General features: G+C 39.6%; 9 protein-coding genes across 14 annotated transcripts in view; 4 read left to right on the top strand and 5 right to left on the bottom strand.

Annotated features, from left to right (window-relative positions):
• LOC100700107 (bestrophin-3) overlaps window positions 1-1,391 on the top strand; it is a 13,613-nt gene extending 12,222 nt beyond the window's left edge. For both annotated transcript variants that reach the window (XM_013273070.3, XM_005475783.4), the window contains exon 14: window positions 1-1,391. This exon is cut by the window's left edge and continues 377 nt beyond it. The gene's annotated coding sequence lies outside the window, so the exon portion shown is untranslated.
• Window positions 1,392-1,508: 117 nt separating this feature from the next.
• On the bottom strand, window positions 1,509-6,454 carry nots (nothepsin). Its single transcript, XM_003448136.4, has 9 exons — window positions 6,320-6,454; window positions 5,887-6,067; window positions 4,588-4,705; window positions 4,213-4,331; window positions 3,855-4,054; window positions 2,929-3,054; window positions 2,665-2,809; window positions 2,367-2,465; window positions 1,509-1,733 (listed from the first exon to the last, which is right to left on the bottom strand). The coding sequence occupies exons 1-9, from the start codon at window positions 6,373-6,375 to the stop codon at window positions 1,557-1,559; spliced, it is 1,221 nt and encodes a 406-aa protein (XP_003448184.1). The 5' UTR covers window positions 6,376-6,454; the 3' UTR covers window positions 1,509-1,556.
• A 2,287-nt stretch (window positions 6,455-8,741) lies between these two features.
• Window positions 8,742-14,090, bottom strand: cct2 (chaperonin containing TCP1, subunit 2 (beta); the record flags this gene model as incomplete). The annotated part of the gene is given in 15 exon segments (NM_001279708.1): window positions 8,742-8,913; window positions 8,997-9,138; window positions 10,327-10,426; window positions 10,533-10,636; window positions 11,075-11,203; window positions 11,280-11,399; window positions 11,530-11,633; window positions 12,358-12,485; window positions 12,613-12,713; window positions 12,794-12,996; window positions 13,083-13,195; window positions 13,300-13,376; window positions 13,650-13,761; window positions 13,857-13,922; window positions 14,016-14,090. Coding segments are annotated over 15 exon segments (1,605 nt in total), but the record flags the coding sequence as incomplete, so codon positions are not given.
• Window positions 14,091-27,969: 13,879 nt separating this feature from the next.
• Window positions 27,970-33,066, bottom strand: LOC109195002 (myelin regulatory factor-like protein). The gene is made up of 8 exons (XM_019346380.1): window positions 33,023-33,066; window positions 32,613-32,768; window positions 32,470-32,517; window positions 31,334-31,418; window positions 30,068-30,142; window positions 29,726-29,837; window positions 28,918-28,989; window positions 27,970-28,709 (listed from the first exon to the last, which is right to left on the bottom strand). Exons 2-8 carry the CDS (start codon window positions 32,617-32,619, stop codon window positions 28,617-28,619), a joined length of 492 nt encoding a protein of 163 aa, XP_019201925.1. The 5' UTR covers window positions 32,620-32,768; window positions 33,023-33,066; the 3' UTR covers window positions 27,970-28,616.
• Window positions 33,067-33,538: 472 nt separating this feature from the next.
• LOC100700651 (myelin regulatory factor-like protein) lies at window positions 33,539-46,543 on the bottom strand. 3 transcript variants are annotated; one of them, XM_025899349.1, is made up of 16 exons: window positions 46,183-46,543; window positions 44,258-44,399; window positions 43,053-43,146; window positions 41,933-41,994; window positions 40,944-41,403; window positions 39,880-40,092; window positions 39,598-39,793; window positions 38,863-38,939; window positions 38,345-38,455; window positions 38,171-38,261; window positions 37,867-38,067; window positions 37,434-37,542; window positions 36,802-36,911; window positions 36,393-36,538; window positions 34,164-34,325; window positions 33,539-34,081 (listed from the first exon to the last, which is right to left on the bottom strand). In XM_025899349.1, the coding sequence occupies exons 2-16, from the start codon at window positions 44,328-44,330 to the stop codon at window positions 34,006-34,008; spliced, it is 2,181 nt and encodes a 726-aa protein (XP_025755134.1). In that variant the 5' UTR covers window positions 44,331-44,399; window positions 46,183-46,543; the 3' UTR covers window positions 33,539-34,005. The 3 variants fall into 3 exon arrangements, with proteins under 3 accessions (XP_025755134.1, XP_019201953.1, XP_025755135.1); XM_019346408.2 differs by lacking the exon at window positions 46,183-46,543 and adding an exon at window positions 46,070-46,145; XM_025899350.1 differs by lacking the exon at window positions 46,183-46,543 and having other exon boundaries at window positions 44,258-45,193.
• A 5,971-nt stretch (window positions 46,544-52,514) lies between these two features.
• LOC100700915 (leucine-rich repeat-containing G-protein coupled receptor 5) lies at window positions 52,515-95,493 on the bottom strand. Of its 3 annotated transcripts, XM_019347274.2 has the most exons (22): window positions 94,395-94,508; window positions 94,145-94,277; window positions 93,881-94,073; window positions 81,621-81,692; window positions 79,876-79,947; window positions 77,736-77,807; window positions 74,445-74,660; window positions 73,125-73,196; window positions 68,770-68,838; window positions 68,383-68,454; window positions 67,857-67,928; window positions 66,556-66,624; window positions 63,818-63,889; window positions 63,493-63,558; window positions 62,455-62,526; window positions 61,483-61,554; window positions 60,956-61,081; window positions 60,422-60,564; window positions 59,271-59,354; window positions 58,584-58,827; window positions 57,779-57,933; window positions 52,515-56,696 (listed from the first exon to the last, which is right to left on the bottom strand). In XM_019347274.2, the coding sequence occupies exons 3-22, from the start codon at window positions 93,970-93,972 to the stop codon at window positions 55,975-55,977; spliced, it is 2,634 nt and encodes an 877-aa protein (XP_019202819.1). In that variant the 5' UTR covers window positions 93,973-94,073; window positions 94,145-94,277; window positions 94,395-94,508; the 3' UTR covers window positions 52,515-55,974. The 3 variants fall into 3 exon arrangements, with proteins under 3 accessions (XP_019202819.1, XP_005475838.1, XP_003448186.1); XM_005475781.4 differs by lacking the exons at window positions 93,881-94,073; window positions 94,145-94,277; window positions 94,395-94,508 and adding an exon at window positions 94,837-95,493 and having other exon boundaries at window positions 59,271-59,351; XM_003448138.5 differs by lacking the exons at window positions 93,881-94,073; window positions 94,145-94,277; window positions 94,395-94,508 and adding an exon at window positions 94,837-95,492.
• A 9,677-nt stretch (window positions 95,494-105,170) lies between these two features.
• rab21 (RAB21, member RAS oncogene family) lies at window positions 105,171-120,350 on the top strand. The gene is made up of 7 exons (XM_003448085.5): window positions 105,171-105,653; window positions 112,036-112,095; window positions 112,178-112,285; window positions 112,951-113,014; window positions 117,587-117,641; window positions 117,821-117,909; window positions 119,845-120,350. The coding sequence occupies exons 1-7, from the start codon at window positions 105,519-105,521 to the stop codon at window positions 119,982-119,984; spliced, it is 651 nt and encodes a 216-aa protein (XP_003448133.1). The 5' UTR covers window positions 105,171-105,518; the 3' UTR covers window positions 119,985-120,350.
• Window positions 120,351-127,440: 7,090 nt separating this feature from the next.
• Window positions 127,441-132,484, top strand: LOC102083334 (tetraspanin-6-like). The gene is made up of 9 exons (XM_005475895.4): window positions 127,441-127,837; window positions 128,660-128,713; window positions 129,871-129,993; window positions 130,104-130,178; window positions 130,735-130,821; window positions 131,165-131,293; window positions 131,557-131,589; window positions 131,679-131,753; window positions 132,241-132,484. Exons 1-9 carry the CDS (start codon window positions 127,778-127,780, stop codon window positions 132,325-132,327), a joined length of 723 nt encoding a protein of 240 aa, XP_005475952.1. The 5' UTR covers window positions 127,441-127,777; the 3' UTR covers window positions 132,328-132,484.
• A 4,776-nt stretch (window positions 132,485-137,260) lies between these two features.
• LOC112842584 (uncharacterized) lies at window positions 137,261-141,156 on the top strand. The gene is made up of 2 exons (XM_025899387.1): window positions 137,261-139,264; window positions 140,070-141,156. The coding sequence occupies exons 1-2, from the start codon at window positions 138,046-138,048 to the stop codon at window positions 140,123-140,125; spliced, it is 1,275 nt and encodes a 424-aa protein (XP_025755172.1). The 5' UTR covers window positions 137,261-138,045; the 3' UTR covers window positions 140,126-141,156.
• The last annotated feature ends 1,437 nt before the right edge of the window (window positions 141,157-142,593 follow it).

Here is a 142,593-nt window from a genome sequence, read left to right on the forward strand (position 1 = left end):
AACCAGCCACAACTTCAGCTGTTCAGTCAGACCAAACAGAGTAACAGGAATAGCCACGTTGCCTAAGAGGAAGACTCTTTAATGTTGTCATTTTTAAGCAAAAATACTTGGAAAACAGGATGTACATGGCCTCTTAAGGGATGTCTTTAAGCTAGGTTTTTGGGTTTATCAGTTGTTGCCACCATCAACAAATAAACCCCAAACAACTATTCTTCAGTTCTAGCATGAGCCCCCATTTTAATCCTGTGATGTTTAAGTTATTATTAAAGATAAATACTCATGACCCCACTGACAATGTTTTTATAATATTTAGTGTTTTTTAAGAAATGTTCTCCCAAGTTTCCTCATTCTAGCAATCAAGTCAATTAATAATTAAATCAATCATTGTAGTAACACACATCAAAAACAGTTTACTACCCCTGACCCCAAAAAACAAAAAACAGATCTTCTTATACAGTTACTGAAAAATATTTTTATCCAACAATATATTTATGCCCGATCTTAATTACTTGACTGAAATACCTTGGATATTGAACAAGTTTAAAACTGTAAAAATTACCTTCAACTTGTACTAAATGGTGAACTTCAAATTTAAAATGGGAAATCATGAATCACTGTGATGAGCCAGACTTTGGAGGGTTAAACACTGAAATCCATCACTTAGATCATTCATTTTGCCATCTCAATTTAGGAACTTCATCCAAGGCAACTGCTGATTTAAGCTAATTATCTGCATATTCATCTACAGTCCAAATGCATATCTTTTTTTTCATAAAGATGCATAAAAATTGTGCTGTTTAACTCACTATATGGTGTTTTGTGTGAATTTTCATTTCCCTGAATTTGTGTATCAGAATGTGCAAATTGGGCATGGCCCATTGAGACATTAAGTAGCACATTAAAAAGAAATTTGCTGGAATTACTCTTTAATCCTGGTATTCCAAAGATTACAAAACCCCCATAAATGATTCCTTAAAAAAATGAGAAATGAGGCAAAATGAGACAAAATAATCAACAACTAGTAGAGTTGAAACCTGTGCAAAAAAAACAAAAAAAAAACAAACCTATGCTTCTTTGTGATTTTTCTAGCTGAAGAATAACTTCCAGCCCACATGAGAACATTTCAAGTTAGCTGTTTATACTGGAAGAATGGGGGTTTTCATCCACTTCAATAAAGTCTTCTTGGATGGCATCTGGTGGCCATTAGAGGAACTGTAACACTTAATGAAACACTGGTACTCAGGGGAGAAGAACAAAATTTTCTTTCTTTGTGTGATTACTGTAAATCACACATGCATTTGTAAATGTAAACAAAGTGATGAATGTACAATCTCTGTTGCTGCTGTTAAATCTCCAATAACTGTACTTTTTCAAATAAAATGTTAACTTTGTTCTCAGTGGGGCAGAAGTAATGGTAATGCATCATCAGCAGTAATCAGCAGTTTCTAGACAGTTATTTGTCCTTAATATATGATGTGTGAGCAATAATAGGCCAGGGAATGACAAAATGCTTTTTGATTGTGCAGTATTTATTGATTGTTGAGTTTGCCAGTAAGTTATGGTTCAGGAGGGTGTCTGGCACGTGCTAAGCCAACCCGGTCATATCCTTTATCGAAGATGGAGTAGTACTCTGTCAGAAATACATCTCCCAGAATCCACTGAGGGTCTGTGCTGGAAAAAATCTCCACAGCCTGGAAACCGCTGAAACAGAACTCATTCTTGCCAAGTGTCTCCTGATAATGACAAACAGTATCCAGTTTTTACTTTATTTTTTTAAACAAACTACAAAAATAAATTGAAAGTCTGAGTTACTTTTAAAATACTGAAATGATCACGAGGAAGGAGAAATTTAGCAGTTACAGAACTGGAAACTTTTGTGTGGAAAAATAACTGCTGGTTTTTACTTCTTCAGTGGATTGTATAGTTGTTAAGTAGCTTCATTTATAAAAGAGACATTATATTTATTAAGTAATTTTAATTGTTAGTAAAAATCTTAAGTATATAAGATAAATATAGCTGCCAAATAACTGTATATAGTACTTTAAATTTGCACTTAAGTCTCAATGCATTAATGATCTATTTATGATTTTTTATGTGGTTTCTTTTAGGGGTGAGGTAAAAAGAATGCAAATGCATCAAAAATGCAAAGAATCTGTAAACAGAAGTTTAAATGCTAGCTGCATTTCAAAAGACAATCTTTGATTTTAGCCATTTGACAGGTGCATCATTAAAATAATAAAATAATACACATTTTTGAATACACAAAAACAATTACCCTTCCTACTATTTTATCAAAAAAGAAAGAAAGAAAGAGAAGACTGGCAGCTGTTCTAAAAAAAGCTAAAGACAACAATAAGCCTTCTTACCTTCCTGATGTACTGTTCGCTTGTTAGTGTGTACTCTGTTCCATTCAGGACAAAAGTCACCTGAGGCAAACTGGACAACCTGGCACAGTCGATAACAAACTGAAACACACAAAATGAGGAGTGACATGCTGAAAAAATTCAGTTATGGTAGTCATATAGTATTCTCAAGAAATATCTGACATTGTTTTTAAAGCAGGAATAAGTAGGAGGTCTAAGTGCCCCCTCTGTAGGTAAAACATTTACTTTGAAAAAGTCATAACTTTCTTTGGTTACGACTTGAGATGACATATTTTGGTACCTCTCCCAAGTTTGAGGGTGTTGCTCCAATCAGCTGTTGGAGCCTCAGAATGTCATTGGTTGGTCCAGCAATGAGGGAAGTTCCAGTATCAACAATCGCCTGACATCCACTTGGACAAAACAAGTTCACACCTTGTACTGCCACACTGAAACATTAAGCATTTGTATGTTTCTATTAATGAATGTCTTCACAAGGATGGGTAAAGGTCTTGTGCCGTTTCCCCTGCTGCCAAAGTGCTGTGCTGTTGGGTAATGAAAAATGTACCTGTCCATCTTGATCTGCCAATACCCCTTGGCAGTGACAGGATGCCAGTTGATTGGTCCAATATACAGCGCTTCGTTTGTTCCGCCTAACAACAGTTCCCCTGCTGGCTTGGTACGGCTACTTTTTCTGCAGGCATAAAACTTATATTTAAGTAAACAAAAGATAAAAACTCTCATATGAAGAGAAAAACAAACATGTTTAAATTCCTCAAGAAGTACAGCATCTCTGTTCAGTGGGAAAGCAGATACTCTTGGACTGGACCCCTGAAACACTAGAAGAATGCTTAAATAATTACAACCATATGGATCTTCCTGGTTCACCCAGTGATTCTTCTTCTTTATTCTATCATGTCTTTGATCGAAATTGTAGAATTAACCTGTAGTACTTAATCATACTTAGAAGCCATAAGACCTTCCAAGAACATCGAGTATCTATGAAACACTGCTCACCAGATGCTCTTGTCAGTGAAGCCAAGCGGATTTGTTCTGAAATCACTGTAGATGGTAGGAAGTCTATAAGTCTTGGACCTAGACACAGACTAGGCAGATCCTGTTAAAAAACTGAAACCTTCGGAAAAACCCTCATCTCGACAGCTCACAGTAAAACCCCTTTAAACTTCCTGGTTACCCTTGACCTTTCAACTTCTCTGTGCCTATCTCTAGCCCTGCCTTTACCTCTTGAGAACTTGTTGTGAAACTTCTGCCTGTTTTAAAGTTGCTTACCCAGAAATTCTAAAAATAAACCCTCTTAACATCTAAAATGTGAAGGTAAAATCATCCAGCTTTTCAGCAGGGCTGCCAACAACCAGGTGGGTAGTAAGAGGTTAAGAGACAGGAAGAAGTAATTATCCTCCCTCTCATGCATCTCTGAGCCTGACAATGAGCATCTAAATGAGGTGTAATGGTGAGCTCTTGATATGAATGCACCTGCTCAGGTAAAAGGAGAACACTGGCTGGTCCACTAGCTTCTGTGCAATCATGTTGTCAAAAACATTGGTGCCCAGAATCTCTGCAAGGGATTGGTAACTCATTCCCAGAACACCGTCAAACTTCGCCGTCAGGAATGATTCACTAGGTTCGTAAACGGACTCCCCAAACTCTTGGTTCAGGATGGTTAGACCACCAATCTGGAACAAGTTGATTAAGATAAAAACAGTACTCCTTTAGTTGTGCCTGAATGTCAAACTGAGTTTGATGGATGAGAATATTTTTGAAATTAATCGTGGCAGCTGTTAGCTAATTTTAAAACTGAAGTTTAGCTTTTTAATGTTGAGAGCTTTTGGACCTTCAGTGTGTCTTTGGCCATAGTTCCAAGCAGGTGACCTGATCCGTAGTAAATCCCAAATCTCCGACCATCATGCCTGAACGAAGCTGATTTAAATGCCTTGAAACGCCTGTGGAGCGCTGTGAACGCAAACACACACAGAGACATTACCTTTTCTTATATTCATTACATGAAGACACAAAATTTGTTATTTACGTTATGTGGACTTTATCAGATTTATGTCCCTACAACATCATTATACAAGCACACACAGACCTTGAACTTCTTATCAGACTGGAACAAAATAAACCAAAGTCAGGCTGCCCTGACCTGCAAACACAACACTGGTGTTGTGTGGTGTTGTGTGGTATTGTGCGGTGCTGTGTAGGGTGTTACCGCAGGCCTCGCTGATGCAGTAGGTTGATGGCACCCAGAGATCAGCTGATCCGGTGTCAAAAATCACAGAAAAGTTCTGCTCTGGAGTCCCCAAACTGATCTCACCATAAAACTGAGCCTGAAACGCAGCAGGGGCACAAAGTGTGGCTGAGATTTTAATTTGAAAAATTCTCTGAGAAAAATAAAAAGTTTGCCGGTTGTCACGTGCTCATGCTAATGTTAGCATGTATGCTAACAGATTCTTTTCATCTTGGCACTCGCTTTGTTTTCATAATCTAAATTAGTTAAGTTAGTTTCTATTCAGTCAACTGGGCTGTGTTGTTTTCATTTTAAAGCTTCTATATGTAGGAAATAACTGCGTCTTACTTTGGGGACATATATGAGGACATAAAGAATGGAAATGCAGTACAAATTATAACTTTTTCCTTATTTTATTTCTTTTTTAATTACTGCTTCTGTCCAACTTTAGTTGCATACTTAGGACATACAGTTGTCCTGATATTTCGGAACTGAGCAACTTTCCCTTGAATCTGATAATCATCCTTAACAAATCAGCATATTTATGCTGGGGGGGCAGCATCTCTGCTGGGGACAGGAAGAGACTGAACAGGCTGATCCGAAGGGCCAGCTCTGTTCTAGGATGCCCTCTGGACCCAGTGGAGGTGGTGAGTGACAGGAGAATGGTGGCTAAGCTGTCATCCCTGTTGGACAACATCTCCCACCCCATGCATGAGACTGTGACAGCACTGAGCAGCTCCTTCAGTGGGAGACTGCGGCACCCACGGTGTGGGACGGAGAGATTTCGCAGGTCTTTCCTCCCCACTGCTGTCAGACTCTACAATAAAGACTTTTGCAGCTGATCAAACACACAAACCCACACATGTGCAATAAGACTGCTATACGTGCAATTCTTCTTCTGACGAAGTTGTGTTTTTGTATTTTCCTACTCAGTTGTATATAGTATTTGTATTTCTATTTTATTCTATTGTATATATTATTCTATTCTATTTTATTCTATTGTATATAGTATTTTATTTTATTTTATTGTATTTTATTGCATTCCAGTGTTTTCTAATTTCTGCTACATAACTTTGCACTTTTGCTGTAACAAAACAAATTTCCCACCTGTGGGACTAATAAAGGCCATCTTATCTTATCTTATCTTATCTTATGGAAAACACTGACCCCTAGAGGAATATTCAAATCACTGCAACAAGGTTAAAACTTCTCACTGGATATTTTAATAATAGCTGAAAGCTTTGAACCAGCAACCGTGACTCTCAGTGTTGTTCTTCTTACATCCATGAAGTTGTAGATCCTCTCGCTGGTGCGTCCGAGCCTCAGTGATGGCGTGCTGGACGGGATGCACTGAGCGTAGCGGCGGTTAATCATGTCAGGGGCGTGATCCTTCAGGAACTCGTTCAGCAGGCCATCAGCTCGCAATCGAGTACGAATTGAACGCGTCCGTCTAAGAGGTATGCTGACGATGGAACATTTTAGTATCTCTGTAAGTATTTCTTTTTTCTTTTAAAACTTTTTATATCAAATTGTCTTTATTGATTTTAAAACAGTTGGCCTAGTTTTGGCTCAACAGAAGAAGGTCCACTAAACAGCACCTTGATAAATGTACAACAAAGAAGAAAAGCAGACTTTATATTGGTAAATCCCTGGTGGCTGCACAGCTGTTAATATAAAGAGAACAACCATATTAACAAAGGTGTAAATGTCCTACCTGACCAGCGCTGAGCTCATCCATGTTAAAAACAGCAGGAGCAGCAGCCTGAACATGTCTGTATTTGCCAGTCTGAGAGACTGCTGTTTGGCACCTGACGGGGAAGTTTATCAGACTGAACTGTAAGTCTGATTGGATCTGAGTCTGTGAATAAACTGTGAGAAGGTCCACCCCCCAAAGCTTAAACAGACGGAAGAGGTCTTTATTATTCAGTTATTTGATCACATAAGTAGCTTTTAGGTCATGTGGATCAACAAGTATTTAAGTCATCCAAAGGCTCTCTCAGCTACCAATAGAGTATATGACCAAATCTGGGAGGTCAAGCCTTTTTTTAATGTATTATTTTTTATTATTAAAGTTGCGACCTGACTTGAGCCCCCAGACTCCCATGTTAAAACGTTAAAGCAGAAAAAAAGATGTTTGATTTCCCTCTTTATATGTAAACCTGCTTAAATAATTTAAACAGGTTTACAAATTAAATTGTATAAAGGCTTAAAGTCTGCATTATTAGAGGCGTGGCTTCTTTGACTGACAGGTGGATGGTGACACAGATGGCTGTAGCTGCTGACTGTCTGCTAGACTTCACCTCAGCTAACTGGACCTCTGTTATGGCCACCAGAGGGAACCAAACATTTTTATGAACGTTACAAATGAAGCCCGCTAAATTTTATTCCCGCCCTGCAGTGGCTTGTCAACTGCGATATACGATAAAGTTGGCATCAAATTGACATCATATGCATAGCAACCACTTCTACAAGTTAAACAACTCTGTAACGTTGTGCTTTTACCGCTGCCGCTGGGTTGAAGGCACGAGTGTAAGATAGTGTTGATTTTAATGATTTTTCAGTACAGAAGCTCAGAGACTCATAGAGATTCAAAGATGAAAAAAGCTTTGCTCCCACTTATGACCTCTTCCCCAACATTTAACCAATGTTGATGTGGCGCTATCGTCTGAGTGCTGACACCTACTGTTCAGGAGACTCAGCGGCCAGAACAGTGAGTAGAAATCGATGTGTGATGAAGTCACAGACGGCATGTGAGTAACATGGTGGGTATACTGGCACCTTTAGCTGGTAACTTAGCACCCTATCATCAAGATATGGTCAAATGGATGACACCATCTTACCAGGATGTTGTTAGACTAATATTATATTAAATTAGTATTTTATAACTGTATAACTGTTGGGCTGAGTGTCTTGTCCATCATTAATGCCCGTCTTCCGACTGGGAATGTTCCAGCTGACTTTAAACATGCCATACTGCTTTTAATGATCTCTAAACTCCTTTTCTCTGCTGTTTGTCACCACCTTCAGCTCCAGGACCGGGTACTTGCTACTTTCAGATCCAAGTGCTTCATTACACACAGTGGACTATTGTATTCTTGTCTCTAGACTGGAGAGTTGTGAAAGCATTACAGGAACTGCGCTTCAGTGGTTTAAATCTTATTTTAACCAGCAGGCATTTTTTTTTCTAGTCTTAGTTAAAGGTTAAACATTTCTCTATTAAAAGCCATCTGTGTGGTCAAGTCAGGTTGAGTAACTGTTGACACTCTGAGGTCTTAGTCACTTTGACCTCAGTAAGTTACTGCAGATCAATCAATAATCAGCACTCCCGATCTTCTGCTTGCTCATTTCCAGGTTATGAAATGTAATTTCTGGTGTATCTCACCACAACAGCTGATCATAAATAAATCTGTATATATTTTACATCTTTATATATAAAAGTACTCATTTCGTACACATGCTCAACGACATGTTAATACAACTGTCACATCAGCCAGTCATAGATGATGTCACAGTCACCAGATCGCCATCTAACAGAGGAGCTTTGGGATGTTGCAGAATGAGAGAATTGCATCATGAATGTGCAACGTACTGCAGCTGTGTAATGACATCATGTTAACATGGACCAAAATATCTGAGGCAGTTCTGAAGGCAAAGGTAAAGCCAGGAAACAGTGAGATGTAGCTAATAAAGTAACCAATAAATGTATTACCTTGAAAATGAGTGATAGATTTTCAGTTTCCAAGCTGCTGATCTCAGTAGAACAACTCATCAGACATCTAGAAACCTGCACCAACCTGATGTACAGTCTGACTAATTATACAAGATTAAATCTGCTTCAGATTTTTCAGTTGCAGTGATTACTTCTATTATTTGGAAAGTGTTAAATATAAATGCCGAAGAATGAAAAACTTAATAAATAACAACAACAAACAACAAAAGAATCAGGTAATGGTGACCGGTTCATTTATTCAGTAAACAAAACAATGTTCAAACTTCTTTCCTAAGCGTAGCTGGCACCAACCAGCCTGGGCCAAGTGCTCAGCTAATGTTAGCATAAGAAACAAAAACAAAGACTTCTCATCTTCACTTTATGCTGAAACTGCACAGCATTAGCTAGCATTAGCAGAGCCACTGATGGAAGCTGTGTCTGGTGGTTAGACAGCATCAGCCAATTCAACAGAGAAAAAAGATTTGACAATTTGATGTAATTTGAACTACACAGAAGTGATAAATAACTAAAGTGATCCCCGTTTGTTTTTTCTCATCCTCCTCTTCCTCTAGCAGGGGTGATGGTCGGGAACTCGCTTCCTACAAAACAAACAGAGATTAAAAGTAAGTTTCTGTAATATGGTACGAACAAATGTAGATGATCTGAAAAGGACTGAACTGACCTGGGTGCAGCTTTGATGATGTTGTCCACTCTTAGGATCATCTCAGCGGCCTCAGACGCGCTCAGCAACATCTGGCGCTTCACTTGGAACGACTCTGTGATGCAGAGATCCACCATGTTTCCCACCGTGCCATCAGACATGTCTGTGGGGAAACACAGACACTGTTAGAATCTAACAGCTGCTTAACCACCAAATCACGAGAATAAACCAAGAGAAACAGTATGCTAAGCTAGTCAGCAGTTTGAATTATTCACAATAAAATGTGATTTAAGCTAGCCAGTTAGCCTACTTTGTAAGATGTTAGCTACCTCTTTATGGTGCAAGTGGTAGTTGGTTGTCTTTCTGTGGCTTTAGCTCAGTTGCTATCCTTTTATGACATTAGCTTTTTGTCTATAACGCCAGCGTTAGTTAACTTTTTTGGAATTTAGCCAAACAGTTAGTAGTTTTTATATGACACAGCCTTAGTTAGCATTTTCACCTGTGACTTTAGCTACATGGTTAATCTTTCTAGATTAGCTGCCTCTGCAACATTATCCTGTGACTTTAGCTAAGCATTCGACCAAGATAACAATATATTAGACCTCTGTACAATAGTCTTTCGTTAGCTTTCTATGCACAAGTTTACTTAGGTAGTTAACCATCTTTATGATACTAGCTGTCTATGACATTAACTTTAGCTAAACCTAAAAATGGCAGACTAAATAGTTAAGTGTCTTTACACAACCTTAGCTGTTGTTAGTCATTATACTGTGTTTAGCTACATAATTGCTCTTTCAATTGCTCTTCAATGTTTGCATTCTTTCTGTGCCCTTTTCTATAGTTGACCATCTTTGTAGGATGTTAATTGTTTATGACTTCAGTTAAGTAGTCGTGCTGTTTTGATTTTAGCTTTAATTGGCTATCTATATGTGACTTTAGCTACAGTTAGCCAACCTTCTGGGACTTTGGCTTAAAAGTAAGCAATTTTTAAAAAAAGATGTTAGATATTTATAATGTTAGCTTAGTTATTTGCCCATCCTTCACTTTAGCCACATAGTTAACCATCTTTCTAAGATGTTAACCCTCTTTATATGATGTTAGTTCTAGTCTTTCTAGCATGTATATTTTCTCTCTGGCATTAACTGCACTTACCTATTTTCATAGGAAGTTAGATTCAGTCGGTATGCAGCTAGCCGTGGTTCTGACTGTGTTAGTAGAGCAGTACAGGTTCAAGGATAAACCTTGATTTCTTTTTTTAAATAATGCAAACGTGTGTTTGTTAATAATTATGGTTATTATTTCTCTAGTTCTGAGATGAGGTGATGTGTGCTTGTCTGTAAGCATCACTCACTCAGTCCAAACGTGGTCTTGTTCTCCTGATGTGCAGCTCTGAGCTGAGCCACCAGGTCGGCGCTGTCGTATCCGGCGTTGTCTGCGATGATGGTTGGCAGCTGGAAGAGGAAGTGGATGATGACACATGAGATCTAAGTCACATGTGGTTGTAATCAAAGAAATTCCTTTAATTTACAATTGTAGAATCAGAGTTTTAGTATTTACCATCATCAGAGCCTTGGCAAATGACTCCATGGCAACCGACTCCTTTCCTGGCGTCCTGTTGGCCAGATCACTCACAACCTTGGCCATCAGCATCTCAGAGCAGCCTGATGAGGAGCAGAACACACAGGTGTGAGACGGTATTAGTTCCACCATTAGGGATGGGAATCGAGAACCGGCTCCCAGTAGTTCAGTTCCTCGGATTTGTAAGCCTGCCTGCTGATTGACCCCACCTATGGGTTCCACTTCCACTTCTGCTACAATCAGCTGATTTCAGTTTGTGTGCCGGAGGAGGAAAACAGCAGCGCCTTCTGCAGCGTGGATTTAAATATTAATTCTACTTTCATTGCACTAAAGACCGTGAGCACGATGGTAAAGTGGAGACTGCATCCAGGACAGAAACAGCTTTACTATGTTGCTAACAGAAATTCCCATCACTAACAACCTTAATGTTCCACATGTGCAGCATTTTTTGTGCTCTGCTGTAAGGTGGGCGAAGAATGAGGACAGTGCTGTAGTTTTAGATCAGCTGTATGTGCGCCTACCTCCTCCATAGACGGTGCGTGGCTCCTTCACCGTCTGTGCGAGCACACACAGAGCGTCGTGCAGTGAGCGCTCCGCTTCATCCAGGATCTGCTGGGTCGCTCCCCGCAGGACGACGGTGCATGCCTCACCTGAGGAAGAGGAGGAGCTAAAGGTGAGCATGTCATTATGAAAAATGAGTTCCACGTCCTCAGTGTGTGTTCGTACCCATGGCAACTCCAGAGAAGTGGATGAGCGTGTCTTCGCCGATCATCACCTCCTCGATCAGCTTGCAGTGCCCGAGCTTCACCAGCTCTGGGTGGTCAAAGGTGGAGGTGATCTCCCCACCTGATCAGATTACATCAGTAATCAGTGAAGGTCACATTTTTTTCAAGTATTTAACACATGAAAAAGATTGTAAAACACGCCTTTCCTTAAAGAACAGTTTATTTTTGTGTGTTTGTATATGCATACACACCGGTGACGAGAGCGAGGCGCTCAATGCCAGCGAAGTCGGCGTGCTCGATGGCCATGACGCCAGCCTGAGCGAAGAGCTGCTCTGGGTAGTTATAGATGAGCTGCCTGTACGAATAGAAAACAAAACAAACACTGGGGTGAGTGACACTGAGATAAAGTGAGCAACTGTTAACTGTCCCATTGACCACTGCCTCAAACAAACAGGAAGCTCATCATGCTGAAGCTGATGAACATGCCTCACTATTTCACACATTGTTAACATTAGATTCTGTATTCTGAGGTTTATTTACACAAAATTAACGGCTTAACGGTCTTTAAAATTTGTCTGCATTTTGCTAACTGTGTGTACGAGATCCTGTCATCAGTGAGTAGTATTCTCATATCCACTAAACAGATTTGGCTGCTGCTGTTTTAAGGTGTACAACAAGATGGTGCTATGACAGCCCCTGAATTCTGGCATGCAGGCGTGTCAAATCAAATCAAATCACTTTTATTGTCACATCACATGTGCAGGGACACGGGTACAGCACATGCAAGTGAAATTCTTGTGTGCATGCTTCACAAGCAACAGAGGTGAGCAAAATACAATACAATAACAAAAGTCTTTGTATCGACCTCTGGTTACACGTGTGAAGTTTGGGCCAGACTGGGCAAGAATGCAGCTGCCACACCCTTTATGAAAAACTAAAAGAAGCTTCACAGTTCAGCATCACTAAGACCTTCCTTCAGGTTAGACTGACCAACAAAAACAATGTGATTAAACCTTGGGGAGGACAGAAGCAGAACACCTGACAGGTTACAGAAACGTGCACTGGCGGTTCAGTCGTACCTGTTGATGAAGCAGTTGATGCCGTGTTTCAGGATTCTGTCGACCTTCTCCTTCATCTTCTCTTTCTCTGCGAGTTCGATCTCTGCGACCTTTGCTGTCGAGTCAACGCGAACCCTGGAGCCAAAGATCTGACAGATGCACAAACACAAACAATCACGATATCGATCACACAGGAACAGGAAGCAGCCGATTTAGATCCTCTCGCTTTCTTTCACAAACTTGTAACGTCTGTTGACAGTGACCTGGTGTTTTTACCTTGATCTTATCAGTGTCCATGCCGGTGTTGGCGATCAGGATGTTGGCGTTCTCCAGCCTCTTTGGCTGGTTCACACCGATCTTCTTGTCCAATAGGAAACCTAGACATGCACAGCAGACATTAAAATCCTGCAGCCAATCAGGAATGAGATAGGAGATCCGTGACGTTGCATGACCTCACCTTCATCCAGGTAGGAGTCGGTGAGGCTGCCTCCCAGCTTCTTGATGATGTGGATGGCCTCCAAGTTTCCAGAGCCTTTCAGCCTCATGACGGCGTTGACGGCAAGCTTGGCGAAGTGATCTTTGTGGTGAGTGAGCAGCTTGGAGGACAGTGTGGTGCGGGCGATGTTCAGCAGGTCCTCCTGGAAACGAGCTGGGTCGTTGCTATGGAGACCAGAGAGGATGATGAGGCAGGGAAAGCGGAAGGTGAAAGCAAGGAGACAAACACGGACATCTTAATTTTGCCTCACCTGTGGTCGACGGCGGCGTCCCTCAGAGCCTCTCTGGCCGCCTGAGTCGCTTTCCTCCAGCCGGAGATGATGGTCTGTGGGTGGATCTTCCTGGCGATCAGAAGCTCCGCCTCCTGAAATGGCAACACTGACAGCTGAGACTGAGAGCAAGGCTCACATAGCCACCACAGCAGGGAACCAGGGTGTGCTTTACTTTGAAATGTAAACAGGTATTTACCCGCAGCAGCTCTGCGGCGAGCACGGTGACGGAGGTCGTCCCATCTCCGACTTCATCGTCCTGAACTTTGGACATGTCTGCAAACACAATTGTTCTCCCATCAAAACCTCAGATAAAAGGTCACAGTGTGGTATCATTTTAGCACAAAGGATCTCTAAATTACATTTAATGAATAATTTTTTTACCACGTCTTAACCGATAAGCACTCTACTTTAAATCAGCTTTTTTATTCGTTAGCCTACTTTTAGCGAGGTAGTGCAAATTCAGCGCCAAGAAACCTTTTCATTAAGGTTTATTTTTTCTTTTAAACCTTTAACGTGGATACCAAAGTGTCAAGCGTCTCCACTCACCAACCAGAACTTTGGCAGCTGGGTTGTCGACGCCGATAGCTTTCAGGATGGTTGCGCCATCATTGGTCACAGTCACTGTTCCGGCCTTCCCGCCACCGAGCAGGATCTTATCCTGAAGAGAAAGAGAAACCCTCTGATTACAACTTATTCTTGTGTTTCCTTAGACTAAAATTCAACAGTAGCATCTTGAGTTTTGAATCAACCTACCATCCCCTTCGGGCCAAGAGTGCTCTTCACCAGATCACCAATGGCGATGGCACCAATAAAAGATGACTAGAGGGAGAAAAATTCAAAGATTTAACTGCACTTGAAACAGAATAAACACATTTTTTATGACAAAGATGAATCTCAGACAAAGTAACTCACCAGTCGGGCAGTCTCTGCTTTTTCTTCATCTGCTCCATGTTTGAAGATGTTGACCGGGGCCATCGATAAGGACGCCTACAAAGAAAGGCGACAGTCAAACCGTCAGTGACTCATTGATTACTGATCATCATAGTAAAATTTATACAGTTCACAAAGAAGCCACGAAATGTTACATTTTAACAAACTTAAAAATGAAATATATGTCTATAAGTTGCTGCTAGGTGTGCACGGGGTATTTTTTCCTGGGGCCGTGAAGGCAGCAGCGACAGTCGAGCCCCGCCCCTAATGCACTGGAAACCGCTAGAAGCTTTTAGCCAAATTAATAAGAAAATAACCCCAACGTAAAAATGTAAAAATCATTGGCTTATGTTAGCTGGTAACCAAAGTTACTTGTAGGTCACGTTCACTGTTTCCGCCTATACCGCAATTATTAACCATTTATTAGCGTCCAGAACTGCTGAGTTGTTCCTCAAACAGTCACAAAGCACAAATGACAATCCACCTTCTGTTAGCATGCTAACGGGCTAAACGAGAGGAACAAGAGCAGCCAGAGGGGCACCAAAGCAACCACAAACACCAGTTTTCTCCGTTCGCTGCCATATATCTGCCAGCTTCATCACAACCTATGTAATAACACACAGCTCCACGTTTAAGCTGTTAGCTTAGCTGCTAGCGCATTCACAACGCCCATGTGCCTGCTTGCCGGTTAGCACCGCCAGCTAACGGGGAGCCAAATTGCCACTGAAACTGACTAATGACTTAGAAGCTGCTGAACTGAATCTGTAAGCGCTTATAGAAAAATACGAACGAATCTGTTTATTTAAACCTGTGCAAAATATTAAGGAAACAACGGTAAACGCTCACCATGATGTCTAGTATTCAACGGAGAAGCCGTGCACGCACACTCAAGAAGGGAGGGACGAGGCTGTGACGCTGCGACTTACAAACGTAGTGCTGCATTCAGAGTCGATCACGGAAAACACTCCGCTTCCAAAATCAGTTCAATTTTACCCATATACGGTATGTATCACACAGAAGAACAAATATAAAATTTAAAACCGTAGTCTTCATCAGAGAATGGTTAATGTGGTTTAATTACCTTCGTTTGGGATTTTTTAAATTCTAACTTATGTTTGTGTATACAGTGTTAGTGAGATTAATACACTTGCCCTTTTCAAATGCAATATATGAAAAGTTCATTTTCTCACACTGAAACGTCAGGTGCTCTCTGGTATGACCATAGTATATGATCATATCCAGATCATATTTGAAATATGAAATATAAAATATGTTTTCTCGTGAGAAAAAGCTAGCAAAACTAATCAACAGGTCGTTCACAAAGCAGAGATGTGTTTTGCCTTCAAAATTAGAAGTACTTTGTGTTAATGAAAGCAAACACTAGGGGGTATCATCAGTCCCTAAAGTTGCTGATAAAAGACACTCTCTAGTAGAGAATAAACATTTTTATCCCCCCAGATTATTATTATTATTATTATTATCATTGCATGATGTTATCTAGATGATCAACACACCTGATACAATGATCACCATTTACACTAAACTAAAAACAATAAATCAAAAGCTTTGCCAAGAATGAGGAAATTACATTTATTTGTAGGATAAAAAACATAAATAAACATATTTTTTTTTCCAACAAATTTACAAAGTGTAAGTTATCTCCTCTTCTTCAGTCCCCACCTCCTGCCTTTGCGACTGGGGCCTTGGACTGGCAGACAGTAGATGTGCATGGGAAACGTCTTGAAGTAGCTGCTGACCCAGGGTCTATGCAGGGAAAAGATTACACCCAAAAAAGTTAATCATCAGTTAATTATCCCTGACACTGTAAATGTCTCAGGATAAATGCAGCCGTTTTAATTAATCTACTCTTAGACTCATTTATACTCTTAAATTCAGAGCCCACCTGTGTTTCAGGTTTGTTCAGAATTTCTAAATTACCAACAATAAAACAGTTTAAAATTCCAACATCCACCAAATCAGCTTTCTAGGGCTAGGGGCGGGTGAGATTTAGCCACATTTTTCTACAGACTAGAGGACATTAGATTTCAAATTAAGTCTTTTTCTTTTAAAAGCCCTTCCATTATGATGGTTTGCCAGGGACTTTGTGGATGTTAAGTTTAACAAAGTTGTAAATACAAGATGATGTTATAATAAAAGATCAGAGAGTTTGGCTGAAAGAGAAATATGTTTTCTGTAAACTATTTAGTGACACATTCCATAGAAACTATGTGTTATCAACGTCAGACACCACCAGCATCATGCGTTTACACCTCAAGTGTCTCTTGGCATTGGTGCCATTTTAGTTAGATCCACAAAGTCCACATCAGGAGGCTGTTGGGTTGGTGCTGGTGTTAATCACAGACTTGTCAGCCATAGTAGTTTATTATGAAGCTAGAATAATTAACCAGGTATGTTGAGATTAAAAATCTGAGTCTCTGTTTACCTGGCTAGATTACCATGGTAACTGATGCTGAACGAATTGCGTAGTACAGAGCAGGTTATTTTCAGAGTTAGAAAAGACTTTTACTTACAGTAAACTGTAAGTGCTAATATATTCTCTGATAAAGAAAATATTTTGCTTAGCAGAAGTCTAGCTATAAATTCACAACAATGGTTTAATTCAGCAAAATGTTTTATTTTGCAGAAATGCCAACTGTGACAAAATTGTGACACAAGGTGTTTATGTTGATAACATTTGTACCAATACAGACGTTCGTGGATCAATCCGGTCTTTAAGTCTGATGTCATTAGTCATTTCCGGGTCCAAACTCCGCTTCAGGTCCCAAAGTCAAACGAACAGTGCGGCATCACTGAGAATTACAAACTGTCTAAATTCTTTCATCTTTAATAAAATGATCAGTGTGGCTGCTCTACCAGCTGTATCAATGAAGTTTAAAATCCAGGCTTTCATGGAAACAGAATTTATGAAATTTAATGGCGTTAGAAGTTAGCAAGGAGTTAGCTCGCTAGTTTCTACCTAAACATAATATACCATGCTCTGACTGAGGAATTTCTGAAAAAAATTAAAACATAGAGCTCTGCTATCACTCCTGACATAAATGAAGAGAGAAAACTAAACAGCAGTGACTTTTGTAGGGTTACTGAAGTTTGGCTATAATGATGTGCTACGTGATTGCTAGCGCCACAGCTATGTTAACATAACATAACTTAAACACAGTGAAGCTGGAGGATGAACGCAAACTTTTTTCCACTCAATAAAAGTTAACTTGAGGGTTCCCGATGGTTAGAGACCATCTCGCATGGCAGGATGCCGTAAACGGACCAAACTTCAGTCAGAGAACAACTGAGATAATCCATCCACAATACGAGGTTAGTCATTAATATACTGCTGCATGGGCTGGGCTGTGGTTACATTGTAAGGTTTTAATAACTGAGCTTTAAAATGAACAGTGGTAACAAAAATCGAGAGAGGCCGACAGTGAGCACTGACTGTTTTTACTGGCTTGTTGAAATTAAATAGAACAAGATACAAAACATTAAAACATGTTAAAAACACAACAGCCTTAATAAACGCAGAGTAGTTTGGACCCGGAAGCAGGGTTCATCACGTCATCACTTAAAGATCAGATGGTGAAGCTGACAAAGGGTTGTTTTTTGTTTGTTTTCCTTTTTTAAATTTGTGGTTAATGAAGCTGAATGAAAGAGAGATGCAGGGTTAAATAGAGGAGCAACAACAAAAGGAAAACATAAAACATTCAACAGGTTTTTCTGATACATTTTGGAAAGAGGAATTTTAGTAAAATTCCTCAGATCTTTATTTTTACTTGAATCATTCTGAGTCAACCAGCTCAGCTTGATGGAGTTTTATCAGAAATGACTGTTTCATGCAATACTTTAAAGGATCTCGTTCTAACTAGAGTACTCACAGAAAGCAGAGGTTTTTTTTGTGGAGAGGTTATTTTGTATGTTTTAAAGCAAACAGGCTAAAAATACTACATAATTTAAACTCCTCGGGTGTGTTTGTGTGTTTTTGTGTACTTGGTGATCCGCTGGCTCAGACTCAGGTGACAGAGGTTTTGCCACAGCAGCTTGTTTTGCTGTTGACGGAGGAATTCAGCTTCCCATTGTCGCTCCTCATCCAGCCGCTGAGACTCTCGAAGCTGCTTCTCGATACGAGCTAACTGAAAAAAAGATAAACCCACTCGAATCACCCAGCACGAGGATGTAAGTCAAGCTTCAGACACATAGAAACATTCCTAGCGAGGTTTAGCTTATCAGTTAATTCCATTTTCTGGGCAAAGTTCCAAGAAATTATTTTTATTTTGTTATTCATACATTAATGTAGCTGATAAAAATGATTTATAAATACCAATAAATTAATTAATTCACATCTCTCTTCAAATGTAAACACTGTGTATAAGTCACAGTTCAAAATTGTCCGCTTTCTTGTGATTGGCCATTTTAATTTGAAGAACATAGACTCAAATTTTATGAAGTAAGAGTAACAAAGTAACAAAAAGAAAAAAATTATAAGGTTTAAAAATGACTGGCTTTACATATACCCATACCCAAATGTTACAGGCACAGCTAGCTAGATTGTTTTGTCTTGTATTTTTTAAAACAATTTTTTACATTTTGCAGTATTAAGTCTTAAAATAAGTATTTATTTGACATTTATATATTAATATATACCTAAGACATTGTAGCGGGTGAGCTGCTTCATCTTGATCTTCTTCTAACAATCAACCACAGCCGTGATGTGAATTTGTAATATCTTTTGTAAACATTACCTCTTCCAGCAGACTCTTGTTGTCCTCCAGCTTCTCCTGTTGGCTGCCCAGAGGCAGCGAGGATGGATCATCAGACGGACGCCTCTCTTCCTGTCTCTCCACCACACGCGGTTTCCTTGTTTCACCTTTCTGCTGCTGCTGAATGATTGGCGGCAGGAAACAGGAACTGACAGAGCAGGAGCGAGAGTGATGAGTTTATATTTCAGTCCATCATGTGTTAATCTTGTCGAGCTGACAGTGCGTGCCGATTGGCATAACAATTAACACACAGACACACACACAAGTTTGCCATCCTATCTTTGTGGGGACCCATGTTAATATCATGTTCTCAGGACCAAAACGTATTTTAAACATGAACCCTAAAAACCAAGTCGGAACTCTCAAAGAGCCCTTTGAAGATTAAATCTTTATAAAAGAGCTAAACCTATTTTTAAATATCCAAGCGCAACAAAGTAGATTAAAACTACCACCCTTTTTTAAAGCTTCATTTAAATGCTGTAAATAGTTTTCAGTAGTCCTGTCCAAAAATGTCCTGTCTGTCCGCAAACCTCCTCACGTATGCGATTTCAGCCTCACAAAGACATATAGTCACACACATATGCATGCACACACACACACTGTGACACACAAACTCTTCCATGTAAACCAGTTTCCATTCAGATTTGTTTACACAATGGATCTGATCACAGTAAAGTATCCCTCTGCCAAGGTTGTGCTTCAGTGCAGATTATCTCTCTCTTACACACACACAGACACACACACAGTTATCAGATTGAACTGCCCTGACTGAGTTTCCAGGTCGTCTATTGCCAGCAGCAATGTTTCCATCCAAGTTCAGTTTAGATGACTTTACTTTATAGTTCTTATTTTTTTTATTTTTTTTAACCACTTTACTGACCACCAAAATCTAAGTTGTACTTTTGTTCTTTTGGAAATTTGAACCTTCTATTCCTATCCTTTAATCATTTTAAGTCAATAATTAAGGTTTATTGATTGTTCATTTTGTGATTATCCAGAATTTTTTTATTAAATTCATGCAGTATAAACGCTAACCCTACCCAAACCTACCCCAGTGTTTTCTTACTGCGTTGTTTCATGCAGATCAGAGAAATGACAACCTGATTTCTGAATGAAATAAATCATAAATCATCAGCATTATTATGTTTCCTGCTAGAGAGATGTTGGACTCTAATGCCAGTCCTCCTCCTTGTTTAGGATTTCTATGACTATCACTTATGCAATTGAGAGGCCATGTGGGTGGCTGTGGCTCAGGTGGTAGAGCAGATGAGCTCCTGATTGGAAGGTTGGTGGTTCGATCTCTGGCTTCCCCAGTCTGAATGCCAAATATGGGCAAGATATTAACCCCAAGTTGCTCTCCGATGTGTTTATCGGAGTGTGAATGTTGGTTAGTTTGCACGTGAGTTTAGAATTGCTTGTGTGAATGAGGCATGTTGTATACAGCCCTTTGAGTACTCTGGGAGAGTAGAAAAGCGCTATATAAGAATCAGTCCATTTCCACATAACTAATGCAAGCTTATTTAAAGGGAAACTTAAGTATACTTAATATAGCTTATAATCGTGATTTAGAGAGCTTATATAAATCGCTGTTGCAGATTTTATTTGATGCTCAGAGTTCAGCTGTGGGTTTAATGGTCTGTTATTAAAAATTGAAAACATATCAGATTATGTTATGAAATGGAAAGCGCACACATACTCAACATTTACATGATATGCACTACTTCGCTTTGCTTACTGCTTTCATTAATCGTCAGATGGTGCGTCGCTATGAATAGATAGATGGCACTGTCTGCTTCAAAAGATGCTCCAATGTATCCTCTGCTAAAGGAGGTAACAAAGGAAGCACACATGCACCTTTCCTTAGCATCTAGAGAAATCAAACAGCTCTTAATATGGCTGCCATACAGATACTCCCAGGTCAATTTGCTCAGTTAGGAACCTTCCTAAGCGAAATGATGACAACAATGATGTGCATAAATGCACTACCAGGACTGTCCCCCTCCACTTTTAGCCTCTCCACTTGCTTGTGTAATCCTACCTTTGCCTGGTAGCTTCTTAATCAGACTTGTTTGTTTCAGATCAATTTGTCATTTCCTGTTTTTTCTTTCTTTCTTTTTTCTTTCAGTGTTGTATCTCTTCACCTGTCTGGTTACCTGTGCTCTCTGCTGTCCGACTCTTCCTGAATCTGAGAAAGATGTCGAGCTCCGATCCTGCCCTGCAACACACACACACACACACACACACACACACACACACAGAGGGTAGAGTGTCAGTTAATTACATGTTCTCAGAGGACAGACGGAAGCCTGGAAAAGAAGGAGACAGTCAGTTACCGTGGTGACAGGAGACATCTGTCCATCAGTCTCCGGGCTGACAGACGACACCAGACACACACACACACACACACACACACACACACACAGAGCTGAGTAGAGATTAGGTCGTTATATCGGCTCAGGAACGCTACACCTGGTTTTTGTCTTTTTTGTTTTGTGTAGATTTACCTCACTGGTCCAACCAAATTAACCCAGAGAGGTCACTCCAGTCCTGAATGACTTCACAAGCTCTCAGCTGATGCTTTTGTTTGTTACCCAAGGCCTTTGAGTACCAGTCTTTATGAACTCACCATCAGTGTAATATACATTACAAAGTGGTAGTGCTAAATATGCCAAATGTAGATGTAAATTTTAACAGGTTGGGCCATCTTTGCAGCAACAATTGCAATCAAGCGTTTGTCACAACAGTCAATAAGTCTTTCAGATCTCTGTGGAGGAATTTTAGCCCAGTCTTTTTTGCAGAATTCTACAATTACAACAAGTCATACAGGTCTTCAAGTAGCAAAGCAGCCTTAGACCAGGACACTACCACCACCATGTTTGACTGTGGCTGTGATGTTCTTTTTATGAAATGCTGTGTTAGTTTTGCTCCAGATTTAATGTAACTCAAACTATCCAAAAAAATTAGCCTTTGTCTCATCAGTCCACAGAATATTTTCCCCCAAAACTTGGGGGTTCATCAAGGTGCTTTTTGGTAATGTCAGACGAGCCTTGTGCTCTTTTTGGTCAGCAGGGGTTTTCTCCATGGAACTCTCACATGGATGCCAGTTTTGCCCAGTCTCTCTTATTATCGAATCATGAACCCTGACCTCCTGGATGAGGGATCGGTAGGCCGATCATTCCTGGGTAGGTTCACAGATGTTCCATGTTTTCTCGATTTGTGAATAATTATCTTTGTAACCCTTTCCAGACTGATAGATGTCAAACACTTTGTTTCTCAGCTGTTTGTTTCTTTAGATTGTGACAGAATGTGTTAATTTTTGAGCTCTCTAAACCTACTTCACTTTGTCACACAGGTTCTACTTAAGTAATCTGTTGAGTCAGTAGATCTGTCAGTAATCAAAGTGTGACTAATGAAATTGTACTCAGCTATCCAAACAAATATAGTTAATCACACTTAACTCGTGATTTTTAACTCAGGACCAGAAAGGTTTGGATTATTTTTTTTCCTTTATTAATAGAGGGAATCATCATTTTAACTGTTATGATATGAAACTCACGGAAATCAATCTGCATTCAGTATCAAAATCAAAAGTCAAAACGAACCCATGCAGCAGCTGAGAGCTTAGGCTTTCTGTTTTCCTTATAATTTTTTAAAAATAATGTTCAGAACAGCAGTTTTTTTAGTAACCACAAATAATGTATTTAAATAAAGAAAAACAACTCAGCAGATACTTACAATGTGCTGAGAGTCCATTTTGGTCCTTTGCTTTGTCTCTGTCCTGCAACTTTACCTTCCTCTGTGCAGCTGAGCTGGTTCGCTCAGACGCCTAATTAGCTTGGTGTTTCTGTTGCGCCTCCTCCCCCTGAATTAGTCATCAGTGTGTGTGTGTGTTTGTGTGTGTGCGTGTGTGCTTTCTGCTGAATGAGTTCACATGGTCAAGAAACCGGATTCTCTTAAAAAATTCTGTTCATACATACAGCACTTTGAAGTATTCAGTGACTTTTAAAGGTGGCCTCTACATATTTTTGATGAAATACAGCAGTCGAGCCTAGAAATAATAAATACGTGAGAAAGTATGAGCATCACTTTGAGATAGATGTTTCTAATTTGTATTTCTTAAATAGTTTTTAATGGATCTCCTTGATGTTTGTGTTAGCATGTTTCCATCTTTCAGGTAGGAAACTTTCAGTTTAGCATTTTTTACCTCTAAGCTCGTCGAATTCAAGAGGAAAACACTTTCCCCAACAATATGTGACCAGTCTGTTTTAGAGTAAATACACACTGCATGCTGGATTTATGATGGAGGAGCCCATTTGTTAAGGTAATTTTATAAGGGAGCTGAAAAAAAAATAGAACTCAATGCTAAAACTGGCCATAAACATAAAGTTACATTTTTTACCCAATAGTGGTGCAATATAGAAAGTCGGTAATTACAAGGTTTGATTACAGGTTGAAGTTAGGACCACATTTACACTATGCTAATGCATAGAAATTGGCACACCCACATAAACTTGAATGTTGTGCATTTATTATAAAACTTACGAATTCTAAAAACATTTAACATTATATTTAAATGATTCAATAATCATTTTGTAACTAAGTGTTACAATCCCTGATAAAACATTGCTTCAAATGGTGAAAGTAGCCCGGAAACTTTACCAGCAGGACACATTGTTGTGTGCCTCAACTTCAAAGGGTGTTTTGGTCTTTTATCACAAGCTATTCTGCCATTTTTTACTTTCTTTTTACCTTCCTTGGTTAGGTTTATAGATAATATTTAAATATTTAAAATTATTTTAGGAAATGATAATTACAGTTATAAACCAAGACAAGTTAACCCTATGGCCATATTTGCATTTTGTTAGTGTAAACTAGGAGGATAGGAATTCAGTTTAACCAATGACATAAACTATATATATATATATATATATATATATATATATATATAGAGAGAGAGAGAGAGAGAGAGAGAGAGAGAGAGAGAGAGCAAGAGAGAGAAAGAGAGAGAGAGGGAGAGATAGATATATTAAAGGATTTAGTAAGTTCAGTTCATAAAAAGCTCAAAATACATCAGCTTCTATAAGTAACTTTGGCATTTTACAGACTACTGAGGCAATACTTGTATGTACACGTCTTGTGGTCCCAAATTAGTTTTTTCTTTAATTTCTTTCTTTCTTTCTTTTTTTTATCAATTTCAGAATGTGACCTTAATGTTTTTGTTGTTTTAGATGAATTTGTAGAAACACACTACATCTTATTCTTGTTATTTTTAAAAAAAACCCTATTAAACATTTTTCCTTAGTAATGCAGCAAACAATGATAAAAACTACAAACTACAAACTATTAATAATAAAACACCAAATTTTTGCCACTTTTGAAACTTGATTTAACACAAGACAGTTTTGGATTTCATGACTCTTTTTAGCCGAGGTAAAAACTTCTAAGTACAGTGGAACCCCGACTTACAAAATGAATTCGTTCCAGAGGGTCTTTCGTAAGTCAAAATTTTCGTAAGTCGAAGCACCTTTTTCCCATCGCCTTTTGAGTGATGCGATGCTGGCTGAAGACGAAGTTCTTGGTGGAGGAGGAGGTGGCGGAGGTGGTGGAGGCTGAAGAAAGCATACGTATGCATGCATACATACGTACGTGTACATGTACATAACATTATAAGCATTCTAAAGATTAAAACTAAAACTTACATTTATGTTAATTAATGTATGTACGTACACTGTTCAATGATACTTTTTAAACATTTTTTAAAACTTGTATAATTTTTTTTTCTATTTTCTATTTTCTATTTTTTTGTGCATTTTTTTGTTTTTTAACTAATCACTACTGCTACTTTCATCGCTTTCCGCCTTCTTAGGCACACTTTCACCTGAAGGTTGACTTGTTGCTGGGCTCTTTGTGAAAAATCTATCTAATGACGTCTGTCTCTGTCTACTTTTCAAAATGGACCTGAAGTGGGAGAGGCAGACGTCACTAAAATGCTCTATAGCACGAGCGGTAAAGTTCTTTTCAGGGTGATTTTTATTGACAAAATCAGCCATCAGCCATCTGAAAATTGCGGAGAATGTCCTTGATATTAGCCGATGGTATGACGGCCTCCTCCTTGCTGAATTGTTGCTGTACTGATGAGTGCTGCATCGCCTCCAACTCTTGCAGCTCTGCCGTTGACAGCTCCTCTTCATGTTCATGCACAAGGTCGTTTATATCCTCCTCGTCGACCTCCAGTCCCAGGGTGGTGCCAAGATTTACGATTTCCTCAACCTCCACTTCAGGTTGAGGTCCGCCCCCCCCCTCCTTCCTCAAAGCCTTCAAAATCTGGAGGGGCAACAGCATCAGGCCACAGCTTCCTCCAAGCAGAATTAGCGTTCGACAACTCACCTCCCGTCATGCCAAGGAAATCAACTTGAGGCATGTAACGATGTCAAAATGATTTTTCCAAAACTCCCTGAGGGTGAGCTGCGTACTCTCTGTAATGTCGGAACACCGTTTGAACATGTGTTTCGTGTACAGTTTCTTAAAATTAGAGATCACTTGCTGGTCCATGGGCTGGAGGAAAGGGGTCATGTTGGGAGGGAGGAAGAGAACCTTGATGAACGAGAACTCCTCCAGGATGTCGTCCTCGAGGCCAGAGGGGTGGGCGGGGGCGTTATCGATGATCAGCAGGCACTTCATGAGGAGATCATTCTCCTCGAGGAACTTCTTGACAGCAGGGCCAAAGAGCAAGTTGACCCATTCGACAAAGAACTGTCGCGTCACCCAGGCCTTGGGGTTGGACCTCCACATAACCTTGAGCCTCTCCCTTAAAATTTTGTGTTGCTTGAAGGCACGCGGATTTTGTGAGTGCTAGACTAGGAGTGGCTTGACCTTACAGTCCCCACTGGCATTAGCACACAGGGCGAGGGTAAGACGGTCCTTCATGGGCTTGTGGCCTGACATCTTTTTTTCCTCCGTGGGGTTGTACTTTTTTCCAGAAGAGGCCGGTCTCGTCACAGTTGAATGCCTGCTGGGGGATGTAGCCTTCTTGAATTATGAGTTCCTTAAATTTTTTAACAAATTCTTTGGCCGCCTTGTGATGGGAACTCGCTGCCTCGCCGTGACGCACAACGTAGTGGATACCAGTCCTCTTCTTGAACTGATCAAACCACCCATGCAATGCCCTGAACTCTGGGGAGGTTGGGGGTGCCTCCTGCGAGGACGTCGATGGCGTTGGCTGCTCATCGGAAGCTGCTTTACTTACTAAATCATTATAAATTGAGGAGGCCTTCTCGCAAATGATCGTCTCTGTGAGGGCATCGCCAGTTCTTCCCTTGTCTTTAATCCAAACAAGGAGAAGCCTTTCCATCTCGTCGTGTATGGGGTCCTCCTTTTGGACATGACGGTGGTGCCCATTGAACGTTTAGCTGCTTTGATGACTTCTTTTTGTTTTAGAATTGTTCCTATGGTCAAAGGATTTCGGCCATACTCACGTGCAATATCACTAAGTTTCACACCTCGCTCATATTTATCAATAATTTCTCTCTTTGTTTCCATCGAGAGCACTTTACGCTTCTTCTTTTCACTCGAATCACTTGCAGAAAGTTTTTTCGGCCTCATTATGAATGAATGATAGGCTAATTGCTAACTGCAACAACAATACGTCTTTCACATAGAACAGTGAAACGGAAGTACGAAAGCCAAGGGGTTATCACATGATTCAGAAGGCATTGTGGGCATTCTGGGCTCAGCCAATCAGAACCAGCGGATTTCGTTACGCGGGCATTTTGCCGTACCACGGGCAGAAATATTGCCGTTAAGTGCCTTCGTAACTTGAATTTTTCATTAAATGGGGTCTTTGTAAGCCGGGGTTCCACTGAACCTATGTTTTCTGGCTTATGTTTTGGTCACTTTTGAATGCTGGTGGTGATTTCACTCTAGTAGTAGCATGAGACGGAATCTACAACCCACACAAGTGGCTCAGGTAGTGCAGCTCATCCAGGATGGCACAGCAATGCAAGCTGTGGCAAAGAAGGTTTGCTGTTTCTGTCAGCGTAGTATCCAGAGCATGAAGACGCTACCAGGCCAGTACATCAGGAGACATGGAGGAGGCCGTAGGAGGGCAACAACCCAGCAGCAGGACCGCTACCTCCACCTTTTTGCAAGGAGGAATGTTTGGCATTTGCCAGAGAATAACAAGATTGGCATTGTTAAGTGTTCTCTGTCTGTGAGGTGCCCACACTTGAAAAAGACCAGACTTTGAATTTCACTCAATTTATTTTCTTTGACCAGTTTCAGGTTCATTCAGTCAGTCAGGTAGTTAGCCAGTTAGATAGCTGTTTGCTAGATAGGTAGGTGAAAAACCGATAGCCCGTCTAACTCAAAGTCTTCCTCACAGTGGAAAGTGGATTGTGCTTTGTTTGCTGTCCTCTCAGTATGTCGCACCCGGGTCAAACGACTGCTGCATGTATTTTAAGGTCTACTAGGCACGCCAGCCCTTGATTGCTCTAATTCAGCTCACCTGGCGGAGCGGCGCGCACCAGGCCGCGCTTAGTTGTAGATTGCACACAAGGTCTAATCAGCAGCAGCACAGAGCAGGTAGTGGGCAGGAGGAGGAAGAGAAGAATAACAGCCACACCTACTAGGTCAGCGCGACAGGCATCTTCGCCACTGGTGTCCTGTGCTCTTCACAGATGAAGCAGGTTCACACTGGGGACATGTGACAGACATGACAGAGTCTTGAGACACGGTGGAGAACATTCTCCTGCCTCCTTGTGTCAGCAGTTCCTGTAAGATGAAGGCATTGATGCTATGGACTGGCCTGCCCATTCCCCAGACCTGAATCCAACTGAGTACATCTGGTACATCATGTCTCGCTCCATCCAGGAGTTGGCGATGCTTTAGTCCAGGACTTGGGAGGAGATCCCTCAGGAGATAATCCGCCATCTCATCAGGAGCATACCCAGGCGTTGTAGGGAGGTCATACAGGCACGTGGAGGCCACACACACACTACTGAGCCTCATTTTGGCATGTTTTACGGGCATTACATCAAAGTTAGATCAGCCTGTAGTGTGTGTGTGTGTGTGTGTGTGTGTGTGTGTGTGTGTTGTTTTTTTTTTTATTCAACTATGTGAAGAAACAAAGTTTTAATAAGGATTATTCATTCATTCTCATCTGGGATGTCTTATTTTTGTGTTGCCTTTATTTTTTAAGCAGTGTGTATATAAGGATTTTTACATCTATCTACATTTTAACAGCTTTACAGACACGAGGTAAAACTGTCCATATCAAAGAAAACCAAAAACAAATATTTGAGAAAAGGCAGAAAAATAGACAATTTAAAAATGCATATAGAAAACACATTTTCACGTGGCAGAAATGTACTTTCATACTTTTTTTAAATCTCGATGATCCTCACATGTGCGCCGACACTTATCCTGTCTGAACTGCAGTCACAATAAATCCCCTCTCCAACCCCCCCTCTCTGATTGGAAGATGGGTTGTTGTAATTCTTTTTTATTTTTGGCATTTCCATTTTTGCCAGTCTGTGTAAAACTTATCATAAAACAATGATATGAGTAAAATACATTAAATAACACAACGTCAAAGTAAACGTTTTCAACTTGTCATTTGTTTTTTAAATTAACCAGCCATTTTTCTAGAATAACAAACCTACCCCCCCCCCCCGCAAAAACCCCAAAACAAAACAACCAAACATAAAAACTTGCATAAGTGATTAGAGCATGCTTGGATTTCTCTAATTGTCGTCTTTGCAGAAATAAAGCAAATATTCCATAAACATGTTTTTATAATTTGTCTGTAATTGTGTTTCTATAATTCCGTGCAGTGTCTGTAGAAGTAGAAGTGGTAATCTGTGAAGAGCGCCCCCGCGTACTGATAGTTGGTACTGCAGTCTGCTTGACCCTGAAGAAAGACATTGATAAGCATATACATCATTATGGCCCAACAGTCTGTAGGATCCATGTTTCTGTGAAAATATTTATATAAATAACATCAATAATGAAAATTTCTATGACAGGCATCATAAAATAAAATGTTTTTATAACACTAATGTTTCCATTAATGTTTGGGTCTTTTATGGAAGACAAATGAATAATTTTTGGTTTCTTACAGCCACTGTTGAGCGGAAGTGATACCAGCTTTGATAAAGGTGAGCCACATGAAGAGGCCATTCATGTTCCCCCTACCGAAAAAAAGCCAAAAAAGGTCAGTTACCATTTATTCAGCAAAACCTCTAATTTTCAATAAAAACAGTAAAAATGTCACATTAAGCTCAGAAAAACAATAATTTGAAGCTAATCCTGAATGAATGTTTTCATGATCCGTTCTTTATCTTTTGGGCAATTTTTCACATAAAAGTGAAAAATGACCATACCTACTCAGATAGCAATTAAGAGCCTGGTTGCTGCAACTCCTCTGCCAGAAGTTCTCCTCCTTGACAAGTCTAGTGTGGGCCACAGCTGCCCACACTACACTTGTCATGAACCATAACAAGTCTGGTTTGTGACATTTGGGCCAATTGATACAGAAGTGCTAAACGTACCCCAGATTTTATATCTTTGTAAGATTGGAAGCAAGATTAGTAAAATCTTTATTTAGTCTTAAGAACCTAAACCAAACTCACCACTTCATATTAGAAGAAAGAAAAAGGCTTCAAACTTCCCCAAATGAACTAAATTCATTTCCAAAGTTAGAAGTTAGAAATTATTCTGAATTATTGTTGAAGCTTTACTTAATTTTTGAGAATAATTAAATGGTTTTTGAAAATATAATATAGTTTTTAACAGACTCAATATTTAACTTTAAAACGAGGGCAAACTCAAACGATTTCTACAGCTGGGTTGATTTTATATGGGTTAGTTTTATATTTACATGCTATATATAAGTGACTTTTAGGGAAACTGATTATTGATTCTGACCTGTGTATTTGATGGGTATCTGCTGTCAGACACAGTGCTGATATCGACCTGAGCAGAACAGACTGTGGACTCATCAAAACTGCACAGATGGACTACCAACTCCTCTGTAGAGCTAAACCAGACACAGATTTATATACACAAACAGAAAATAAAATTTATGTCAATTTATTTCAATATCACATGTAAATTGGCATTTGCAAAAAAAAAAAATCAATACTGTCATTCCAACATTAGCAGATAAAAAGGGGATAGATTAAGATTAAATATAAATAAAAATAACAAGAATAATAATATTAATAATACATGTTTTAATAGCATGTGTGAGTATATTAGGATACTTACTTCATGAGCAGGGTTACTTTCATGTTGACAGGAACAAACTCACTGACAGGAACTCTGAAGATGTATCGACCAGGGCTTAAAGGAAACAACAGGAGTATAATGTTATTTTTATTTTTACTACATATTTAAGTAATACCACGAGGTAGCATGTATCATTACTGAGGAGACATTTTTAGGCAAAATATGTTCTTGCCAAAATTTAATTGAGATTTTATTGGCATTTAAGATTAAAGGTCTTTTTGACTTTGACTGACATCAACATCCACTCCACATGCACAGTCAAGTATTACTGCAGCCTGTTTTCTTAAAATATCATTTAAGTTTATATGATTTACATAAATGTAAATCACAGAGAACTTTACTGTCTCAAGTTTAAATCTCTCTTACAACAAACTAGCTTTTCATAGTCTTCTCACTCTTTTTACACAAGCGTCTCCTTGCTAAGGATCTAAGAAGGATGTCCAGCAGATGGAGACAATTACATTACAAAGGTGGGAAAACTTTCACTGTGGAACTATTTTGCAATAATTGAGTCTATATAAAGACAGTTAGCTTTTAATGTAGTGTTTTAGAAGAGAGTGACGTGACTCTCAAACTATCCTAAAGTGAACTTTATGGGAGAACTCTGCAACAGCAAAGGTAATAATAAGAGCATTTTATTTATGCATACTTTTTAAGGTACTCAGGGACACCTTACAAGGAATTATATACCAAAATCACAGTACAGGTAAAATAACAGTTGGAAAGCACCATAGAAATAAAATGTTGACATAGGCAAACTTCAAAAGATTTTTTACGACTTGCTGGTGATAGAAGTATAACAGGGAACTCCTTAAAATTAAAATTTAAGAGATTTGAAATTAAATTTTGCTAGTGGTTCTCTGCATGTTCATATTCCGTGACCACTGAAAATAAAGGCAATGGTTAAAATGACAGCTCAAAGGCGTAGAGTGGCCAAAGAAGATTTTGGGGGTGCATTCTTTCTTTGTTACGCCCACGATCCACACAAATAATTAACAAGGGCCATCAATTTGCCCACGAGCTGCACTTGGAGAGCCATGGGCTTAGGATGAGATTCAACCCATAAATGTTTGATATTGGGACAAAGTCCACTTTATTTGGCTCTGATGGTGAATCTGGTTATTTAACAAGCTCGCAAAAGCTGAAACACCCTTTTTACAGCAGTGTTATCAAATGAAGAGTATACTAAACACTCTATAACCTGCATACAATCACAGTGTGTTTATGTTCGCTTTCTCTACTTACCCACATTCGTCTCTTAGACAGTATTTTCTGTCAATCACCAGTTGGCTTTCTTTGATCATGATAGAATGGATAGTGGTGTTCGTCCCTGATAGAAACAGAAAAACAGATGTATACTTAGGCTCCTAGGAACATTTGGCATTGTTCTTACTCTAGTTCTTGCATTAAGTTACATATTTCAGCAATAGATGGCAGAAGAGCAACCACCGCCCAAACATTGTGAACCCACGAATTGGTTTTATATTGGTTTTCTGGGTATATATTTTGGCTTTTTCTCTGCTTGTTTTAGCTGTGTAAGATTATAACTTTTAAGGATTTGGCTCCCTTCCTATTCTAGTACATCTACATGGAAGAGAGATAAATGCGTTGTGGCCAACCTCTCTCCTCTCAAGATTAGCATAAAAAAACCTGCTAAATCTTAATCCAGTTACTTACCAAGTGCATGGATTTAGAGGAGAGCTGCTGATAACATTGGGACTGAAGGAGGAGGGCTTGACGGCTAGGCCACCGGAGCAAGCACGCCTTCAGAGGGAGCGGGATCGGGATCACTGGGACTGAACAGCAGCTAGAGCTGGGAGGGTCTTCTTCCTGACTCCAGCCAAGCTCTGTTTGCCTTCTAAGTAATACTGATAGGATCAGAAACCCGGACTATTTAAACAAATGTCCCTATAGCCAGTTTTGGCAACTGAAGATTGATGGTAAATGGTAAATGGCCTGTATTTGTATAGCGCTTTACTAGTCCCTAAGGACCCCAAAGCGCTTTACACAACCAGTCATCCACCCATTCACACACACATTCACACACCAAGGCCTCTGCTTACAACCAGTCCACAAAGTATTAAACCCCTATGGCTCCTCCTGTGGGACCAGAGGAGGATTGAGCCATTTGGTGCATTCATGCTGAACCCAGAGGAGTCACATGCATTAAAACCCAGTGTGCTCTGAAACCGAGCCCTCGCCCACTGCCAGGCCCAGCCCTAGGTTGGGGTGCTAGTATCCCTGGTCAAGGTGGGGCTTCATGAATCCTTGTTGAAGGATCTTTTGAATAACACTTTGTTTTACCCTTCTAAATCAAAATCAGTCAAAAATCTCTCAATAACTTTACTATATGAACTGAAACTATATAAAAATTTACTCACAGTCTCCAGCATTTTTCAGCTGTCCATAAAAATCTTCTATGTTTTTTTCTGAGGAGCAGAAATATCAAATGGTGAACCAAAAATCAGTTATGATGAAATTATTTTTTAACGTAAGCAAGAACTAGAGAGTGAAATAACTTTACCTTTCATAACAGGTATTTCTGTTGATTTAGAGATGGTGATGTTTGAGTTAGTGGTGCCCTCTGTTGATGAAGGGCAGCAGTACACCTTATCACAGTATAGCAGATCACAGAAGTCCACAGCAGGGGGCCAGAGGCCAGGAGTACCAGTTGGCAGGACTGGAAGAGATTTATCGTATTATTACTTTGTTTTCTCTGTTGCCATTGCTGTTGGAATTCAGAAGTACTGAAAAAAGCTCTGAAATAATTTAATCCAAGTATTTAGGTGAGTGTATTTAGGTCTCTATCTGATCTCTGAATGCTTATAATAGTGTAGGTGCTTATATATACCATTTACACCATTATTTGTCTTTGTCTTTTTGGCTTTAGACTTTTTCTCTGTATGACATCAGTGTTAAAAGGCATCACATTACCTGTGCTGGTCCATGATGAGGTTTGCAGAGGAGTCTCAGTGGGTATTACTAACACACAAAAACATAAAACTTGTTGGTTAACATAACAATAATAATGCAGACAAGCTAACAAGTACTACATTTCAGAACTTTTTAGCCCCCTTCATTTTCATTTGTCATTTCAAGGGGTAAATAATGCTGGAGCTTGCCAAACAAACAAACTTTGACACTTAAAAATGGTCCAAGTTCTATCAGTGCCAATAAAATGATCAGTGTGGCTGTCCTCCCAGCTGCTATAATAAAGTCTGGATATTTATGATTTTTTTTTGCTTTACAAGGTGAAGTAGAGTTATCGGGAAGCTAGCCAACTAATAGAAATTTGAAGATGATATACTACATTCTGACCAAAATATGTATAAAATAACTAAACTGTACAGCATTTCTGTGACGATGGACATGAATGAAGACAGAAAACAAAATACCAGTTATGTTCGGAGGGTTAGTTAAGGGCCATTTGACATATGAGGCTACCTTGTGGCTAGTTCCGGAACAATGGCAAGGCTAACATAAGAGAAGAGGGTAAAATTGCTCTCAATAAATATCCATATTGAGACAAATGTCATCATAAAGCATAAATATGTCAAAAACAATCAGAACAATCAGAACAGCCAAGAGAATATCAGGTGAATCTCTGAGATGACCTATCTACAACATGAGGATAGTTATCAATCTGTTATGGTCTGGTTTCCATTATTTTCTCTGTGAAAGTTCTAAAATCCACTGGAAGTTTAACCAGCCTGAGAATGATTCTTTCGGAAGGAATCAAATAAATGCACAGTAGGTTTCAAACAAACAAAAACAAAAATGTGCTGCACATGAAGTGACCGGGGGGAGGGGGCTAGCAAAAATTGTTTGGGGACCACTGCCTTAGTGTGTCTAATATGTCATGATGGTGACTTGGAACTTTTTCAGTGACGAGGAATCCCTATGAAAGCTTTTATTGTTTACCTGTTTCCAGGAATGGTTCCAAAATCTTCCTCCTTCAAGTTTACTAGGTATAGAGTGGTGATGGAGATGACACTGCACACACAAACACATTACGATATAGAATTTCTTTCTTTCTTAATTTAACATATCATTTCTAAGTGACATCATGTCTCACCAGAAAGCCATAGTGGCCAGCAGAGCGAAGACGCTTATCTGGAAGACCTTATGCCGCAGGCACCGTCTGTATTTGTGACTTTTGTCCTCCCTTTGCACTTTTTCAGTCTTACATGCGTCAGGTATTGATATTGTCGACATGCTGCTGTGTTTCTGAGGTCTCCTGTTAGAAATAATATAAATACTGCTTCATTTTCAAATCACAGAATGAATTTTCCAAAAAAAGAAGAAAATTAAAACTCTACTCCTGCTCCTGAAATCCATCCCTCCACACGCTCCTTGAAGGATGGAGGTTAGAGCGCCTTTAAGGTTATAACAATAAACTATATTTATTTGAATAGTGATGAGTGTATCCATGACCTTTAGCAAAGTTAAGAGGTTATTTTGTACAGAGGTGAACGACTGTCCTTCAACTTTCTACAGGGATATCGACTTAAGGTACTAACTATATACATTTCTTAAGATGCCTTTCAACTAGCCCAAGATAAGACCTAAAGCTATAGTAACTGATCCCTTGGATGCTATATAATCTGTTACCTGTGGTGATTTCTTGTCTATTAAGGCCTTTCAGTGTTACCTACAGTAGCCTTCAGAAACTCAGTTGTCCTTGACCTGTGCTTGGCACTGATATAGTGCAGTGGTGTTGCAATAAACATTTCATGAGTCATTTTCCATGGTGCTGTATAGTTTGTAGTATGACTCTGCCTTTAGACATAACCATAATGGAGTTATTTTAACTGTTTCTGAGAAATTATGAAATGCATCCTTTTAAATATTAAATTTCCTTTAAAGGATGCATTTTATGATATTCGAATATTCTGTTTTGAATCATTTTAGCCTTCAACAACTTGTGAAATTGAACTCATGAACATAACAGAGTTTGCTAAGACAAACTCTTTCACTTAGTTGAGTGAAAAAGGTTTGCTTGAAATTTTTGCAAATGTATTAAAAGTAAAGAATAAAAATATAACAAGTACATACATAACACTCAAAATTGAGCTCAGGTGCATCGTTTCCTCTGATAATCTGTCAGATGTTTCTGTAAGTCATTTGGAGTCCACCTGTGGTAAATGCAGTTGATTGGACATGTCTGCATAAGATCTGATAGGTGAAAGTGAATGTCAGAAAGTCCAAGAAATTGTTTGTAGACCTCTGAGATAGGATTGTATCTAGGCACAGATATGGGAATGGGTACAGAGAAAGATCTGCAGCACTGAAACCTCCAGTGAACACAGCGGCCTCCATCATCCAAAAACAGAAGAAGTTTAAAACCAACAGGATTCTTCTTCGAGCTGGCCACCCAGCCAGTCTAAGTAATTGGGTTAGAAGGACCTTAGTCAGGGAGGTGACCAAGAACTCAAGGGTCACTCTGACAGAGATCCAGAGTTGCTCTGTGGAGAGAGGAAAAACCTCCAGAAGGACAATCATTTCTGCAGCACTCCAGATCAGACCTTGATGATAGAGTGGCCAGACAGATCCACTCCTCAGTAAATGGCACCTGAGGGACGCTCAGAGCATGAGAAACAAAATTCTCTTGCCCAGTGTTTTCTGGAATAAACCTGGCACTGCTTATTAACTGGCCAATACCATCTCTACTATGGTGGTTGCAGCGTCATGCTGCGGAGATGTTTTTCAGCAGCAGGAAGTGGGACACTAGTCAGGAGTAATGAAAAGATGAATGCACTGTACAGAGACTTGGTGAAAGCCTGCTCCAGATCACTCTGGACCTTGGACTGGGGTGAAGGGTCATCTTCCAACTGGACAGCGACCCTAAGCACACAGCCAAGATGACAAAGGAGCAGCCTAAGGACCACTCTGTGAAAGTCCTGGCCGAGCCAGAGCCCAGACTTGAACCTCATTAAACATCTCTGAAGAGATCAGAAAATGTGCACCAACGCTCCCCATCCAACCTGATGAAACTGGAGAGGTTTCTCATACCACTGGAAGTGGTTCTTCCATGGCTAAGGCTGTTCTCCCTGATAGACACAGCATTTGATGATGTGCATGGGTTCAAGACTTCAGACTGTCATTGACTGCAAAAGATCTTTATCGAAGCATGAAGAAAAATCCTTATCGGTTTGAGCCTCATAAAATGGAAACCACAGTTTTGTTGAATCTTCTAAACCTGAATTCTTCATGCAATTTTTTTTTAAAGAAGTGTGTGAAGAAGTGTCATTCTCTGAATACATATGGATCTAACTCTAAGTGATAGATGGATGAAGGTAAATACCCAGTGGATCGTAGGCTACCCGTCAGGCTCTTCAGCTTTGCCAGTCGACGGTTCCAGACCTCAAGTTCGTTGATACGAGTTTCCAGATTGTCAGTGAGCTTTGACAGCTGCTGCACTGCTCCCACATTTTCCATGAAGATCTGCTCCTAGAAGAGGAGAGGGAGAGCATTAGTGCTGGTTGCTAAGACCACTGCAGGATCTAGTTGTCAGGTGACCATTATACTTTCAGAATGTTACCTTAAATGTTTCTTCTAATGACAACCATTTCTTTTTCCATGTGTTATGTGTGCATGAAGCCAATGTAAGGTTTGAAAATCTCTAAAGTCACCTAAATTTGCTTGTATTTGAAGAGAAGCGTAAATGTAGAGTATCAGTAAAAAAAAAAAAAAAAAAAGTAAGCACTTCTTACCTTGTCCACCATGAGGAAGTTATTAATCTTCTCTCCATCAGAACAGATGACATTTCCAACGTCTTTCACTGCAGACGGCAGCAGCTCTTTCACCTCCTGAGCTATAATACCTAAATATCAGAAGACACATGGATAAATATAGTGTATGTATTTTATATATATATTTTTGATATATTTTTCATATTTTTTTATGTATCACATTTGTTATATCATTAAAATCCATATTTTTTTGGTAAATTTACCGGTGTATAGACCTTGACCTAAGACTAGACGACTGGCTACCCAACAGGTTGCTTCATAAAGTGTCTCATGACATGATGATGGTCACCCAAATGTTGTTTTCTTATCACCACATTGTTGTCATCTTGTTAAAACTAAACAAACGTAGCATGTAAACACTAAATGCCAACAAATGTGTGTATGGTGAATGGAGTTGTAAGGTCACCATTTGGTGCTCAATTGATTTGCCAAATATAAAAATATATATAAATATTGTGGGATTTGTACAAATTATTTGTAGACACCATACTGATGCTGGCACTCGCAGTGTCCTAGGCAATGTTTATGCTCAGAGGAGAATAGAAAGATTCAAACATATGGTATGATCATTACAGCATGGTGAATTGCAGCACCTGTCTGGTGGGTGTGATCTATTCCCATTTTGGAAGCAAACTCCGGCTTATAATCAAACTCGACTATCTTCATCTGATTAATTCTCTTCAGCTGCTGCTCAGAGTCGACCTAATGAGCAAAAAGAGGAACACATTTTTGGAAATTTTTAATGTGCAAAGTCGGAGGGACAATAGGACAAACAGAATTCAGCTGAACCACTGGATAAATGCCAAAGATATCAGTGGTGGTCTTTAAGACATTGCCTTTTTTAATTATACTAAAACTACTTAACTGTCCATTAAAATTCTACAGATTTCTGTGCTGATGTAGATGCTACTACAGAAGACTACAGAGTCGAACATCAACCACACCAAATGGAAAAGCTACCTGCTACAAATGGACAAAACTCGTGATTTAGATATTCAGAAATATAATGAAATATAATTTTTTCACCTGTTGAATGTTCTCCTTAGCGCGACAGTCAGATGGCTGCATGATGGTGCCCATCACTTTGGCATTACCACAGACAACCAGCGCCTCATCAGGGGAGTCGGTGTTGATGCCCACCCGACCCTGACAGACCAAAGCTTCCTGCACCACCCCGCGCTGCCACATGGTGTCCCCATCTGTCTCAAACTGACCAGGGTTAGAAGCCTGTGGGAAAGATTTTTTTTTTTTTAATGGAATCTTAAACTTTTTAATAGGGTCATTGAGTTATTGATTTATCAATTTTTGGTTCATAGACGTATTTTTTTACCCTGACAATAATCTTCTCCGACACCAAAGCTGTCAGGAGAAAACTCTCATCTTTAACTACAGCATACAGACCAACCACCATCTGAAAATACCTGAATAAGCACACACAGTTATCATTGTTATCCACTGCTGTTATGCCTTCATTAATTTTTTTTATATTTATACATTTACAAACCTCTGGTCAGGGTTTGGTTTGCCTTTTTTTCGCATGTTGTTGGCCGTTGTCTCGCTGAAGTGCAGTCGGCCAAGTGTTACTCTGGTCATTTTGCCACCGGGTAGACTGACCCTGGAAGTTTTGATAGCATTATGTTTAAAATGCTGTATTTGCCACATTTTTAACTGTATCATCAGCCATTTGGTAGTCTAGATAGCTTGCCAGAGGCTAAATAATTTGACAACAAAGACCTAAATTGGATCAATCCATCCACGCTCTTCTGCTTATCGAATTCAGGATAAGACAGTTTTGGTCTTGAAAAATGGAGTGTTGGTTAAAAAAAATGGAATGTTCTGAAATGCTTTTCTCCTTCAACACCCAGCTGCTTTCTTAAACCTTGAACTGCTGTACATCATACTGGACTGTCTTCCATGAAGAGGATAAGACTCAAACATTATTCAGGCAAAAGAAAAGCTTTTCTACAGTCATAAAGTCATATGTATCTGGTCAAAAATAGGGACATTAATACTGTTACATACCTGACTGGATGAAAGGGTTTTTTGCTGCGGTCAGGTTGAGATTGCTCAATGGTCACAAGGTGACTTGGAGTTTCCAGCTTTGATAAGAAGGAGACAAACAAACATTAAACAGATGAGTAATGTCGAAAAACATACTAAGTATTTGCCCACATGAAGTGGGTGGACAAGACCAAAGAGCTGTCAAAGGATGGTAGGAACAAGATTTTTGACCTGAACAAGACAGAAATGGGCTACAAGTGCATCAGTAAGAAGCTTGGTGAGAAGGTGGCAACTGTTATTGTGATTATTTGGAAATCAAATAAATAGAAGATGACCAACAAATGTCCGGAGTCTAGAGCTCCATGCAAGAGGTTGCCTCATGGATCATAACAAAGGTGGTGGTTTAGTCCAAAACTACATGTGAGGAGTTTATTAATGATCTAAAAGCACAACACCATAATGGACTGAAATCTTGCAGCGCCTGCAAAGTCTTTGGCATCAACTCGACTCACTGTGTTTGGCAGAATGGAGGTGGGAACATTGTACTTTGGGGCTGTGTTTCTCCTAAGGGCACAGGATGACTTCACCCCACTGAAGTTATCTTGTACCCTTAGCTATGTAATGTTCATTGGCCCCTCAATGGAGTTTCACCATTTTCATATTATTATGCATGTAAACCTCCTTTGATTTAAAACTAATGTTTAAAGTCGGCACGATTATTTTTCCTTCTCTAACTGAAAGTAAATCTATACACACCTTAACCCCAAACACTTTTATCTGGAAAAAGTCGATTTCCTGTGGCCCACTGGCAGTTTTGATGTACTGTGGCTCTGCATCCACACCAATGTGAATAGTGACCTGAAAGTGGTTCTTCTTTTGGCAAACAAAGGACTCGTCAGCTGTGGAGTAGTTGAAGCCTTTATCTGTATCAACGTGGTAGGCAGGAGGAGACCTAAAACACAGTGATGCTGGTAAACCATGTCCTTTGTCAAGAAAGGCTATCTTTGCAGTAAGAGACTGGACTGATCCTTTACTCACAGTGTCTGGTAGTTGCTGTCGTGCAAAGTGGTCCACTGTTCTGGCCTGTACTGTTCCCAAGATAGTAGTTGATAGGATCCCACACCCATTCCACCAACACTTGCAGTGCTCCCCACACCACCATGAGTTCCTTCACCTTCAGAGCAGGAGGTGCCAACTCCTGCAGATGGTTCCTCAGACTCTGATCTCCTCCTTTTTTTACTCTCTAAGGTGCTGAAACAGGAGAAGACATATTCAAAGCTCCAATGGAGTGCCACAGGGCTTAATCTTAGGTCCACTGCTATTTTCTTTTTACATTCTTGCTTGCTGTCCAACACACGAGGCTGAAAACAAAAGGCGACAAAGCTTTTGTAACTGTGGCCCCCAGATTGTGGAACTCTCTCCCTTTGAGCCTGAGATCTGTGGACTCAGTGGTCGCTTTTAAAAAACAGCTAAAAACTCATCTTTTTAAACTTGCTTTTGGTTGATTTTTATTTTTAGGTTTTAGCTTCTGTGAAGCACTTTGAGATTTTTATCTTGAAAGGTGCTATATAAATAAAGTTTTACTTACTTTTACTTACTTATTTACATGGTTCATCTTTGTGTCATTTTTATGCCAATGATATCTACACACACATTTTTATATCAATAACAGTCTTCTGTGTATACCAATAGTAACTGTAGCATACTATATCATGTGACTTAATGGGATTACATGAATGTAAAAACTTTCTGCATTTCAGTAAAAATTTAACATTTATTTTAACTGATCAAACTCCATCCACTTGTTCCGGCTGTGAGTCAGTCTAAATTCAAGAATATTTTCTCAGTCTTCTTTTACAGACTCACTCTGACATTGCAGAACTGATTTAAAATGTAAGTAATTCAGGACTGTCTCTAAAACACATGCAATGCCTTCTTTATCTTTATGGTTTGGATTGCATCCCATGGTTTCTGTTACCTTGCTGTCAACTTTTATGACTATTTCTTCAGACTGTCATTTACATGATCACAATTCCACCTACTGTAAAATAAAATGACCACATTGTGACATCACAGCGTCATAAAGCTGAATATCTGCTTACCAGGTTTGTAGTGTGGAGGCAGAGCCCAGCATATGGGTTGGAGAGGGTGTGGTTAGATTTGGGAGCAAGCCTGGTCCAGTGCAGGCTGTGGTGTAGCTGTTTGAAGGTGGTAAAGGTGGAGAAGGAGGTGTGGGTGGGGTGTAAGAGTGCGAATAGTTCTCTGGACTTAGATAGCTTGATTGTCCAGGTGAGTTATGTGTGTGGTGCTGCTGCAGAAGAGCAGGTGGTCCAGGTGGTCCAGGTGGAGCAGGATGGGCAGGTGGAGTCCCAGACTTGATATAAGTGTTTGTGAGTCCCAAAGTACAAAGCTGATCATGAGTCAGCTCGCTGGGGTTGGGGGGGGCAGGCCGTCGACCCTTAAAGCGACAGGAGGAGGAAGCAGCAGATGTATTTGTGGGTTGAAATGCCTCCTGCGTGGTTGGCTGGTTGGACCAATAGGATGACATGTAGCGGAGGTTCCCTGATTAGAGAAGAAAATGTCTTACAAAAGCTTTTTTGCTTCACAAATTATTTGTGATAAAACATGGTTATTTTGAGCCTCAAGTTTAGTCATTTTTATATCTTGAACAATTAGCACAGATGTGCATGTGCTGGCACAATCATCACAACAAGAGCAACCAGTCACTCACTCCCACGGTAACAGGTTTGTAGTGTTTTCACACATAACGAGGAACATAACACTTGTTGGAATGAATAATTTGTACTAGATTTTTGTACTGGAAGTGAAGAACGCTTCTGCAGACTCAAGGGGCTGTTAAAGTTTACCTTCAAATCCCTACTGTAGTGGTGTTGTAATTATTATTTCAGTTATGAGTAGCTATCAAGGGGTCACCATCTGTGCTTGATCAGGTTTGTTTTTCAAATGTTAATAAAACCAGTGCTCTTGTCAGCGTGTGGTCTATGGGACAAAGGAATGTGAAAACACAAAATTTGCTTAAAATGCAAATATTGCATACAAAAAATGCATGTCTGATGTGTGTAAATGGTACCTGGAATCTGTGCAGGTGACCAGGCCTCTGAGCTTGAATCAGGAGGAGACTCGGGCAGCATGCTGGGAGGAAAAAAACAACATGAAGAGTAATTCTTATTCATATTTAATATAAATTTTTAATTGTGTTATGCATTTACAGCCTTCCCTTTGGTGATAACCAACCAGCTGAACACTGTTTAAATGTTTGTTGTCTAACATGATCTCCAGGGAGAAATGATGATATATTCATATTTACTTCTGCAGCTTCAGGATAAGCTGTTTCATGCAGCAAAAGATGAGGAAACCTTCTGCACCTGATAGTGAACTTTGTAACTGAGATATATTCAAATGATTATCAGGGGATTAAAACATTGAAATAAAGTCAGGACTGCATTTTATTGACCCTACATCATAACTGTAGGGTCATGACCCTGACAGGAGGAGAACTGAGTTCATGCTGTCGGACAGAAATAAAATAGGATAATTGTACCTCAAAGCCACTCTCAGATAAATATGCAAAAAAGAACGAAATTAGACAGGTATTAAAAAAAGGTTCCTATCCAAATTAAAGGACATTTCAAATGTTTAAACCTCTTTTTTTCACCTCCAAAAAATTATTTACCATCAGAGCAACAGATGAAAAACAGTTTTCACCCTCGAATATAAAAGTAGTAACAATTTTATTCTTCCTACTAAATCGTTCTGTCTCATTGGGAATTGTCTGAATGTTGGAGCTCTCTCTGATGTCTTAGTTTACTATAATAAAAAAAACAGCTTTAGACAACTTGACCTGACCTGAATTATACTACCTGATCCAACCGAAGCAATAAAAGACTGTCTATAGTTTCTAGTGTGTCACACTACTAATAAAGTATAAGCACAGTTCTTCTCTTTTAAGTGTTTAATCACATGGAGTGAGAGTGAACACAATTTATGTAGTCTGTATCTTTAGTACTGTCACTGTAGGCTGTTACTACATATAAGTTCTCATTCACTGCACTTACATTTGCTTTAGAAACTAGTAAATATTTGTTTGCTGTCTAATTAATGAAATGAAGTATACGTTCAATCACTGAGTTACAAAAAATGTATTTATAATGATCTCAAAGTGTAGATGTGTCTTTGAGGGTGACTCTTACAAGCTGATGGGGTCCACATCGTTACTGAGGTATTGCTCCAGCATGCTCGTGTCAACAGTGACAGAGCTGTCCAACACACCGCTCACATCCTGACCTGAACACACACACACATAAACAGGACATTACACCGACATATCCACAGTTGTCACAAAAACAAACCAAACGTTAAAGAATTAAAGTAAACCTGTTCTGCTCAGTTCCACCTCCAGATTTTTATTCTTCCATTAGAGTAGTTTTGCACAATCCACAGTTCAAAATACAAGCCATCCTTCAAGCCAGCCTTTGTCTGAAACAAGCCCATCCTACAGTTTAGGCCATCTTTCTTCTGATTGGCTGCTCTTCATAAACAAACACGTTTTGTGGGGATACTGTGCTCACAGCCAGAGCTGCATGGCTGAAATAACCACGTTAGGAATATCTGCTCTCTATGACATCAAACAGATCCAACAGTATTTGAAACTCTGGTGATGTTTAACACAAGTATATGAGCTATATGACAGAAAATAAAGAAAAGGAGAGCAGACACATCTTAATAATTTGTTTCATTTCAAAAATCCCTCTGATATATTCAGTGGTGTTAAATAACATCCAGTTTCAAACATGCTGCTATAAACAGATATCGACCCACATAACATGAATGATAAAGTTCACCTACACACACTGATCAATAATTTTTGATCTTATCAGCCACGGGACAATATGGAACTAGATAAGGTACTGTACATGTGACCAGTTAACCTACTGTCAGTCGGTGGGTTTCTATTTTTAGGGTCAGACTAAAAGTGAAGGCTAAAAGGAAATAAAACTCACAGACAGCAATAAACTGCTCAGACTTTCAGGACTCTTTTAGATCATGGGAATGTTTCTGTAGAAGTCCTTAAGAATTCCTCAACTGTCCTCATTGAGCATCTTCCCAGTAACTCATCCAAACCTTCATCCAAGCTCATCTTCAGAAATCCATACAACCCTCTTAATGACAGGTTTATCTAGCATTCCTGGTACCGTCTCATTACCAACCATAAAGTCACCTCACAAGAGAATTTTATCCTCCTTAAAGACATCAGCACCTTCACTGGAAAATCTTCAAGTAAAAATCCTTATGGATTCTCACAGCACCAACCACCCCTTAAATCCAAACCTCAGGCTTTCACTCATTCTCTGATATTCGCAGATGACGTGATGCTAAGGTTAAGAGGATATCCCACCATTGAAGAACTGCTGCAGCGCCTCGTTCTCTCCCAGGACCTGGGCTGGCAGCCGGCCGGCTTCAGGATCCATTCAGCACAGTAGGGGGCGCTGCAGCGGCAGAGCACGGGATGAGGAGAATGTCCAGCAGAGCTCTGCACACTGAGAATAAACAAAAAGGTACATTTTTATTGAATTATTATTATTTTTACCAGCACACACAACAACAGGGTGATGATGAAAATGAAAAGATGTTAATAACCACTGCGTGTTGATGCATGTTTGTGCAAAGCTTTTTTGAGACTGGCCCACCAGCCAAGAAGGAGGAAGGGTACATACAGACCTACATACATGCATGCATCATTACATTGAGATTAAAGAGACAAAATGTGATCACAACATAAAATACCTGACGGCTGAGCTCAAACTGAAAAGCAGCAAAGCTTGAAGCACAGACTGTAAACAAACTGCTTTTTGGAGCGTTTTGGTTGCTGCCATGTTGGTTTTTGGAGCTAGAAATGAGTCGACTTGGAAGAGAGGATGCAATGCCACGCTAGGAGCTACTGGTAGACTGCTTGGTTAGTGAACTGCATACATAAATGTTATGAATGCCATCAAAGACAGAAGAAAAGGCAGATTGTTTACTTGTTTACCACAGACACAGATCCTGCTGCACAAACACTTTGGATGGGTACAATTAACCACACAGTGAGTGATTTTAGTTAACTGCACCATTCAGTGTGAAAAGGCAGCTGTGGCTCAGGAGGTAAAGCAAATGATCTGCCGGCAGAAGGTCAGATCCTGAACACCAAATTGCTCTTGATGCTTGTCTGTATGTGTATGAGTGTGTTTGAGAGACCATTAGGCATAACTGTGTGTCAGTGGATGAATGTAGTTAAACATGCTTTAACTGCTCAGGGTAGAAACTCATTTCTTTACATTTAACAAAACACAACATCGTTCTCAACTTTAACCTTTGTCTGTATTTGTTGTCTGAATCACAGAAAGCAGTCACGCCCACCATCCACGCTATGTTTGCAGATGAACTACAGTCAGGTGGACATGTCAGCATCTTAGAAAGAACTACTGACCTCTCTTCATTGGCTCCCTGTTATTGAATATGTTATCAAACAGACAGACACCCTCTCTACTTTTAAGATTAGACTTAAAACTTTCCTTTTTGATAAAGCCTTTAGTTAGCCCTGGATCAGGTGACCCTGAATCCTCCCTTGGTTACGCTCCGATAGGTCTTGGCTGCTGGGGACTTCCCATGATGCAGTGTGTTGTGAGTGAAGAGTGTTTCTTCTTCACTCACTCTCTGCTTAAACACCTCTCTGCATTTAATCATTACTTGTTATTAATCTCTGGCTCTCTTCCACAGCATGTCTTTGTCCTGTCACCCCCAAATGGTCAGAGAAGATCACTGCCCGTACCTGAACCTGGTTCTGCTTGACGTTATTTCCTGTAAAACGGGAGTTTTTTCCTTCCCACTGTTGCCAAGTGCTCATAGGGGGTCATTTGATTGTTGAAGTTTTCTCTGCATTATTGTATGGTCTTTTATAAAAAGCACTGTCAGGTGACTGTTGCTGTGATTGAGTGCTGTATAACTGAAACTGAATTGAATTAAAGCTGCCTGCTTTAACCTGTTTTTGGTTTTGAAGATGGACAGCTGCTCCGTCCAGTCACCTGCAGGGAAAAGGCCTTCTTAGAGAAAGCCTATACACAAATACAGTATACATCCATTTCTGATTGCTGAAATTATGCATTTATGACTTCAGTTCATTCATCAACTTATTCTGAAAATGGTTAAAAGCAGAAACCTGGGAACACACCTGATTCGTTTTTATTGCTAATGTGTGTCTGACGACACCTGCAGTCAATAAATCACCTGAAATGTCCTGTTTAAACAGCTCAGATCTGCTGGGACATGTTTGTTCAAACACACCTGTCTGCAAGATGGCCGCCAGTAAGCGGTGATTTCAGATTTTATCCAAGCTGCTGTCTTCAGGTACAATCCATGTGTAAGGACAGATTCAGTGTTCCATGTTTCAGATCCTCAAAGACTCCCCAAAGTGTCCACTGTTCCTCGTCTTTGTCTGTGTGTGCAGCCGAAGGAAATCCCTCCTTTAAAGAATAAAAATGTTTTCTTGTTGTTGTATGCGGTGTTGTGTGGATCGTCTCTGTCCGTCAGCTGGACTTTGAGCCTTGAACAGGAAAAGGTAAGAGGCATTCGCACACCTGACGGAGGCGGACATCCATAAACCAGCCAGTCATATTCTCGAAGCGCACGCATGCCGAGCTTCTCTGTAAATGTTGCCATATTCTTTCTTTTTCATCTCCTAGTGATGTTTCACAGGAGGAATAGAAAAAGTGTTAAGAAGATGAATGAAAGCATCCACACACCAGAGGCTGCTGTTTCTGTCTTTGCTGTGCAGAAATTAGAGTTCTCATTTAAACATCAGCGGAGCTAAGGGTGATTAAGTGGTTGGGTGTGAGTTTCAAACAATTAAATGACTGTACTCTGATAAATTTCACTTTTTCTGCATCTATTTAAAGTGAAGATGTCTTGATTTATACGATATTCCCTCCGACACACCACACGTGAGTCACGGTGCTGATCTGTTTATTGGCTGTTTGGCTTCAAACATCAGATTCAGAGAGCAAAAAGTCGATAATTCAGGGGTTTGTGGGGCGTGGTGGTGGTGTGACTGTACCTGCAGGCAGAAATGTGCCACATATGTAGTCCCGGCCAATTTGTCTGAGTTACATAATCTGTAACCTATAACCTATAGGTTTTACATGCTGCTCTTTTAAATTTCTCCCGAATAGCTCTCTATCCATTTCCTCATGACACTTTCTCTGCTGTCAGTCTGCTAAGTTAACTACAGCCCTCTGACTCCAGCCACACTTCAGCTGATGACTCTTAAACACTGTTTACATGTTGTAAGCATAATGTCAAAGCTGTGGTTTCTTCTCATTTTGCTGATAGATTTAGTTCATTTTAGAAATTTTAAAACTATTTAAAAACACAAAGATTTACAGTAAATCCCCTAAAGAAAGCTGGTTTAAAACACCTACAAACAACCTTCAACCATGCAGTACTTTTGAGCTCATGCTGTGTCATTATTTGACCAGCAGGTGGTGCTGCAGGACTGCAATTTGTTCTGCTCAGTCAAACTGTGCTTCACAGGCTGCCAGGCCAACCCACAGGAGTTCCGAACACAAAGAAGTGAACACATGGAGACAATAAAAGAGCAGTTTTGATGCCGTCCTGTAACTGTAAAAGTTCTGCCTAAAGAATTATGATAAATGTCACACGCAGCCACCACAAAAACATGGTCACAATGGGAAAGTGCTTCACAATTTGAAGGAAAGTGACACATTAAAGATATTAAAGACGTGTACACACAAACGAGGTATGAAGCAGCCAGTAGTAAAAGACACATTCCAAGAATAAACTAAAACTAGTATAGTACAGTGATTAAGAACAGGCAGGCCTATGAAAACAAGCTTTCACTAGATGATTAAAGCAAACCACAGATTCAGCTGAACTGATGTGCTGAGGAAACTGCCACAATTTCAGGTGTAGAAGCTGCATTATTTCTAATGACTAGCAGGGGGCAACTGCTCTGAGTGGAAAGAGAAAGTGGCCCTCGGCTCTTTGGATTTTTGACCTCAGCATTCAGTTTCCTCATGAGCGCATTAGCTCAGTTGCTAGTTTTGACTCGTGTATGCAACATGATTTTTGTTTAGTAAAATATAAGAATATCAAGGTGTTAGCCAATCAGTGTGAAGTATGAGATTCACGCCATCAAGTCCGGTTTCAAAACGTTAAAATACTAAAAGGTGATGCCATCTTTTATATACAGTCTTTCTTTTACTTTAAACTTTGGAGCTACAGAGGTCTCGGTAACAAAAGAGAAGTATTAGTGTTATTATGTCAATTACCTCTACTTAATTATGTGACCTTTAAGCCCTAAATGTGGAGATTAAAATGTGATCAGTAGAAATCCATCAGAGAAGCAGCAGACACACCTATTTCTGCTAGAGACGAATGATCTGCTCCGGTTTGTTTGTAAGACATCGACTGGGATTGTTAAATAAATTCACCTCAGCCCCAGTTCACGATGAGTCAGTGCTCCGGTACTTTGCGGTTTGTTCTGGGTAATTGTGCGATTGTTTTAAGAAATAATCAGTGTGACTCACCTCACTCTGGTTTTCTTCACCCGATGGGTTTGAGATCCAAAGCAGATAGAAAAAAAAAAGAGTTTCTAACAGCTGACTCACACAGAAAACTTTAATGAAACACAAAATGTTCTCATTGGTGAACTTGTAGGAACACAAAGCAGAATTGTGATGCACCTGAGGCTGCACAGGTGCGTCACCAGCACGGATTCCAAACTTCTGCATCAAAAGACTTAATTTCGGTGAATCAGATCACCATGAAAACTGACAACATTGTGACACACTTTTAGTTTTTTTCAGATTTTGACTTTAAATCTGCAAATGAGGCTTCGTTTATTTAAATGTTCACACATCTGCAAAGTTTTCCAGATCAGAAATCCCAACACTGGATGAATGCAGGCTTAAAATTATTGATCCCTTTTCATAATCTGGTGGATCCCAAAATGCATACATACACACAGTTTAGTATCTATCTTATGACAAACCCATAGGGCCAACTCTATCTCCACCCTACCCAGCTGAGTCACAATTAAGACTGTTAAAGTGTGTGTTAATTAAGAGTTAGTCTTGTTTCTGCAACAAAAGCAGGAACTTCCAGTCAGAATCTGTATGTAGCTGATCCATCATCCTGTTCCATCATGGCGCTGCACCAGTGCAGAAAGTAAGGTCCATAAAGACATGGATGAGCAACCTTGGAGTGAGTCCTGACTCCTGACCTCTGTAAATACTGCAGGTGATTTGCATCGAGAAGCAGGTGTGGGAGCTATTGGGGATCCAATAGGAATCAGTGAGTAGACAAATCTCTGAGAAAACTGGACATGTACACGTGGTAATGACTAGAAGAAAGAGAGAACCCAGAGACAAAACGATCAGAGACTATAAAATGAGATTTTTATTTTAGTTTTTTGAAATGTTGTATATATATATATATATATATACATATATATATATATATACATCAGGAAGAAGGAACACGAGAAGCTGGAGAAATACCAAGGGCTCAGAGAAGAGCTCGAGAGGATGTGGAGGGTGAAGGTGACGGTGGTCCCCATGGTAATCGGAGCACTAGGTGCGGTGACTCCCAAGCTAGGCGAGTGGCTCCAGCAGATCCCGGGAACAACATCGGAGATCTCTGTCCAGAAGAGCGCAGTCCTGGGAACAGCTAAGATACTGCGCAGGACCCTCAAGCTCCCAGGCCTCTGGTAGAGGACCCGAGCTTGAAGGATAAACCGCCCGCAGGGGCGTGCTGGGTGTTAGTTATCATCCTGATCCTTCTGGCTTCACTACAGCACAAGACACTTTAACACCCTACTCACTCAATGTAGACAAGCTGTAAATTAACATATTGTTTTATTTTATTTTATCTCTATTTATATAATGTATATAACTCACCCACTTGCTGCACATAATGTCCTCTTTGTATGTACTCATTCACTGTATATAAGGTTCTGTGTCTCTTTTTTGCACAGTCGAGGAGCGTATCTGGTCATATTTCACTGCGTGTTATATCTGTATAACCCTGCATGTCACAAATAAAGAATCTTGAATCTCTCAATTCTTGAATATATATTGTAGCGCAAATGTGATTGTTCCATAATCACTGTCCATTAGATCAGAAGCAAAATAGCTTAATATCTCAAACTTGAACAGTGCATGAAAAACGGACTCTCAGGGATCGGTTAATAAACTATAGAATAACTACCAGACAGAGGCAGTGACCGAAAAGGAAATACTCAATGCATCATGGGAAATCCCCCATGATGCATTGAGTATTTCCTTTTCAGTCATCTTTCTCACTCAACATGTGTTAATAGACCTCTCTGCTGAATCACACTTGTTATTAATCTCTGCCTGTCATCCACAGCATGTCTTTTATCCTGTCTTCCTTCTCTCACCCCAACCGGTCGCAGCAGATGGCCCCACCCCTCCCTGAGCCTGGTTCTACCAGAAGTTTCTTCCTGTTAAAAGGGAGTTTTTCCTTCCCACTGTCACCAAAGTGCTTGTTAATACGGGGTCATATGATTGTTGGGTTTTTTTCTCTGTATGTATTATTGTAGGGTCTATCTTACAATATAAAGCGCCTTGAGGCGACTGTTGTTGTGATTTGGCACTGTATAAATAAAATTGAATTGAATTGAATTAAAACCACCAAACAATGAAAAATTATGAACAAATGATACAAAACAATATAAAATGACCAAAACATGATAAAATGATCTGAAATGAATTAAAAACAAGCACAAAGAAAAGTGTGGAGGTTTACTTGTCCACATGTAGCTATCAGTCAGTTTTTGGGCCTCAGGTATCATTAAAAGAAACCCAACAGTGAGCAGAGAAGGGCACGTTTGGGTTACCTGAGTCTGTTTGAGGCACAGCTTTAGTGTGGTGGCTAAACTGCTCACTGATGAAGGTATGGTGCAGCTCTGGATTATTCATAAGGTCAGTGAAGAAGTTACAGAGGCTAAAAGGTGACTCGTCAGCATTTGCATCAATGCCGATCCTCCAAGAGAAACTTCAGAAGTGGACGATCTTTGTGTTATGATTCACACAAATCGTCCTCTTCCTCATCATCATCGTCATCATTCTCCATCAGTCAGTGATCTGAATGGCAAACAGGCTGCTGTGACTTATTCTCGCAAAAATAGGGTTTAAGTTTAGACAATTACACCGAGGTTTGTGGCAGACTCGTAGAGTCACCGTTCCACATCAGTGGAGAAGATTTAAAAACGAGCGAGGGAATCCTGACCTCTTTTCACGCCTCACCAGCTTCTGCTCCAACGTCTTCAGTCAGCTGTGAAGGTTCATCATCAGTCTCTCTGAAAGCGACAGTGGTGGAGTCATTCATTAAACATCAAGAATGTCACCAAGTGCTCAAGTGTGACACACATCACTCCAGTTATCCTGTAAAGTGCTGATTTATACTTGACTCCAGAGAGAATGTTTTGCTTTGTACTCCAACTTTCAGCTTTCTGGTTTGTTTTACAGACGTCAGTAAATTAACTAAAGAACTGGATTTAATATCTGTCAGCACAAGATGATACTGATGTGAGACGTGCTTGGTGCGTGTAATTTGGTAACACGAAGTATTATTAACTGAAGCACAAATCAGTCTTTATAACAGCCTAGTTTGCTAGTCTTAAAAAAACATTCTGATTGGGTTTCTCACGCTGAGTTGGGTCAGCACATCTTCCCTTGATTGAGTAAATCTGAGAAGATTTATTATCTATTTATCTAGGATTGTGTGGAATTTTGTGTCTTAGCATCATTTTCAACAGATGAATGCCAAAAACTGTTTTTCCTGTATTGACCACTGGAGGCTCCAGCAGTGAGTCAGCCCTAAGACTGCAATGTAAAATGTTCTACTTTAGATCCTGATACAAACACTGTTTTGGTCTCTGTAGTTAAGGTAATGTAACAGCTGTGCACAGGTCATCTTTTTCAATTTAGGGGCGTGGCCTCTTTGACAGAAAGCTAAATGGTAACAGCTGTAGCTGCTAGCTGTATGCTATGCTACACCGAAGCTAATTGGAGTTCCTGAACTGGATCTCTGGACTGTGTTTGTGCTGTTGGAGCCTTTTGGATCATTTTTAATTAGATCATCTGACCAATATAATGGCTGCAGTGAAATTATTGTACTAACAGACTGTTCAAGAAGTCCGCGTTGTGGTTCTCTGGTGAGTGAAACTGGGATTTTATTATTATTATTAATGATTACCATTATGGCAGGTATCTTTGTCTGTGCAATATAATCACTTCTGGTTCTAAAGAATCTCACATGGCAGTGGCCAAAACACTAAAGCTTCACTGAAGCTTCAACAAGTCATCTCATGGGTGACACAGTGGCCTCTGTCTTTTATATACAGTTTGTGGCACCTTTACTTACAGGCTCTTACTCCACCACTGGGTCTGCATCTGACCGCCGTGGCTCCCATGAGGTTCTGACTGAGTGGCTGTGGGTGAGACTCAGAGGATAAGTTCCCATAAGTTTCTATCTTGGTTCTGTCTCAAAATAATACACATATATTCAAGACAGTTTGACTGTAGTTTTTTTTTGTTCTGTTCTTTCTGGAAAAAAAGAGATAGACAGCTCAGTGCAGTTTCAGCCACACACTTTTATTCATGTCACAAAACTAAAACTTCATTCTCAGTTTTACAAATTAAACCAAAAGACACTCAAATATTTTACAGTCGTTTACAAGATGACCAGAAATCAAGTGAAAGGATGAAGTTTGAACCATTCAGGTTTTAACAAAGCTTATGAACTTCTTTATTTTTATTTATTTTAAGTGCTGGTCAGAGAAAAGTGCAGCAGTCAAACTGCCACAGAGCGCACATTCAAACAGTCATGCTTTTCTTTCTTTCTTTTGTTCTTTTTTTTTGTTAAATTTGCTCTCGTGCTATATCTGAACAAAGTGGGCGGAGTCAGAGACCCCGCCCATATTTCTTTCTTTCTTTTTTCTTTTTTTACACAAACAGCACATTGATTGGTTTTTTTAATCTTGTTTTTCACCCTCAAGCTCACATTAAATTTGGGTAAAAGCTCATGCAGATCATGCAGGATGTGGACAATGACCATGCAGCACTCTTACTTTGATTATTTAGATGCATGCGAATCAAAACAACCAAAATTTCCAGCTGTATCATCATCTGAAACCCAGTTTACACACAGACATTTCATTTGTTTGAAAGTTAAAAACAAGTAGCAGCTTCTTAAGCTCAAAGATGAAGTTAAAAACTGCAGTTCCTCTAATGTCCACTAGAGGCTCTAGCAGTGAGTAAACCCCATAAGCGCCCACATTAACACGTCCAGCTTTACAGCAGAAACAAACATGTTTGTGTTGGTGTCTATAGATAATTTTCCCCTTCATAATAACTGTAAGTGGGGAGAATGTTTTTTTAACTCACCTGTTTAAATTTTTATTAAGGCTTACTAAGTTTCCACTGCTATGGGTGTGGCCTCTTTGGCAAGTGGATACACATATAGATGGTTGTAGCTGCTAGGCTTCACCTCAGCTAACTGGGGTCGGTGAGGAGCATTTTTAAAGGCTTGCTTAGAAACATGAGATGAAAAAAACAAATTAAAAAAATTGTAAGGCCAAAATGTTACAGACTTTACTTGAAATGGGAACACCTTTAAAAAAAATCCCAAACAAGGAAAATTAACCAAATAAACTGCTCAGTGGATACTGAACAGTTTAAATGTCAAAGTACAAATGAGATCTTTTTGATTGATTCAGTTGATTTGGGACAGCTAGCAGTGGACAGTTGTTGGCTCAGTGGAAGTAGTTTCCCTGGATCTTCATAATGAGAGTAAAATGAAGTGTGAGGTTGACAGATGGCGGAGTACAGAGGACTAATGCAGAGGACTGTTGTGGTTCAGAGGAATCTGAGCCTAAAGGCAACACTTCTGATTTACCAGACCACTTTCTAGACCTGGGAATGACCAACTGGACTGTAGTGCTTAACTTCTTGTGAACAGTAAACTATTCAGGGAAAGTTCAGATTCACATCGACACTTTTATTTGGAATTTTCACCTTTGCAGAAGTCGTAGAAACAGAAGTGAACGAATGGAAAACATTTAATTTGAAAGGCAGCATCTCATTTCTTTAAGGAGCTTGTTTAGCATTTGGCTAAACTACAACCAAAACCTAACCCCAGCAGTAAGCGTTTCACCAGTGACCCGGTGGATGTTTAGAGGTCAATATGTCACCACCGCAAACCTGACTTTAAATAACTTACAAGAAGAGAAAAAAAGAATGGATGAATTCATGGATTGAAATCTATGACAGCTTAATAATGCTCATTGAGGTGCACATGTATGACAGTATAAATTAAACTGAAGAGAAAATCAAATGTTGACATTGGGCCAAAATGAACAAACATTAAAAAATGAAAGATTTCTCACAGTCTACACAGAAAGAAAAACAGATTGTCACAGTAGCTTGTATTTACAACAATATGTACACACATTTACTGTACATACACCCACACACACACACACACACACAGCGGCACATGCAGCATCCTTTTGTTCAAGTAAATTACTTTCGTAAATCTGGGTAAAATTATGCTTCCTTAGTCCAAAACAAGCAGTGTAAATGCTCCTGATTACTGAAGGAGATCGGATCTTTCTAATGTAAACCCATTTGACAGTAGACAAGGCTTAAATCAAGAAAGAAGGCATGCTTTTACAGATTTAGCCTGTTTAAGGTGGATTAAGGGCTTAATGGTACATTCCCCCATCCTGAATCATTTGCCACAGGACACTTAGTTCAATATGAACCTTCTGTTTCTTATTCCTATGATCCCAAGTCGTTTAATCTTTAAGTACGTACCACCTGGAACACAATCTAGAGCGAGCTGCACCTGAAACACCAGGTGTCCCCCTTTCATTTACTAGCATTGTTAACCTTTAAAGCTGCAGTGACTGTGCGAACATTATGAATCATGTATGAGCTGTTAACTCACACTAGATGTTTTGATGACCCTTACTGCAGCCCGAAGCTCATCTTGTGTCCTGCTCACACTCTTACATTGAGTATTCTGACTTCATAATGTGACCATGTTTAATTTGAACACTCATGATTGGGAGAGGAGATGGTTTACCCCGTTTGGAGGACCAGTTGTGATGTTTTTTCCCAGGTGTTGAACACGAGCTTCAGCTCTCCGTCTCCTCACGCCTGTTTTCAGGATGAACTGTGACGACACTCACAAGGACGCTGCACTTTTCACACACACCCGCGAAAACACGAGCTGTTACCAGAAGCATGCGGGGCAACATTTGGTAACACTGCGCTGTAAATTGTGTCATATTTCAAAATAAAAGCTGCTGAATTTATACCCTTGATAATGCGTGTGTGTCTGTGTGTGGGTGTCTGTCCTGGTCAATAAGATTAACGGACCAAACACAGGTCCCATCTTCTGCTACTTTTCCTAATTCATACTTCTTCAGAGTTTTGCCTTTGCCTTGGACAGTTTGCTGCAGGAGAAAAAAAAAGATGGTGGAGAAGGTAGACAACAACAGAAATTGGTGGTGAGTTTATGGTGAGCACCCTTCATTTCCTTTCACCATCCTTTGCTACATTTGCTGCCTCACAGTCCAGTCAGTCAGTCTGCTGTGGATTATACATACGGTATATGTTTGTGTTGGTTTTGTCTCACTTGACAAAGCCTTGATGTGCCCTCTGCAGCCATCAGTTTTCATAATTCTCATGGCTGTGTGTCTGAAATTAATTTGTGACTGTATTTAAATGTTGGTCACTGCTTTAAACCCATTAGGACAGGACAGACAAAGTAAAACAGGACCTGGGACACACTTTTTTTCACAGAAAATCACTGCTCAGAGTGAGTTACATTAAATCAGCTGATTTCCCTACATGAAGAAATCCCATCCAAACAGGGCTTGGTCATCTGCTACACTTAATAATACTTTACTTTATAGTTAGTTACAGCTAATCAGGGGCTCTTTGATTGCAGTGACCAGCTGGCACAACGTTTACTTATTTAACTTTTGTCAAGTGAGACTTGAAACCTTTTGTGTTTGTGTTCAGTTTATTGAAGTGTCGCTAAATGTTGTGCGCCACTCTTTGCCCTTCCTTGCCCCACTTCCTCGTCTTCTTCTTTGACACCTCCGACAAGTACCAGCACCTGCGTCGAGTCACATGACTGTTTCTCTGCATCCTCGTCATACGCTAAATCCAGTGTGCATGGACTCAGACCTCCAGCTCCGCCTCCTCCTCTTCTCGGCCTGCGTAGCTCCAGTAGTGCCACGCCCTTGCAGGTGCGTTTGGCCAGTGCTGCCAGTTCCTCCCTGGCGAGCGGGTTGAAGAGGAGGTACAGCAGAGGGTTAACACAGGCTGGCAGTGGGGCGACAAGCAGCAGAACCCCCTTCGCTGCCTCTGGTCCAGCGGCTGGGAGGCGCAGGAGGGAGGAGAACGTAAGGAAGGCAACAGGGAGGTAGAGGAGGCAGTCAGAGAAGAGCAGCCAGGCCACATGTCGCGTCAATGCCGCTTCCTCCTCTGAGCTGGGTGGAGCCTTGTGGGCGCGACAGTAGAGATGAGTGTAGGAGAACGTCATGAGAAGGAAGCAGAGGGAGTCGAAGAGCACCAGAGACACGGAGAAGGCTAGGGACGACGATGATGATGAGGAAGGTAGTGGTAAACAGAGAGAGGTGCTGCTGTGTCCGGCCACCAGGGAGGGCATTGTGACGGTGAAGCCCAACAGGAAACACAGACAGATGGAAACACGGAAGGATAACGGCGATGAAGAGTGACCTGCAGTTTTTTAAAAAGTAAAAAAAGAGTGAAATCAGAAATCAGCTTTTAAGAGTGTCTGAATGTTGGCAAATGAAAATAATAATAATATGTGCTGGATATCAATGACAAACTGAAAAATGTGTTTTAAAAACTGTATGTAGACAGTAAACATGTAGACACTCCTAAGTAAATGTTAAAGTCAAATATCCAAATTAAAGTACTGATGAGCTGTTAAAGATGAGTTTTAGCAACGAATGTCTTTTAGGCTATTTTTATTAACCATGATGCCAAAAGTCATAAGGACAGAAAAGTTGATTCTGTTCATCTGGACGTAGCGTTTTCAGTGGGAGAAACGTTTCATCACTCAAGTTACTTCTTCAGTATCAGTAGACTGCAGGTTTCCCCAATCTTATAAACAGTACATTTGCACAATGATGGAAACTAACCCACTGAATGAACAATGATGAGGATGTACACATCCTGGACAGGGAGGAACGCTGGTGTGAGCAGGGAGTCAAGGAGGCCATTTATGTAATAAGGGAAAGACCTAAGTCGAGGAGGGGGCCTAAGGGTACCTCGTCGCCATCTTACAATGCTGTGATTGCAGCCAACTCTCTCTGAGGTACTCATGGCCACTGATCAATGGTCAATGGTCTCCATCTGAAAGCGCTACATTCAAATGAACAGAATCAGCTTTTTGGGATTTACTTACCTGGAGCATGCATCAAAACACAAAACGTTATCATTTTGGTGAAATTAGTTCCCCCAAATCATAAAAGTTCACTTTCTTTAAAATTAAATTAGGGTTTGGTGGCTTTAATTTTTATCTGTGAGTTTGGTGATGCCTGATGTTTTTGCATATAAGAACAGTGTCATCTGCATAAAAATAAACTTTGCAGACTTTGAATATATAACATGATGAAGTGCACAGTTTTGGCATATAGAACTGTGTCATCTTATTATGTAATGTGCATAAAAGATTATGTTATATCTGTGACATATAAAATAGTGTTGTTTTGTAAAAATTTGGATGGCAGAGACAATAATGTTGGTGTAGAGGGTAAATAAAAGCTGGTGGATCTACATATATGTTTCCTCACCACTGTTGCTAGCAGTTTTGCTGTGTCCTACAGTGGTGGCCACGCATCGCTCTAGAGCTGCAACGGTAAGGAGGAAGAGGCTGGTCTGTGACGCAAACACACAAAGGAACCCACTGAGTCGACACAGGAAGCTGCTCTCCCACTTTGCCCCGTACCTGGAACATACAATGTCAAAACTTTAAACAGAGTCCAAACACATCTGTCTCCACTCTTAAAATCTTCGATTGTTTTGTTTTTGTTCTTGTTTACCACTATACACTCAGGTTTAGTACTCATCACTACATCTTATATACAACAGATGGGTAGTCTCTCTGACAGATGTGATAGATGTATTTTATTGTTTATCTATAAGGTTCCTATTGGCGAGCTTCTCATGCCAATAGGAATGAGAAGCTTGTCCTTAGACTCCAGAGTGCTCTCACTGTATCTATCATTACCCTACCTGTTTTTGAGAATTTCAGAAATCAACTGTTTCCTGGTTCCAGAATAAATCCACAATGTCTCAAGAGTCCCCAAAATTCCAAAGATCCTCACACCAGAGGGTGCTAAACATTTCAATTACGTCATTGTCTGGATTCCAGTGTGCCCAAGCTCCCTGTAATCCACAGTGCGTTCAAAGCATTCTAATCCAACTGATTTTAAGGTAATTAAAATCACTCTTTGGAAAAGTAGTCCCAAATTCCCCTAAAAATCAATCCTTAATTTCCTTAAAATATACAGTATATCCCCCCCACCTCCTCGATCTCCTCCTAAATCCCTCGAGTGATACCCAGAGTCCCCAGTGTGTTCTGGTTTGGTGTCCTACCTCCAGAAGCTCCCGAATGTCCAAGCGTCCACTGCCGCCAACCAGCCGCTCCACACTCCCATCAGCCCATTCACCAGGGCAAGTAAGCCAATCAGTAGTTTGGGGGGAGTGAGAGAAGTGGCCGGAGAAAAGAAGACTGAAAGGACGACAAGACTGTTGCTGACCAATGAGATTGCTGCGATAAGCCAAACCCCACCACGAATCATCCAGCTGCCGAGCAGGTGGAGGCAGGGACGGAACGGTCCTGCAGGAAACATAAACCATTACCACAATGTTTTAAATGTTTTTGTACACACAACTAGTATTTACACTTCTGTAATGATAGAAGTCCCTTCCTGCAGCGCCCTCTGGTGTTTTACATCTGAAACAAGTTTTCTTTTAATCAAAACAAAGATACACAAATGATTGTAAGCCAAAAAACGTGTGACTCTAAGCTCTTATTTGCAACTGAGGTGTTTTTAAAATGTAGAAATGTAGAGGTGAGATTTTTCTCACAGATAAAGATTTAAGTAATTAATCCTCATAGGTAATGTAGCACTGATGATAAAGACTCGGCTATCATAGAATTGCTGTTGATTTAATTCTCTAAAACCAATAAAATCTGTTTCAGAGTTGTGCTTACTTAATTTTCATATTACAGATGTGTGTTTATTGTGTTTTTATTTGACAGACAGGGGTTTTTGGTACCTGGTGCCGGGCTGCAGTGGACTGAGTGTTGGGGTTTGGGCTCATCTTCCAACTCCATCAGGAAATCTTCCCAATCTTGATCTACTGCAGAGACACAGTGAGGACAGCAGTACGTTGGTTTTATTTATCTCCATGTTGTAGTTTTGAATGACAAAAAAATAGAAACAAACTAACACTGTCCAGTGTTCTAAGTCCCATCCTAAAGGGGGTACCCTGAGGAAGGGGTTTCTGAGGAGTTAAAGAAGGTGCAACCTCTGCCACTGAAACATGAAGTGGAAAACTGCAGTTCCTCTAGTGGCCACTTGAGGCTGTTCCAAAAATGTGTCAGTTCCCATAGTCTCCCATGTTAAAATATCCAACTTTACAGCAGTAATAAACACATTTACAGCGTGCGACTAAACGATTGTGGCATCTATAGAAAAATTTCCAGTCCGGGGGAAATTGAGACTTCAAATTTAGAGACATGCTAGCTCTCTGCTAGGTCTCACCTCCATTAACTGGATTCCATGAACTGGCAGTCTGGACTGTGTTTGTGCTCATGGAGCCTTTTGAAGAATTTCTAATGGAATTAACCAACAAATAATATGTTTGCTGTACAGTTAATTATGCAAACAGACTATCCAAAAAGAGTGTGCTCTGGTTTTGGTCTTTTACTTGAAATGAATGCAGCTTCCTAAGCAAACCTGTTAGTGTTATCTGAATTCACCCTCTTGCTCACCTCTTGATCACATCTGGCTCAAGATTAAGAAGCGGACAGCCGTCTCCACGAAGTTAAAGCTAAAGCAGAGGCTTTAAATGTGGAGCCCACAAAGTAGTTATGTCTATCTCTTATTAATACACTGGTCAGGCATAACATTATGACCCGTGTCGGTCCCCCTATCGCTGTCAAAAACACCCTGACCATCAAGGCTGATGGAAGATGTGCTGAGGTATCTGGCACCAAGACTTTAGCAGCATCCTTTAATACCTGTAAGTTGTGAGGTCACATAAAATTTGAAGACGGCATGTTCACTTGCTCTAACACCCACCAACAGGTGCCATGATTCAGTATAATTCACGTCACCTGTCAGGGGTTATAACGTTACGCCTGGTTGGTGTATGTAATCATTTGGCTCCTCAGGTGAAAACTTCCATTTTGTGTTGGGGTTCACCTTGGCTGGAAAGGATAGCTGCATCTCTTCCAGCTGAGTCTCTTGCTTCCTCTCTCTCCCAGGACAAGCCTCCTGCGCCTCCGCCTCTCCGCTCACAGGAGATGAAGGCACAGCACTGGAAGGCGTAGGGAAGCTCCATCACCCTGAGCACACACAGACGCACAAAGTGATAAACACCTCTATCTGTCCAAACATGGCTCAAATAAATTCATTTTATTGCACCTGCTGTTCAGTGGAATGTCCCTTTAGATGCTTTCCATCAGAGATGGAGGAGACAGATTACACTGTGTGTGTGAGTGAGTGTGTGAATGTGTGTGTGTGACATCTAAACACTATAGGAGTTAATCAGCAGTAAAGTGGCTGTTAATTCAAACCTTTTCCTAAATCACATCAGCAGTGTTTGCACTGCAGGACAGATTTGTGGATAAGTCTGCTTCCTGATAACCATGTTGGAGGTCCTGCATCACAGTCTGGTGGTACGTGGACTTCTCTTAATACATATATGTCTTCCTTTGTTTATGAGTGAATGCCCACCTGACTCGAGGCAGATCCTCTTGGGCTATTAGTTCCGTCAGCTGCTCGTTTCCAGCCAGACGCAGGTGAGTCAAACTCTGCAGGCCACTCAGAGGCAGAGAAGAAAGCTGATTGGATGACAAGTCACTGCGAAGACAGAGGAAGAGAAGGTGTGGAAACCAGTTAATCATATTCTATAACTAATTCTGATAAATTTAAGGAAAATTTCCCCTCTCCTGTGCATCTATACGTTAGAATCTCAGACAAACCACAAATCTTCAACTTAAAATGACATAGTTAAGGGCAGTTGAACATATTTGCTGAAAATTCAGCAGCTGTTTTAACATGCATTTCACTCAAAAATGGTTTTCCAGGCACCCGTTCAGCTCACGGGTTTGCGTGCGACCTTTGCTGCGCTTCTTTGTCTACTTTCTCTCCCTGCTTTCCTGTCCACTCTCAACTACTACGCTATCTAATTTTAAAAAAAGGAATTTTTAAAAAATGGTTTCAAAACTACTAACCAATGTTCAGATGGATAAAGAACTCACAGTTTGGTGAGAGCAGGGAGAGCAGAGAACGAGTTTGGCTTCACCGATGACAGTCGATTCCAGGACAAATCACTGCAGGATAGAAAAACAAAACAAACCAGCAGTCATGTGATCAGAAATAGTGATCTATGATAATAAAAAATACGCCAGTTAAATCTACAAGAAGTTAGTTGTGCTAAATACCAGCCGTGGTGCTTGAGATTCAGTTGCTTTTTCCTTAACAGAAAGAACTTATCAACATTTTTATTGAACAGATGATTGAAAAAGTTCTTTTTTACTGTGATGTTCTTCTGGTTGTCAACCCAGTCTGCAGGGTTTGTGGAAATATGTAAAAGATCAACAATTTTCATGGTCTTTTGAATTTTTCATGATTGTATTTTAGCCTGTGAATACCTTGTGTGCAGACACATAACCTTGTCTGTATTTTTTGTCCATTTTTGTTTGTTCCCCTTTAATCTGTTGGTAAACTTTGTACGCTGACCTGATCTCTGCTGTTGCGTAGGCTGTTAGTTTGGATTAAAGCGAAAGCACCACAGGCCTATGAAACAGCAGGTCTTTGTTTCTAATCCCAGAATAAAAGAAAGTGTGCACATAATACTCTTACGTCTGTAATACCATAATAAAATTAGCAGTAATGTTAAGAGAGGCATGACTCGTTTCTCGGTTTGGGATGCTGTAATACTGGAGGCTGCAAAAATTCAAAACTACAATAGTCCTAAGTGTAGTGTTAGTATGAGCTGTAGTATCAGGTGTAGTGCTGGGCAGATTCTTGTCTTTGTTCCAAACTATAGCATCAAACCTGTCCCATACACAAGCGGACCACCTGGATGACTAAGTGAGTTTCCATTTGGAAATACTTACAGAGAGATCACTGCTCAGGATCTGCCGGCCAATTAAATTGGCGGTGTGTGTGTGTGTGTGTGTATGTGTGTGTGTGTGTGTGTGTGTGTGTGTGTGTTTTTGCATGCTTACAGTGAGCGTAGTGATAGCAGACCAGCGAATGTGTTTTCCTCCAGTTTTTCTACCACATTGTGATGCAGATCACTGAAAAACACACACGCACATGTTTGTATTTCTATCTTTGAAAGGACCATCGCTCATATGAAGCATTCACATGCCCCTCCATCAACCTGAGTTCTCGGCCTGTAAATGAAACATGGTTTATGGAGAAGGCTGGAGTGTGTGGAGATGATTAGTTGAATCCATAAGCTGTATGGGTGTTTCACACGGACACACATACCTGTTAATTAATAGATAAAATAAATTCCTTCAATGTGATTCACCAAAACTGAAGCACAGACTTCATGGATGGTCTGCCAGTACAATTAACCACAGGGTAAGCTATGTTATTGGTCAGTTAATTACATTCAAAAAAGTTCCAAAAGGTCCGCTTTGGTGAGTACAATTAGCTGAGGTGAAGCCTAGAAGACATCTAACTACATGTCCTGTACAGTTGATCTGTTGGTCAGTTAAATACAGTTGTTCTCCAAGGTGACATTAGCTATACAGACTAAATAATAGCAGGTTATAAATGTGTTTATTCCTGCCACAACGTTGGAAAGTTTTTGCAGTTTTTTGCACTGCAACATAATTTTGGGGGGTTGCCACTTGATCTAACTCATATCCCCCCAAAACTAAATCTGAAGCCTCGAACTGTACAAAATGTCCTCACAAGGCCCAGAACTCACTGCGGTCCTCACAAAAACAGACATACATGCACACACACATATTAGCCATCGTTGTTTCCATTACATCACTAAAGAATCTGTTTTACAGCAAGTGTTTCCTGAATGACCTGATTGGTCAGAAATAGACTATGAGGGTGATAATTATTCCCATAATGCACAGCTGTCTGTACTTTATTGATTGTTATGGTAACTTCAGATTTAATAACTGTGTCTTAAAGGCTTTACAGGCCAAAAAATAAGCTATATCCGACCCTCCCAAAAAAAGGCAATAAAACATGAAGAAGAACAGTTTAATTAAATGTAAAATGAACATTAAACTCACATTTTTCGAATGCTCTCACAGCCGGAGAAGCTGGGAAGAGTCTGGATTTGATTATAGGAGAGATCGCTGCAGAGGGAGAGAGTGAGTTGAAGCTGTCAGCACCGTAATTTCCTATACACACTGAACACATCACAACAGCTCCCAGCATACAAGCCAAGACATTAAAAAATATCTGAAATAAATGAAGCAACAGCAGATATGATTCGACGGACAGACATGAATAGTCCCCAGATGATGTACAGGGCCTTCAGGGACCACCTTCAGCCTGAGTTCAGTGTTTAGAGACATGCAGAGATGTGGATGTAATTGTTGTGTTTGGACTCACAGCAGCTGCAGGTTTGGAAGCTGCTCACAAACTGAACCGGGCAATGAGGTGATTCGAGCTCCGGTGACAGTCCTACACACAGAGAGATAAAACAGAACTAGTTTTCCACAGGAGCTATTTAGAAGTACATTAAAAATGTGTTATGTATTCACAGCCCTGTTTCTAATAAGCTGAAATCTTGTGAAAGTAAAACAACAGAAAAGATAAAATGCTAAAACTTGGAATTTTAAAGTTTTTTCCCCCACAGATATAACATTCATATTATGAATTTATCATCAGCAACATGTTTAAAAAGAATGTGAAAAGAAAGGGAATATTTCACAATGTGATGCCTTCGACCTTCTTTAAAAACAGTTCTTGCTTGTTGCAAGTTAGCTAGCCGCTCCATAATTCTGGACTGCCTTTGTCATATATTTAGTTTCATATTGTTCCAGATGTTTTTAAAGGGCTGGAATACATGCAGAATGTGGTTTGGCATTGCTATCCTGAGATATGCACGTCTTTCTCATAAAGAGACGCTGGGAATCTGGGTGGTGACATATGTTTCTTCATATGTTTCTTCATATATTTCTTCAAAGTCTGTAGAAACTGTTCAACATCAACAGTTTCTGTTCAACACTGCTGTCATGGATGAACAAGATACTCCCCCCACAGGCACTAATGCCTCTCCAGTACCATCACGGATGATGGCATGGTCTTGCATAAATAAGCAAGGTCTTCATCTGGATGCATGCAGCGTCCATGATTTCCCAAAAGAATCTGATTGGTCAGTGCAGAGGACAGTTTTCCACATCACCTCAGTCCATCCTAAAGGAGTCTGGACAAAATAGTGGTGTTTCTATTCTCGCATTTGTTTTTTAATAAGGATTATGCAACTTTCTCAGCTTTTTCATGCACTGATCCTGAAGTTTAAAAATAATCAGAAAACAATTACATTTCTCAGTTTCAACATGAAATAAAGTACAAAAGTAAGGAAATTTGTGTTTGGTTGATTATTTCTTTGTTGTGACAGTGCTTCTTGGCAGTAAATCTTACACTGTTGAAAAACCTGTTTATTTCCCCTTAAATGGTGCCACATTTGTAAGGAAAATGAATTTGTGGGTTGAGCAGCAGAGTTGAGTATGTGGTTTGCGCCCATGAAAAAATTGACAAATCTTCTCTGCCAGTGACAAACAGCTTATTCTGCTTTTGGCTTTTGTTTTGAGTTTATTGTACTCCAGGTGTTTGTCATCACTGGAGGCAATCTTAAAGCAGAAAGACACTGAGATGAGGTTCTGCAACTTGTAGCAATTCCATATCTCCACAGTCTGGGACCAAACTCTATACTCCAAGATGACAGTATTTGCCCCCACAGAGCGGGGTTAATCAGAGACCACCTCCAGAATTTGGGAGTGGAAAGGATGGAATGACCTGCCTGCAGTCTTGACCTCAACCCCACTGAACTCTTGTGAGATCAGCTTGGCTGTGCTGCTCCTGTCAGAGTGACCAACACACCCACTGAAGAATGGGTTGTCATCCCCTTAGCAATGCGTGTCCAAGCTCGTGACCAGCATGAGGAGGAGGTGCCAGGCTGTTGTAGCTGTACATGGTTCTTCCACATGCTACCTGTTTGTTTAATGAACAAATTGTTTCTTCAGACTTCACTCATCCAATCCAGTAAACGACACCAAACAAGAGTCGGTAGCAGAAAAAGCTGTTTGGCATTGGCAAAGAAGATCTGAGTTTTTCATGGGGGCAACCCACACATGCATTTTCCTTGAAAATGTGGCTCCACATCAGAGGAAAAAGGGAAATAAACAGGCTTCCTAGTGCTATAAGATTTATTGCTAGAAAGTTTGTTACAACAAAAAAACAATCTGCCAAACACAGATTATTTTGGCCTGTAAAGCCTTTAAGAAAGTGATTCAATCTGAAATTAAGTTATTGTTGTCTTTGAACCATTTTCAATTTATTGTAGTCTTATTTTTTTTTTTGGAAACAGGTTAGTATATTGTTAGTACATGTTTGGGTATATTGTATTGTAAATTGTGTAAAATAAACTGTATATGTTTGTTAAATAGCATGTAGAAACATTGTGATGTGTCCAGGGGCGTCCACAGTGCATTACACTTTACAGCCATATGTTGAGGTGCTTTGAAGTTGCATTAAGGTGGAATGACTCCCTCATCCACATGGCTGAAATGAAGCCAGTACAGTAATGAGTAATACGGTGAGTGGTCCAAGCTCATTATATGAAAAATAAATCATCAATATGGAAAAGTCTGATTAAAGAAAAGCAGCTACGTGCAAAATTTGGATTCACAGGATGAAACAGGATGTTGGAGAGGGGGGTTAACACTGGAGAGGGTCAAATGGAAGAATGTGGGACGGTTTGTTTGGTTGGACTTTTTATTTCCACCTACTGGTTCAGCGTGAGGTTACTGTTAAACACACACTGCTTTCAGAAATGAGCTTAAATGGAAAAATACAAGAAAATAAACACAGCCAAGGTGTTTATTGTGACACGGAAAAGTGGGTCACAACAAGGAGAAAGAAGGGTTTTAATTTCACGCCGAGCTGCAGAAAAATAAAGTTACAGTCTGTCAGATAGAATAATAACTGCTGCGTATTAATAACAGCAGTGTGATTTGGGGTGTTCAGCTCTCAGAAACACACTGATGGCGGCTACAACAGCAAACACACTCGGATATAAAACATTCCTGTGTGTGTGCGTGTGTGTGTGTGTGTGTGTCACTTACAGGCTCTCCAGGCTTTTGGTTCCCGTCAGATCTGGAAACTCAGTGAGATCTGCAGCTCCATTCAGAGATCTGAGAGTTGGACACGGAAAGAGCGTTTAAGCTAAGAGAAGCAGAAAATGATTTACTGCGTTTCATTATTTGCGTAATTAACATCTGCACTGAACAAAAGGGCAACAGGGAGGTTGAATCTGCACGTCATATATGCTCAGCCATTACTTGATATTTCTCATCTAAAGCTGTCAACACTTGGATCTGTCATGGGGCGGATCTGTGAGGTTCAAAGACAGAAACTTTGACTTCAGTTTATCAATGCTGCTTCTTCTTCTTTCAGCTGCTCCCTTCAGGCGTCACCACAGGGAATCACTTAACCCACTCTCACCCAAACCCCCCATCCTCCTCAGTCACACCGACCCTCTGCATGTCCTCCTTCACTTCAATAGTTCTGTCACCACCAGCTTGGCCTCCTGTCTTTTTGTCAGCGCCACCGTCTCCAAACCAAACATCACAGCAGATCTCACTACCATCTTGTAAACCTTGCCTTTCAGTCTTGTTCTGCTACAGTCGTCCATTGCTTTGGATGGCATTTAAACTCATTTTATGGACATGTTCATTGGAAACCACTGAATCTCTCTTTAGTGGCTGAGGCAAAGGACAGATGGACATCTCTTTGACTCCACAGCTACTGCTTTATGCCATCCAGATGTAAGACATTTTGGTCCAGCATCTTATGTTTTCATGTCATTTTGGTTTGATGCAGAGCTGAAACTTCTGAGGCAATGGAAGACACCACTACCATACTAAGGGCCTGTGACAGGCCAGAGGGCATTTTGATCTTCCTTGAGGTGCAGATGGTCCTACAAGAGTTGGCTAACTTTGTAATAGATGCCATGCTCTACCTTCAGAGTATATCTCTGTGACACTACTGAAACTGGTCTTGGAGCTTGAATGGTGTGCATTTACAGCTTGGTTTTGTGAGATTTTACTAATCATATATTCCTAAAACAATTTAGAAAAGATTGAGTAGTTGTAACTGACTCATTGCTTTGAGACGTATTTATGTCTCTGATCTTGATTAGGCAGAAGTAAAAATGTCTCTACTCTATTGTTTGTCAGGCAGAAAATTCAATTCAATTCAATTCAATTTAATTTTATTTATATAGCGCCAAATCACAACAAAAGTCGCCTCAAGGCGCTTCATAAAAGAAAAGTCCCAAAACATACTGAAGTACTTAACAGGTTTACTTAAATCTATAAAAGTGCTGTGCTGTGTTATTTGTGTGTTGAATGTGAGTGTTTCTCACAGCATGCGAAGCTCTGGTAGGTTCTGGAAGGCCGAGCGTCCGACAGAGTGAATTGGGTTGTCATAGAAAAATCTGGAAAACGTCCACAAAAAAAAAAACAATTTTTCATCTCAGGCTGCAAAGAGAAGCTAACAGGTGTTAAACAGAGGTTAGCAAAATTACTTAAGATGCTGCATATAAACATGGAGACAGCCACAGTGGATCGAACTGAGAAACCGTGGGGCTCAGCATGCCCCACCCTAAAGCATAATAAAACATGTTTCATGATCTTGTTAAAAAAATATTATCACTAATAATTATCACCAACCATAAACATCATGTTTAGTTAAACAAAACTCATCAGCAAAGTGTTTATCAAGGTGACGATGGAGTAAGAAGAGAGATCATCATCCCTGACTGTCACTATCTTGAAGATATGATAAATAATAGATGAATTTAGCAGATTATTGATTTTGTCCTCATTAATTTTGGAACCAGGAAGTGAAAAATATTGCAATCTGTTGAATATGTTAATAGTTGTACCTACATGGTGTTCAGTAAAGGGTTCCCAGTGAAGGCATGCTCCGGGATAGACTGGATGTTGTTGCTATGGAATCCGCTAAACGGGAAGATAAAGGAAATTAGTTTCCACCATGTGTTATTATAAAAGTTCCTTCCTTCATTTCATCATGATTACTGGGAAGCTTCCCTCGCCCTTCTCCTTGTTTTGATGACAGTCGTGATTGATTGAACTAACTTTTAGGGAAAAAATATTATTGATTTTGTCCTTTTTTCTTTTTCATAAAATATGTAAACAGTCAAGCATAAGATGCTGTCCACATCTTGCCTCATATGCTAACGTTTGAGAACCTGAGCTAGCCATGTCTGCTGTGGATAAACAGATGCCTTTTTCAATCAGTCAGTTAAGACTCACAGCTCCTTGAGGTGGCTGAGTGAGCGGATGGCTGTGGGAAACTCCATCAGGCTGTTGTAGTTCAAATCTCTGAGGAAGAAAAAGAGAGATTTCCTTATGTAGCTTCTTCTGCAGCGCCCCCTGGTGTGTAAATGCCAAGGTGCTAAAAAATTCTGCTGAACTTTGTTGAATTAATTACTTTTCACATCAGTAAAGAAGAAAACTAATATTTCTGTAATACTTCTGACAATAAAATGTTTATTAAATAGAAAAATGTTTGTTTCAATTAGAAAAATAATTGGATTGGTCACCAGTAGCAGGAAGCACCAGTTATACTGGTAATGGCAAAGTCTAGACTAGAAATACAATCTCTGTACTGAGAATTGTAGACTCTCGATTTGAACATAAATCCCATATTAGCATTGATAAATCTCAAATTGAGAGTATAGTGTAAAGTATATAGAAGTGTATACACTTTATATATAACTCTGTACTATTAATGATAACCTTTAGATTGGGAATATAGCATGGTAAACAGCTGGACTTGGGGAATAATATGCTTTAAACAAGGAATGTTGGGAAACAACTAGCATCAAAGTCACACCAATAGTCTAAACTGGAAATTTCATCTCCAGACTGGTAACTGCTTCACATTTAGAAAACCAGCTCTACACTGGGAATTATGTTAATTCTATTACAAAAAAGCAGTTTTTAAGAAGCTGTGGGAATGACAGCTTTAGATTAGAAAAGTGTTTCATGTAAATGTTTGTGTTTCAAGTTTGATGTTTAGCTTAATCTTTTTTTCCCCCGTCTTTTGAGTTTATTAAAGAAACATTTAACTGTGCCTCCCTTTTTTGCTCTTTTCTTTCATCACCAGCAGAGACTAGAGCATTCTTCAAGTCCACACATGGCTTCAATTAGGTCCTCTCATCCATCTCTGGGATGCAGGTGGCTATTATACACACAAATCCACTGTGTGTGGAATGAAGCTGCCACATTGTGAAAAATACCATTAAATTGAAATTGCTTCCGTCTGGTTCTGAGTGTGTGAGTACATGTGTGTGTCCGGGGGACGATCAGGAACAACAATAACTGGTATGCGTTCTGTTTTCCAAGGTTATTATTGATGGAGCTTGGACGTTTGTGATTGGATGAGGGATTTTTCTGACATCTACAATCAGGTTAGGATTTTTGGATTTGTGGGCGGGTTTGTATCAAGCTTTCTTGTTCTTGTTTCTCATAGATTATTTTAGTTTTGATGTAATGATTTTGATTCGTTTTTTTTTTTGTAATGAATGTATTTACAGAGATAAGAAAACGAATCAACCTTTGCCTTGAAGTTAAACAAATAATGTGTTACATTAAAAAATAGTAATTAAATACCATTTTCGCTTAAATTCTGCCTCTGAATAATTGTGTCTTCCATGTCCATGTAACAAGTTTTTTCTTTTATTACTTTGTACTTTGATTTATAGCGTCATAGATGCATATCCGTTAGCATGATTAGCCCCAGCCTTGCTAATGCTTGCTACACTTAGTGAACTAATTTATTTATCCTCTAAACTGGAAATATTGGGTCAAATTTGTAATGTTGTAATGTTAACTGTTTTGAAACGTAACATCAGGGGCATGAGCGATTACATTGGAAATATTAATCTGGGATATGATTGGTCAAAACTGGGACTAGAGGCTGTGCTAAAAATCCTGTGAGAGGTTATGAGTCATCATACGCATTAAGGCTAACTCTAATTTGGAACTACTTTGTTAATGAAAGTCAGCTCAAGATTTGGACATCTGCTGCCCTATGACAACTGGGATAAGCTCCAACCCAATGAATAAGTGAGAAAAAAATGGATGGATGGATGGATGGATGGATGGATGCTCGACACAAGCTTTGGATATTATCATTTTTAGATAGTCTGTCCTGGAATGGTTGACTCTTGGATAAACACCTTTATAGTGGGAATGGTCAGCTCTGCACATAGAGTGGTAAATCTTAGCTAGTGAACTAGAAGAGTTCAAAGGCAGACCCAATGAATGGGAAATACAGCAGGTTGAAATAAACCCGACTGATCCGTTAAGAGTTGGTTTTCATTGACATATATTACTCTCTCTACTGAAAATAATTAAGAACATGCTATGGCTCATTATCTTGACTGTCAGGTGTCAGTCAGCATGGTGGTTTTTATTTTGGTGGGTTGGGGTCGTGTTACCCACAGACAGTCTCAAAGGTTTGTGTGTTGAGAGCTGGATTTTGGTTTTCTGTTCACCACTGTTTCCGTCACTTACTGGAACCAGAAAATCTTAGTTTGGCCAAAAGGGACGAGGCCTACATGAAACACGCAGCACAACTAGGCAGTGACGTTAGCAAAAGAATGTTCTTCTAAAAGCCGGTTGTGTTTTCCTTTAGGTCTGATCAGAGCTTGGTTGTATTAATTTGTTTTTTTTCTGCTCTCATATCCGTTTTCCTGGTCCCTCTCTGTCTGTGTTTGTAGCTTCAGATGAACACGAGTCTCTGCTCTGGTTTATTATTGCTCATCATACAGGTACACAGCCTCCCAACACACATACACACACAAACACATGCTGCCCATGAGTGTGTGTGTGCATGAATAGTAATTATGATTAGCATACAGCCCGGGCCACACACAGAGCCAGCTAAGCGCACACAGAAGTATTTCCAAATGAAGTCCGTGTATGTTTGTGTGTTTAAACCTGCTTCTCTGGTTGACTGAGAAAACAGAAACATTTCTATCCACACACACATTCCTCAGATTATACGCACACACACAACATAAACACACACACACAGGTTAATCTGCTCTGTCTCCATTTAATATTTCCATGAAAAATGCTTACTGGTGAAGGCAGAAACAACTGGTATCTCTCCATGAAGCGCCACGCGTGTACTGGCTTGGATTGTAAATGGTTAAAATGAGATTGATGATCATTTTAAGAGCGAGCATTTCTCAGAAAATTCCCGCATGTGTTTCTGTTCAAGCACGCGCCATTTCTTAGATCTTTTAAAATCAGCTGTACTGTGGAGCTCGGTAAACTGTACTGTATATTAATAATATACCTACAAATGACACAAATAGATGTTTTAATCTTGGACAAGTTGGTTGTAAAACATATGTTTATGACAAAATAGATTTTAAATCTAAAATAAAGCGTCTAACTTCTGTGGTAAAGGTGAGGGTTTTACAGCCTATTTTTAGTCTTCCTCCCTGTATTAGATAATTTCTGCCTTTAATTTGAAAGTCAACAGCCTTTCATGTTTTTACTTCCTTCCTTTGTTCTTTTCCCACCCTGCTTATGGTCTTTATTGAGTTTCTCCCTCAATCTTTGTCATCATCATCAATTCTTGTTCTCGAGTTTCTTGAGCCTCCAATGACCCTGACTTGGATAAAGGAAAGAAAATGGATGTTCTTCCATTGCGCTGATCTTTTTGTTTTCCACCAATCTGACTGACCTGTCCCCTTGGTGTCTATATTTTGGATTGTTTATTAAGTTGAACAAAAATCTCAAAAAAATATGGCGACTCATCAAACAGACTGCAACTTCAGAAATCAAGAAGAAACATGAAGAAACGTCAACTTCTGTTGTGTTTTATGTCTTTTTGCAGCCTTTTTCTATTTGCTGGTGTTGCAGTGCATTTGACCTCTCAGGGCAACTGTAAAGTGCCATTATTTTATATATTGAGCCTGAATAAACATATATGACAGAAAACAACATTAAAAAAATAAATGTATCAGATTTATCAATTTTTTTTTCTTCGTTTAATGTTTATTTATTACTTACTGCAGGGATCTCAAACTATCTTCTGATAGTCAGAATTTGCCTTATAGATAATCCAGTCCAGCCCACTGAATGCCTTTGCAAACTGTAATAAATGCAGGGATGGAGGGCATAATTTTCAAACTATTCGGTATAATTTGCACCAGCAAGATGTGGGTTCCAAGTTATCAAGAAAAGATCATCAAGCTGTTTATTCTCTTCAAAGCCACAGATCTGAACTGTCGGCAGTTTTACAGTCTTACCATAGCTTGTCTTACCACATCAAAATAAAATATGTACGCTAAAGAGCAGTGCTAACATTGCTCTTTAAGGCGTTCTCTGGAGCTTTGCTGGTACTTTCTCTTTGTTTCCAAATCTTTGTGCTAAGGTGGGCTAAAGATGAAACTCTTGAAAAGAAAGAAAAAAGATTCCTCTAAATGCAGGTTTTTTTTAACATAAATCCCATTAAGGATCCTCTACAAATGTAAAAATTAAGGCTCTCTCTCATCTCCTAACCCTTCACCCTGACCCCAACTCAACCCTGACTGCTCCAACTCCTGCTCACACGCACTCACACGAGCGCACACACAGAAACTCACAGCGTCTCCAAACTGTGGAGTCCGTGGAAGCAGTTCGGTCCCATGGAAACGATCCTATTGTTGTTGAGATGCCTGTGGAGAGAGAGAGCGAGAGACTGATGGACTAATGAAGCAGACAAAGACTCTGTGTGTGTGCGTGTGTGTGTGCGTTTTTTCAAAGGGGCCCAGGAGTCTCTCAAGAAGGTTTTTTTTCTTCTGGTAATTTCATGCAAATTAGCTTCAAACCGATTGGACAAAAGGAATGACAGCAGACTTCAATGCTGCCGCGCTGAATGCCATCACACAAACAGAGAGCTTGCATGTTATTAAGGAGCTAATACAGATGGACGGGGACAGTCGCTGCCACGGCTGAACTTAATGCTCCTAACAAAAACACACACACACAGATAAAAACAAAAACACTACCCAAAAAGTGGAAAAGAGTTTCTGTAAGCCTGCATATGAAGAATAGATCTGATTTAAATCCTGATGTTTTAAGGTCAGTTAACTTAAGTTAAGCTTTTTGAAACAAGTTTAAATTAAATTACATTACACACAACCATTTTTCCGAATCTGAAGCACATATATGGGCAAAAAATGAATTTTTATTTATCATTTAACTCATTTACAAAATGTTCAACTTTAAAATATATAGATACATTTTTAAAAAGATAAAAAAATTAAAGCTAAATTGTTGTAAGATGGTATTCAGTGGTTATACAGTGCCAAATCACAACAACAGCCGCCTCAAGGTGACCGTTGTTGTGATTATGTAGTTTCAAGATTTCATTTTGGTAAATGAGATTCTCCTTTTGATCTCCTCACAGTGTTTGCCTGACTTAAACTTGATTGGTAAATAAAAATCAACTACAAGCAGGAAACAAATGAAATCCATTCGACCATGAAACTTTGACCATGAAAAATCTTTTTCTCCCTTTTGCTACAGATTCTTTATATTTATATACAAATCTCAGAAATCAATTTCTGAGATTACAGCTACTGGATCTATGCTAAAAAATGTCTCAATTATAACAGAATAACTGAGTAAGACAGCCTACTAATAAACTATCTACCTAAATCTAATGTTACATATGTTTGTATGTTTGCTATGGACAACCACTGTTGGATTTACTCGTAAATAAACCAAATTTAGCCAGCTCCTTTCATTGGTAACCAGCCCAGTTTAACAGCAAACCTACTACCAACACCATTACTTAACTGGTCCTCCAAGACGGTCCAGCACACTTTCCCCAGTCTACAATGGAACCCTAGTGTGACATAAGGTGATCTACTCTATTTGTTATTTGTTTGCTCCGGATAACCCAAGTTGTGTATACATACAGCACCACCAGGCGGCCCAGCTTGCTGAAGGCATGGTCAGGGATGTGGCTGATGTGGTTGAGAGCAAGTGTCATGGCCTGCAGGGCGGGGAGCTTGCCCAGAGCCTCCACTGGGACCTCCCTCAGAGAGTTATCATCCAGCCAGAGGTGACGTAGTGAACGCAGGCCGGAGAAACAGCCAGCGGGAACACTAGAGATATGATTGGCGTCCAGACGCCTATGAAGAGATATACACTGATTTTAAGTGTACGTTCAAGCAAACAGTTATGTGTACATACATACATGTAAATGCATTTACTGAGCTGTACAAAGCAATTCTGTATACATATTGCCAATGAGTCAGGTTTTTTTAGCTAGACTGTTGGTGCAAACACATAACTGTATATAATATGCAGAATGGTAATAAAAGCTTTTTGCTCTTTGCCACTGAATGAAAGGTAATTTTGAAACCCGATGATCATATAATATTTGCACATAGGAAAGGATGGGTAGCTAGCTCCAGATATCAGCTAGCAACATCAGAAATCTTAAACTATTGACCATTGTCCCCAGAGACCGAGACAATAGCCTTTTTTCTTGAAACTAACAAGATACAGTACAAAAAAGTGGCGTTACTAAAAAAATGGTAACCCCCCCCCCAAAAAAAACAAAATACAACAAAAAACAAAACAAAACAATGACTAAATATAGTGATGGGACCTTCTACCTCTACTTGGTAGTATTGTTATGCAGATAACTTACTAATTTGTCATTTTTAATAAAAAGTACAGAAAACCCAGCTATCCTTTCTGCAATTTTTAACTTAATGTGGCATTATAGTCACATAATTAAGACACTTTAGAACTAATAACTCTTTTTACTGATTAAAGTATTATTAAATTATTCACATAATGACAGAAAACATCTACTTTTTGAGATGTACAAGAAAAGCTCAATGTTTAGAGACTCAAAATGCAAAACTGAAGGCTTCACATCACTTTGAAGCTGTTCAAGAGGAACATTAGAAATCAAGTGTTTGACCAGCAGCAAAGGAATGATCGGCAGGCTGCTCAAGCACCACTCAACCAGCCTCTTGGCTCTCAGGTCAAATGAAGGTATTTTAATGACCACACTTATTCCTCAGTGTGATTGTGTTGATTTTGTGAGTCAGACAAAGGCACGGCTCTCAAAAAGCAGGAAAATCAAAATAATAAGCCTTAATAATAAGTAAGTGAGTGACTGAACATTTGTTAGACAGTGGTATTAAACAACGCAAAGACGCAAAAATTATTACTTCATTATTTGAACTGAAGCATTTAAGGTCCATTTTATTTTGTTTGTGTCTTGTTTATGTGTTAATTAACTTTTATACACATGTTACAGCATCAAAACATTTTTTTCAGTCTTACCACCCTGTTTGATTTTTAACTGTGTTGCTCAAAGAGAGGTTGTTAGGTAGAGCTGGATCAGGTGACCCTGAACCCTCTCTTAGTTACGCTGCAATAGACACTGACCACTTCTTCTTCACTCATCTGTTTTCACTCTTCATGAGTTTATACACCACTGTTTAATCATTACCTAATTCATTTTAAATTCTGGCTCTCGTTCACAGTGTGTCTTTTGTTCTGTTTCCTTCCCCTCACCCCAGCTGGTTGCAGATGGCTGCTCCTTCTTAAGCATTGTTCTTTAAGAGATTTCTTCCTGTTAAAAGGGAGTTTTGCCTTCCCACTGCTGCCAAGTGCTTGCTCATAAACTGAGTCATCTGATTGTTGGGGTTTCCTCTTTACACAACAATTTAGGGGTTGAGGCAACATTTGTTGTGTTTAGCACTATATAAATACAACTTATTTGAATATAATAATATATAAAGGCTTGGTATAGCTTTTCCTGTTTTTTATAATATTAATAAAATCTGATAGACAGTGCTGTAATATTTCCCAATATGGAACATTTTACCTTTAACACCTGTTGATTTCTGCTCTGAATCAGGGAAGTTTGATTTAGATATAGATGTTGCATATAGGATAAATGTTGTTATAATGATGATTCTGCTGATGCCACCTGCTCAGATTAAACTCAGTAATTGTCTGATTGGATGTGGGGATATTTGAGGCACATAGATGTCTAAGGGTCTGGTCTTAATTTTCAAATCGATCAGTTTAATATTAATTTAAAAAAGTTACTGAATATGATTCAGTTCCCTTTTACTGACTTTTGCTGTCTTGAGTTCAGGCAGAAAACTCACAGCTCTTTTGCAGGCTGTGCAACATAAACATGCAAGATCAGTAGATATAAAGAGAGAGCTGACTGTATGTCCCTCCTAACAATAGTTCCTCTGTTCACATGGAGAGAGAAGAGAAGGATGGGACTTCACATAATTGTCCATCAGATAAATGAGAGAGACCTTAGACCAAAAGAAAGACTCAGACGTCTCCATTCTTATACCCTTACCCCCGACACACACACACACACACACACACACACACACACACACACAGAGTGAGAGAGAGGTACAGTTTCAGTATAATTACTGTGTGTTATCAGGCTCAGAGAACACACTCGCTGCACTACATACATTAATATACTGAGCCGTGTGTGTGAGACAGATTCCTTTCCACCAAAGAGTAAAATGAAACGAAGGGATTAGCGCAGCAGTCCCCAATCTTTTTTGCGCTACGGACCAGTTTATGTCCGACAATATTTTCACGGACTGGCCTTTAAGCTGTCGCAGATAAATACAACAAAATAAAACCAGTACTGGTACCAAAAAAAGGAAGATTTATTCATAACACATTCAAAGACCCAGGGAAACCGAGTTAACAATAAAAACGATAAAAAATAACAATAAAAACCAATAAAAACCATGAAAACCATGAATTTCACACCCTAGCCTCAACTCTCGCTGCCTGGTACCAAATGACTCGGGTTGGGGACCGCTGGATTAGTGTGTCTATATGTGTATTATTCAGTTTGTAGGGAAATTAAGTCATTTTAATATCACATGGACTTAAAAACATATTTTCCTAATGTTCCTATAAGATACATCAATAGCACAAAGACAGAAGGTCTAGTTTAATTTGGGGTTAAAGTTAGGTTAAAGGTATAGTTATATTAAGCATAGATTCAAAATTAGGTTTACATAAGACAAATGATTATAGCACACAAAGGAATAAAAGAAAAACTACAATAATACACAGTATTTATAAAAGATAAAACGTGTGGTCAGTAAAATGGCAGGGTATATTTATAAAGTAAGAATTAACATAATATAATAAAAGAAACGTAAAAAAGCCCAAAGTGAAATGTGACTCACAGTGACTGCAGGTTGCGCAGGTTGTTGAAGGCTTCAGCAGGAACAGATCTCAACTGGTTGTTTTGAAGCATCCTGTAAAAACACAATCAAAACTTTAACAAAAAGTGTTAAACGCAACAAAACAACACAAAGATGGTTTACAAGGAAAGTGTCACATTTTGGGAAATACTAGAGTCACATGTATATCTACAGGATAATCAGAAGCCAGTAAGCTTAGCAAGTCTGGAAATTAAGAAAATAGATTAAAAGTGGTGAATAAATACTTTTACACTTGTTTGTGTTGTGTTATGATTTTTTTTTTTTTAAATTTGTTTATAATATTGGTTTGTTAAAGGACATATCCTCCTTTTCTTCAAGACATGTTTGCATATTAACTAATAAATCAGACTTCATAGATGGGTGTCATCTTCATAGCAAACAAACATGTATTCTGTGTTATCTAAAATACTGTCTATGCCAGAGCTTTCAAAACTGCAGCTTTCACTGCCAATGCTCCTGGTTACAGAGTGACTAAAAATAGACTGCTTACTTTGTTTTGGCTTGTATATGCTTGCATATTTTTTTATGTTGATAGGTTATGTTCTTTTAGATCAAAACCCATTAAGTGCAACAATGAACATGATGTTAATGAAATGAAAAAGCAAAGTTAAACACCAGATAAATATCTGTAAAGTACCAAATAATTATATGAATACAAAGATGTTTATACTTAATAGTAATATTGAAAGGGTTGTGTTGGCTTCAATACAAGACTCCAATATGTTTTGAGGCTCCCTATAGATTTTGGGCACAAAAAAATAGCTCAAAAAGGCTCTTTAGATTGTACAACTTACCGGCCCATGAAAATATAATAGGCCCTAGTGCACAACCCTGTGGAACTCCATTTATTACAGAATTTGTTTTGTAAATCTGTTTGAAGTTTCTGTGTACCTGGAAACTTAATTTCTTGCTTTATTTCTGTGTTGGTCAATCCCAATTATTTTATGAAGTCTAACAATAAAACAAAAAATGAGAAACATGCATTCATAAAACACAGCCAGCTGTGGCTCAGGAGGAAGAGCGGGACATCTATCAATCAGAAGGTGAGATGCTTAATCTCTAGTTACTTCAGCCTGCATGTCAAAGTATTTTTGGACAAGATATCGACCCCTGAGTTGTCCCTGATTAATCCGTGTGAGTTGGTGTGTCAAGGTGCATAAAAAACAATTGCATGAATGTGTATGATATTGGGTGAATGAAGTAGAAAAATTCTTTACCAAATACCAAGTTTCAAGAATAATAATGTGCATGATTGTAGCTTTTAGAAATATTACAGTACTATAAAGTGCTGCAATAACAGTAGTTCAACAGTCCCAATGTTTACAGATGAATAAAATAGAAAATAATAACTGACCCAGAAATGAACAGAGAGAAGAATGAAAGACAACAGAATAATGTGTTGGTATGAGCGAATGTGTAAAATGTAAACAGGGAACAGAAGTGTTGTTCCAAACTGCAGAAACTGTGCACTAAACCGAGACACACATGAAATCTTCAAAGTGTCTCTGTGAATGATTAGCACCAGTAAACATACCACACAGTATTCCAGTGTTTGTGTGCGTGCGTGTGTGTGTGTGTCCGGGGGGTAGGAGGTGGGTGAGGGTTGTGGAGAGGGTGGGGTTGAGTTGCTATCTTTCTGAGGACCCTTATCAGTTTTAAACAATCGTAATCTGTTAGATCGCACCTTTATCACTGATGCTTTATGCACCCCGATGTAAACTGTATACAGCTCTTATCTTACTCCAGTCCCATTTATCTTTGAACATGTGTGAAGTCTCCAGTGCAGTTTCATTGCTTGCACAATGACAATAAAGCTCTCTGATGCATCTTGGCCAATCTTTACAAATTCAAAGGACGTTTAAAGGTCAAGATCAAGTTTGAAGGAACAGATCTTAACACAGGTAGAGAATAGCCCAGTAAAAATAGCCCAGCAGTGACAGTATAATGGCATTAAACAGTCTAGGTTAAACACCAAAAACCAATAAATGTTTTTTTTAGTGTTTAACCAGTATGTTCTTTTAGGAACATATTCACATAACAATCATAAAATGTGCATGTTTGCTGAGGCATCATGCCAGTGAGGAAATATGTGTGAACTTACAGCACTTTGAGGTTGTAGAGGCCGGTGAACGCTCCTCTGGGGATGAAGGTCAGCTCATTTCCCGCCAAACGCCTGAGACACACAGAGAGAGATTGTAAGCATTTCTGACTTCAGATCATTTTTGGTCAAATTAGCATAAAAATGAACTAAATGAGGGATGTGTTTACAAATGAAAAATATTTTTTAATGTTTCATGTTGCATTCCTGCTAACAAAGTGTCTCAAAAAGAGGGCTTTTACTATTCTTTTACACTTTGGCAGTGGGCCCTTAGTGCTTTTGGTGCTTGCTGTTGTAGGTGGAGGTATTTGCAAAGGAGTATTACACATTAAGAACACTGATTTAAAATAAATTATTATTGTTCATGTTGAGAATAAAGTGGAAATATGGAGGTTAAAATTGTTTCAAGTCAAACAGCTGTAACGGCTCCTATACTCTCTACAAAATACCATTTCAAGTTTAATCTCAAAATTTTGGGTTTATTCTCAATAATAATAATTAAAAAAAAATCCTTTTCATTCCTAATGTAGCACTCATACTCCGCCGTGGGTATTTCCTCAATAATGAGCCTGCTGTTTGTTTTGTTGCTTCTTCAGACGGGACGTCAGAACACAGTCCAGGTGAGGATGTTAACGGCAAATCCTTGAGCTTGCAGGGTTTACTGCAACCTACATATATCTTAATATTTTGAAACGTTTCTGAGTTCAATGCAAAAATTTGACATCTTATATTCTGAATATGACCTCATCTTTAGAAGATGCCTTACCTATGCAATTAAAATTTAGAGCTGCTTGGATACAGTCCGCAAGATGAACGGCTGCATTTGTTTCCAAAAACTCGCAATTTTAGCTTTAAGACTTGCACTGAGCCCTGAGCATCATCTTTTAGACAAGTTAACAGTCAGACATCAGGTGTGTTTCCGTGTTTCCAGCACACACGGTGCTTTCATTTCAAACCAGCAGCAAAACACTGACCCACAGTGGGTCCTGTAGGTCTGTATGTTTTTCAGGGGCCACACAAAGTTCAGCCAGTCTGCGTACACCCAGCATGCATCTGTGCGGTGTCCTATCGCCGCAGTGACGTTTCTCACGCCGCGGTGACAAATATCACACACACACACAGACACACACAGCTGGCAGCAGAGCAGAACAGCAGTCAGAGTCATGTTCAGGTCCCTGTGAGGTCAGCCTCACCGTTTCTCGGCTCCCCAGCTTTAAGGAAATGTTCGTACAGGACGTGGCGGCTGCTAGGTGAGGAGAGATGGGATTACATATCATCTCCTCACAGATACATGAGCTCAATGCCCGCTCAGACACCCCCACTTTCATCCATCTCAGTCCATCGCCCACCAACAAGAGTTCATAAGATATCTGATCATGTGTGGAGACTTGAAGGATGATAAAAAAGAAAACATATAGAAGGTGTGGAGAGGAGATTCTGAGAACAGGTCCTTAAAAGCTACAAACCTGATTTAAGTTAGGCTGATTGTTGGTTCAAAGTCATCTTTTCGTGCACCTCTGGACCATTTTTAGAGAGGCTTCTACTTTTAGAGCAGCTATTAGAGGTCTCATCATGTCACCTTGCACTTGTACTTCTGTGATATATGCTGAATCTTCTCAGGTGTTTAGAAACAGCAAGACTTCTTCTGAGTCTACACTGACTTCAAGTAAGTCTTCAGGAAATAAGTGCAGGTTGTGTAAAGGCCCTCTGAAGTGATGAAAACATGGCCATGTGTTTGTGTGACTCACAGCTCCTCCAGGAAGTGCAGGTTGGACAGAGCTCCGCTGGATAACACAGTCAGATTATTCATACTGAGATCACTGCAGAGACACAGAATGAGAGAGAGACTGTTAGTGTCGCTCTATCTTTAGCTTTAGTCAGTCACATCTGACCTTTTGGCTCAGACGTGACTAACACACCTGGATTTGTAAGTACAGAAACAAAATAGAGCATAAACTAATAAAAAGTCATCCAATACATATTAATGAAACAGTGTTGACTGTAAAAATAATGACACACGTTGAAAATAAACAGAATTTAGACTTATGAATTATTAAAGAACCACAGAGACCTGTTTATGTTCAGACACAGGAACCATTCAACACCCTTTGCACGTAAAAACATTTAGTCTGACACCCTCTGGGAGCCCCGTTATGCATATATTTCCACATTTGTGAAGACCCCTCATGCTGAACCCACACTAATGTCCCCCTGTTAATGTAGGGGAGCCAATCAGAAAATGATGGCTTTAATAGGGAGCACTAAAACAAATCGCTTCAGACAGAAGATCTGAACTGAAGGGCTGCACAAAGGCCCAGTATAAGATTAAAAAGGATTATTTTGCAATTTCAATCACACAAATCCAGTCTAGCAGAGTTCAGGGTAAAAACATGGAGGTGGACATGATTGCAGCTGTGTCCTGTGCACAGAGTTAGACATACAAGCACATAAACACACCCATGCAGGACTTCCCGCCTCCTTAAAGGCCAGGGAAAGGAATGAGTCAACACACACCTGAGTGAGAAACAAGACAGGAGTAGAAATTACTGGAAACACTGAAAGCAGGAGAGCAGGAGGAAAGAAAGGAGCAGGTTTCCCTCCTCCACGCTTGCTCACAGTGACCTCAGCCAAACTCAAATACTTTTATCTTCCCTCTTCCTTCACGTTATCTTAGCTCGAGAACTTTGAATCACTAGTGACAGCTCTGATTTGTACGAAGTTCTGTGTTGTTTACCGCTAAAAAAGACTCATAATGACAGAAATCTACTGGAATGGTCTCTGTGTTCTGATCTTCAGATTTATGAGCTAATCTCAGACAAAGCTTTAGTTCAACCGCTTGCCAGCTGCTTTAACTCGTGTTTGCTAAAGCCTTTTTGTTAAGTTAATATCAATAACTTTTAATCTCTTGATGCGTGATGAATAACCCAGGTAAGGAAATCCAAAGAGGTTGATTCGGTTCACCTGAACACAACTTTTAGTGGGAGAAACGCTTCTCATCTGAACACAACTTTCAGCCTGAGCCTGGAGAAGTGACTTCAGACTTTAATGAAGATGTAGTTTTAGACTTTAATTAAATTTAAATTGGTGAGTCAAAACATTTCACCCACACACAGATGTTACGAAGTCTTAATTAAAGTTTTTGTCCAAACACCAATACCATAAAACAAGCCTCCAGTAAAAGTATAAAAGTTTTTCTTTGAGTGAAATGGACCTGAAAATAAAATAAATGAATAAATAAACAAACACAAAGGCTGATAAAAAACATTTGGGGCATTCTGAAAGAGAAAAAAAGCTACCACATAAAGAGGAAAATCAGCCATTAAGACACAAAATAATTGTAAACAGATGAAAACTGAACACAGAAAAATAAATTATAATTAAACGAAAGACCCAAAGATTTTTTACAAAGAGAAGCAAATGACTACAAGAGACACAATCCGATTATAAGGACACAACGAATTCACAGAATTACCGAAAAGAAACAAACAAACAACCAAAAACCCCACACACACTACATCACTACCATAACCCACGCATACACACCTGTGCGTCCACACACCTCAACACTATGTCAGGAATGCGATCTAATCTGTTTACTAGCAAGGCTGCAGAAACAGAAAAAAATCGTCAGTATGTTGGTTAATTTTTTATTTATTTATTTTTTTGCTCGACAATTCACGTTTGGGGCGCTGTCGTGAATATTTTTGGAACTTTTACGGCTCCAGGGCTCAAAAGCAAAGTCAAAACAAGCCGACATCGGTGCTTGTGATTGGCTGCAGGGACAGGGACACCGTTTGTTGTATGTTGTGTTTGTGTGCAGCCATGACGTTCTTCCTCCTTTCTTTTCTTCTCTTATCTGAACCGTCTATTTTCTGCTCTCTGATAACTATCGGCAGGTAGCGTCTTTCCAGGAGGGCTCGGGTCTGAAAGGAAGCCGAGACAGACTGTCTCTGTCTTTAACACACACACACACACACACACACACACACACACACACACAGAGGGTGTGTCTGCAGGTTGAATACACCGGTTGTTAAGGAACTTTCTCAACACTCCATAAAGCCTGTTAATGTGTGTCCACAGGTAGTCCGGTCGCACAGACAGACACACACAGAGCGCCTCTGTTTGGCCTTATTTTAGCAGAATGCTCCTTTACTCTTGAGCAGACTAACGGCGTTATGGCTGATTGGCTTTTACTGCCGCTCACAAACCCCCCGCCCCCCCAGCACATTTCATTCACTCATTCATTCATAAAGATAAATCTGTAGTCGTGTAGGCTGCGTGTGAGCGTGCTTCGACACACCGGGCTGTTCATTAGTCAGGCAGAGGCCTCTGCATGCACTCACATACGGAACATTAACATAAACACAAATCACTGTATATGTTTCTCTATGATTGCAAATGTGATTTAACTTAAAACTGCTTATTTCCAGCTTTAAATGTTTTTTATACTTGGACTCTATTAGAGCAGCTTTGCATGATTCACACTTCAAAAGAATCCTTTTTCATCTTATAATGAGCCTTGATTTAGCCCCTCAGCTCGTCCACTGTCTGAAACAAGCTGTTTTACTGCCATTTGTTCACTCGTTAGGATAACTTCTTCTGATTGGCTCCTTCTCATAAACAAGAGGTTTGAACAGCAGCTGGGTGTGGCGTCTGTGCTTCGATAGCTAGAGGTGTGTGGAGAGCTAGAGGTGGATGTGCAAGTGACTCACTTTTGGAGCCTCAAGTGGACATTAGAGTAACTGCGAGTTTTGGGACTTTCACATTTGGCTGTATTTTTCGGTCTCAGAGGTTCCTGATCATTAGAGTATTCTGAAGCCTTTTGGTTCACAGGGTTACATTTACATACAGAGATGCTTAATATGAACATCTACTGCAACAAACAAGTTGAAGCAGATTGGAATCTGAAGATATGAATGAGTTAAAAAGGTTTTTACTTAATACAAAAGCTCGACTTTAAGAATAGTACATTTTCAAAACAGTTTTTTACTTTAATGAATCTCCATATTATCAAACAGTAAGGTCTCTCCCCTGTAACATTAGCTGCTGGATCACCATTAGCTCTTGCCACATGGAGCACCATATGCTGTCGTATTATGTTATCACATCAGCACCATCTTAAGGATCTCTGGAGGGTCACTACATGTTTAGCAGCAACATGACACTGACCGTCAAAGGAGATCAAGTCTGGAGCATGAAAAAGAAAAAGCTGTTAATGAAATTACTTGATACGTTTATTAGTTTTGTAACTTTTGATTTGTTTTTTCTTGTTTAAAGAAAATTGCAACAAAACACAAAACCATCAGTTCATAACAATCATTGTCCCCTTTAGATATCTTTCCTCGAACACCTGCTCGCCTCAACTCGGTTTTTAGGGTTTTCCATTACGTGGTAGTACCTGGTACCAGGTACTTTTTGGGGGCAGGGTTCCAAGCAAGCTGAGCCAAGCTAAAACTGTGACATCAACACAACACATGAAAAAAAATCTGCCAGGGAGTGACATCACTGGATGAGTCATGAGAGCTACACGCAAACCAACACTGTGGTCTAATGTCGAGAAACAGACACTAACCACCGGTTCAGCAGACATCGCCCTGATGTCCTCGATTGTTGTGTTTGTGTTTATGTTGCACAAAAATGATGTAACGGGACTTTTGCGTTGCTATAGCGCCAGCTCATACAGCTCATACAGCTCATACATTGAGTTGGTACTCAGTTGTAATGGGAAACTCGAACTGAACCGAGTCGAGTCTTGTAGACGCTCGTGGAAAAGAGGAATTACTGCTGTTGTCGCTGTGCGTGCCATCACTGATGTTGTCGTCGTTGTTGTGACTGCACTGTACATGAATAAATCTGCATGTGTGTAAGATTCCTATTGAAAGTGAAGAAGGTTTGCAGATGAAGAGATATTTGCACAATGATATAGCTGTAGTCTTGCTTGTTTGTTCCAGAGGGTGTGCTGACACTGCACCTCAGCCTACAGACTCACACAGCAAAGATTATGTTTTCTTTTTAATTGACTCTTTCCTCTCCACACTGAGAAACTCAGTGAGAAAACTCACAGAACAGCACCCACCGCCTCACCAGTTCAATCATTTTTACCATTTATTATTGTAATTATCTAATACGCCATCATAGAAAAATGTTCCACTCAGAGTAACAGCAAGAAAAGCAGCATATTTAGAAGGTGGAATCATTTATTTAGAAAGCACTAATGACCGAGGTACAGAGGCTGTTTTCACTGCCATGCAGATTCAAAATCGAAAGAAAGTTGACTGAAAGCAGCAGACAGACAACAGTGTGTCGTATATTTTGATTTCCTTGACGGAATACACACACACACACACACACACGCACACACACACACACACACACCCACCCACCCACCCACCCACACACACACACACACACACACACACACAAACATGACTTTGCAATGAAGATGATGACAATGGGAGCAGGTCTTGTGCTTTAACAATAAGTAAATATCCAGCACTGATTAGCATGCTGGCAGAGCCCTGTGATGCCACATGACTTCCTACAGTATGAATGACAATATAAACATAGGCAGGAACTAAAAACTGTGTTTGTTGTCTGACTGAAGGCCAGAGCTTTTATTTTGAAACTGCCAAGTTCCCTGTGCAAGTTCCCTGTGCACTCTGAGTCAATGTTTCTGTCAAATACCGGAAAACAAAGTTATTATGGAATTTATAACAAAAACAACAATGATATTATTATTATCATTGTTGTTTTATAATACTACTACTACTACTACTAATAATAATAATAATAATAATTCAATTTAAAATAGTTAAAAAAGGGTGAAATATTTTACAAATAAATTCAAAATCAAGTATATCTAGAAATTAGACTTAAGAAATTAAATACAGTTTTTTATATTTGTATATATTTGTATATATTTTATTGCAAAATATATACAAAATTATGTTTATTTCATGGACAATAGAAAGAAAATACATAAATTTAAAGAGATTTATGAAAAGTTTGAACGTTTTTACTGCAAAAAAAAAAACAGGATTTAAGTTCTGATTGAAGATATTTTGCATATACAATGTAAAATCATGCCAATCTGCCTTTAAACCCGATGCTTTTTACAAATATAAAGTTAGAACTTGTACATTTCTATAACAAAAAGTTCCTAAAAATGTTTTTTTTAAAAAGCACATCTTATTTTTCTAAATAGAGAAGGAATTTTCGAAATCTTTGAGATGAAAGTATTTTGAATATAAACAAAAAACATGTTTTACTGTTACTTTTTCTCTTGTTTAAATATTTTTTATTTGTATTTCATTGCTGTCTTTTAACTGGAGAGCACTTTAGCACTGTGGTGTTTGCTCTGCTCTATAAATAGAGTTGAATTGGATTTGATTGGATTGATTAACAAAGATTTAGTAACTTCAGGCTTTTTGGGGCAATAAAGTGCATAAAGTCAAGAATTTAAGGAAAATGTTGAATTACTTTGAAATATTTTGAAGATAAATTTTAATACTTTATGAACTTCGCAGAAACTCTTTAAGGATCTTTGACTTTTCTGGACCTTGAAGTACAACAAACTGTTGATACTGTAAATTTAAAGTACCGGATCAAAACTTTTGCAAAAGATCTTTAAAGCGGACGCTTGAATATTTTCTCTGAGTTGTTTTTTTCTGGAGGAGAAAGAGAGGCACATATGAAGAACAAGGCGAACAGAAGGATGAAAGAAAAGACGAATACATTATCCATGTTGTGTGTTTTTCCCTCTCGATGTTGTGGTGGACGAAGCTTTGTGTGTGTGTTGTCTATTTTCCGTCTCCTCGGGCTCAAACTGATGGATATCAGACGATTATTCAAATGTCGGCGGGCTGCAGAAAGACAAACTCTGGAGAAAGAAAAGAAAAGGGAACTGTGTAGTTTGGAGGCGTAGTGTGACAGCGAGGCCTCTCTCAGTTTTTGTCTTTTTTGCTCTTTCTTTCTGCCTTTCTTTCAGTCTTTTGGGGGCGGGTCAGCGGGGGGCCCCCCGAGGCGAGAGAACATCAGGGGGTTTATTCCCCGGTCGGTCCAATCAGTCTGTGTCGTCTTCTCCAAAAGGAAAAGATACCTCAAGATAAACAGCAAGTCTGTCAGATCTGTGTTTTTGTGTCCACGAAGGTAACCTGAGGCGCAGATGATCGCCTAAAATGAGCTGCTCAGTCAGTAAAATAAGAACAAATGTTTATGAATCAAGACATCAAGAGTTTATCTGTCTAAGACATTAGTTCTGGTCCACTGTGTAGCAAAAATGCTGAGAGCTTTAGAAACAGCACAAAAGTCTGAAGGTATGACGATCCGTGTTTTTAACTTAGTAGCAGAGATAAGAGAGAGTAACAATGTGAAGCTGCAGCAATGAGGAAAGCTGCAATCACAGCTTCAAGAATGTGTTTGCTTCTTCTTACCAAAGATGCAAACATCAGTCAGGACCAGGCTGTACCTGTAATCAAATCTGTCACCACAGGATAAAAACAGGATGTTTCCCAAATCATTTGAAGCTATAAGCATTTAAAGATAGTAAATGTTTGTAATAACAAAGATTCAGACAAGTTTCTGTGCAAAGAGACAAAGCTGCAAGTTAAATGCTGGTGGTCCTTGGGTCCTCAGGCAGCGCTGCATTAAAAACAGACCTGATTCTGTGGTGGGAACTCCTGCAAGGGCTCAGGAACACTTCTGAAAACCATCATCATCATCGAACACAGTTCATCTCTGCATCCCAAACTAAACATGAAAAGGAGATGGTACTACAAGCCTCATTCGTCCAACACTTCACTCCATCCCTCAAGCTTTTCCTATCATGCACACAGTAACACTCAGATTCATACATCAGAAGCAGTTGCTTAAGGACAATTCAACATGTGGACTGAATGTGCCAAATATCAAGCAACCAACCTTCCAGTTACGACATAATCCACTTTACCTCCTGAGCCACAGCCTCCTACAAGTTTAAAATAGGATACAGAAATGTCACCAGCCGCCTTTCCTGGGCAAAAACTGATTTAAGATGGCAAAGTGGAAAACCATCCTGTAATCTGGCCAAAAGACCAGAGGTTCTTTTAGGACAACTAAGAAACGTGCAACCATCACACCACAGTTCAAATCCAGCATTCATGTTGGTAATACCATCAATGCTGAATGATCTACAGTTTCTTGGACCAACATATGCTGCCATCCATTTTATTTATTTATCTTTATTATTATTTCAGCAACATAATCCCAGCAGACAGTTCAAAACTAGCCACAGGGAAGCATTTCGTCCAGGTGGGATGCTCAGTCTGTGAAGGCACCATTAATGCTGAAAGATGTGCAAAGTTTGGTGGAACATAAACCGTTAAATAAACCTTTGTCTTTTCCGAAAAGCAAGACTGTAAAAATATTATCTCCTTGTTTTAGACAACTGGTAAAGAACCCAGCTGCCTGCAGTCCAGACATGTCACCCACTGAAAACATTTAGAGGATTAAAGAACTGAAAAACGTGACCAACGGGTCCTGGGCTGTTGAGCTGGTCAACACTAAGTTTTCAGAACTACAGGAATCAAAATGAGCTCATATTTTCAACATACAGTGTAATTTCACCCTTTCATTACCATTTTTTTAGTGTCCGAAGTTTTTCTAAAAGCAAGATAAAGGGACCCCATTCATTGTGCCTACATTTAGCAGTTTAACGCAGCCTTTTAAAACAGCTTCAGTAATATCAGTGTAGCTTACTTGCTGGGATGTTTTGACCTCATTTTAAGATCTAGGAGTAGAAATGTCCAAGCGCTGATGGAGCCCAACATTTTTATTGTGGCCTCACAGTTGTGGAGTTTAAATCAATTATCTCTGATAGCTTAAGGCTATTTCAGTATCACTTTCTATTGTCTGCCTGACCTCTCCCATACCCCCACAGGAAGACAGGCAGTCCATTTACCTGTCTGTCACGTCCTCTTTTAACTACCTGTGTGAGTGTGCAGTGGACCGTGGCGTCCACAAGCACCATCCGATGACAGCTGATCTCAAACCAATGGAGCTCCCTCACACTAAGACTCCACTAGTGCAGACGTGCAAACACTCAGGACTGTAAACGGACTACCTACCTTCCTGTGAGGTCACGTGAAAGGTCAGGAAGTTCACTCTTGCTAAACCTCTGCATTACCTGGAAATTCATTTAATTTTAGAGCTGTTAGTGTAGGAAAGTGCAGACATGATTTATATGCTCAGGGCTCAGGATGTCCAATATGGCTGCCAGAAGGGGCGTGGCTACAGAATCCTTCATATGTACATCAGTCCATTCATCACATTGAGGCTAAATGCATTCCTGTGCTGCTGCTGTCAGTCACACGTAGAATAGAGACTTCCAGGCCCATTCAGACTTCAGGCAGCTCTGCTTAGGCATGCAGCAAGTGTATGCACACACATACACACACATACACACACATACACACACACACACACAAAGGCATTGACAGATGGCAGTATTCAGACTGACGGCGGTCAAACAGACAGACAGACTGAAGGAGATTGTAAAGCGACTCTGAGATCAGTTGCTTTCCTCAGAAGGTCCCTTAAAGTTCTCACAACAAATCAGGAGGCACAAAATCACAACAGGACATTCGAGCTGATGGGAGGGCTTATTTTAATTGACAACAACAAACTCATCAACTGTTTGTCTTCTGGTTGGAATCAAAGCTTTTGCTTTCAAGATTTGTTGCATGATATTGATAGCAGAAAGCTGAGTGTAGTTGTTTCTGTTTGATGGTGCTCTACAGCTTCTTGTATAGTATAAGCACGTGCTCAGGAGGACTGAATTTAAGACAAACCCAACTTATGAGAGGCTATTCATGTCTAAGTGCTTCAATTCACCTAGAGGACACTTATGAGAGAGCAGCTTCTCAAAAAAGGTTTTTGTAAATAAAAATGAATTTTTAAAACCTTTTTCGTAAATAAATGCAATTGGTCAACCTATTATTCTTTAATTTGTCTTAAAGTGAAGCTGATTTTGTCCCAATATTGCTAACATTCTGCTGACATATGCTAACTGGCCATTGAATTGGCCAAGTATTTAAATTGGGGCATGTTCTCTTCATACCAGTTACTATTAATAAACTGAGCGTAGCGTTAGTTCAGGTCAAGTCAAGCCACAAACACCATCAGTCTTAAGCCTTTTACATATTCACAGTCGGTGAATCTTATACCGTGGGCATATTTAGGCTGCTTTGGACCACCTACAGTTGCGGCACATCTGCAAGCCACTTTGCAAACCACTTCCATCTGGCTCCTCCTTTTCATGCTGTTCCGAATTAATCAATGTCATTGATGTGGTCGCACTGCTGCTCTCCCCACGTCTGACTTTCAGACAGAAGGTATTTTCTGTTGATCCTTGTTTGATATGTGGAAAAAAATTTAAAGTGGGCTAATGTCCCCAATTTTCTCAATTGCAATTATCAAAAAAAGAATAGAAATGGACACATTTTGTTTAACCCCAGAAAAAAGGACTATATCACAAATGTATTATAATTTGAAGGTTTCATTTGAAGATATTACTTTAATGCATATTCTTTTCAAAGAACCATAGTAAGTGAGCAGTTGACTTTAAGCTGTTTGGACAGGTGTGGACTATTCCTTTGTAATTTCTTCATCAATTAAGCAGTTTTGATTTCCAGTACAGCATTTACATTTAGGAAACAAAAAATGTAAAAATTTATCTGGTTAGTCTCCAAAATAAAGAAAGACACACAGGAACTCCTTGATGTTTTGTTGGATTCGATTCCTGATTGGAGCTTTAATAAAGACACAAAGACCCTTTGATTGGCAGCCGCTGTGTGTGTTTGTGTGTGTCCATCTGCCTGTCGTGGACGAACTGTAAGGAAAGTGCTTTCACTGTGAAGCGCACACACACACACACACACACACTCACACACACACGCGCACACACACACACACACACACACACACACACACACACACGGCTGTTCTGAATAGGGGAAGGTTTTCTTTAATGAGAGTGAAATTTAAATCCTGGACATTGTGCTGCTTTGCAGCTACAGCCAAGACGAGCAGGTTTTCCTTCCACACACACACAAAGTACAATGACGTAATGCTTTTGCAGGAACTGAAACAAGTCTTGTATCGAGGCCGATGACCTGCTGTGAGGTGAAATGGATTTGAATTCATTTAAGTGTCTTGCTTTAACAGGAGTTTACACTCAAGTAGAAACACTAAAACTTCACAAATACTGTTGTTAAATGGCCACAGAAATCTGTAGAACTTCTTTAAGCAGCCGTAAAACGTCTTCCCGGAGGATACCAGAAGCCTCAAAAAACCTGTGGAACCTCTTTCAAAAGTCCAGAATAACTTGCTAAGACTCACTGAAGCTGAAAAGAAGTCCTCAGGCATCAAACATCAAACTCTTTGTATACGTTCACTTTTGGGGTGTATTCTTCAAAGACTTTCCTAGTCGTCTACATTTAAAATTCCATTGAGTCCATTTTTCGGGCTTTTTAGCTTTTATTATGATGCGATCCAATAAGCTGTCATAGCACCCAAGCTTCCATTAATCTTTAAGGACCCATTAAGGTGTTCCTGAAAGTTTAGCAATTCTGTAAAACTAAATGAAATGTCTCTAAGCACACCTGAAAACTCCCTCCTCAAAAACAATGAAACAGCTTGAAGTGTTCCAGGAGCCTCTTTAGAGATTACTGAATCTGAAGAGACGTCCTTAAACATCAAACCTCTTTATTTACCTTCATGTGCACCCCAGGATCCGCAACCAAAACTTCCTGAAGAACGCCTGGAGCTTCTGCAAAACTGTTTTACCAGTTGCACCTCTTGAAAAATCCCTGTAACCTTCTCAAAACCTCCAGGAAACTCTACATTTGTGAGCTAAACTCAAGGATCTGTTAATCCTCTATCAGAAGACACCAAATTTTCTTCAGAAAAAACACCCTTGAAACATTGTCAGTCCACACATTCCTGTTTGGTTGTAGAGGAATAAATTAAAGTCCTTTAAAGAATTTTCAATGTCCCTAAATTTATGTAAGAATTCTGCAATCCTAAAGCTTCAGTGAAACTATCAAAACATCTGCAAGTATTCCCTGATATCCCTGACGTACTTGAGAAGTCTCTTTTAAGGATCACAGAAGCAAAGAAAAAACTCCAATACATTCCTAGGTATTGCCAAGGGATAACTTCCTGATAAACGAGGTAATTTTCTTCAGAGGTCTTGAGACCAGCTGGACCAGAAACCACCAAAAACCTTATTAAAACTGTTCTTATACTCTTCACAGTTGATAATCTGCAGATCCTCCAATTATTTTATCCAGTCAGCACAACCATTTAGAAAACTTTAAGAACTCCTTCAACGGGTTCCTGAAACAATTAAAAATCTATTAAATGCCTTTAAAGAATGAAACCTGAAATATCAGAGCTCCTGTAAAACTGCTGAAACCTCTCCAAATTTGTCTAAATGTAGAAAGAATAGAATCACTTGAAAAACTCCAGGAGCTTCTTCAATGAGTCTTGGCTGTTATTCCAAAATAACACCTGTCCTGATGTTGACACTCTTACCCTGCAGTCTGTGCAATGTCTACAATAAACTTCAAATAGATCCTTCTAGAAAGGGTGAGCTTGTTTACACGGTCTCATTTGTATACTTTCCATTTTTAGAATATGAATAAAACATAACAAACTTGTAGCGAAAGGGAAGACTAAAAAGCAGAAGCCAGATCTTATTTTCTGGGAAAACTTCACCTTCTTCTAAGGTGCATGGAGAACAGCACCAAGTTTCACAGAACAACTTCATTATTTGACTGATGCCTTTGGTTTGTGACCTTCATATTACACATAAGTTTTACACAAAGTGAGTGTAGGTTGGAAAAAATACAAAACAACTACGTGTATGTCCAACATGTGGCTCCACAACGTACCTGGTTATAGATTCCGCTAAGACTCATAAAATCCATGTAATATTCAATGAAAGAAATATTGTTTTTGGACTCACCTATTCCTAATGCAGCTGTTCACAATACCCCTGTAATTTTGATGGACGAATTTTCGGGCATTTATTATTTTTTGAACCTCAGACATACACATAGACACTGCTCAGGTCAGTAGGCTCTCTGAAATGATTTCTCTGCCTCCTCTGATGTGGTCCCAACCCTGCTAACGAGAGTTCATGCTGCCCCACCGACATCCTGAAATATGCATAAAAGCAGCTGCGTGACACAGATTCAACTCCTGGGTCAAACCATGAAACTGACCCTACCTCTTCCTTCTCCTGATGAACCCAGAATCTCAGTTTCTTCCTTTTCTTGTTTAGAAAAAACAGGACCAGCTCTTCATCGCTTAGCGTCCACTTCATTTTTTTTCACAGTGTGTGTTTTTTGAGGGTGAATTTTCTGTAAAAATGCAACAAGTTTGGATCTGAAAAATTCTGAATTTCGTGTCCCTGTTTGTCCTCGGTGTGTAATGGCTTTTACTCAAATTTAAATTCTGTGAGTTATATAAAAACAAACCTGCTGCAGCAGTTAGTGAAGAGAGCGTTTTTGTATCAGGCTGTGAACGTGTTTTCTCTCCTGTAACGTTGGACATTTTCATATGGGACTGATCCACTGCTGGAGACTGCCTCAAGTGGACATTCGGGGAACTGCAGCTTCATTGGGGCTGTGGTTGAATTTGGGAAATAATTTTTGTCTCCAGGTGTAAATTCAGTGATGCACTCTGGGTCTCTGCTTCATGCAGATTAAATGTTTTTCCTTAAACACCATGAACCAGAGCACCTGACATGCACCCGAAAAACAGGCACAGAGGACAGGTGTTCTGTTTCTCACCACTACATAACATCCCCCGTGCGCGCGCGCAAGCACGCTCACACACACAACACTTGAGTTACTTTGTTTTTAAGGTAACCTGTTGATCCAAAATCTGCACAAACGAAAACCTTCGCTGCTGACTTACAGGTAAGATGTGAAGACGCTCAGGTTGCTCGGTATCTCCCGGAGGCCCAGGTCCGAACAGTCCACCCAGTGCAGAAGCCCGTCCACCTCACACCGGCAGCGGCCAGGGCAGCTGGTCCGCCCCGCTCCCCCGACCTCGTCCCCGGAGCTGTTCATCCCAGCTGCAGCTCTCTGCACCGCGGGCACGGCGGAGCTCCGCATCTCCAGCTCAGCCCCGGCACTCCTGAAGCCCGCCGAGAGCAGCGCAAAGGCGGCCAGGACAGGCACAAACCCTAGCATGTCCTGCGTGGTCTGTCCCCGCAGGGTTCAGTCAGAAGTGATGTGGAAATATAAAGTTGCAGCCTGGGATCCGGATCACGTTGTGGTGGTTTTTGGTCCCTACTCACCAGAGGCAAACTGGAAACGGCTCAGTTTTAACTTCCACTGATCCGGATGGAAAGTGGAGCACAAAGAGGATTTGAAGAGTGGAATAAAAGTGCAGGTTGTCTAAAGTTTGGTCGCTTTCCAGGCTGAACGCGTGGAGCTGCACAGCCAGAGTGTGCGTGTCCCTCCACTCACTCTACAGGAGTGTGTAAACAGTGGTTCACTTTATATAGGCGGTGTGTCTCTGCTTCTGCGTGTGCAGTGATTTTATAGCAGCAGTGAAAAAACAAGTAAATATTAAAATCCACAGGTGAGCATGTCCCTCATTATTTATGTCACATGCATGCCAATAAAAACGTACAGGAGACAATTAACTTCAATTTTCTTCACATAAAAAAGTAATTTCCACCACAAATTGATATAGAAAAGGTACAAAATTAAAATACATTAAGGACATTTATTATTTACTTTTGATTTATTTTAGTATTTATTCTTATTATTTCTACTGTTTTAACTATTGTTTAGTAACATGCTGCTTATACAAAGACCTATGAAACTGTTCCTCACACCCACAATCAGTCGCTGAGCCTGGCTCTGCCAGAGGTTTCTTCCTGTTAAAAGTAAGTTTTTCCTTCCCACTGTTAGCAAAGTGCTTGCTCATCGGGCTCTTCATTTCATTGTTGGGGATTTCTCTCTGTTATTGTAGGGTCTTTACAATATAAAGCACCTTGACGCAACTGATGTTGTGATTTGGTGCGATATAAATAAAATTGAATTAAACTGAATCCTTTCAAATGGTTTAATGAAGCCGAGTCTGTTAAAAATTAGAGTCTGAAGTTCAAATTTTCCTCAGAGAGGACCCTAAAATCCATCTGATTAGTGCATCCTTCCCCAAGTGCTCAAAGGAAACCTGCACTCACATTTGAAACTCACTTCTCATAAGCTGCGGAAACATGAAAGACATTTAAAGAATTTCATACATTTTATGCATAAAATCGACTTGCAGGTTTTTTTTTTTTAAATGATGTTGATAATGAGCTGAACCATCTTCTCCAGCTCTTTGCTCTTGGACTGGAGTCCCACCTACATCATTGTGGGACTCTAACTCGTAAGCCTAGCTTGTTCACTCTGCAACAGAGTGGCGACCTGTTTAGTCGTCCCCCCCCAACAGCTATTTGCCTCATAGCTGATGTTGATATGCTTATTTATTGTAGCTATTTTTTCTCTTTTACATTCCATTGAAACAAAACACATATATAACAAATAACTGAACAGCGCTGATGTTTTTCAGCTGTTAATCACAGTATTTTTTTAACCTGTCTGCAAAAAATTAGGGGTGCACAAAACAGTCTCAGCAAGTAATCTGTTAATTCATATTCCAGGGCCCTGTGCTACAAAGCAAGTTCATCATAGCCAGCATAGCTTTCATTATCTTCACTTAACCTGATATCAGCAATCAGGCTCAGAGGTCACATGTCAACTCAGCCCAGGTTTCAATGGTCTAGCTGCAAGAAAGGGGTGGTGCTGGCAGCACCTGACCAATCACAAAGAGGGATAAATGTGCTTGCAGCAGAGCAAGGAAGGGAAAAGTACAATATTAGAGAAATATGAAGCCATTAAAAACATTACATCCCACAGATGTAATATTATCTACAGCTACTCTTAGTACCATCAATGTTAAGTTAGACTCTTTTTCTCCAATTGATCTTTCTGAGTTAACTTCAATAATTAATTCCTCCAAACCATCAACGTGTCTTTTAGACCCCATTCCTACAAAACTGCTCAAAGAAGTCCTGCCATTAATTAATTCTTCGATCTTAATTATGATCAACCTATCTCTAATAATCGGCTATGTACCACAGGCCTTCAAGGTGGCTGTAGTTAAACCTTTACTTAAAAAGCCATCTCTAGACCCAGCTGTCTTAGCTAATTATAGGCCAATCTCCAACCTTCCTTTCATATCAAAAATCCTTGAAAGAGTAGTTGTCAAACAGTTAACTGATCATCTGCAGAGGAATGGCTTATTTGAAGCGTTTCAGTCAGGTTTCAGAGCTCATCACAGCACAGAAACAGCTTTAGTGAAGGTTACAAATGATCTTCTTATGGCCTCTGACAGTGGACTCATCTCTGTGCTTGTCCTGCTAGACCTCAGTGCTGCGTTCGATACTGTTGACCATAATATCCTATTAGAGCGATTAGAACATGCTGTAGGTATTACAGGTACTGCACTGCAGTGGTTTGTATCATATCTATCTAATAGACTCCAGTTTGTACATGTAAATGGAGAGTCCTCTTCAGACACTAAGGTCAATTATGGTGTTCCACAGGGTTCAGTGCTAGGACCAATTCTATTTACATTATACATGCTTCCCCTAGGCAGCATCATTAGAAGACATAGCATAAATTTTCACTGCTATGCAGATGACACGCAGCTCTATCTATCCATGAAGCCAGGTAACACACACCAATTAGTTAAACTGCAGGAATGTCTTAAAGACATAAAGACCTGGATGGCCGCTAACTTTCTGCTTCTTAATTCAGATAAAACTGAGGTTATTGTACTCGGCCCTGAGAATCTTAGAAATATGGTATCTAAGCAGATTCTTACTCTGGATGGCATTACCTTGGCCTCCAGTAACACTGTGAGAAACCTTGGAGTCATTTTTGACCAGGACATATCCTTCAATGCACATATTAAACAAATATGTAAGACTGCTTTCTTCCATTTGCGCAACATCTCTAAAATTAGAAATATCCTGTCTCAGAGTGATGCTGAAAAACTAGTTCATGCATTTATTACTTCCAGGCTGGACTACTGTAATTCACTATTATCAGGAAGTCCTAAAAACTCGCTGAGAAGCCTTCAGCTAATCCAAAATGCTGCAGCAAGAGTACTGACAGGGACTAGAAAGAGAGAGCATATTTCTCCTGTTTTGGCTTCCCTTCATTGGCTTCCTGTTAAATCCAGAATTGAATTCAAAATCCTGCTCCTCACATACAAGGTCTTAAATAATCAGGCCCCATCTTATCTTAATGACCTTGTAGTACCATATCACCCTATTAGAGCACTTCGCTCTTGCACTGCAGGCCTACTTGTTGTTCCTAGAGTATTTAAAAGTAGAATGGGAGGCAGAGCCTTCAGTTTTCAGGCCCCTCTTCTGTGGAACCAACTTCCAGTTTGGATTCGGGAGACAGACACTATCTCTACTTTCAAGATTAGGCTTAAAACTTTCCTTTTTGCTAAAGCATATAGTTAGGGCTGGACCAGGTGACCCTGAATCCTCCCTTAGTTATGCTGCAATAGACGTAGGCTGCCGGGGATTCCCATGATGCATTGAGTTTTTCCCTTCCAGTCACCTTTCTCACTCACTATGTGCTAATAGACCTCTGTGCATCGAATCATATCTGTTATTAATCTCTGTCTCTCTTCCACAGCATGTCTTTCATCCTGTTTTCCTTCTTTCACCCCAACCGGTCGCAGCAGATGGCCGCCCCTCCCTGAGCCTGGTTCTGCCGGAGGTTTCTTCCTGTTAAAAGGGAGTTTTTCCTTCCCACTGTCGCCAAAGTGCTTGCTCATAGGGGGTCATATGATTGTTGGGTTTTTCTCTGTATTTATTATTGTGCTATCTACTGTACAATATAAAGCGCCTTGAGGCGACTTTTGTTGTGATTTGGTGCTATATAAATAAAATTGAATTGAAATTGAATTGAATTAAAAACGTAATACAGATGGAAAGTAACACAGCTGCTGGCAAATAAGCTGTATGAGTATTAGTAACAGGAAAAGCACCAAATGGCAGTTTAGTATTAAAAATGCTGTATGAACATGTGCGCACTACAACTGCAAAAATATCAGTATTTGGAGCCATTAAAGAAAGCTGACCATACATGGTAACAGAGTGTAGCAGCCCTGTTATTACGATATGTTATAATTATTACCTCATTAAATTATTATTTAGATGTGCAAATGATAGTTTGTATTCTTTGAACTGTGACTTTTAATGGTCTGAGGTAAAGATTAAATAGATTAAACATGAAAACTGAATTCAATCGTAGTGCAAATTTGATATAAATAAATGAATAAACTATAAACTATAAAGACGTGTCCTGTTTTAAGATTATACATTAATCACATATTAAAGATTTTAGATAACTTTATTATAAAAAAGAAATTGCAGTCAACAAAAAAAACAAAAAGTGAATAAAGTCACATCCGAGAGTCTGTATTTCCTACTGATGCTCCTCAGGGAAAGACGGAGACTTCACATTAAAAAATGGCTTGACTTTAACTAATTCAATCACATGTAAAAGTTTCCATTTAATTTCATTATATAAATACAATGCAAACATTTAATGGAATGTTTAGTATGATTACTATGCATTCACCTCATACTGAGCTCATTTTCCTTAAAGACTAAGTCGTTGAATAATATATATATCATCCTGCTATTTGTGCACAGAGGTCTGAGGGATCTTCTGGGAATGGTGACACTATTTTCTGGAGTATCGATTAGCTTGTAGCCAGTGATTTCATACCTGTTGGTCTTTAAACTTGAATATATTATCTCTGAGCCCTTCATAATAAAGAAGAGCCACGGTCAAGTTTCATCAACTGATTGTCAACTGATTCATATACACAATATAAGATTTTTGACTTTTAAAGGATGGAAAATAGTGTAGTTTTGGAGCTATTGGTGAATTATTGAATCCCACGTCAGGACAGGAGATTTTTTTAATAAATAAAGTAAAAGGAATGTCATAATATGATAAAGAGAAAAACAACTCAATAAAACAAGAGCTGAAAACCTGTGATCACAGCACTGTGCCCCTCCTGAAAACAGAAACCTACTCACTCCATGTATCAGCTCATCCCTGTTTAAATCAGGATGTAAATAACTGGTGATTGTGTGCCACATATGTAGTGCTTCCCAGATGGTGTGCAGCAGGTTAGTACTATATTATAAATGAATGAATTTACTTTGTTAGCCTTTTGGTCCAGTGATGGACTGATCTGAGTGCAGTGTACTCCACCTCTCACCTTATGTTAGCAGGGGTAGGCTTCAGTACCCCCTTGAACGTATGCTGAAGGAGGAGTAAAGCAGGTTGATGGACGGGCGGACGGATGGATATTAGTTCTCTGTATGCACTCAACTAACCACCACGGCAGATGAATACTTACCTGTCTTATGTTTAAACTGGGATCAGCCTCAGAGGACACCATCTGCAGGGAGAAGCGGCTAATGCTAACATGGGTTAACATCTCTTCCCAGAGACTCTTGGTCTGCTTCTAGAGAGCATTTCAAAATAAAGACCAAAGGCTGCATGACTGTGAAAGTGACTGAGGATGAGATGGAGGGGTCTCCTGGTGGAGTGGACACAGTTTTGTGACAAACTGGCTGTCAAACAACTTTGTCTGACACAAATCAGAAGAATGTGATCATGGGTGAGTGCTTTTGTACTGAAAACTTGGTTTGCCCTTTGGTGTGTCGTTCACTGCGTTATGGCACTTTTTTTTTTTTTAGATGTTTCAGGGGGTTCACATTTAATTTAATTTAATAAATCAAACCTTGATTTCTACAAGAACACTTGTAAGGTATCTCGCTCTGCATGGTTAGTACCTATCAGAAACAAAAGAACTTCATAGAAACAGATTTTCTTTTTTGCATGGAGAGCCTCAGTGAGGTCACAACATTGTAATTAAAGTAGTTAAACTTAGCAATAACAGACTGATTTCCTTTCTGATTTGTTGTCAGATTCTTTTCAGGTTGTTTTTCTTTTCATTTGTTTAATTTGTATATTTTGTCTTCTTGGTCTTGTTTATTTGAGGGTTTTTGCTTTGATTTGTGTCTCTTTGTTGTCAGCTTGCATCAATAATCCAGCTTTTTGAGTAAAAACATAAATTTCACATGTAATAAATTGGCTGAATGTTGTTATGTATTTATTGTTTATTTTCCTCTCATATATACTCAACCATCTACATTATTAGGTACACCTTTTCAGCTGCTTGTAAACAGAAATATATAATTGACCATCACATCACAGCAGCTCAAAGCTTTTAGGCATAAAGACATGGTTGACACGACCCGCTGAAGCAGGATACAGCAGCAGAAGACCAAACCAGGTGGTGCTTCTGTCAGCTAAGAACTTGAAACTGAGACTACAGTTTTCACAGGCTCACCAAAACTGGAGACTAGAAGATGGAAAAATGTTGTCTGGTCTAGTAAGTCTCCAGTTCTGCTGCGACATTCAGGTGGTAGGATCAGAATTTGAGCAAACAAGAAAGCATGACTCCATCCTGCCTTCTGTCAAAGGTCAGGCTGCTTTTGGTTTCCATCCCCTGAAGACTAAAACATACCATCTAATGATGCTGCTTCTAGCAGTATAACGCACCATAGCACGAAGCTCAAATCATCTATAACTGGTTTCTTGAACAGTGAGTTCACTGTACTCTAATATCCTCCACAGTCAGCAGATCTCAGTCCAACAGAGCACCTTTTGAGATTGGAGTTGGAACGGGAGATTCACTCATGGATGTGGAGCTGACAAATCTGCAGCAACTGTGTGATGCTGTCACATTAACAAGAACTAAAATCTCTGAGAAATGTTTCCAACATGAAGAATTAAAGCAGCTCTGAAGGCAAAAAAGCAATCAAATCCAGTACTAGAAAGATGTACCTAATAAAGTGGTCAGTAATCTGATGTTATACTTGTTCAGTATATCCAGGCAGAGTAATGTTAGCCTGACTTTCAGGGGTTCCTGGTAATTCAGCCTTCCTTGAACCCTGAGATCAGAAAAGCCTGATCTCTCACATGTCCCCACAAGGCCTGAAAACAACTTAAGTCCTCACAAAGTCAGGTAAACCTGTACACTAATTTGATGTTAATGGTTAGCAGTTCTGAGATCCTGCTGCAAGTTTCAAGGAAATAAGACACAAAGTCTTACAAAAGGGTGGTGGTGAGGTAAAGATGACATATAATAGTTGTCACCACACACACACACACACACACACACACACACAGAGCAGTAAAGCAGTGATGCAACAGTATGAAGAAACCTGTGTGAAAGCGGGAAATATTTCTGTCTTTCTGATTATTTAAAGGACAAAAAACAGAACTCAGGGGAAACATTCATAAATGTAAATTTACAAGAAAAAAATGAAATATTTATGAAGTAAACTATTTATTTTGTGACCAGGTTGCTTCACTTTGTCTGGACCACCGTGATAAATCACCTAGTTTGAACGAAAGACTCCCTGATATACAAACTCATGTTAATCTTTCAGTTTCTATGTTGTTTTTTTTATTTCTGTGATGACATGTTTGATAATTTCGCACCTTGTGTCTACGTTGTGTCTCTTTTCTGTCTGTTTCCTTGTGGTTTGGCTGCATTTATTTTTCTTTCAAGTTCTTTTTTTGTAATGCATTGCATTTTTTTTTTACAGCTTTTTGTTTCTCTTTAGCATCATTTTGTGTCTTTGGTGTCATTTTCAGTATATTTCCAAACATTCTGCATCTCTTTTTTTGTCATTTGTGCTTCTTTTGTGTTTGTTTTTCAGGTTCTTGTTGATATTTTTGTCTTGTCTGTTCTCTTTGTGTGATGTTTCAGTTTTTGGGGTTTTTTTTGGTTTATTTCCATATTTTATTGAAACCTTTTTTTGGTCATTTGGTTTTTGCTTTGTGTCATTTTGCATGTATCCCTCTTTTGTTTGCTGTGTTTGATGCTTTGTGTCCTCTCTGTGGTCACTCTGGGCCTGTCTCTGGTCTTTTTAAGCTTCTTTGTACTTGAGGTTGTTTTGCATCTTTTGTTCTTTTCTTCCACCCTAAACATGAATCTGTTCCTGTTTTCAATGATACTCTGCCCTCTAGTGGCTGAGCAGCTTCACTGCAGTCAGAGACGGAAAAACAAGTTGTTGTTTTTTTTTAGTTTCCATGCGTCCTTGAAGGCGTCCAACAGGAAAACCAGGCTCGTGTCAGGGCTGTAAAACTCCACATGACAGCTCTTTATTTTTCATCATCAGAGGTTTATATGAAAAATAAAAGACGCAAAGCATGCTGGATGTTGGAGTTATTAGATGTTTGATTTTTTTAATTTCATATATAGATATATACATATATAACCTTATTACCTGTCTTTGATCTTTGAACTGTTCTTTGATTTAATTTAACATGAGTTCTTTCAAGATAATAATGCTTAATATTTTTCTTATAATTTGACTTAGCAGGTCAACATTTTCATTTTTATCTCATAATTTGTACTAAGTTCAACCGTTGACTTTTTCCATCTAAAAATGAGTTTGAGTTCATTACTAACCAAATCACCAAAAAAATTTATATTTTTTAACCATTTTTATTTTCCAGTCGACAATAATGTTTTTTATGTTATATTTAAAGACTATTTTATAGCTTTGATTGGAGCAGTAGAAACTGATAATTACTTTGCAAAAATTTCAGCTTATATTGCTTTTTATGTGAAATGATCACTTTTAAAATAATTTATCTCATTTTTTATTTAAAAAAGCAAAACATTACAAAAGTTAATCTGAAAATTGACTCTTTACTTCCTGTTTTTTTTTTTTTTATAATTTATTCTCATAATTTTAAGACACTGAATAAAATTCTTTAGTTTTTGTCTCATAGTTTTGACTTGTTATGTAAAAAGTTCTTCTTTTTTTTTCTTTTTTTTTTTAGCCCAGGAGTTGACTGTTGTACCACAGACTGGATATAAATATTAAACATAAATATGCTTTACAGTCTGTGATGAGCCAACAGCGCTGACGGAGTTCATCATGTGACTCTGCAGCGAGGAGCTCTCACTCGGCTGCTGCTTCAGAGGCCCAGGCAGTGCAGATCGACCAGCAAAGAAGGAAGTTCACGAATCCAGAGACAAATACAGCAAGAAAGGTTCAGAAATAAAACATATGAAATAAAGAAGTAAAATGTTGAAATTATTCACAAATCTAAAATGTATAGTTTATGTAATTTTTACATCATCTTCTTCCTTTTCTGTTTCTTTTTTCACGTTTAAGGTTCAAGGCTACTTTATTTGTACCGTAGGTAAATTTGCTTTACAGAAAAATGATAGCATTTACCATCCTTCACAAAACACACACACACCTATTGAATAAAATATCAAAATTACTCTTACTGCTTTGATATTTTATGTAATTATTTTGGTGTCCTCTTTAATTAGTTTTGATTTTTTGTTTTTAATTTCTTTTTTTCCTAAAGGTTTGAGGATTATCAGACCGTTTAGACTCCTTAAGGTGATTCTTCTTCTTTCAGCTGCTCCCTTTAGGATCATCTTCCTGTATATCACCCTAGCATTTGCTTTTATATTTTGACTTCTTTCTGTGGTTATTTTGACACAACACAGTCATGTTCGACTTTATTTCTGTCATGAGATTTCACGTTTTCATGTCCACGTCAATTTTACTTTTATTTTTCCTCTGATATTTAGGCTTTCTATAAGGTTGTTTTAAAAAGTGCCACATCACAACAGTCATCTTGAGGGGCGTTATGCTATAAGATCAAGAGCCTACAATAGCACAGAGAAGTGGCGACAGCAGGAAAGAAAAACTCCTTTTTAACAGGAAGAAACCTCCAGAAGAACCAGGCTTAGGGAGGGGCAGCAGCTTGCTGCGACCTTTTAAAATCAGTTTTCATGCTTTCATGCTTCTCTCATATTAAATTCTCTTTAGTTTTAATTCTACTGTTTTTAATTTTCTATTTACATTTTTATCCATTTATCGTTATTTGTAATTTTAAAATTTTCGAATCAAAGCTTTTGTATTTTTAAAGTTTCAAAGAAATAAAAATTTCTATTTTAAGGCATTTAAGTTGAACGTTCTATTTTCCCCAAACCTTGGTATCTATCTTTCTTTTAATTCCTTAAACGTAATATTTCCATCGCACTCCCTGCGTTGTGTCTTTACAGCCAACAGGACGAAAACAAAGGCTGTGCTCAGTGAGCCCTCCTTCCGAGCAGAGACGATCTTTGGTTGAGCTAGCCGGCTAACTGTTAGCTGAGAGAGACGCCATTAGTTGGGTGAAAATCAGGCTTTGGCCACAGGGTGAAACGGGATTTGTCTCTGGGTTTGGACCCGCTTCCCTCCCAGCTGCGAGTAGATTCTGGTAGAAGTCAGGTCCGTGTGTGCTGTCGAGCTGTCCCTCTCATGATTTTAGCTCCTTTTTTGAAGTCGGAAGCCGATGTGAGCTGCGCAGGACTTCATTTCCGACTGGGTTAGCATTAGCAGCGCTAGCCTTAAAACGCCCGTTTTGCGGATAAAAGCGGAGGATTTGTGCGAGTTTTAACTGCCAGCCATGGCGGCGGCGAACAGCGGCAAGACCTATTCGTTCAAGGTGGTGCTGCTCGGGGAGGGTTGTGTGGGGAAGACGTCGCTGGTGCTCAGATACTGCGAGAACAAATTCAACGACAAACACATCACAACTCTACAGGTAAGAGGGGCGGAGGAGCCGGGCTCGTGCCTGTCATCGCGCGCTGCAGGTGGCAGGTGGAGGGGAGTCCTGTGTTTCCTGACCCGGGCCTACCGGGGGAGTGGAGTTGTTGCGAAACATTGGCGGTGTTGTTGCTGTAACCGGATCCGATGACGGAGGGGAAAGTCAGGTGTTTTTCCGGGAGATTTACGATCATAAACAGCCAGAAATGCATCTGATACACCTGACTTCATTCAGGTGTTTTCACCATGGGTGCTTTAATCTCCAAGGGGGGCTAGGGGCAAAAGAGAGTAGCTGTGGCCCCACAGAAACCCCCAAACCCTTTAACAGAGCATTTTAAAGCTTTTAGTGGTGTAGCAAAGACAGGAAACATGAGGAAAGAGAGGTGAGGAGATGAAGAGACACAGGTAAAAAAGTGAAGGTGACCTGCACAATATGTTTGATTATAAAAACTGCTTGTACAGGTGAAGGATGGGGGGGGAAATGTGAGAGGAAGCTTACTTGACTTGAAGCTGAAGTGCCTCTCACCTGCATTCTTTCTAGTGACCATCAGGGGGAGACTCCTGGTGATTATATAGAAGTCTATCAGAAAACAGTCTCTAGCATCCTCTCTGAGCTCTGCAAACACGTTTCTGATGACTTTATAATGTCAGTCTGTAGATTAACGTTCTACTGAATTCAACTTGATATTCGTTTAGTAAATAAAGGCCACATTAGAGTCCAAAAGGATCAGTAAGATGGGGCTGATTTAGGGTGGGGGTGACCTTGTGATTGACCAGATAATACAGTATGATCACGTGAGGTCTCGGATTCTCAGTACAGCTGTGTGAAACCGCAAGTTTTGGTATTGATCTGATATCAAGTAAATACAGAGCCAGTTTTGCTGATACAATACCGATATGTTTAACATATAAAAGCAGGTTGTATACGGGAGAGCAGTGTGTCATGATCCATGAGATGAAATGTCGTCAATATGCAAACTCTGAACACTAAATCCTTGTGATTTGACTTTCCACAATAATTAGTTAGTTTCTGTGTATTTAGAATCTGTGGCTTTTGGAGACCTGGAATAAAATGTTTCTGTCTCGAAAGGACTTCAAACAAACAGAAGCTGTTTCAATAAGCTGTAGGCTATAAATATAAGAGACGTGAGAGTCAACACAAAAAGATTCAGACATTTTTCATAGTACTTGCTGGAAAGATATTATTTTATTTCACCCCCAAAATTAATTTATTGCAATTCAGTGGGCCACATACTGAACTTCGATAGAAGTCAGTCCAATACCAATATCAGCGCTGGTATCGATACTTTGAAGACCTCAATTTCTTTCCCTCATTTCTTGTTGCATACGATGATGATTTGAGAGTCAAATGAAACTGAAACTTCGCTGCTTTTCTTTCACCGTCAGTGTGTAACTGACTCCTGCAGCGCAGCTGTGTCTGGGCATGTGGGACTGCTTCGCTCAGCTGTGGAGCTCTGCTGTCAGGTGTAAATGTGCTGCTCAGCTTCCAGCAACATCTCACCGAGGAGCAGAAGCTCAAAGGAAACAGCAGGAAAGTCCTGCAGGTTTCCGTGTGGCTGCTAATGTTTTACATGCACTCCTCTGGCTGCCGTCTGCTGATACCTGACCCGGCTGTTTGAGTCAGGATTAGACTGATGATAAGGATTCACCACACTTTATTTATTAATTTACCTTTGAACTTTATGGATTTATTGAGCATCGAGGTGGTTGGGTGAGAGTTTTCCTGGTGTGTAGTTGTGCTCTGACCGGCAAGTGTGAAAAAGCAGAGAAGGTGAGACCCTGGGAGGCGAAAGCAGAAACCTTTACCTCCACACTGCTGAGCGGACACTCTTTCCTTCATCTTTGAGTCACTTTGAGCTTTCATTGGTAGGCAAGCTTTCACCACTGCAAATTAAAGGGGTGTGTTTGATTTATGACCCTAGAGCAGGGGTCAGCAACCTTAGGGGGGGGTAATTTGGGGAGGATAATACATATATCGTAATATAAGAATAATAGGACCTTTTTTTTTTTTTTTCTTTTTTAACTTTTTAAGAACTATTTAACAAACGCTTTGAAGAGGAGAAAAACACTGCCATGTGCAGACGTGTTTTTAAATAAAACATTTTGCAGTTTTATTTGAGTTCACACCTTGTGGAAAATTAATCAAATAAAAATAGGCCAGTTTCATATAAATAAAACATAGCAGTGGCTGAATAACTTAAAAATATAAAGAATAATCATGAAAACTATTTGTATGGAGTTATGACTTCAGTCTATTTCACTGCGCTGTCATCTTGTGTTTTTTCATCAAGACGCAGGCAGCAATCAACGATCCAGCTCTGAGCATAACATACAAAAAAATCAGGTCAGGGTCCACAATATATAGGTATTTATTTCAAAATAAAAGCATATTAAATTATACCGTTCTCACTGTTTAGTGTGATTTCTGTTTCTGAACATCACTGCAGAGCTTCTTGATATCAGGGCTCTAAGAAGTCACTTTAATATTCACACAGGACTGCAGAGTGTCATCAGTGAGGAAACGGTGCTGTTTCGACTTCATGTAGTTCATGCTGAGAAAACTTGCTTGCTTAAGTATGTGGCTCCAAAGATGAACGCGACTGTGAAATATAGAGTGAAATTACTCTCAGAAGTGTTGCAATATTGTACGATGTGATCCACAAGCATAGACTAAGCTTTATAAATGTGTGCAATGATTTGCGTAACTTTCGAGGACTCACGCGCACGCTTTTCTTTCTGTGTGTACAATTGTTAAAACTACACGTAACATTTCACTAGCTCACTCACAAAACCTTAAATACGTGTGGATGAGTCACCTGACATGCACAGATCACGTCACACACCTACTTGGGTTTTGATGCTTAGTGCTCTGGGTTTGACTCGTAGCTGCTATCTACCTTTCTGCTCTGGGTCAACTTATAGCAAAGTGCAGAGATGGAGAGAGGCGTCAGACCAGCAGAACTTTATTCACCTGGGGATGGTGAACACAGTGACCACCTCAGTACTAACATTTCACTCACAGCTGGGCCCGTTAGGCTCTCTTTGCAGGCAGTAGTTAATACTTTTCTTTTTCTCCCTCTGTAAACTTTATACAGTAGATTTTACTCTCACTCTTACTTAAACTTTGCTCAATGAGGATGTGTGGAGTTGCTGAAAGGCATTGTGGGGGATGTAGGCTGGGGAAGGATGTGGGTTCGCCACAAACTACGTTCGCCGCAGAGTAAAAATGCCGTCTTTGTGTAGAGCTGGGCGATAGAACGATAACGATATGTATTGCGAAATAACTTTTTCTCGATAGAAAAATGAAACTATTGCGATAGACCTCATCTCTCTCTCTTCCTGTCTTAAAAAAAAAAGAACAGCCAATCCAAATTAAGTAGCGCATAGCCGAACCAATCACAGCCGCAGCGTCACGTCACGTGACTTGTTACGTACAGCACAAGTGCCAAGCCGCACATGTGTATTTGTTTGGGAAGCAGCCAGTCGCCATGCCGGCTGATTAATGGAGAAAATGAGTTTGCCCGCTAGAGAAAAATCAACCGAGAGCTTGGGTGACCAGGTTACCGAAGAGAACACAGATGACGGTTCCAATGCCAGAGAGATTGTCGAAAGGAAGGGCCAGAGAAGTTCCGTAGACTAAAAGCGCTAATTCGTCATCGAAAACAACCAGGAGAATCCCTGCGAAGCAACAACGGTCAATTGAGTTGGCTTTCTCCAGCGTCTTACCATATGACAAAAAAGCTAAGAGACATAGCGACATAATGAATGCCATAGCATGTCTTTAGCAAGACTTCTTGCTAAAGACATGCTACCAATAAACACGGTCGAAAATGAAGGATTCAAGCAGCTAATTGAGGTAATAGCTAAGCTATACAAAGGGGAGAGATTGAGAATTTCCTTTTAGTTCTCAGTTTATTTGATATTGGCAAAAGTTAGTCAATTTTGTCTGTTCTTCTGTAAAACAAACTAAGATTTATTTTTAGAATTAATATTTTGTTTCTAAGTGGAATTGACAATTTAGTAGTCTGTTTTGTTTGTTCTATTTTGAAACTTAAACGCTTTAGTGGCTGCCTTTTGTGTAGTTTGCAATATTTGCCTTTATTTATCTGAAACTGAAGTCTCATGTTCTTTAAGTACATCTGCCCTGTTGAACTTATTATGGGAAATAAATATTTAAATCAAAACAAGCTGCTGATTATTTCACATTTTACTTGTGAGCAACGGCACATTTAAATCTTACAAATATAGTTATTTGGCTTATATCGTGATATATATCGTTATCGCCTGAAATGAAAAAAACATATCGTGATATGAAAAAATCTTATATCGGCCAGCTCTATCTTTGTGTTTGCTTTGTGGCCTCGGCTGTTTGGAGGAGCCTTGATGAGGACGAGGATCAGCGAGCCCTCCAGGTTCGTCGTGGACAGCGTGGCAGTCATGTGAATGAACCTCGGCATCACACCCGCAGGGCTCAGGTCTACACTCACTCTCATGTATCATCTTACTGAAGCTTAAAGCGTGAGGCAGCACGAGTGTCAAACGAAGCATCTCAGCGTTTTTTAGATGAGAGGATTAGGAGAAACCTCCCGAGGCTTTTGATGGTCTGTTTTCACCAGCACGAGCTCTGCATTATCGAACTGTCATGATTTGTCATAGGACTGGGAAGAAAAGTGTCTGTGTGTATGCATTTTCCAGTCATCCTCTCAGTTCAGAAGGATTTAAAGATGTTTATTAGCAGTGCCGCTGATGTTCATCTCTGAGTTTAGGGAGTTTAAACCAGTTCCTGCTGTTTGTTTCACCTGCTGTAGATTTACCCAGAACCAGTACTTTATATTAAAATGATAAAACTGGCTCAACTTGTGGTTATTTTCAAGTAACTGGTCTGATAAGTGTCTGAATCATTATCCAACCCTGAATTTAGCATTTCAGTCATGTAGCAGACAGTTTTTGGAAGTAAACAGAAAATGCACGTAAAAGGAAAACTAGTTTAAAATTGAATATGAAAGTAAACAGTCGGGGGAATTAGAATTAGTTACTGATTTCATTTTTGTTACGTTTGGGCCTCCGTAGCTCTGGTTTAAACCTCAGAGGTCAGAGCACTCGTGGAGCAGTGCAGTCAGCTGACTGACGTCACATTTACACACTAATTCCCAACTTTAATCACATACCGTCACAGCCCAGCTCTCAGCCTTCCTCTCACCTCTCCACCATAAATCTCTCCCCTCTGCTCCGTCCAGCCATCATGTAAATTCTGCTGCTGACGTTGAAATCTTAATCTCGGGTTTGGCTTTCCCAGAGAACGCTTCGATAAATCATACGTGACTGGGACGGAGGGGGAAAAGCCACAGCCTGCTGCTCAGCAGGACTTTGGTCTTTGGTTTATCGCTGTACAGACTGTCGACAGAAATCAGTTCACAGGTTAAAATAAAACTTGCAGATGTTCTTGTGGTAAAATGTGAGAAGTTACAAAAGTTGTTGCAGAAGGCTGATTTCAGCAGAGATGCTCGTAAATTGTTGGTTTGACTTCTGGTCAAAGGGCACGTGCACAGAGCTGAAGCAATTTCAGAATATTTTTGAGGATTTATCTGCTAAAATAATCTCAGACTTCATTTTTTTTCACCATCCACCAGTTTGTTGTGCATATTTTCTACTGTTTAGTTTCTATTTTATTTTGTAGAGCTTATGTTTTACAACCCCAAGTCCAAAAAAGTGTGACAGTGTGTAAAATGTAAATTAGAAATAGGAAAAAAAAAACGGAATGCAATGAATTGAAAATGTCATGAACCCATGTTTTATTCACAACAGAACACAGGACACATATAAATGTTTAAAATGAGAAAATGAACCATTCAGCTGCATCAGTGCTGAAAGGTATACACAAGTATCAGAGCAGCATCTGCTCCCATCCAGGCAGGGAAGGCCTTCATATTTCAGCAGACCTGCCTGCAGTCAGGACCTTACACCAGCCGAAAACGGTATCGGCATCACGAAACGACAAACATGGCAAAGCAGACTCAGGACAACAGCAGCCCAGATGTTTACAGACTGTAGTTAAAAGAAGAGAGGATGCTGCAGTGTGGGAAACATGCCAGTTTTATTGAGACGTGTTTCAAACTGTTTTAGTCTTGTTTTTGATATTTAGCATTTTAAATTGGTGAGGTACTTTATTTGATTTAGTTTGATGAAAATTTATTGAGCTTTTTTTTAGCTAGTTTATTTTGGCTAGTATCTTATTTAACATTTTATTTTGGGTTTTTAGTTGTTGAGCAACCTTTTATTATTACTTTGCTGAGATGAATCTTGTTCAAATTGAGTTTGTGAAATTATTAAAATAATCATGTTGACCTCTTCCTCTGCAGGCGTCCTTCCTCACAAAGAAGCTGAACATCACAGGAAAAAGAGTAAACCTCGCCATATGGGTAAGGCTGCGTTCAAAGTAGTTTTTGTTCTGCTGATCTTCTGAATAAAGTTTTTGCGTGTTAACGTTGTCTGGTTGTGCAGGACACAGCGGGTCAGGAGCGCTTCCACGCCTTAGGTCCCATCTACTACAGAGACTCCAATGGAGCCATACTAGTGTACGACATAACAGATGAAGACTCCTTTCAGAAGGTACTTTTGAAAACTAAAGTTTGATGATCCAACATCGTAAAAGCAGACTCTCGACAACATGTCATTATGGAAACGACAAAACAGCAGTGGAAGCTAAACTTGTAACAAACAAATAACCAGTGATGTGTCCTTTTATCCATAACCTTGGAGCAGCTAAGCTTTGAGGTTCATCCAGGAAGTAGAATTTCTTTTAAAATAATTTACATAAAGTAAAAGTAAAAGACAGTTTACATGGCTGACCCTCACATGACCCTCTGGATTGAAAAAGGTTGATCCAAAACAATCAGTGCTTTGTTATGGACAAATGCTGAAATGTTCATTAAAGAAATGGTGTTTAATTTAATATTTAATTTAAACTTTTAGGACCTACTCTGAATTGCCCGGCCAATCAGATTGCCGGTAATCAGAACTGAAAACTGCAGTCAGAGTATTTCTAGTCTTAAGATGATGTTGACGTTGAGTAAACATTAAGATTGAAACATCTTACAAATAAAAAGTTTAGTCTGGCTGTCGGTCTTTGGATGTTAAACACTTTGTTTTTCAGAATGTTAATTATGATCATAATGTTGCTCTTTCAGTTCCCGTCTGCATTATAATTACCTAATTATTTGTATCTTGGTTTTATGAAGGGTTTATTTGATCTGAGTGCTTTGCTGTCGTTGCAGGTGAAGAACTGGGTGAAAGAGTTGAGGAAAATGTTGGGGAACGAGATTTGTTTATGTATAGTAGGTAAGTTATCAGAACGTGGTGGAGACCCAAAATGGAGCTAAAAGAGACGAACACAAAGATTACTCAAAATTAGAACTGGTTTAATTTTTTTTAATGGAAGTAAAGAATAAGTTAATGAAAACCAAGTGGGCAAAAATATTGATTATTTAAAGTGCAAAGGAGATTTGGTTCATTTTAAATAGGTGGTGTGTCTCTGTAGGTTGTGATTACTGCCTGCATTTTGCTCATCTACATTAGGAGTCTTCGTCTGGGACGGCTTACGTGCTCACTCTATCAATGATTCAAAGAAGATATTGAGCAGATAAAATTACTGACTCTGACTCTGAGTCTACGGAGAGTCTGATCTGGCTGGTCTTACAGTTACTTTAGTAAAATGCCAACATTTTAATACCTGGGATGCTGTTTCTACTACAGTACTTTCGAAAATTGTTTGAGTTTATCAAGCTTATGTTGTTTGTGGTATTTATGACAGATGTTCTAAAAAAAGTTCTGATTGTTGTCTTCAGACGTTTTTATTGAAAAATAAGTTGATCAGACTCCCGTCTGTGAGTTTTAACGGTTGCTTTTGATGTTGACATTTCCCTCAAGGCTTCTGCAGTGGGAAGTCTTGCTTCTGTAGGTTGTTAGTCATGGGTCACTGTTAAAGATCAAAGCCTATAATGTTACAAAACAGTCCACTGTTATAGCAAGGATAATGGAAACACGGTCCAGGGGTCCAGTTCAGGGACTCCAGTTAGCTGAAGTGAAGCCTAGCAGACAGCTAGCAGCTACAGCACCTGTAGCTGTCAGTCAAAGAGGCCACATAATACAAACTTTAAGCCTTTAACAAAATCCAAATTAAGGAGTTATAAAGATATGAAAAGAAATGACCTTTAGAGTCCAGTTTGTGTGTTGGGCTGTAAACATATTAATCTCTGCTGTAAAGCTGGAAATTGTAACATGGGAGCCTCTAGTGGACATTAGAGGAACTGCATGGTTTGGTACCTACTCAGTGGTTTCATCTTCACCCTGTAGAACAGGGGTGTCCAACCCCAGGCCTCGAGGGCCGGTGTCCTGCAGGTTTTAGATCTCACCCTGGGTCAACACACCCGAATCAAATGATTACTTCATTACCAGGCCTCTGGAGAACTTCAAAACATGTTGAGGAGGTAATTTAGCATTAAAATAAGCTGTGGTGGATCAAGGACACATCTAAAACCTGCAGGACACCGGCCCTTGAGGCCTGGAGTTCCCCCACCCCTGCTGTAGACAGATACCTTAAAAGGAGGGGGCGAATATGAGGACTGGAGGCTGGAATCGGCCCAGGAGGAAAGTGTGAAGGAGGACACACATTTTGGACTTTAAACTGTATTTGCATAAATTTTACAGCTTTTCCCACTGATGCCCGACATCCCCCCACACCCAATCATATCACAGTAATAAAGTAATTGATAAATCATCATATCATAGATCACATCTACTATTGAAATGTTTTCTGGTTATTTTTTACAATAAAAACAAACCCACCATGTAAGGTGAAATGATCCTTTAAGGTGTCAGCAGCAGCACATTGACTTAAATATCAGCGATGACTCACCTCTCTCCCATCAACACTGTTTTTTTTTCTTCTGATGTGGTTAAAATGTGTGTGGTTAAATTTTTATTGTGCTGGGGATAAATTGAAAGAATTGGCTGAATTAATGGTTTCTGAAATGGAAAAACTAAAAAAATGGTTTGATGTAAACAAATTATCTTTGAACTTGACAAAAATGAAATTTATGATTTTTGGAAATCGGGTAAAAGAGGATGAAGTTATTCTGTCCATTGATGGAGTTTCGATTGAGAGAGTTACTGAACTCCGTTTTTTGGGGGTAGTATTGGATGATAAATTTAAAATGGAAATCTCATATTGAACATGTTAGAAAAAAGATAGTTAAAATATTTATATTCTGGGTAATGTCAGAGATATACTAGATTATAAGGCAATGCGTATTTTATATTTCTCACTAATTTTCCCCTATCTCAGTTATTGTGCTGAAGTGTGGGGGAATACATATGCGACTTATATAAATCCTCTATACTTGTTACAGAAGAAAGTGGTACGAATGGTTCATAATGTTAAATATAGAGAACATACAAATAATCTGTTTATAAAATTGAAATTGTTGAAATTGGAAGACTTAGTGAAATTACAGACATTATTATTCATGTTCAAGGCAAGAAATAATACATTACCTCTTAAGTTACAAAGTTTGTTTGTATTGTGTTCAGGAAGTGGGGACAGTAGAAGGAAGTTTGACTTTAAGCATCAGTTTGCTAGGACCACACAAAGGCAAATGTGTCCGACAGTTAAGGGTATAAGAATATGGAATTCTCTTCAAGATAATCTCAAGAGTTGTGCAAATATGCACCGTTTTAAATTGTGTTATATACTTAAAAGGATAAATCAATATGAAGAACATGAAAGTAATATGGGCTAAATGTGGAAGGAAACATTTTAATTGCCATTTAGTAGTGCTGTATATTGCTGATTATACTGATTTGTTGTTTAGTTTTGCATTGTTACATAAAGATACATGTTAGAGGGTTTTTTTTGGTGGCCTCTTGTAAGAATAATTGGATTGCAGATAGGGGGCAGGTGCTAACAAGAATTTATTGTTCTTCCTGCTCCTTTTCACCCATGGGTGCAGTGTTATATTAATGGGAAGGAGGATCTGTATGTAGGAAACGAAACACTGTTGAACCATGTGTGAAAGAAATGAAATGAAATGAGAATAGAAGTAGATTGAGGGTTGGCTGGGAGTTTGGTAAATTGTGTGGTTCATGTAAACACATGAGCTGAGCAGGAAAACAGAGATAACAAACCTCATGAGCAGCGTTTGTTTTTCAGATTTCATGTCACGCACACTGGACGTTTGGGCCTCCTCTGTTGCTCCTGTTGCCATAGCTGCTAAATATCATGTTGTTAGTCCGTATGTGGCTTCATGGGGGCAATTTGTACAGTTGTAACTGGATTATGTTGATGATGTTGTGTTTGTCATGTGTTTGGACCCCATCGTACAGTTATCAAATCTGCTGTTTGGAAATGTGATTTTGCTTTTAATTAGGCTCCACGTCACATGAGGCCGGTCTTCAAAGTGCTCCCTCTGAGCTGAGCTGAGTGCTGCGTCGTTAATGTACCTGTTAAATCCAGTTCACAGTTCAGATGCCTGCACAGAAATATTCAAATCATTACTGTGGGTGTTTGCATCTATAAATAGATATCACAGTCAGCTTGGGTGGATTTGCATGCAGCTGTCAGTGGCTGAGAAAATAACTTCTCAGCTTTAACACTCAGCGTTATACATATTTTTCACAATGTTGTACTTTTATAAAAACCTCTGTGCACTTCAGAAGGTACATGTTTTTGTCAGTGGCTGGTGGAGACCCAATCAGAGCTAAAAGGGAACCTAAGCAGTAAATATTAATTTTTGAGGGGCAGCAAAAAGAAGCTGGAGAGCTTTTTAGGGTGCAATGATTAGTGATTATATCAGTGGAATAAATGTCAGAGTGAAAGTGCTCATTGTAGCTTTCGGTTCAAGAATTTGAATGAATGTCTGATGTGATCAGACTTATGAGGAACAATGTGGTTTCTGTCTCTGTTGTGGAACACTGCGAGAGCTCTTCATCCTGATGAGGATATTTGAGGATCTGTGGGAGTTCAAAATCATTCTGTAATTGTTTTGTGGACTCACAAACCTCCTGCTGGGAGTTTTCAGGAGTGTGTGTGTTATATACCCTGTACAGCCGTAGTGAGAGCGCGGTTGGCATCACACTCGTTCTCAGTAGGTGTTGGACTCTGACAGGGCTGCTCTCTGTTTGTAGTTATTGTTTATTTTTCGTTTGTAGTTTTTCTGGGCAGTATTTCTCATCTGTTTGCAGACGATGTGGTTCTTTAACTTTATTGAGCAGCAACCTCCACCTCCATGTCTGAGGTTTTGGTTCTTTTTGGATTTTTTTTTGATGTGTGAGGGAAGGAGGGGGCGAGAGTTGTACCAATTTGTTGTTGTGAAGAGAGCTGAGTGTAAAAGTGAAACTGGTGATTTACCGGTCGATCCACATTCCCAGCTCGGCTCTGGGTAGTGACCGAAACAATGAGATGACAGATACAAGTGCCAGAAAACAGTTTTTTGTTTGCTGTCTTTTAGAGACAGGGTGAGGTGGAGCTCAGAGTAGAGCCACACCACCTCCACATTAAAAGGAGTCAGCTCGGGTGGTTTTGGGCACCTCAACTAGAGGGGGAGAGCCTGGGGCAGACCCAGGAGCAGGTTTGGGAATGCCTTAGTGCTCCACCAGGAGAGCTGGTGGAGGTGGCTGTGTGGAGGCAAGTCTGAGCATTTCTGCATAGACTGATGGAGACCCGTCCATCATTCTGAGATAATGGGATTGACTACTTTTGCATGCAACTCTCTGTTCGGGTGATGATTATCTTTGGTTGACTACAACTGCTAATCATAGATTATAAAGTATGACGTGCTGTGACCTAAAAGTAAGTCTTAAAATGGGCATTTTAACAAAATGTAGTTTGTGACGGAAGGTTTGTTTTCTTTGCAGGTAATAAAATAGATTTGGACAAAGACAGACATGTTTCAGTGGAAGAGGCTGAGAGGTAACAACTGCTGCTTATTAGTCAATAATACTTTTATTATTAGTAGAAAATATAATAAAGAAAAATTAAAGTGGACATCATTATTTTATATTTTTCCATGCCAAGCTGCCCTGCTATGAGCAGCAACGATGTCCTGAGTCTGAGCAAAGTTTAATGTCCACTCTTGTGTTTGTGTGCAGTTACGCCGAGTCGGTGGGAGCCAAACACTACCACACATCAGCCAAGCTAAATAAAGGCATCGAGGAGCTCTTCCTGGATCTGTGTAAAAGTAAGACCGACAACATTTTTTATTTTTTTCAGAATAAAAAAAAAAAAAAATCAAAGAGTAGCAAACTTTATATTTTGGAGGCTTAAAGAACAACTTTTACAACATATTTTTATTTAAAGCGGACATGATTTATTCTTTAATTATAAAACACATTTTGTTAAATCGCTTGATTTCCGGGCAGCTTGTCCAAATCACATTAGTTAATCACATTAATCATATCCTTAGACATTATTGTCATAGACAGGTGCAGAGCATTATAAACAGTGTTATGAGCAGGCCACTGCATTCGTCACTGATTTGATCTGCCTTGGAAAAAGGCCCGTAGAGCAAAGATGCACCACAATTCTGCTTTTCCTTCTCAGAGCTGTAACGCAATACATATAAGATAAGATAAGATAAGATGGCCTTTATTAGTCCCACAGGTGGGAAATTTGTTTTGTTACAGCAAAAGTGCAAAGTTATGTAGCAGAAATTAGAAAACACTGGAATGCAATAAAATACAATAAAATAAAATAAAATAAAATACTATATACAATAGAATAAAATAGAATAGAATAATATATACAATAGAATAAAATAGAAATACAAATACTATATACAACTGAGTAGGAAAATACAAAAACACAACTTCGTCAGAAGAAGAATTGCACGTATAGCAGTCTTATTGCACATGTGTGGGTTTGTGTGTTTGATCAGCTGCAAAAGTCTTTGTTGTGGAGTCTGACAGCAGTGGGGAGGAAAGACCTGCGAAATCTCTCCGTCCCACACCGTGGGTGCCGCAGTCTCCCACTGAAGGAGCTGCTCAGTGCTGTCACAGTCTCATGCATGGGGTGGGAGATGTTGTCCAACAGGGATGACAGCTTAGCCACCATTCTCCTGTCACTCACCACCTCCACTGGGTCCAGAGGGCGTCCTAGAACAGAGCTGGCCCTTCGGATCAGCCTGTTCAGTCTCTTCCTGTCCCCAGCAGAGATGCTGCCCCCCCAGCAGACCACACCATAAAAGATGGCTGAGGCCACCACAGAGTCATAGAAGGTCTTCAGGAGTGGGCCCTCCACTCCAAACGACCTGAGTCTCCGCAGCAGGTACAGCCTGCTCTGCCCTTTCCTGTAGAGGGCGTCTGAGTTATGAGTCCAGTCCAGTTTGTTGTTCAGATGAACACCAAGGTACCTGTAGCTATCCACAGCCTCGATGTCCATACCTTGGATGTTCAGTGGTTGCAGTGGAGGATGCTTGTGCCTGCGGAAGTCTACCACCAGCTCCTTGGTTTTACTGGCGTTGATCTGGAGGTAGTTCAGCTGGCACCAGTCCACAAAGTCTTGAGTCAGTCCTCTGTACTCCTTGTCGTCCCCATCAGTGATGAGGCCGACTATTGCAGAGTCATCAGAGAACTTCTGCAGGAAGCACTGGGTGGAGTTGTGGGAGAAGTCTGCAGTGTAGATGGTGAAGAGGAATGAAGACGTCATTTTATGTTCACAATCAAACATTTAAATTGGAAAGATTTTTTTCCAAGTCAGCACCAATTTATCAGAAGTTTGTTTTTATGAATAAAATCATGCTGAAAATGAATGTGGCTTTTTAAAACATCTCTGTAGTTACACCTTCAAAGCAGCAGATGGCGCTTGTTAGTATTCAGTGCCAAAGGTGCTCTGTTGGACTGAGCATGTCCACATGCTTAAAAGTGCTAAATAGCTGCTGTGGGATTGGCTGATTAGATACTTGTGGTCATGTTGAACAGGTTAACCTAACAAACAGGCCAGTGAGTGATTTCTGTTCATTTGTCACAAAGTTTTTGTCAATAATTCAAAGGTTGAAATCAGTGGTGTGCAAACATGTGCACAGAATTCAAATCCGTAGGAAACAGGGCGTGAAAAAGCTTTCTTTTAAACTCGTGATCTGACCTTTGACCTCTGAACCTGTCTACTGTGTTTTCAGGGATGATGGAAACTGCTCAGGCTGAGGAGAGGTTGAAGGGCAACGGAGCCAGCCAATCAGCATCGAGTAGGCGGGGTGTACAGATCGTTGATGATGAACCACAGGCCACGCCCGCTGGAGGCTGCTGCTCTTCTGGCTAACACACAAACACACACACACACACCTTCTCTCTGTGCTTGCAGACATAATATCCACACACACATTTTCCAGTGTCTGTCAGTCCGCTCTACTGTAATCTGCTGTGTCCATTCAGCACCGCCTCTGCTGCTAAGGAGCATGGGAAATCATATTTAAATTTGTTTAATCTGTGTTCCCTCCAAAATAAAAGTACCTGGAGTCCTTATGATTAAAAGGAGTGTGTGTTCAGTGATTAAATCACTTTCTTTAATGATAATAACTCCCCATGTTAGTTTGTCGTTGATAAACATCCATCTGCAGCTGTTTGTGTGTTTGTACTAAACATTATTAATAAAAGACATGAAATCATTCTGAGGACAGAAAGTTGAGTCAGGCTTTCAACACAGATTTTTGTTTTTGTGTGTTTGGGGGAAATAGGGGTTTAACGCACACACATACACACACACACACACACACACACACGCACACACGCACGCACGCACGCACGCACACACACACATATATATATATATATATATATATATGTGTGTATGTATATATATATATATATATATATATATAATACTACCCCCATTAATCTTCATGTTTATCTGAAGCATGTTTTCAAACCAAGCGGAGGAACACAGGACTGGCTGTTTGTGGTGCAGGGGCTCCACCTGCTGGTCAAAAGTAAAACTGCAGTGAATTGGTAAAACATCAAAAATGAGTTCAAAGGTTTACTTTCAGGTGTTAAAACACTGAAAGAATACCAGGTGTTGCTTTCATAACACGACTGTCCAATCCACCTTTTCTTTTTTGGAGGAAGACACACATGCGGCTTGAAGATGATGAATATGGAAGCTCAGCAGAGTCGGGTCACATAATAGTTAAATGGTGCTGTGCAGAGTGACATCAGTTTGTCAGGTGGATAAGGACTCTACTGAGCATGCTCTGTGGGTGCAGAACAAGCCCTCCGAGACTTTGAGCCACACTTTAATAGTGAGTTTTGTAATTTTATTTAAAGAGGGAAAAAAATGTGTGAAGTCGGATTTTGATCGAAGCAGGAAGCTGTTAAACACTTTACAAAAAAGCAGAACTGCAGTTATAGATTCCCAAAATAAAAATAATATAGAAACAGATGTGTGTAAACTGAATAATAGGTTTGTAAATGAAGTAAAACAATCTTTTGTATTAAAAGTGCTGAAAAATCAAATTTATTAAAAAAGACCATTACTCACATTTAGGCAGTTATTACATTTGATCGGTAATATAGCCAGTAAAATTTCAGAAAAGTGATTAGTGACGTGTTTAAATGACTTAAGTGTGAAAGTGTAATGATATTTAGAGGTCCTATTGGCAGGGAAGAAGACCTTCATGGTGTAAAGTAACAGTAAATGGCACTTTTGATGATCAAATGATTAGAAATGGGAAATGAAAACATTTTTGTTAAATGAGGGAGCACTGCCTCAGTGTCTTAACTGATTGTGTTTACATCGCCCCCCAGTGGCAATTCTGAGACCGAAAAAAGGTATTTACTGGAAACTGAAACTCAGTTGAATGTTCACATTAGAGAAACTGGAGTACATGATTCTTTCTGTGATTATTAAAAAAAAGAAAAAGAAAACCCCATGTTTTAATGGGTTTTACACACACACACACACACACACACACTTATTGAACTGATACTGTTCATGTCTGATTTCTGTAACCAAGCTTGTCTGACTTTTCAAAGAAATAAAAAGCACTGATAACGCTGAAAATTTAGTCATATTCTCATAGCAGTGATGAAATCTGCCCAAGTTTTCCCTGTTTTGTCTCAACTGTGAACTACTGATTTTTTTTCCCACTGCACTTGTCGCTCCAGTCATCTCTGCTCCATAAAAAACATTGTACACAAAAATATATAAAACACAGTGAATGAATTGGTTCTTGTAGAAGAAGAAGAAAACAAAAATTATATTCTTCCTAAAAAAAATAACAGATTGTTTTGGAAGTGTCATTTTTTTAAACTGCTTGTTTTTTCATCAGTTTTTTAAGATGAATGATTTGTACACAAAAGCAACGTACAGACTTTCGTCTTCAAAGGGTAACCTTTTCCACTGCTACACACACTCTGATATGGAGTCCCAAAGAGCTCAGAATTAACAAACCACAAACTGAACAATATGACCAGAAAAATGTTGCTACTTATATCACTTTGGTTTATCTTTCAGCTAAAGCTATGAATTGAACTCTGCAGGTTGATGTTGGTCTCGGAAAATGAGCTCATTGCAAAAAAATCCCCAGAAAACAAATGCAGTCAAAGTGAGAGGAAAATACACCCTCAACACCTTTCAGTTCAAAGGTTTTGCAGATCAGGAAATACAAGAACTTCTATAAAAGCAGACAGTTGCTGTTCTGTAGCATTCAGGTTTGTGTTAACAAAATGCCTACAAGCATCAACATCAGTCTTTGAAGGGTGAAAAGGTCATTGCCAAACAATTTCACGTCCATCATTCTACACTGAGAAAGACTGTTGCCAGCCAGGTAATAAGTGGAAGTCCCAGTAAATTCACAACGTGGAGTGTTCAGTGAAACTGCAAAAACCCCACAAGAGCTCCATCTACAGGCCTCAGGTAGTATGTTAAAGGTTATAGTTCATGACATTACATATAGAAAAGGAAGAGTTTCCTGGAGAAAGTCTCTTGTCTAAAAGAAATATTACAGCTGCTCAGGTTTGCAAAGTTGCATCTGAGTAAACCAGAAGAGTTCTGGAACAATGTCTTTTGGACAGACGAGACCAAAGTGGAGTTTGGCCATACTGCCCAGAGCCATATTTGGTGAAGGCCAGATACAGCATATCAGCGCAAATGTCTTATTTCTACTTAAAGCTTAAAGGTAGTGGTGGAGAAGAGTGGACTGAAATTCCTCCAAAACAATGTGAGAACTGATAAAGTCATGCAGAAAACCATTATGTCTTAGTTATTGTTGCTAAAGCGCATGCTACTGAATCATGGGTGAAGTTATTTGTCACACTGCTTCTACATTTTTCTTTAAAAAAAAACAAAACAAAAACAAAAACTCTGTAATATGACATGTTGTTCTTCATCTCGTGATTTTAAAACCTAGAAGACTAGATTTTTTTTTTAAAATTAAACCCTCATGCATAAAACCTTAGACAGTAAAACATCCTGGATTTACACCAACACCAGCTTTAGGCCATTAGATTTCTCCTTTGACCCATAATGGAGATCCTGATTTTTATGCTGGTGTGTGTGAAAGATAGATGTCACTCATTGGACCCACTGTTTTGTGAAAACAGACTAAATTTAGGGAAAGAAAATAGAAACAACAGAAATCATCATGACATTCTTTTCTAAGTAAATATGATTCTAAAGGCGCCATAACTTTTCACCTTAGATGTTCATAAATAATGTGAAATGGCATAGTTAAAAAGTATTGAACACATAAAGAAAGGGAAGTGCAAAAAGGCATTGAGTGTCTTGACTGCAGCTGAAATCAGCTGGTTCAGTCCCAACTGATGACCTAGAAAAGTGTCTCATTACCAAGGTGTTACACAAGAAACATCTCATAATGGGTAAAACCAACAAGCTCTCTCAAGATTTTCACAATCTTATTGTTGCAAAACTTTTAAACCAGTGAATGTTCCAGTGAGCGCTGTTGGGGCCATAATCCCACCACAACCAGGTGCGTCCCGCAAGACTTCAGTCAGAATTGAAAATAATTATCAGAAGAGTTGTCCAAGAGCCAAGGAGCGCTTGTGGAGAGCTACAGAAAGACCCGAAGGTCAGCAGGTACAATTCCAACGACATGGCCTGTATGCACGTTCAACGCGCAAGACTCCATTGAGGTGTGTTTAAGGTTTGCTGAAGTACCTTTAGACCAGCCTGTGAAACACTGGAAGAATATAGTCTGGTCAGATGAGACCAAAATTAAAGTCTTTGGATGTCATAATACACAAACCATGTTAGGTCAGAAGGCACTGCATGTTACCTTAGAAACACCAAAACAGCGCACCAACAGTGAAGTCTGGAGATGTGAACATCATAGGGCGGGGCTGTTTTTCAGCATACCTCAGAACAGAAACAAACTAAAAATGTTTTTATAGACAACAGTGTTCCCATCACTCCTTCTACTTGTAACATATTCAAACTATATTAGTGGGTGATATTTCAGCAATTTTAATTTTTTTAAGTTGTTGATAATACAAGTATTAGTTGCTACAGATACAACATTAAATTCTTTTTACATAGAGCTTTTATTGACCCTCCTTATATGTTTTGAATCAATGAAATTTTAATTGGCATGAGTTAATTTGTCTTCCCCAAATATATTTCAAATATGAAAAACACTGGGTGTGAGCAGCTAAGAAGTGTAATCTTAAATTACAGGGAGTGATGATGGCATTAAGGGTTTGATGTACGCTTGTGCACACTGGGTCTTTGAGGTTTCAAGGTGAGAATGACTCAGACTCCCATTTTTCACATGTGTGACCTAATTGACTTCAGAGCACACATCTCCACCTGCAAGTGATAAAGTCCCACCTCAGTATCTGGTAATTTCTTAATCTGGGAAGCCCCTTCTAATCTGTCTTTATTGGATTATTTTTGAACTGTGTCCTTTTTATGTAGTGTCTGTTCTCCAGTGAATCATTGAGTAATTACTGTTTTTTTTAATATCGAATCAAAGACAATTAAAATATAAACATCAATTAGTCTTTATTTAAATGTTTTCTATAAATATAAAAAAAACTTACTGCACTCTGTAAGTTTATAGTCAAGTAAGTTTTATATGAAAGTGACACATTTAGAAGACCAGCAGAGAGTGGGAGTTCTGTAAACACTATGACCTATTTCTAAGTAACCACTTACAAAAACACAAAAAATTTTTTACAAGAATTCTCACTGACCTGCTTTTATCTTCCTCTCGTCTAGGTGCACCCCTTTGTGGTTCAGAAACTGTGATGTGAAAATGATGTCTGCCAGAAATGTTCTTTACCAAAACCTCAACTCCTCAACTCAACTGCTTGAAGTTACAGAGAAATGTTCCAATAACCTCTGCTAACCTTCCTGCAGTCACGAAATGGCAGCATGCTTCAAAGAAAAAATCAGATTTATATAGATATAAATTTATTTATGTATTATATTATTTCAGAGTTTATAAATTTTGTAAACTGTACTTAAAGGGTGTACATGACATTGTTCTAAGGTATTTTAGTGTAACAGTATTTGCTATCAAACTACATAACATTTGTTCCTTTTAGACTTCTCATAAAGAAATGAAAGGTAAACAATATGTAGTGTCATATACGTCAGTCCTCTATAAAGGAACTGAGCACTTTATCAGGAACACTGTATTAAAAAATCTTTAAAAACTCTCACTCTGGAGGTTGTGATCCTTTTCCACATTACAGGTGACGGCTGCACATCCAAAAAACCAATCACTGCTCAGCCACACTTCAGTTCTGTTTACTGGATTATGATTTGCTAATTGAGTTGATTAAGTCTAACGAACTCAGCGCCATAACTCCCAAACAAATTTGAGATACATTTTTCTTTTTGGAAAGATGCTTTTATCATTATTGTGGAAACAGCTGTTAGAGTGAGATGTGAGATGCTCAAGTGTGACGATGTGTGAGTGTTGCTTATTGCGGCGTTTTAAGAGATGTGTTGTTCTTCAATATAGGTCATGGCATTCGAACCACTAAGATGATATTAGATCAACCAAAGAAAACTTTGGTTGAACACCACCACAGACTGATTCTCTCATACATGCAGATTCAGTTTCCTTTTTTTAGTTGACAGCAGCTGCATGCGGTGTGGTCTGCTGCATCATTTTAATGCTGGACAATTTTGTGCATTCAGTGGTGGTTATTTGAGGACACTGCTGTGTTCAGCCGTGAATTAATTTTTTTTACTGATGCAGAGCTGAAGTTACAGTTGCATCTTGCAGATTCTAAACTTCCAATTTGCTCTCAGTGTGACAAACCACATAAAAAATTCCAGCACACAACCACTGAAAGCTCGCACCCACCTGGAGCATGAGAATACAACACCTCGTCTGTGAGTGTTTTTTTTTGTTGTTGTTTTTTACGCCACATTGAGTTTCGCTTCTATAAAAATAATTTCACATCCTCATGAATGTGCCTTTGGTTGTTATTTGGACACCTTGACCTATTTACTTCTTAAAACTATGTTGTTGTATGAGTAAAATGTAATGAATACATTGGCTAGTATTGCTATGGAGCCAGTGTTTTGAACCTGAATATGACCAGCACGTGGTGCTGCTAACTGAAAAACTAAAGCACCACCTCAGTGTCATCGATTTATCCTGTTGACTAGTTCAGAGAACCTCGTAGTTTTTAAGTTCCAGAAACACAACAACAAGAGTTTATGACTGGAAACACAAGTCAACAGATTTGCCTCACTCTATCATTTGAACCATTGAACTGTCACCTGACACAAGATGTGATTGTGGTTAGAGGCACCTGTGAATTGATCTCAGTACTGCATAGTGAGTGGCAGACAGTTGGTGTCATAAACCAGACCCTCTGTTCAAAGATAGTCATTCACAGTGGACATATATGGCTTCTTCCACTCCTTTTTCAGACTACCTGTCTTCTCTATCCAAAATGTGAACATTGGAGTCCTTGAAAGAGATGCAGATGGACAGCCGATGTAGAGGTCTGAGCACTCCCCGCTGCACTGCACAGCATACACTAAGTTGTTTTGTTTGTGTTTGGGAGTTTTGTATTTGGGATGAACCAGTTTTTGTCTGAGTGTTCCTGTGGTTGAAGTACACTGGCAAGTCATGCTCCCCGATAAACCTGCTACGTAAGGGATGACTATGTTGTTCTATTTGTCTTCTGGGTCAATCACTACATGATAGAGGATGATCTCCACTAGAGTTTAAATGCATGGAGGTCTCCACCTTTGTAGAGGGTTTGTGTGACCATCAACATCTCTCTCCATAAGTGGTGAAGCCTCTGGTGAATCAGGACAAACATTTCCCTTAATGACATATGGTCAAACCCAGTGGCCCCCACGCCCGGGCCACGGACCGGTCCGTGAGTCGTGTGGTATCGGGCCGCGAGAGTTGAGGCTCATGTGTGAAATTTATGGTTTTCAGGGTTTTTAACCGTTAACTCAGTTTCCCTGGGTCTTTTCTCACGTTATAGTTGTGTGTCTTATTTTGAAAGAAATACTTACACGTTACCATAGCGACCAGAGAGCATTAAGGGGCAGAGAGGAGGATGTTACTCTCAATGTTGTTGGCGCATTTCGGGAGGACGCTGGTAATAAAGTTACACAATTACACAGTGAGTTCATGTCGATTGTTATATTTACAAAATACCACAGTTTTTGTCTTGGTCATATCATTTCATTTTGTTATATTTATCTGCGACACGCTTAAGGCCGGTCTGTGAAAATATTGTCTGACATTAAACCGGTCCGTGGCTCAAAAAAGGTTGGGGACCGCTGGTCTAACCCATGGGTTATTTTAGCAAAATGCTACGGTGGGGCACTGCTCTTAGCTGAATTTCTTCTTTGTTTTTAATTCTATTTCTGCCCACAGCTTTTTTCTTTTTTTGTTTTGCTTCTTGTTTTTAAGTGCATGAGAAGTAAAGCATGTTTTTTTCTAACTGCATGTGTTTTATGAGGTCTTACTGTACATGTGAGGGTTTGTCCACAGAGGAGTCTTTTGTGTTTCACTTCTGTGTCTTCCTATTTTCACATTCACTCAGTTTGAACACACAAAGCTGCACATTCTCACACTCACGGTTACAACCTCACTGCTTCACCTACAAAAAGTGAACATGGGGAAAATTAATGGATGTCTCAAGTGTATTTTTGTCTTCTTCAATGTGCTCTTTGCAGTAAGTGGAAACTTAATTTTTCTTTTTTATGATTTCATTTTGATGATTGATTTATTGATTTTCTTTATTAATGTACATTTTATGTTGAAGGAAAGAGAAACTAAAAAGAATACTTTTTCATGAGCTTATTTAAAAAAGAGAAAAAGAGTCATTGTTCACTTCAGTTTTATTTATGTGGCATCAAATCACAAGAACAGTTGCCTCATGGCACTTTACATTGTAAGGTAAAGACCCAACAATAAACATACATGCAGAGATGAAAAACTCACTGTTTAATTTTTACCTTCCTCATATTTTAATCCACTTAAATCACTTAAACCACTGAGGCCTTTTTTTTGTTGTTGTTTTCACTTTGATTAGCCTTTAATATGGATTTTTGTTGCCAGGAAAAAAAACAGCATTAAAAAGTCAAATAAAATGAGTCAGTTTTTTGAATATTTATAACAACTAAAAAAGGTTTTATTTTTAATGCTTAGCACACATATTTCCCCCTATGATTTTTTAGTGTTTTATTACAATTGCATTTACATTGCTTCTAACAGTGAGCACTCTAGAATATACGCTTAAGAATAAAAAAGTTCTCAAAGTACAACGCTACAACAAAGTAGCTTTTTTGTGTTTTTTCTATGGCCAAACCATAGAAAACATTGGGCGTACATAGAATCCATTCTTTGTTTTTTTTTCCCTCTGGAAAATATCCCTCATGTGTTTTATATGAAATTATCTTTCAAAAAATAAATGTTTCTTTGGCACATTTAGGCAACCATACAGGAACTCTGGTTTTGTTAACATAGATGACATCATGTGATTCTGTTTCCTCAGATCTTTGGAGCTTTACTGATTTATGGATTGCTACAGACCTCTGCCAGCTACAAGGTAAACAGCCACATTACTTCACTTCAGTTCGCTCAATTTTTAATCAAAACAAAGTAGATTGTTGATTACTTTAAACATAAGTTTCTTTTAAAATGTTTCCTTTTAACAAGTTTTATATAACCAGAACTGAGAACAGTGTGATGGGAAACTTTTTATTCCCCAGCATGCTACCAACCTGTTGTTAGTTAACAAAATACGTTTCAAAACGTTCCTCCAGTTGTTCCTTTTTCATACTTTAAAAAAAAAAATTATTTCATAGTATACGCCATTTGTTGCCTGACCCCAGGTGTTTTGAAATGAGTTGTTGCCATCAAATTAAAAAAATAAAATAGTAAATGTTTTAAACTTTAAACATTTGATATGTTTTCTATGTTCTATTATGAATAAAATATGGGTTCATGAGATTTGTATACATTGTTTGTTTACAATTACACAGCTTTTCAACAATTTTTGGAATTGTGTTTATAGAGTACAAGAACACGAAATGCAGTAGTGGCATATAAACCATGGGGGTTGAAAAAAATTGGAGTGGAGGACAAATGAGAGAGAAAAGACTAACAAAGCAGAACACCGACACGAAAGGAAATCCAGAGCGCTCCCAGTGGACAAAAACCCTGTAGCGCCTCAAAAATTTTAAATAGTTTTAAAGGTAACTTTAACCCACAAAATCTTTTCTAAGAAAAACTTCTATTTGTTTTCTGCCACAAAACAATTTTGGTTATCTGGCAATGAACCAATACTTCACAGAGTAAAGACTGTGATTCATGAGACACAGTCAACTGCACACTGTTAACACTGGTCTGACTGGGCCTGTTGTAAGAATTTACTAAAACTATTACATTGGATGTAGCACAATATAACCCCACACCTACTGTAACAGAAAAAGCAGCTGGCGTCTTCACTCAGGAATGCTACTTGCTGGGTGGTGAGTTGCAGGTTGGTCCTCATATGGCCTGGTTCAGGTTTTGAAATGCTTCAGCTGGGACCTAAGGTAGCATGGGGGGATGGGATAGATGTTAGTGGAGAAAGTCAGTCTAACATTGATCGGAGAGTCATGTCTAAAATCTTATTTTGGATATATATATATTTTTTTTAATTTGAATAAATAAATAATTTTCCAGATTAATCCATTGTTGGTGTTGTTTCCCGTCATTCAGGGGGAGTTCTCATCTCTTAATGTGCCAGGCTTGATCTTTTGGGTTTTTGCCATCTGCTTCTTCGGTGTTTCCTCTCTGGGAATCTTTGCTACATGCTGTGAGTCAATCATCGGCCTCAAACTAGTATGTACGACCCCGACATCAAACAAGATAAAGAGATGATGAGGCTGTTCTTAATTTTATAATTATTCGAACAATTACTGTGGATGCTCTTTGTATTGTTTTGTGTACAGTTTGCAAGCTTCATGGGGATTGGAATGATCATCATGTTGTACTGTGGCATCACTGTAGCGAGAAGAAGACATGAGGTCATCTATTTTCTCTTTGTTAATTCTGTTGTCTCCTTTGCTGTACTGTCTATATATCGATCTGATCAACTATATTTAGTATCGCCATCTGTTATCTTGCTGCTAATGTTCTTTTTTTATGTCTTGGGGATATATTACCTACATTTTTTTTTCTACCGTATGCTTTTTAAATCTCAAACTTAATAACTCTCCAACACACTACCAAGTGATCCGTTTACTCAACTGTCCTAGTTGGCCATGAACATGGGGCTTAAGAGATACTTTAAAAAGAAAGTTACAAGCATTTCTTGAAGGATTCAGTCAAACAATTTTTAAGAAGATACAAAAAAATCAGAAAGTGTAACTGCTGTAAGAGGAGCCATTAAAGGGCCTCTTGATTATGAGTGGACATATTATTGCTTAAGTGTCTGCTGTCTCATAATCCATGACATTACCATTGCTTCCTCTTTCTCTCTGCTTTCTCTGTGCTTTATGGCCTGCTGTGGCTGTCTGTCTTGAGGAGAATATATCCTTCATTTGTCTACCATGATACTAAAATGTTATTTTCCCTTTCCAGATAGAGACTGCCTTCCGGGATGAACTACAAAGGGCCAACCTAAGAGAAGAAGTCCTTAGAAGCATGGTTGAGGGGATACAGTCAAATGTAATGTTCTTTGTTTACCCCAATAACATTGGTCTTTCTACTGCCCCTAGTGGATTTTGGTGCAAATGTGCTTTTACAAGTAGTCAACACAGAACTTGCAAATGACCTAAACATAACAGTAGCACTGGAAGGGCCCAGAGGTGAACAAGGACCAACCTTGAAAGGGAGATCAGCCCAGCTTTTTATGCTTGGAGTCAATGAACTTTTTGATTGCAGCTCATATGGACTAAATTGTTATGCAATGATATGTACATTACAGTGACTATATTGATAAATAAATATTATTGCAGAAATATTTTGAGTATCTTCAGTTGTTTAAAGTCACTTTCTTATGTGTTAACAGTTTCATTGCTGTGGATTAACGAGTCCTGGAGACTGGGTTTATGAAATCCCTGACTCCTGCAAATGCAGTAATGGAAGATATGGCGGTTCTGGGGATTTTGGCTCACCCAGATGCCAATCCAAGCCTCAGGTTGGTTTTACAGAATAGAACTAGATTGTCAAGCTGAAAAGCTCCTGTTCATAAAACTTTTTCATGACTAAATGTGTTTAAAATAGTATATTATATGTAAAATAATTTTCTAATTTGTGTAATATAATATAATATAATATAATATAATATAATATAATATAATATAATATAATATATAATCTCAGAAAAAACAACCTAAAACAGAAAACACTGCAATATACTGTTTCTATTTACATCCACATTTTGCTCTTGTCTTCTTGCAGGGAATCAGAGGCCCAGATGAAATCTATGAACAGGTATTCAAGCATTTAACATACCAGCCAATCAAAACACTGTACACTGTACTGCCGGTCAGATAATTACCATTTTCTCTTCTCTTCTGCAGCCCTGCATCATTGAACTTTTGAACCTTGGCTTTAACATCCTGTTTGGCTTCTTCTTTGGATTTGCTATTATAGCCGTAAGCTCCACTGTTGTTTTCTTTTATTGTCATGGTTACCTCTGTGTGTCACTGAATTTGTTGTTCTTTAAGATTTTGTCAAAAACACTTTTGACTTCTTAAACCTGTACATTTAATAACTGTTCAACAGTGAAAACCCCCTTTAATATAGTAAAGGTCAGTAAAATTATTTTCTCCGTCAATTATGGACTGCTGATCAAACAAAACATGGAATTTGAAGATGTTATTTTGATCTCTGTGTTTCACTCTTTATTGTTTCACTCTTTAGTTTTGGCCAAAAGTTTGCATTTGAAATGATATTTTTTAAAATAATTTAATCTACAATATTTATTTATCTTATGTAGCTTATTAGCCTCCTTAATTCAACTTTAACTAGCAAGAAGCTGGAAATTCCCCTTCAGCTTTAGAGTAAAAGCTAGTTATTGCAGTGTTGGAACAGTACATACAAACAATACATTTAGATAATTATTCTTCTCTGTCTTTATAGCTGCTGGGCCTGCTCATTGCCATCTGCATGATTAATCAGATCAAAAGTGACAACAGTAGAGAATCCATGTACTTGAGGAAGTACTAAAGGGAGCCACCACACCACATGTCCTCTGACCTTTGAGTTATGGTGCATCAAGAGGAGTCGTGATCAGGACGGGATTTACTTTGTTTTACAAAAAGAAAAAGTAACGTGTCTTGTAAGTCATTTCTCATTTTTTAATGTACCAAGCATAACTTAAAAAGCAGAACATTTATTTTCTGAAAAGCTTTATAACTCTTTTGTTATTTGATGATTTCCAGTGTTTAGTCATCTTAACCATATTATAGTAAAGAAGTAAAGAAATTAGATCTCCAAATCAGACTCTGTTTCTTTATTTCTTATTATTCTTATATTATTATTTCTTATTATTTCTTACACACACACACACACGCATGCACGCACACACACACACACACAGAGTAAAAGTAAGACATCTTATTAAATGGCTAAGGTTTTATATATTATTATGGAATTATGTAGCAAACAAAAAAGTGTGAAATGACTCAAAACATGTTTTATATTTTAGATTCTTCAAAATAGTCACTCTTTGCTTTGATCACTATTGTGATAGGTTTGTAGCTTGAACCTATTCGCTGGAACGTTGAAGACAATTTAATTACACAGCAAGCAAGACACGAGTAGGCAAGTTCTTTATGTTTTACGTGCACGGGAGAGAACTGAACAAACGCCGTTCCTTTGCTTGACCCCAGTTGCTCTCGTCCGCTCTCCCGTAACACTGCTCTTTTATTGTGGTTACATGAATATGCATAGGTTCATTAACATATGACATCTTACATAGGTGTGCATGTGAACAAAGAATACCTTGTGTGTGTGTGTGTGTGTGTGTGTGTGTGTGTGTGTGTGTGTGTATGTGTATGTGTGTATCTGTGTGTGGGGGGTCAAACTGTGACCCCAGGAAGACTCCCCAGAGCCGTCCATCTAAATAAAAGGCACTTAGACTAAAACAGTTTATCCTACCATAAAACAATAAGACAAGGTACAACCTCTCCCATGCTCCTAAAATGTGGGTGTGAAAGTCAGAGAGCTCTGGAATGCACATAAAGCCTTTTACAGCCTACTAAAGATCACACATCCTATCACTACACAATCGATTATACACCTCTAAGCATATATGGGTAGATATTTCTAAGCATAAATGACAATCACAATACAAAACCTAACAATTGTCATGAAGGAGTTCCCAGAGATGCTGAGCACTTGTTGGCCCCTTTGCCTTCACTCTGCAGTCCATCTCATCCCAAACCATCTTGACTGGGTTCAGGTCAGGTGACTGTGGAGGCCAGGCAATCTAGCACAGCACTCCATCACTCTCCTTTGTCAAATAGCCCTTACACAGCCTGGAGTTGTGTTATGGGTCATTATGCTGTCCTCACTAAAGTGTGTTGCAGGTAGTGTAAGTTCAGCTGTACAGCTAGCTTAACAATCTCTATTCCCAGCACCTCATCCTCCAAGAAACAGGCCGCTTGTTGTGTTTGGCAGGATTTAATGATGCAAATAAATGTTCTCTCTCCATTTTTTGTAAAATTGTTCAAAGAAAATGAATACAAAATACACAATAACGGCATGTTCCCTTACACTGGGACGCATGCATATTATACACTGGGAGAATAACATTGCTCTAGTAAAAGATACATAACCACAAATGAAGCATTTGCTGAAAAAACAAGCGTCTACCTGCCTCCAAATGATTTAACTCAAAATATTGTCAAAACTTACTAAAGCACATTGAACTTATGGATGATATTGTGGACTTTAACACCAGGACTGCAGAGGCTGCCATCAAATTACAATTTTCTACAGAAGCAAGAGAGCACGCTACTTACTGAACACAACTTCCTCTACAAAAAGAATATTCTCCTTAGTTACCACTAGGTGGTAGTAACACTTCTAAACAATTCTAATACGTCCATTCCATGACAGTCATTGTTTTACTGAAAAATAAATGATGGTCCAACTAAACACAAACTAAATGGGATGGCATGTCGCTGCAGGATGCTGTGGTAACCTTGCTGGTTCGGTGAGCCTTCAATTTTGAATAAATCCCCAACAGTGTCACCCCCGCACCATCACATCTCCTCCTCCATGCTTTCTCCATCCGTTCACCTTTTCTGTGTCACACAAAGACACGGCGGGTGGAACCAAAGATCTCAAATTTGGACTCATCAGACCAAAGCACAGATTTCCAGATTTGGTCTAATGTCAATTCCTTGTGTTTCTGGGCACAAACAAATCTTTTCTGCTTGTTGCTTTTCCTTAGTAGTGGTTTCTTAGCAGCTATTTGAACATAAAGGCCGTATTCATGCAGTCTCATCTGAACAGTTGATGTAGAGATTTGTCTGCTACTGGAGCTCTGTGTGGTATTTATTTGGGCTCTAATCTGAGCTGCTGTTAACTTGTGATTTCTGAGGCTGGTGACTCAGATGTATTTATCCTCAGCAGCGGAGGTGACTCTTTGTCTTCCTTTCCTGGGGTGTGAGCCAGGTTCATCGTAGCGCTTGATGGTTTTTGAGACTGCACTTGGGGACACATTCAAAGTTTTAGCAATTTTCCAGACTGACTGACCTTCAGCTTTTAAAGTATTAATGGACTGTTGTTTCTCTTTACTTAGCTGATTGGTTCTTGACATAATATGAATTCTAACAGTTGTCAAATAGGGCTGTCAGCTGTGCACCAACCTGACTTCCCCACAACACAACTGATGGTCCCAACCCCATTAAGAAGGCAAGAAATTCCATAAATGAACCCTGACAGGCACACCTGTGAAGTGAAAACCATTTCAGGTGAATACATCATTAAGCTCACTGAGAGAAGGCCAAGGGTTTGCAGCACTGTCAACAAAGCAAAGGGTGGCTGCTGAGGAATCTAAAATATAAAACATATTTAGAGTTATTTATCTTTTTTTTTTGGTTCTTGCTTCATATATTTGACGTCTTCAGTTTGTATCTACAATGTAGAAAATAGTAAAATAAAGAAAAAATATTAAATGAGAAGATGTGTCCAAACTTTTGACTTTGTGTGTGTGTGTGTGTGTGTGTGTGTGTGTGTGTGTGTTTGTGTGTGTGTGTGTGTATGCAGAGAGACACATATATCTTTTAAAGCTTGTTGTGAAATCTGTACTCATTCCAAATTAAACTGCAGAAATTGAAAGCCCACAATGTATTTCTAATGTATTTCTGAACTTCTGGCAATAATTGAAATAATTAGGCCCGGGTATGACAGAAGCAAATAAATAATCATGAAACAACATCCCCTCCCTCCAACTGGAATACAGTGTGGGAGGAGGGTCACATGGTTCAAAACATGGTTGCTGAAAAAAACAAACAGCTGACGACTGAAGTAGACAGGAAATCCACAACACCAATAGAAGCTGAGATAAAGGTTGAGAAAGTGATGATAAATGGGCTTTTAGGGTCAAATGTCTGGTTCTGAGAAGATGACTGAAGGGTAAATGTTGACTGACGGACAGTAGAATGGGATTGTCCTAATGTTTTAGAACTGGCGTCTGTAGCCTGAATTACATGGTGGTTTCAGAAATAACAGCCCACTAGTTCTTCTGGAGAGGTGTGAATGTGCCAGAGATAACAATGACGAATAAACCTTTATTCCTAATGTCCTGGGAAGCTATACTGTAAAAGTTCAAGTATTACAAATAGATAGTGATGGGTCCTGCAACACTGACGCACCGGCGCTTGTATCAAGCTCACAGAGTGAAGCCTGTGTCGGTGCGTGCGTCGCTTTAAGAAAAAGTCACGTGATCGATACAGCTACTGTATTGCTCATTGCCAACGCGCCAAACTGTGTTTAAAAGGTACTGCATCCGCATCTGTCAACGGAACGAGTCGCCACCAAAAAAACCACAAAATTACTCTCGCAAAGATAAATAAAAATACACATCTCTCCATAACAAAATGGAGCTCGAAAGAGAAAGAAAAAGAAATGTTTCTGCTGTGTGTGATCATTTTGATCTTTTAACTGCAAATAGTTTGTCTGTCTTTGTTTCAGTGTAATCTATCAGAATAGGAAAAACAGCAATGTGACCTGCAGTGTAAATTATTTCATTTTATGCAATGTCGCATCTGTTCTGCGGAGCTTTCTTACACAAACAAAAGCACCTCCTCAGTGTTTAGGCATTACAGAGCCAAACGTGAAAATGAGGCGACAAACACACCGAGAATGAACACAAGTAGGCCTATATTGACACTGAACAGCTTTATCATCATTTTTTTTATTAATATGTGTTTTATTATTTTGAAATCAAGCATCTAGGAAGACTGTTCTGGACCAGGCAGTCCTGAATTTTATTATAAAGGACTGTCAACCCCTTAGTATTGTGGAGAGTGTCGGAGAGAAAAATTCCGAGATCAGAGGATCCTTTAACGTACTGGGGGAATAGGAAGACATCTTATCAGAACCTTTTCCACCTGGCTTTACAGTTTTTGTGTACCCCAGCTTCAGCTATGCCTGTGAGTTTTCCAAAGCTGGGGAAATGGTGTCAAAAAAACAAAAAAACCCAAAACGCAATAGACTGAATGCAAAAACATTGGATAAACTTATTTTTCCGAATAGAAATTTATAATAAACTCTGAGTCAATTACATTTAAATGGGTAATATTATATTCACAATACTTTCATTTAATTTTCACTTAATGTAATTCACAGTATATTTTAAAGATTTCTACAATATTTGCAATGTAAAACATATAAAATGATTCCATGGAAAGTACAATACCTTACAGTGTACAAGTATGACTAGGTCATTGAATCAGTGTCTGTTGTGAGTCTCAAGTAAGTTGCCTGCAATGATATTTAAGGTCCAGCAGGTGTCAGTATGGCGCAAAACAGCAACACTGTGTCGACACAGTATCGATACAGTTTGGAGAATGTGCTGAAACGCTTCACGAGGCCTCATCTACCCATCACTACAAATAGAGGACTCTGACTGTACGTTAATATTAAAGATAGATGTAACCACTGTGATGTCACACACATTTTGGTTTGTGTTACATGCCAAGAGATGTGGCTTTGCTTTTGTGCTCTATTTGTCTTTCAGGTGTCAAGCCTCCACCTATTGGCCAGTTCGAAGTTGATTGGCATGTGTCCATTGGCTGGTCTGGGCCCAGTTGGCCAATCACACTCCAAGGATCACTACAAATGAGCAGCTCCCTGGCCAGCTGGTGGCTGCTGGCTTCTGCTTTGTAACAAACATTTGTGTGAAGGCTTCTTTGTATGGTGTGTGTGTGGTGGGAGGCTGGACAGGTAAGCTGGGGTACCCTATACACTGGTTGCAGGTTTTAAACTGTTAGACACACTAGGTTATGCGGTTGATGCCACTTTTGTATGTTTTCACTGACTTTTTGTCGAGCAGCTAGGTAGGCCTTTTGTTTTGCATTTTTGTTTTAGTTAGGCCCTGGAAGCTATCGACCTGTTTTTGTTTTATTACTTTCTTTGATTTGGCTCAACCGCCCAGTCCTCCTCCCCCCACCTGTTTCTGTTGTTAAGTTGACTGTCAAGGCAAGCAACCAATAAATCCTGCCTGATTCTTGACTGTCCTGTTGTCCTCCTCCTTCATTGATTGTGGTTGTCCGGTGTTGCTGTCTCCTTCCTACCTTTGCCTCCACCATGGTGGGGGGGACGTAACACAAGTGGGGGCTCGTCCGGGATCTGTTTATGCTGTGGACAACCTAAATTAATGAAAGTGTGTTGTGGTTTTAGGGTGGCAACGTTTCGTGGTTGCAGTCTAAGATGAGTTTTGACCTGCTTGATTTTGTTAATCAACCTAGCGTTGAAAAAATTGACTTGTGTCGCAAAGACGACTTGTTAAGTGTTGCTGCCCAGTATAAACTTTCCGTACCAAAATATGGAGCGAAGAAGGATATTAAGCAGGCTTTGTTGGAGGGGTTAGTCGAGTTGGGTATCTTAAGTAGCCCTGCTATAACTGAGGTACCTTCTCAAGACCCCTTAGCTTCCCCTGGAGCCTCTGCTAATCCAGCTTCTCCAGAGAGAACTGAAGAGCAAGCTCTACTTGCTACACCTCCGGGTGCCCAAGTTAAGTCAGATGCGGCTCCCCAAACTCTGCCTCGCTTTAAGCCTTTCTCTCCAGAATCCCAGACAACTAGCAGTGATGCAAAGCTTAAGGTTCGTTTATTACGTTTACAGTTGGAGGCACAGGAGAAGGATAAGGTGCGTAAAGCAGATTATGATCTTCGGCTGGAGATCCGTAGGCTTGAGATAGAAGCTGAAAAAGAAATCAGGTTAAAGCAGCTTGAAGTAGAAGCACTGAAGATGTCCTCAGAGGAGAAAACACATGCCACTAAAGAAATCCCAAAAGTCTCCCCGGAAAGTTTTAATGTTAACAAACATATTGCTCTAGTACCTACCTCTCATGAGACTGAGGTAGATTCATATTTCAACGCTTTTGAAAAGGTGGCTACTGCTCTGAAATGGCCAAGAGACATGTGGCCTATTTTACTTCAGTGTAAATTAGTGGGCAAAGCTCAGGAGGTAGCTTCACTTTCGCTAGAGCAGAGCATGAAATATGAAGTGTTGAAGGAAACAATTGTACGTGCCTATGAACTGGTACCTGAGGCCTACAGGCAGAAATTTAGGAACCACAAGAAGTCCAGCAGTCAAACATATGTTGAGTTTGCACATGAAAAAGGGGCTCTTTTTGATAAGTGGTGTACTGCTAACGGAGTTGGTGATGATTATGAGTCTCTGCGCGAGTTAATGCTACTTGAGGATTTTAAAAATTCATTACCTGAGAGAGTCATAATGTTCTTAAATGAACAGAAGGTGACGTCAATGTCAAAAGCAGCTGTGTTGGCCGATGAATTTGTGTTAACACATAAGAATGTTTTTTCACCCATTTCCCATCCAGATAGGCCCACAGCCTTTCGCTCTGCACAGCTTGAGTCTAGTCGCTCTGCTGCGAGGCCAGTGAGACTACCTTCCCTTCCCCATGGTGAGCGTGAATGCTTTTGTTGCCACAAAAAGGGTCATCTCATTGCAGATTGTCAGGCATTAAAGCGTAAACAGCAACTATCCTCACAACAAAAAGGGGTGGGACTGATTAAAGCTACAGAGAACGGGAGGGCATTCCAACCGAACAAAAACCACCCTGATCCCTGTTTCAAACCATTCATTCTAGAGGGAGTGGTTTCACTGACTGGGAATCTAAAAGATCAACAGCCAGTAAAAATACTGAGAGATACAGGGGCCTCTCAGTCCATCATTAGAGAAGACGTCTTACCGTTTTCAGAGGAGTCATTTTGCCAGTCTAGTGTTATTGTCCAGGGAGTAGAACTCGGATTTGTATCTGCCCCTTTGCACACTATTCACATTCAGTCTTCCTTAGTCAGTGGGATGGTTAAAGTGGCTATTCGTTCTGCATTGCCTATCCTAGGTATTGACTTCATCCTAGGTAATGACCTTGCTGGAGGTAAGGTCATGCCCGTTCCTGAAGTGTTAGACAGACCCGAGCTGAGTCTAGACGCTGACTCAGCCCAAGACCAGCCTGCTATTTTTCCAGCTTGTGTAGTTACGAGGGCCCAGGCAAAAAAGTATGGTCCTGACTTGGCCGATTCCTTTATGAGATCAGATCCCTTTGGTGACGTGATCACATTTACCTCTGGATCTAAGGTTCAGGCCAAAGTTCCACCTCCTGACAAAACACAACCAATCCTGAATTTGCCAGTCTCCCGAGAGAAGTTCATTACTACACAGAAAAATGATGTAACCCTGTCCAAGTGTCATTCTTCTATCCTCAGTCAACAGGATGCCAAGAAGAAAAAGCTGGCTTACTTCTCAGATGAAGGTCTACTGATGCGCAGATGGATGAGTGAGGTCTCAGAAGATGCAGACTGGTCTGCAGTTTATCAGGTGGTTGTACCTACTGCCTATCGTACCCAGGTATTGTCCTTAGCACATGACCATCCATGGTCAGGACATTTGGGGGTTAACAAGACATACAGCAGAATTCTGAAACATTTCTTCTGGCCAGGACTGAAATCTGATGTTGTTCAATACTGCCGTACATGCCATGTATGCCAAATGACTGGCAAGCCAAACCAAATAATCCCACCAGCTCCTCTGTCCTATCCCAGTAGTAGAGGAGCCATTTCAAAAAGTGATTGTTGACTGTGTGGGGCCTTGACCTAAATCTAAAACTGGAAACCAGTTTCTGTTGACGGTCATGTGCGTTTCAACTAGGTTTCCTGAGGCAATCCCACTACGGAGGATTACAGCTCAGATTGTTGTCAAAGCGCTGAGATTCTTTTCTACCTTTGGTCTGCCTAAGGTTGTGCAAACAGACCAAGGCACTAACTTTAAGTCTAGAGTATTTGCCCAAGCCCTGAAAACATTAGGCATTGAACACACAACCTCAAGTTCTTACCATCCTGAGAGTCAGGGGGCGCTAGAGAGGCTTCATCAGACTTTGAAGTCCATGTTAAGGAAACACTGTTATAGTTCTCAACGGGACTGGGATGAAAGTGTTCCTCTTGTTTTATTTGCCTGTCGTGAAGCAACCCAAGAGTCTCTGGGGTTTAGTCCCGGGGAACTTGTGTTTGGGCGTGAGATGAGGGGGTCCTTTAAAGGTTTTTAAAGAGAGGCTGGCTAATCCGGTGGACAACACCAAAAGCCTTCCTGACTATGTCAAAACACTAAACGACAGGTTAAAGAGGTCCTATTCCTTAGGAAGGAATGCACTAGCCACTTCACAAGCGAAAATGAAGAGACACTTTGACCAGCGGGCTGTCGACAGTTCATTCCAGCCAGGTGACAGAGTGCTCCTTCTCCTTCCGGTGCCCGGCTCCTCTCTTTCCGTTAAATTCTCTGGTCCTTATGTTGTAGAGAGAACTCAGCAAGACCAACTACATTATTCAGACCCCAGACCGCAGATGTCCTACTCGGGTGTGTCATGTCAACATGATGAAGCTGTACAACTCGCGTGAACCTTCAACTGTGCCATCTGTGGTCCAAGAGCAAGTGGTTACATCCCCGATGGCTTCTGTTTCCAAGGTGGAGATTACTCCAGATGAAGATGGGCTGGTGTTACGGGGTGCTGAGCCTCAGTGCTCGACTAGGTAATTCTGTGATATTGTCAACACTACCACAATACCTGTCCCACCTTCCTTCTGAACAGAGCAATGATATCATAAAACTCATATTGGGATTCCCATCTCTGTTCAATGACATCCCGTCTCAAACCACTGTCATAAAACATGATGTGGTGCTGACTAACCCTACACCAATCAAACAGCGCGCTTATCGGGTTAGTCCAACAAAGAGGGAAATTATAAAACAGGAAGTTGAGTATCTTCTTCAGAATGGATTTGCAGTGCCAAGCTCCAGCTCCTGGAGTTCACCATGTCTCTTAGACACGAAGTCAGATGGAAGCCCAAGATTCCGTACTGACTTCCGAAAGGTGAACTCTGTCACTGTACCAGATGCACATCCCTTACCTCTTATCGATGACTGCATTGATGAAATTGGGCCTGCAAAATACATCACTAAACTTGATATGTTAAAAGGGTATTGGCAAGTGCCTTTGACACAGCAAGCATCTGACATTTCAGCTTTTGTCACTCCTGACCACTTCCTGCGGTAGGGCTGTGCGATATGACCAAAATCTCATATCCCGATATTAAGACATCTATCGTCCGATAACGATATAAAATCACAAAAATGTAACATTTTCTGTAAATTCTGTGAATCTCGGGCAGCTCGACTTGTGTGAAGTGTTTCCAGCTGGGCGTCGCGTACCTGGAGTCGAGTGTTTTAACTGATGCATGAAACGATACATTTTTAGACATAAGTTGTTACGGCCGCTGTTGTCTTTGTGAGTATTTATTACACAGCGTGCTGCGGGGAAAAGCCTGTTCTAACGTTTGAGGCTAACGTTTATTTTTTAGCACCTGACGGCTCTTTTTTGCTTCTCATCCGTAAATACTCTGCATCTTTCACATGATTCAGTTTATTTTGAAAAGTCTCAACAGGATCTTGAGCTTTATTGTGAAAGGTTTATGTGGAAAATAAACAAGCGGACACGAGGTGGTTTTACCGTTGTTGTTGCTAACGACAACGCATAAAAACAAGCGCTTGTCCGTCTGTAGTGTGGTTATATTAAATATAAGAGAAAGAGAGAACTTTAGGAAATTAATATATCAAAATAATGAAAAAATATTGCCGTAAACAGTTTATTTTGCGACACCACGAAACAAACGATAGCGTAAAATGAAACGATAGACGTTTTTCTATCGTCATCCGATATATATCGTTATATCGAACAGC

This window comes from Oreochromis niloticus, linkage group LG17 (assembly GCF_001858045.2).
Source record: "Oreochromis niloticus isolate F11D_XX linkage group LG17, O_niloticus_UMD_NMBU, whole genome shotgun sequence".
NCBI classification, from domain to species: domain Eukaryota; kingdom Metazoa; phylum Chordata; class Actinopteri; order Cichliformes; family Cichlidae; genus Oreochromis; species Oreochromis niloticus.

What these genes read in the sequence shown, in the direction of transcription:
- LOC102083334 (XM_005475895.4), top strand. Translation starts at nt 127,778, where the DNA reads ATGGGGAAAATTAATGGATGTCTCAAGTGTATTTTTGTCTTCTTCAAT. An exon ending in TAGCGAGAAGAAGACATGAG is followed by an intron (nt 130,179 to 130,734) that starts GTCATCTATTTT and finishes TTCCCTTTCCAG; the next exon opens with ATAGAGACTGCCTTCCGGGA. An exon ending in TTGAGGGGATACAGTCAAAT is followed by an intron (nt 130,822 to 131,164) that starts GTAATGTTCTTT and finishes ATGTGTTAACAG; the next exon opens with TTTCATTGCTGTGGATTAAC.
- LOC100700651 (XM_025899349.1), bottom strand. Translation starts at nt 44,330, where the DNA reads ATGGATCCTGAAGCCGGCCGGCTGCCAGCCCAGGTCCTGGGAGAGAAC. An exon ending in AAACCCTTTCATCCAGTCAG is followed by an intron (nt 38,456 to 38,862) that starts GTATGTAACAGT and finishes CAAAACTTCCAG; the next exon opens with GGTCAGTCTACCCGGTGGCA. An exon ending in CGGAGAAGATTATTGTCAGG is followed by an intron (nt 38,068 to 38,170) that starts GTAAAAAAATAC and finishes TCTTTCCCACAG; the next exon opens with GCTTCTAACCCTGGTCAGTT.
- LOC112842584 (XM_025899387.1), top strand. Translation starts at nt 138,046, where the DNA reads ATGAGTTTTGACCTGCTTGATTTTGTTAATCAACCTAGCGTTGAAAAA. An exon ending in ACTACCTTCCCTTCCCCATG is followed by an intron (nt 139,265 to 140,069) that starts GTGAGCGTGAAT and finishes TTCTATCCTCAG; the next exon opens with TCAACAGGATGCCAAGAAGA.
- LOC109195002 (XM_019346380.1), bottom strand. An exon ending in GCTGAAAAATGCTGGAGACT is followed by an intron (nt 31,419 to 32,469) that starts GTGAGTAAATTT and finishes TGTTTCTATCAG; the next exon opens with GGACGAACACCACTATCCAT. An exon ending in TGTCTAAGAGACGAATGTGG is followed by an intron (nt 30,143 to 31,333) that starts GTAAGTAGAGAA and finishes GTTTCCTTTAAG; the next exon opens with CCCTGGTCGATACATCTTCA.
- LOC100700915 (XM_003448138.5), bottom strand. Translation starts at nt 95,114, where the DNA reads ATGCTAGGGTTTGTGCCTGTCCTGGCCGCCTTTGCGCTGCTCTCGGCG. An exon ending in CTCCACAGTTTGGAGACGCT is followed by an intron (nt 68,839 to 73,124) that starts GTGAGTTTCTGT and finishes TTTCTTCCTCAG; the next exon opens with AGATTTGAACTACAACAGCC. An exon ending in ACATTCGGGAGCTTCTGGAG is followed by an intron (nt 57,934 to 58,583) that starts GTAGGACACCAA and finishes TGTATGTTCCAG; the next exon opens with GTACGGGGCAAAGTGGGAGA.
- nots (XM_003448136.4), bottom strand. Translation starts at nt 6,375, where the DNA reads ATGTTCAGGCTGCTGCTCCTGCTGTTTTTAACATGGATGAGCTCAGCG. An exon ending in ATGAGCTCAGCGCTGGTCAG is followed by an intron (nt 6,068 to 6,319) that starts GTAGGACATTTA and finishes TTCCATCGTCAG; the next exon opens with CATACCTCTTAGACGGACGC. An exon ending in GCGAACAGTACATCAGGAAG is followed by an intron (nt 1,734 to 2,366) that starts GTAAGAAGGCTT and finishes TGTCATTATCAG; the next exon opens with GAGACACTTGGCAAGAATGA.
- rab21 (XM_003448085.5), top strand. Translation starts at nt 105,519, where the DNA reads ATGGCGGCGGCGAACAGCGGCAAGACCTATTCGTTCAAGGTGGTGCTG. An exon ending in ATGAAGACTCCTTTCAGAAG is followed by an intron (nt 112,286 to 112,950) that starts GTACTTTTGAAA and finishes CTGTCGTTGCAG; the next exon opens with GTGAAGAACTGGGTGAAAGA. An exon ending in TCAGTGGAAGAGGCTGAGAG is followed by an intron (nt 117,642 to 117,820) that starts GTAACAACTGCT and finishes GTTTGTGTGCAG; the next exon opens with TTACGCCGAGTCGGTGGGAG.